General features: G+C 41.6%; 1 protein-coding gene across 1 annotated transcript; it reads left to right on the top strand.

The window, feature by feature from the left end:
• The first annotated feature begins 50302 nt into the window (after positions 1 to 50302).
• On the top strand, positions 50303 to 102029 carry PKDCC (protein kinase domain containing, cytoplasmic). The gene is made up of 7 exons (XM_083175683.1): positions 50303 to 51425; positions 73890 to 74012; positions 75020 to 75291; positions 78473 to 78552; positions 79559 to 79666; positions 94809 to 94982; positions 98987 to 102029. Exons 1-7 carry the CDS (start codon positions 50643 to 50645, stop codon positions 99070 to 99072), a joined length of 1626 nt encoding a protein of 541 aa, XP_083031809.1. The 5' UTR covers positions 50303 to 50642; the 3' UTR covers positions 99073 to 102029.
• Positions 102030 to 144179: the final 42150 nt, after the last annotated feature.

Raw genomic sequence — 144179 nt, forward strand, 5'->3', positions numbered from 1 at the left:
GTGGAAGCAGCACAAAACCCCTCAAGTGTCTACTCATGTCCCATTCCTGTAAAAACCATGTCTGCCCTAAACACATGTAATGTGCACATGCACGTGCTTACACACTATGGTTATTCTATGTTGCGAGACAATTCACCTACCAGCATATTTTTGGATTGTTAAAAAAAATTGGAGTACCCAGGAGAAACCTACGCAAGCACAGGGAGAATAAACAAACGCTACCCGGTTAGGGCCATGGTGGGAATCAAACCCATGACCTCAGTGCTGTGAGGCAGTAATGCTAACCATTACACCAGCATACTTAGGGGGATATTCAATCCAGAGTCACGAGTGTTGGGTTGGCACGACGTCCAGGACCCTGTTTTGTTCTCCCGTGGATTGTCAAGCTGCGGCCTGGAGCTCAACAATCCATGTCCGTTTTCAGCAGAACGGGCCCGACTGCTTCTAAAGTCAGGCTCATTCTGCCGAGATCCCTGTTCAATGCTAATGGAAAAGACAGCATTGAATAGGGCCCCACCACTTTTTCTCCCTACAGGAATAGCAGCAGGAGATTGAATGCCCCTCTTAGATTCTGCAATTATCTGATTAAATAAACCAAGTGTTTTAAACCATTTACAATTTTTCAGCTCATCCTAAACAGAATTATCAGCAATATCTCAGATTTAGTACAAGCTGTTTTTCTGTAGGCGGATAGCAGAGACTTCCGAGCAGTTTTCCAGGAGTTTTGGGATTTTGTATTATATCTGTACAAGAAGCAGGATATTCCCTTGAGATCAGGGGAAACTTTGAGCTACTGCATCACCGTAGAAAAATATAGCCTTCCATCATCTGTTTTTTATATTCCAAAATCTCTGAGCAGCAATATCACCACTGTAATGTGCAGGGACTTGTGTGAACTCAACAACTCATAGCTCAGATTTGGAACATTTCTTCTGTAAATAATTTCAAATTCTTTATTAAATAACTTTCAAATGAACTTAACCGCAGTACCCAGGCTGTGTTTAGTGTAGATCGATGAAGATAAGGATCACAATGTCTGACTGTGATAGCGCACATGGGCCCACATATTTTTGGCTTAGTGCATAAGCTTTTTCTGATTGAAAAATCGGCTTAAATGAAAAGCAGCAGATCACCTGAATATTGTACCAAATAAAATCCTTTCTTGAGCATGGGAAAGTAACAAAAAAATAAAGAAAAGTAAAACAAAAAAAAATGTATGTATTGTGATAAAAGAGAATTAATGTAAAATTTTATTTGTCCTGAACTTATTCTAAAAAATGTGTTATATAGAATACTGTAACTAAATTAGCCAACTCTTATGATGTTTCCAGATCTAAAACCTACTGATTTGTGTTGCTACTATTCTGCTCCATTTTCTTACATACAAATTAAATTAGAAATATTTATTTTCACCAATAACAGTCCATAACTAGATAACATTGATTAGTACCACATTAGTCAACATTTTCTTTGTTTTTATTGAGATGACATGCATTTTAGCGACAATCAGCATGTTGACACTCATGGGCGCCGGAACGGGGGGGGCGAGGGGGCAGCTTGCCCCCCCCAAAATTACTGAGGCGCTAAAGTACCGTGGGCCCGTCTGTGTCTTGATGTATGTGTGAGGTCTTTTCTACACTCACATATCCTGCAGTGCTATGCGCGCTGGCGCCGCTGCGCCGGGTCTCTCCATCCGTCCTCCCTGTCAGACTCAGTCCCCTCCCTGCCGGCCACCCTGCCCAGCGGTGTTTGATTGACACTTACAGTGTCCGACGCCGCTGCCGCCCGCCCCCTGCTGCTTCAGCGACGAGCGTCGCATGGGCATGGCATCCAGCATCCAGGTCCCCAGCGCGCTCCAACCCCATCCTGCTGCGGCCAGCGTGTCTGCCCTGCTGTGTATGGGAGGGATCCAGGCAGCAAAACAAAAAAAGTAAGTTGCGGAGATCTCTAAACTTGCTCACAATTTGAGTTAATGTACATTGGGGATGTATTAAGTTATGGGGAGTGTGTGAACAATTGATGTTCTGGGCATATGAGTGGTGTGGGGACATGTTCTGGGCATATGAGGGATGTGGGGGCATGTGCTGGACATATGAGGGATGTGGGGACATGTGCTGGACATATGAGGGATGTGGGGACATGTGCTGGGCATATGAGGGATGTGGGGGCATGTGCTGGACATATGAGGGATGTGGGGGCATGTGCTGGACATATGAGGGTTATAGGGACATGTGCTGGACATATGAGGGATGTGGGGGCATGTGCTGGACATATGAGGGATGTGGGGGCATGTGCTGGACATATGAGGGATGTGGGGACATGTGCTGGACAAATGTTATTTTGTTACTAATAAAACTATAGTGTTTTTCTGTTACTCTATTACTATTGATGAAAACATATTTCATTAACTATCAGGGGGTAACATATAGCAATTTAGGGGGCGCCAAAATGAGATTATATCTTGCCCCCCCCAACCTAAAAACGTTCCAGCACCACTGCTTGTAATCAATTGATATATATCAACATCAATATATATAAATATACGCAGGGTGTCTGGCCGTAGCAGTGCTGACTACCGTAACTCCTTAGGGTGCTGCATCTTTGGTAGTAGGGAGAGCACTATGGAAGAACAGATAATGATAATAAATACACCTAAAAGTGAGACATATGCTTAAAGAAGAAGACAAGTTGACATGGTTGACATAGCAGCGTCATGTCGACTACCTGTATGTCAACCATGTTAACTTGTCTTCTTCTTTAAGCATATGTCTCACTTTTAGGTGTATTTATTATCATTATCTGTTCTTCCATAGTGCTCTCCCTACTACCAAAGATGCAGCACCCTAAGGAGTTACGGTAGTCAGCACTGCTACGGCCAGACACCGGTAAGACTTTCCACTCCACGGGGCATCACGCACAGTATCAGTATACACTATCAGGTTGCTAAGACAACAGAGGAGTCACCATGGTAGCCGCGCCCCGGGGGAGGTGCCGGACTGTCACTGCGGGCGTGCAGGTATGACGTCACCGGACCCGAACGGGCTGCAATCACGGTGAAGGGCGCACAGAATCATGTAAGTGTATGTTATACAGTTATACAGTGGTTTCACACTGTTTTTCTCATTTCTTGATAAAAAGGCTAATTCCCCTGAAACGTTGACCATACAACAGTTGTCGCGTGTTTGTTCTTGATTGATAATCTCTGAGTGACATCCAATTCGGGACTTTATATATATATATATATCTATATATATATATATATAGATATATATATATCTATATATATCTATATATATATATATATATATATATATATATATATATATATATATATATATATATAAATCCTAAATGAAGGTACAAACATTACTAATTATTTCAATTTGATATATGGAATTTTGCAACAATTTTATTTGCATCTTTCTTTAGAGTGCAATAAAATGCCATTCACATTTTAAATAATTGAGACTGAATTAAATTCTTTCCCTAATTATAACATGCTGGTTTGCATGTGTCTGCGTTTGTATAATTATTTACTTCTTCATAAATGGAATAATTAAAAATGTAAATACATATAAACCTAAATGATAGTTTTCTTGTTAAAGGTCTGCATTTTGCTAATCTTTTTTCTTCTGTTGCTGTGTACAACAATGTGGAAATTACAAACCCATTCAAGTAATGTAATGATTAAAGCATAAAGATATGAGACACATAACAGACATTCCCATTCTCCTGATTAATTTCCAATATCAAAAAATACTTCCTTGACATTCAGAAAACAAGCTCTCTCTCAATATTCTCATTGCTGGTTTGACAAGATCCAGACCATTGACAAGCCTAGCTGTAACCCTGATCTTTCCAACATTTTTAATTGATTACATAATTGGGGCCCTTGAGGCCTAAAGCAATTACCAATAATGCCTTTGCATTCAGGTGGCCCTCTTTAAATAACTGGGGTTGATGTATCAAGACTCATAAAAAGTGCAGTGCATTTGCAACACAGGCAGCAAGTAAAGATTTGCTATGGACGTGTAGTAATATTACAGTCCCTATCACATCCTATCACCTTTGAACAACTTGTTTAATACTGTCCCTAATGATGGCAGCCTATCCACTAATTCCCTTGAAGACTGGGAACAATACAATAATCACATACAACAATAATGGTTTAGTGCCAATGGAAATATACGTCTTTGATGAGAAAGAAAATTTCTGATGCAGTGAAGCAAAATTAGCATTTGACCAAAACACATTTTTATTAGAAAGTCTTCAATGGACTGGTACAACATATAGGCCCTTATTCTGATTGACGCGGACTTTACCGCATACTTTCGGATCGCGTGTTTACGGCGTCTGCGCATGCGTGGAGAACGCAACGCGCATGTGCCACGCCTTGACTCGGTACCAGTTCGGCCAGATCCCGTCCAGAACTGTTCACCGCTATCATTCGGGAAATAGGGGCGTATTATGGGCGTCATGCGGAATGACACATGGGCGTAGTTTCAAAGTGGGCAAAACGGGGAGGAAACATGGGCGGACACGGGGGAGTACACTTATGTTGGGGGGCGTACATTCGGAAACCACTCCGAATGCACGCGATCAAAAAGGACAGAAATGTGCGGTGTCCACAAGTGTACTATTGCTTTGCGGACACCACTCGTTCATGCGCTAGGCGAACGTACGCCTAATGACTACAACCATTAACACCTGAACCCAATAGAATCTACTCCTTTACTCATTACTCACTAATAGGCCGCTTGTCAGTGCTTTAATTGAAACCATTGCTGCTTCAAGGAACCCTTCCTAAACACCCACATATCCTGTACTTGTCAGACACTTTAAAACTGCTAACAATGGACATGACAGAATATTAATACTAGCAATACACATGTGTATTTGACATGTACTCATGAAACCACACATTTTGGGTAAAGTAAACACATTTATTTATATTCATGTCACAGTCAATGCCAGTGTGATGCAATGACCATAAAATAATACATACAAACAATAAACAACATGGCAGGAATGCCGCAAAATAAATAATAATACAAAACAAATATAATTGCACACAGATGGACTCCAGCACCTCCTATGTGCCACTGCACATGCAGCCAGTGGGAAATGAGGAGGCTGCTGGCCCTTCTACAGCAGGGCAAGCTGCACCTGACCATTCAACAGCAGGGCACCCTACACCTGGCCCTTCTGCAGCAGGCCAACCTGCAGCTGGCTCATATGCACCATCAGCAGAATCATTTGGAACACAACCGGGGACTTCACAAGATAGTACCATGGCCATCACTTCAAGTACAGCTGACAGTAATGGCAGGCAAAAGAGGGCAACAGGGGAACCACAAAGGACATATGAAGCAAGGGCTCAGCTGGTTACCCTCAGCACGTGATTGGACACAAGAAGCTGACACACACAGCACAATGGAAGATTTGGGAACACATAACGGCGGAGATTAATGCAGCCACAAGTTCATTTCCGACCACGTTTGGCCTTGGTAGGCTCCTTGGCCTGTGCAGCAGCTCTTCGGGGACGGCCAGATGCTGGGGCAGGTGGAGCAGATGATGTGGAGGGGTTGGCTGGTCTACCCCTCCTGCCAGCAGGGAGTGTTGCCGCTGGTAATGCACCAGAAACGGATGCCATTAGGACCCTGTTGCTGGTAACCAGCTCCACCATAAGCTCATTATGGTGGAGGAGGAGATCATTTTGGCGGGTGGCTTGCTCGGCCAGCACCTGAGCACTTGCAGCCATGGCCTGCATGCTCGCAGCCATGGACTGCTGGGTGCTGACCAAGCTCGCCAGGATCTCCTCGGTCCTACGCACCCGTTCTGATGCCAAGTCTCCCTGCTGGTTGATGTCCCCAAGCACCTCGGCCAAGGCGGCCAAATCGGCTTGGCCCGATGCCTGCTGCTGCACAGGCCTACCTCTGGGGCCAGGTGGCACGGACTCCTCCACCTCCTGAACAGAGTCGTCACCAAGCGGTGGGGTGTCTGTGGGAAAAGATAAACACAATTAGGAGACATTCTACGATAATTACTTGCACAAGTTTATGGCATGACCAATATTTACCTTCCAGAAAAGACGCAAACACTTCAGCTGGGGCCTCGCTATCCATCGTGCTCACCCCCCTGATCTCCTCAACTGATATACAGCTCTCGGCCATCACCTCCAGGGGGGTGAGCTCTAGCCCTGATGGCATGGGGCCGGCCCCAGATGTCTGGCTGTGGTCCCACCGCTTGGTCATCTTCCTCTTCAGGTTGGTTTTGAAGTCCTGCCACCTGCAATGTAAGTTGACATATTAATACATGTCACTCCCAATGTTAGCTGTTGCAGCCATTGCTCTGTGCTACATATTACAACATGTGATTAATGTCCCATATATAATATTACATGCAACTATGATATCAACCGTTACAATACACATTCACAATCACCCTACTCTAACTCTCAACGAAATAACATGGCAATAATGTATGTGTATCGTAACAACCTCACGGCCCATTTGCTAAATGCATCTAAGCATCAATTCAATCATTACTTGGCTATTACTGCCCACATGTATCACAAAACAACTTGCCTCTTCTTCACATGGTCCGTCTCACGAACTTGTGGCGCTACTTCATTAATCTCTGCCGTTATCTGTTCCCAAATCTTCCATCTGCGTGTGTGTGTCAGCTTCTCGGATGGACACTCTATCCAATCACGTGCTCGGGGAACCAGGATGGCCAGCTCCTGTGCTTCATATGCCTTATTTTTTTTGGGTGGTTCCGCTGTTGCACTGGCTCGCCCCTTGCCACGTCCCTGGCCACGCCCCCTGGCACCAGTCGCTGCACTTGAAGTGCTGGCCATGGTACTACCTTGTGAAGTCCCCTGTTGTGTTCCAAACAATTCTGCTGATGGTGGATATGAGCCAGCTGCAGGTTGGCCTGCTGCAGAAGGGCCAGGTGTAGGTTGCCCTGCTGTAGAATGGTCAGGTGCAGGTTCCCCTGCTGTAGAAGGGGCAGCAGCCTCCTCATTACCCACTGCCCGCATGTGCAGTGGCACATAGGTGGTGCTGGAGTCCATCTGGTCAAATAGTTGCTGCAGCACTGGGTCCACCTCTGGTTGGGATCCAGACATGTTAGCAACAACATTGTCACCTTCTAATACACCTTTATATACTGTTTGTGTAATCTGTTTGGCGGACATCAGCGGCAGCTGCGTTCCGTGCGTGAGCGTACGTCGCTGTATTTTCGCGCCGCATACGGTGGCGGAAATTACATTGTGTAAAACCTGGCGAAAGTTCTACATGAAATACTGGTCACCAATGCTAACATTGCATAGAATCTTCTGATACACCTGTGACTATTGCACAATACACATGCTATTTGCTAGCATGACATGACATTTCATTCATGACTACTGTGGTATTGTGGCGTTTTAGTGCAAGCTAAAAGTAGCCCAATCCCTTAGAGAATCCAGCCCACAAGTCATGCAATACTCATCTCTACTGTTATAGACCACACATGTGAGAGCCCTATAAATAGTGACTTCCTGCTAGAATCATTTGTCTCCAGATCTGGACTTGTCAGGGTCTAAGGTAAGCTCTTCCATGCTCCTTGTAGATATGATATCCATTAACAATGTAAGTGTATGAATGTATGCACCATTGCCTCACTGACTACAGATTGTTGGGCCAGCAAAGTGGTGTATCATTATTGCAACATGTCACATGTTCACTATTTCACTCACAGGTCTTCAACCTGTGTGGGTTCATCTATTGCAGGACAACATGTCCCAGCAATAGATGAAATGTGTCATAGTACATGATGTCGGCAAAAAATGCTGACACCTTTATCTGTGTGTTTTGGACGGTGTGTATTGAGTTCATATTATTGTGTCATCATTAGAGAGTCAAATGGATCTGCGGGATTTCACGGGGCGGCCATCTATTGTACGTATTGAAGGCTACAAATCTATTTGTAGTGGGATATGGCCATTATGTGCATAGGTGCATCAGTATTTATGTTCATTTCTTTATAGGTTGCTGAAGCTATTATGCGCTACATGGAGAGGAGGCTAAGGGCACTTGCGGCTCTCCCCACTCGTCGGCCAAGGAGGCCAGGACGTGCTAGAATCTATCGCACACGGGTGACTCTGTTTGCTATGCCCGATGATGAGGTACTTACTAGGTACCGGTTACCGCCACATGTAATTCTGGATCTGCTCACCTTAATTCAGAGCGATCTGGAACCTCTACACGGGATCACGACAGCAATTCCGCCTCACACACAGCTGCTGGCGGTGTTGCATTTCTGCGCCTCAGGATCATTCCAACAAGTAGTGGCAGTACTTGCTGGAATATCTCAGCCGGCCTTCTGCCGAATCCTGAGGCGTGTGACGTCGGCCATGTTCAGGCGCAAGGGGCACTTCATGGCCATGACATTTGCCAACGAGACCCTGCGCAGAAGCCAGCAGGCCTTCCATCAAATTGCTGGCTTCCCTAATGTGATAGGGGCTGTGGATGGCACCCATGTACCATTTGTGCCTCCATCTCGAAGTGAGAAGATATATAGGAACCGCAAATTGTTCCACTCACTGAACGTGATGGTGGTATGTGGCCCATCCATGGAGATTCTCGCCTTCAACTCGAAGTTTCCCGGAAGTGCCCATGACTCTCATGTCATCCGACAAACCGGGATATGGCAAAGACTACAAGAGCTGGAAGGCCGTGATGCGTGGGTTCTGGGTGACTCCGGTTACCCATGTACGCCCTGGCTACTTACGCCGTACAGCTACCCAGCACCGGGCCCACAGGAGGCATTCAATCGGGCGCATGTTGCCACCAGGCAAGTGGTGGAGCGCTCAATTGGCCTTTTAAAAGGTCGATTTAGAGTGCTCCACCGCACTGGTGGTGACTTACAATATGCGCCTGAAATGGTGTCGAGGATCGTGGGCCTGTGTATATTTTTCCACAACATTGCTGTGCGGCGTGAGATACCCTTTGATGAGTGGGAGGTACCATCTGAGCCGCAAGATCCGCCCATGCGCCCATCCCGCGCCCCTGAATGCCGGAGGGGATACCAGCTGCGGGACTCTGTGGCGCAAAGATACTTCAGGTACATGTTATCGAGTTGACAGAACACACCAATTATTGTAAAAATCACTCCTTCAAATAAGTACAGTGTGTTAGTTGTCAGTGTTACAACACGAAAATTAGCCAGCCTGCCCTCCTAATGGCAAAGAAATAGGAGATATTTATCATATGTGCTTAGTTTTGGGGGAAGTTAAATATAGGTGCTAATTATTATACCTTGTTCAAGGGATCTTATGTGTTTGTTATATCTTCATTATTGTAGTTGATACTATCCCTGATGACTGGTGAGTACATTGATTTATTCTGTAATGTGTTTGGGATTTTTTCATGTGTTGATGTCTGATTTGTTTGCAGATATATATATATATATATATATATATATATGCTATTCGAATTTATTCACATGTTTCAACATTTCAAGGAGCAGGCAGCCAGGCAGGCAGGCAGGCAGCCAGGCAGGCAGGCAGGCAGGCAGGGCTGGTGTATAATGCTGGTCTCAGGATACCTGCAAGTGTGTGTATGTGTCTTTTACACATAAATGTACGCATACACATAGATGCATAGAGTAAATAATGCTAAGTACAGCTAGGCGTTGCTAAGCTATAGCACGCGTTGCTTGGCGGAGCGAGGCGTCATTGGATTTGCTAAGTGCATACACACTGTGTTTTATATATATCAGATTTGTTCATTGCCATACATCAACACTACTGTTTTGAAGGCATGCGAATTTGTCACCATTTGTGTTTGCGCAGACACGCTGTTCATGTAAAGATGAACAATAAAGTTATTAACACAAATAACTGTGATCAACCAATGCCACCACCTGATTGGTTGATAGATGCCATTGTCAACATGGCGGAGACACGAAGGGCAGAACCCTTCACACATGCGGAGCTGAGGGTTCTTGTCTCCGTCATGGAGACAAGGCTGGGCCGTGCAGGGCCCTTTATCACGAACCGGCATAAGCGGAGGGCCTATGCTGCGGCAGGGCGCCGAATTTACGCCCGCACTCGGGTGCGTAGGTCCCTCGGCCAGCTGGAGAGGCGGTGGTCGGACCTCCGCAGGCGCCAGCCCCAGCTGCTCCAGCAACTCAGGGGCGAAATTGCTGATTGTGAGTATTTTAGCTATGAAATTTCGCACTTACAACATAGCATATATAAACAATAAAATGTGTCTCATGATAAGTGGGTGTCCATGGGTTTAAAAGTCCATAGACTGTTATGTGTGCTTCTTCCTGGTTAACATGCAGTCATGTGGCTTTTATATGTAATGCCATAGCATTGAGGATTATGATGCATACAATGTGCCAGATCTAATATGTGTTACACATTGATAAATGCCTGGGTTGTAATGTGTGAACAAATTACTACCAATCACATACTAATTTAAATGTCACAATTTGGAATCCATTAACAGTAAGGAGCTACTTTCTTGCATCGTTTGCCATCATTATCACCCTTCCATGTATGTCTTGTTATGGATTAATACATGTGCCCCAATGACCCCACATTGACCATGATGTTTTTTTCTACCACACAGCACGAGCCCAAGCACGACAGGCCCGTGAAGAGGCGGAGGCAGCCCTGGGCCAGGAGGAGGCCCAAGACCCGGAGGAGGAGGTGGCGGCAAGGGTGGAGGAGGAGGAAGTGGAGGAGGAGGAGATGGTGGTGGAGGAGGAGGAAGTGGAGGAGGAGGAGATGGTGGTGGAGGAGGAGGAGGTGCGTGAGGAGGTGGTGGAGGAGGATGTGGAAGCGGAGTTGGTTGCGGAGGAGGAGGTGTTGGTGGCGGAGGAGGAGGTGGAGGAGGAGGTGGTGGTGGTGGTGGAGGAGGAGGAGGAGGAGGAGGAGGTGGAGGAGGAGTTGGAGGAGGAGGTTGTTGTTGCAGAGGAGCTGGCGGAGGAGGGGGCTGAGGAGGCCACGGTTGCCCCGGAGGAGTCGGATGACGATGGGGAGGAGGCGTGCCAGGCCCCGGAATACCAGCAGATCGGTATGTTAACATAATGCATCATTCATGAAGTAGTTGTACTGGTATTTGTTATGTTGCACTGGTGATAAAAAATTTTTGACCCATACTATTCATATAGACCCCAAAGTGGGTAGCTACAGATACAGGTACGGGTTAGATGGGGTGTCCAAGGCATCCCTTTCATCCAGGACACCTCTGAATTACACCGGTTTGTGGGATGGCTTGGAGCTCCATTTTGACTGCCACATAACCGTTGTAGTTAAACAGGATCCTGGAGTAAAGGGATGAGTGGATCATTTGTGGATTAAATTCACCTGCTGCAAGCGTTGATTATGACCCATCAAATAGTGGAATCTATATTGTTGGTGAATGTTATTTATAAACTTATAGGATGTATGCTATAAATGGAGTATGGCCCGGCCTACCTTGGAATGGAGTCAGAAGTTGCCAGTGTCCCAGGAGCCTCCTCTACCTAAACACCCCCTGTAGTTCTGATTGTTTTTTTGCCCTCACAGAATTGTAGCTTGGTTTAGACAGAATTATGATTTTGAGGATGTGTACTGTGCATTCCTGACATTTGCATAACTCCCATGCCACGAACCATCACTGAACTTAAACTGAGCAGATTGTGACAAGTTCTTATTGACGGAGGCCATGACCTGGTTGTCATTGGTTAGTCATGGGTGGGTTGTGACTGAGAAGAAACAATATGACTGTTATGTCTTCTGCAGAGTAAAGGGTATAGGCCAAAAAATACAGTATGTAGTAAATAAGTTAGCATGTATGTATATATGTATGTGTCATATCTATTTATCTATGTGTGTCTCTATCTCTCTACATCATGGGTCCTCAAACTGCGGCCCTCCAGATGTTGTGAAACTACAAATCCCGCCATGCCTTGCCACAGTTTTAACACTTCCTTATAGCAAAACTGTGGCAAGGCATGCTGGGATTTGTAGTTTCACAACATCTGGAGGGCCGCAGTTTGAGGACCCATGCTCTACATAGATATATATATATATATATACACACATGTCACCTAGCATTTGTGCAATTTATGTCGCAGTATGTGAAATGTATGCAAGAATAACATGACTAATTTTTGCCCCTTTGACATGCCCACAGATGACACCACACCGGCAGATGAGGGGGTGCGTGGGGCCCTCCTGCGAGCGGAGCACCATCTGCGGCTCCTTCAAGCAGACCTGCAGGACCTCAAAGACCTGCTTATTTAATTTATAATTTTATATTTTTTTATTTCTGTTAATTGTCTGTTTAAATAAATTCTTTATGCAAGTTTACAGTTGTTGGTTTTATTTGCACTTTAAATAGTATATGTGTAGATTGGTTATAATCTTTTACACAGGGTGTAATACAAACCATTGCACTTACATTGCTGTAAGGGTTAATGTGTGCAATGCATGTGTTAGGCATGCTTGTAAGGATATATTGGAATCTAATTGATTCCAATTCCAAATAAGCAGTTTTTTATGAGGATAGGTAATTGAATAAGTGGGTCATGTGATGTATAGCAGAAGATACTTCATAGTGGGTTGTTTGGCGTAAATACTCCGCTTACGTGCGGTAGCACCGCTTGGCTCCCGTTCGGATGCGGTATTCCCGAGCATACTCTGTAATACTCTGTAATACCGTGCCGAATCGGAGTGTTTCTCCCGCACACGCATGCTTTGTATGTCGTCCGTAAACACGCCCTGTTCTTAAAGAGTGAGTCCGTCCGAATGCGGAGGACACGTGGGCGTTTCTACGGACGATGGCCGCACGCGGCAAAACACCGTGGCGTGCGGACCGCACCGTAAGAATGCGGGAATATCCGCACCGATCAGAATAAGGGCCATAGTAAGTAAGTAAGTAAGTCAGTTCAATTTATATAGCACACTTTCTCCAACAGGACTCAAGGAGCTTTATATATACAGATTGTGCGCCTCTCATTCTTGCCCAGGGATCGCCAGAATCTGTCCACTGGCAATCGCCGGCGGTGAGGCGCTCCATCTGACTGGGACGCACGTGCGTCTCACACGCACGCGTGTCCCAGTTTCCCGTCGGCAAGGGGACGGGAACCCTGTCCGTCTCCACTTCAGGGACACAGACAGGGTTAGGGGGGGTGCGGCAAGGTGGCGGGGACCCGGGGCGATCGTCGGTGAGGCGGCGGGGACCCAGAGGGAGCCCCCCTGTAAGGGGACGCTCGCGTTTCTCGTGCGCGCATGTCCCCTTATGGCGGCTTTCGGGGGATGGTGGATGGCGATTCCTACGCCATCCCCTGCAAAGATGACTCCCGCTCCATCTGTAGCAGAGGATTTCTGTAATCAATTCCACAAGTGCTTGACAAAAGGTAAATCCAATGCATTTCATCTGTTACAGACTTCATTGGGGGCAGAATATTTCTACAATCATACATAAACATAAAATGAATACAATGTAGGAAAAATACTGTATGTGCTTCACAAATAACAAATACAGTAGATTAGCAACTATTAAATAACCCTTAATAAATAGGGAAGGGGTTTGATTAAATGTGTTGTGTACAAAAAGAACATACCTTTTAATAAACTCTCATAGGGATAAGGATAAGGCACTTGACTATATAGTTCTTTAGTATAATATATAATATGTCCCACCCCTTCCCCACTGGTGTTTTGTGGGTAAGATTTAATGAAGCTGCCAGTGGAGCACCTGTGAGGCATCTAATTTTCAAACTAGAGACTCTAATGTACTTGTTTTCTTGCTCAGTTGTGCACTGGAGTCTCCCGATTCTCTTTCTACTCTGGTTAGAGCCTGTTTGTGCTGTTTTCTGAATGGCGTTTGTCGAGGTCTAATAAAGGGCTACGTTTTACCTTTACTGAACAACTGAGGAGTGCCACTTATTATTCAATATCCTCTATTTGGGCTCCCTAAAGGAGGCACCCCAGCAAGCCATCTTTCTCTGGTATATTGGAGTGCTGACCCCCTGTTCTATATATAATATGATACCGATGTTTCAGGGTACACAGACTACATTTTCAAGGTGCAAAACGGGGTCTGGGTATCACAAAACTTTGGTATTATATGTTGCACCTTATTATGGGATAAAAATCATTTGAAAATTCAGTAAGTCTCTGAGTGCCGCTGCCTTATTGGAAACCTGCATTATTTACACAGAATGCACCTGAGCCCAAGTGACTTGCCTGATGGATGTACATGAGGACACATACACTATTAGAAGAAGTTTGGAATGGTCTCTTGTTTCACCTTTAATATGCTTTAAAGAGGGGAATAAAAACCATCTGGACTGTGTTGGAATTTGTTCCATTCTTGTTTGGGCCTACACTTTTTTAAACTAATAAAGCCCAAATTGTCCTTTGGTATACCATCTATCAAATTATTTAAAGGTCTCCATTCGTTTGACACAACTGCATGGAATAAGGTCGATTGAACTAAAATTGAAGGGATCTTTTCTCATATAGGAAATATCAACATAAGAACTTATAACATACTTTGTAGACACATACACAATGCAAGCCCGTAGGGTCAAATAACCTTATGTAGATCATATATCCCTGATGAAGTCTCTTATGAGATGAAACGCGCTGGGTTTTGCTACGTTTATGAATACATACAACTGCTAAGAAAGAACAAGATTGTAAAAGTGTAATTTATTATATTTTTAGTAAATGTTTTAATACTCCTTAGTTGTTGTCAATCCCAGAAGGTACCATTTATATTCAGTAACTATTGTTTGTATATATATATTTATTTATTTATACTATATGGTCATTCCTATAGAATTGAACACAATCACAATTTTGAGTGTTAATTGATTCCAAAAGGATTAATGTATCTCTACTGATTCACTGCTCCACTATTTTCACTTATTGATACATCAACCCCTTTGTTCTTTTGGTCATGCCTGATCAGCTCAAAGTACAGCCCCAAAAAGACATAGCTCTGGCCTCAAAGGGACATTATGACGTGGTGGCACTGCTTTATGATGGGTTAGGGTTTTCACCATTTTTTCTACAATAATTAGAAAATGATTGTAAAGTAGCTGTATCAGTAGGGATAACTAATAAATCAATGATGCACTCTGGTCACAAACGATAAATTAAGTAGAAGAGACTGTGCAGGAAAATACAGTAGAACTCTTTTCCTGTGTTACTGGTAATGACTCCCACCTTTACCGGGAGCAGTACGCTCCGAGACATTTGGGTTAGGCAGCTGTATAATGTTTATTTTAGTGTGGACAATGCAATCTTAACTCCGCAGCTGCAGGATCTCAAGTAAGAATTATGTCTGAAACATTTATCAATTTACTTTTCCGGTTAGAGGAATATACAGTATATTGGCAAACAATAAAAATATTTCCCCACAGCATCAACTCAAGTACAACTGACACAGGCATCAATGAGCCAGTACAGATTATGCTCTACATCCCCAAACAAAAGTACATCAGGGTCCGTGCCTGTTCCAAAGGAGATGGTAGTTTTAGTCTGCCACTGTAACAACCTAAGGCTCCAAGGACTATAACTATATATTATTGCACTGATTTATCAATTATCAATGATCATTTTCTCTCATTTTAATTAATGTTACCACTCACTGCAATTTTTACTACAATTCCGTATTGAAGCTGCTGCTGACAAATAAAGATTTTATTCCTACAAGCCGCGCAGTCGCTGTCTGTGCGGCCTAACAGAAAATGCAAGGTAGGCAGAGCGGGTGCATGGTGACAGTGGCTGAGATGGTAGCAGCAATGCAACAGCCACCCTCACTCATACCAGGGCATCCCTAATAATTACTTAAGTGTCTTGTCCCCTGATGCAACTGTTTTTATTTACCATGTAGTTGTCCTAAATTGTCTTGTACTGTAAGTCGTTGTTTTCTTGTTTTTGTTGTTTTTGCTCATTTATGTACTGTTAGGCACTGTGGATCCCCTGTGGCGCCATATAAATAAACTATGAAAATATAAAAACACCTTCACAATCCCAATAAACGCCCAGTTAACACCCCCCAGATGCCTACTTCCTGTCAATCACCTTGTGGCTAGCGAAGGAAAAAATAGAAGGATGTCTTTGTTAGCAGGTTTCGCGTACGCGTACTATGGGCCCTATATGTGCGCAGTCTATCGATAATCATCCGCTGTGCCAGCATGATCAGGTTTGAATAGGGCCCAGATTGTGTGTGTGTGCGTGTGTCACTGTGTGTTGCAGCACTGTGTATGTATCGGGAGAGAGAGTGATATGGAGAGACGGCAGACTAACCGGCTGGGTCCTACTTCTGTCCTTTTCCTTTCTCTCTCCTGGCTCCAATACCTTGTCCACGATGCTGCAACGTCAGTGAGCGCTAATTAACAGACAGTAGCAGCTGGCAAGCTGAAATATGGACAATGAGCGATTAGTGATTATCGCTCATTGTTAAATTCAATCAACATGCCTATTAATATTCATAGAAAGTAGGGATAGTGCTGTCTTAAACCAGTGAAATCAATATACAGTATGATAAATAAAGAAATGCTTAAATATCACTGAAAACTAATTTCAACAGGAAAACACTCTTTGTATGTATTTTAAGTTTAAATCTAAAAATGACATATACTGTAATCATTTATCCTAATAAAGACCCCTGACCCCAACTTCCGGACTGCATGGTCCAATTCTTCACAGTTCGCGGTTCTGGTGCCGCTGATCCTACCAGCTCTGCAGCTAACATTTCTGCAAGGCCACCAACTGCTTGGAAGCGACAACAGGCTTAGAATGATTGTTGATATAGGTGACCGGGGCAAGCCTTCTGAAGCATTCATTAACTGACCAGACATCCTATTAATGCCAAATGTTTACTTTGCAGAGCGGAAAGGGGGAATATCTAATAAAATGGCATTGCTACAAGTAAGAGGATGGGTGTTTATTGGGAACAAAATATAATTTTACAAGAAGTTTTTCTTTTACAAGCCATATCTTAATAAAGGGAGTATCTTTACTCTGTTCTGCAATAAATACTCCCTCCCTGAGCTACAAAAAGAAAAGTCTTTGACGTCATGAGAAAAAAACATATCATGAAAATTAGTGGAGTATTCACATGATGTATTTCAATTAAATCTTACTTGTACTGATACATGTAACTTTATTATCTATCGGAGAAAAAAAAAGTATCCCAGTCTGCCAGGAGCCCACAGCTGTATGCAATCACCAAGGTTCATTACAGCTAAATTTACCGTCTGTGTATTTTATTAAGTAAGCAAGATCTGGCATGCATACATTGCATCCATTCACAAACACCAATCTGCACATTTTTTTGTACAAATCAAGTTGTCTAAATCCTTTAACCTATGTAGAGATACCTGCGGCTATATAATGGATGTTACCACTGTGGCCATGTTTAGTGTTGGGTAGTTAGACCATGGAAGTGTAAGGACAATGAGCTGTGCTGGGCAGGTGAGTTAGTTAATTGTAATAATGCTGTAGTATCTAAAGAAGTCTGAAGCCCCTTACACTGGTTGATAAAATGTGCGATATCGCTTATTTTAGCCCTGGTGAGCAATATTGCGGACGCAATATTGCGGTCTATGGCATATTCCTGTGGGTCAACAAAGACCTTCTCCATTATCTGTGCATGTACAGACGGGGGAGCGGATTGTTAAGGAGGCCCCCCCGCTATCGTTCGTCGCCCAATGGCATCGGCAAGTGTGTTTGCACTTGCCGATGCCGGATTCCCGCTGCCGCTAATATCGGCGACAGCTGGGATTGTCCAGTGTGCACAGACCTTAAAGCTGGGTACACACTATATGATTTGCGTTAACGATATGCACAACAACAATATTGATTACGATATGGTTGTGCATATCATTCAGTGTGTACCCTCTGTATAGTGAACAATGCGCGCTCCTGCAGATCATTAATGCTAACCCCGATTGTCTAAACATGCAGTCAAATCTGATGATATTGTCAGTGACTGTATGTTCGTCGGGGTTACAGTTTTGCGGCACTGCCGTTAACGATATTGATGATGCTGCATATTGTATAGTGGGCCTGATTCTGTATGGCTCGTAGCTTACTGAAAGCCAGAGAGGTTGCCTTGTCGAATTTAGCCCCCCTACCGCTGTTTCCCCTTGCAACGAAGCAAGGTTATGTGTAACAAAGACACATCCCCTCGCATGCCACCGCTGCAGAAGAAATCATTCGATGGTTGCCGACCATCAAACGATTTCTCCTCTCTTCGCAAATAAAAGTCAGTCTCCAATTACTTTTATTTGCAGTCACCGGGATGAAGACATGGCGGCCAGCTGACGTCATGTGAAGTCAGCCATCCACCCCCAGGCCACCCACATACCCATGGGAATGCCCAGCATTTTCATGGGGACACCAATAAAAAGTAGGTCACTGCCCCCATCCCTCCCTCCCCGCTGCGAAGGGTCCAGAAAATGTGTAACTCGCCATGGCCATTCGCGGTTGGGGTTTGCACATGCGCAGAAGTGTAAAGGTTTGCATTACATCATATTAAATAATATCAGAGCAACACCAGGCTGAGCAGAAACATTCCTAAAAACTGGAATAAATTGTCAAAATGTATAAATTTAATATTTTTCATAAATAAGTTTTGTACGGTTTAATTCAAAGATGCCTTTAAAATAATTCTGTACAGGTTCCTTTATTAACGCCAAGAAAGAAAGAATACAGAAACTATTTTTTTATTTGCCGGTATCTCAGCCTGAGCCTAGTGTACTCCAAGTTCCTGATCAGGATCCTCCCATATATGTATAAAGTCAAAACCTGCACAGTAAAAATATACATGTACAGTACATGTATACAATATATTGAGTCATACACTGCTCATAAAGTATCCAGCTCATACACAGTAGTATCTGTTCCAGACTAACTGTACATCTGGCGTATACGTGTGCATACTTACTGTATGCCCCACACTAACACAGAGGTGTTGCTTTGCAGTGTTTGTGCTTAAGTGCCTACAGTCCCTCACAGCCTATCTGTACAATACACACAAGAGATAATATTGTCTAAGCAGTTACTACTGGACAACAATTTGAAAGTTGCCTTTTCCCTATAAAGGTCATTTATTTAATTACCCCTACTAATGAAGCTACATTATAATGGTTTGCTCATCTATATACATACAAATTTAGCACTTCATATCTAACATGGGATACGGCCATAAGGTCGACCCTATTCATGTCAACATGCATTGGGTCAACCACTGAAGGTCGACAGGCCTAAGGTCGACACCTGAAATAGGTTGACATGGGTAAGGTCGACAGGGTTGGAAGGTCAACACAAGTATTAGGTCCACAATGGGAAGATCGACAGGCAAAAGGTTAACATGAGTTTTTCATGTTTTTTTTTTTTTAGCCGACATACACCAACAGGCGGTATTTCAAGACCTACCATCCACTCCGATGTGGTGGGAGAATAAAATAGAGTGCCGAGCGCATGCAGACTGTGTCACATTCGGGACAAAAAAAACTCATGTCAACCTATTGAGTGTCAACCTTCCCCTTGTCGACCTAATGCTTATTTTGACCTTCCGACCCTGTCGAACTTACCTATGTCAACCAATTTAAGGTGTCGACCTAAGGCCTACACTACACTAGCATGTTACCAACCCTGATCCGCAGCATTATGGTCGCAATAAGCAGTGATAAGAAATTCTAATTGCTTGGATTAATATCCAATCATTTATTAATTTGCCCCAAGGAACAGAGGGCCTGATTCAGAGTTGTACGGTAATGAAGCTGCAATATTCTAGGCTACGCAACAGCTAATGTTAGCAAGAGAAGCTGTCACCAATAAATTAAATTAAATGCCCACAGGAGGTATTGCCACTCATTAGCGTTTGCTTACATATTCACAGCCTATACACAACTTCTACAGCTCCAGTACTGTAGGTCTACAGCTGCGCAGATGGCAGCTTACAGCATTTACATGACATGCCTGCATTTTTATCTGCCACTTCCCCTTAATGCCCCTAGACAGTCAATACTTGCCAATAACTTGCTGATAATCGTTCAATTGCAAAAATATTGGCATTGCGTATAACTCTCAATCAGGCCCAGAGACATCGGGGTAAATTTACGAAGATGTGAGTTGGGATGTTGCCTATAGCAACCAATCAGATTCTACTTCTTATTTATTTAGCACCCTCTAGAAGATAATAGAATCTAATTAGTTGCCCATAGCAACATCCCGGGTGAAATTTAATAGGATGAGAGATTCAGAAAGTGAGAAATTTGGTAAGAAAGAATTTTTTTTTAAAGCGGCAATCATTTACACTGCAAAACCAGTTTGATTTTGAAGTGTAAATGATTGCCGCTTTAAAAACACTTACTTCTTACCAAATCTCTCACTTTCTGAATCTCTCATCCTATTAAATTTCACCGCGATCTTCAATAGATCTCACATCTTACTAAATTTACCCGAATTGCTGTGTATTTAAAAATAAAAGTATTCTTTCATTTTTAACAAATATAAATCTACCTGAATCATTGAAAATGTGTATTTAAAATAGAAAAGATGCTTCTTTAACCCTATGAGAGCCAATGCTGTGAGAGATCCTCAAAATATCCGCTAAATATGCCAGCGCCGCTCACAGCGACTGTTCTTTTTTTGGGTGCAATCTTTAGCTAAACTTCTATTAGTTGACTTGGCTGTATTTGTATTTATATATACTAAAAGAACAGTCACTGTGAGCAATGCTGGGATATTTGCAAATATTTTGAGGATCTCTCACAGCCACATTGGCACTCAAAGGGTAAATGGTAAATGGTAATTTTGCATCTTAAACCATAGGCATGATGGTGATGGTCACCACAGAGATATTTGTGATGTTAGTTCAGTAAACCTATACCAACATATTCATTGCAGCCGGTGAGGGGGTCAAAAGGGATCGCTGAAAACAAGCGTTCCTCACCATTTAACCCCTGCAACGGCTGCTCACCCTATTCGACATTCCGGGGGAATCCTCGCTGTCAGATGACGATGAGGATTCCCTCAAACAGCGAGGCTCGTGGCTAATGCAGGGAGCCTGCGCACACGCCGTTTCCCCGCCGCTGCAAAAACCTAGCAATGTAGAAATGGTGTGTGCAGGGGGTTACTGACCGTGCCCACTGTCAGCACTGCTCACTGTCACAGCTTGCAAAAAACATTAAATATACCCCTTAGTAAATAGGTGGCTTTCCTACCTCATGAATAGTAGTTCAACCCTAAAACACAATCATCTAATTGCCCCTTAGTAACTTCTTTATCAAGTAATCTAAGCTATACATCATTCTGCGCCTACATGAACCTCATACAAGTCCTGTGAGACATCACAAGTCAGATATTCAGATGCTATATTAAATTAACCCCATATTTAGTAACTCCAGTAGGTAATACAATAATTGGCCTTTTACCAAACTCCATCTAATTAGTCGCTAAGGAACCGACGACGGCCAGTAGATTTGAAAGATCTTTTATACATAAAGCCGATTCCAAGAAAACAAAGTTATTTTTTTTTCTTAGAATGGACCATGCAGGAAAAGGCTAAACAGTGACAAAGTTCAGAAAAAGTGCAGTTCACATGTCTAGATTGGCTGAGGTTGACCTTTTAACCTCCAGGTATTTAGTCTGTTTGCTGTCATTTCAGTTACTATGCCTGTAGGCACTGCTAAATGTTACTTTGCTGTTTGCTTAAACTTTCTTTTCTCCGGTATCTTCCTTGAACATATAACTTTCCGTTAGGAAAATTTCAATACATACTTTTTTAAAATCATACAGCATTGTTACAAGGACACATTTTTCCATGCTTATGTTTTCTTGCACTGCTATAAACCATGTGTTCCTCATTTTGTAAACTCATTACACGTGCATAGTGCACTATTGTGTCTCGCACTACTTACAGACCTGCATCCTGGTCCGTCCATCTATCACATAAACTGGAAATGTTTGGTCTACTGTATGTCATTTAGGGGCATATTAAATTTGCTGGATATTCCCAGTAAACAGTACATTTCAAGAATCCCTCAAATGTGTCTGGGGCACTGCTGCAGATTCTAGAGATGTTCCCTATTTTCAATTGTAAAAGTAGCCCCTATAATTTTCTATAGTCCTGAGGGCCTAATTCATGTTTGTACACAATGTGGGGTCGGTAGTATTGCATATGAGTACACAGATGCTGAGAACTTGGAGATGGCTCTGGTAGACTCTGGGCTATATATTTTCTGGAAGGCAGCTTTATTGCAATATTTATCAGTTACATAGCTTGAAAATTACATTTCCGTAGGCTTTAGCGTACAAACATGGGTACTTGTTTCCTAGCACGGCGCCCATCGCATACCATCGCATACCCTATATATTGGTATGCGATGGTATGCGATGCAAAGCGATATTCAAATAAATTAACATGAATGTACAATTAAATATCGCAAATAAGCACCTGATGGGTGCTTACAATGTTAAATGCACCCCCATTGTCAACGCCACCCCCACTATCAACGCCAACCCGAAGCGTGGCGAGCGCACACGGAATACATGTAAAGGGCTTGGTGGCTTGCTGCAATTGCCACACTATCTAAAATCAACTCCACGACGACGTGGAAAGTGAGGGTATGAAAAGGTCGGAGGACGCGTACTGCCGCCCCTCGCGGGCTCGCGGCGTTCGCCACATTTAGGGTTGGCATTGATAGTGGGGGTGGCGTTGACAACAGGGATGCATTTAACATTGTAAGCACCCATCAGGGTGCTTGTACAATTAAAAATCGTATCGCATTGCATGCATAGCATGCCGCTATATTGCCTACCCTCCAACTTGACACATTCCATTCGGTACACAATGCTCTGTTCCTGGACGTCCCTGGTAATGTATGATTGTCATCACCTGTGTTGAAACACCCTTCTCTTCAATTACCTAGTTTCACACAGGTGATGGCAATCATACATTACCAGGGACGTCCAGGAACAGAGCATTGTGTACCGAATGGAATGGGTCATGTTGGAGGGTATGATATTGCATGAGATGCGATGCACTTCGATCAAAATCGGGGGCGCCGTGCTAGGAAACAAGTACCCAAACATGAGTCAGTCCTCGAATACGAACTTGGCCCCAGTAGTCATGTCTGCTACTAATAAAGCCCAATCTCTTTTTTTTTTTCTCTTTAGGCCCCTCCACTCAGCCTCACAATACACATGTATTTCACGCACAGAACCACATAGTAAACTCACAAATAAAAGGGGGGGAGGGAGGGGGAAAGAGGGAAGAAGGGAAGGAAGAAAAGAAAAAGGGGGAAGGAAAGGAAAAAAGGAGCAAAAGGATGGTTACCCCTGTTGCTTGATGCTTCTCTCGGATAAGCCATTAAGCTACTGTTCTTATTTGTGAGATGGATATGAAATGAACTCCCAGTTATGTATTTTGTGGATGTATAATTCTTTAAAGTTTATAAAAAAGAATAACAATAAAAATTATCAATTTTTTTAAAATGCAGGGGCCTCCTACCTTCAAGTCTGTCTGTTGTTACCCAGTTTGTTTTATCTTCTGTCTACTATTGTAAAGCACAATGGAATCTGCTGCGCTATATAAGAAACTGTAAATAAATAAATAATAGTGCACACATATTCCGCAGCTCTTTAAAGCTGATATTTGAACACTCACATCAGTCCCTGCCCCTTAATCCCCTGCTAATCCCCCGCTGTTTTGTTGTTGTTTTGTTATGTATTGTATTGCCGTTGAGAACAATAGATGATAATAAGCCTTGGTGAGCCATAGCTCACCAGAGAAGGCAAGTTAAAGAAGGCTTCATCTGTATGAATGCTCAGATAGAAAACGTAGAGGATAACAGCACCCAATGCACTTTACTTGGTAAGGGTCCTGGCTGTATATGAATGCTCATATAGGAAACATTGATGATAACAGCACCCAATGCACTTTACTTGGTAAGGGTCCCAGCTGTATATGAATGCTCATATAGAAAATGTTAGGGATAACAGCACCCAATGCACTTTACTTGATAAGGGTCCCGGCTGTATATGAATGCTCATATAGAAAACATTGATGATAACAGCACCCAATGTACTGTAATTGGTAATGGTCCCGTCTTTCTATGAATGCTCATATAGAAAATGTTGGGGATAACAGCACCCAATGTACTGTAAATGGTAAGGGTCCTGGCTTTATATGATTGCTCATATAGAAAACGTAGAGGATAACAGCACCCAATGCACTGTATTTGGTAAGGGTCCCGGCTGTATATGAATGCTCATATAGAAAACATTGATGATAACAGCACCCAATGTACTGCAATTGGTAATGGTCCCGGCTGTATATGAATTCTGATATAGAAACCGTAGAGGATAACAGTGCCAAAATGCTATTATTAAAAAAGGAGGGTAGTACGTAAACTTGCTAAAAAGATAGAAACCCATTGTAATCTCTGTTATTTAAGAAGGCTGTATAAGTAAGTGAACTAAATAATGTTTGCATTTTTTTAAAACAAATTAACGCAATGCATATAATGCACACTGAAATGCAATTTACAAGTAAAAATAATTAATTCTAATACTGTATGTTAGAAAAAGACTAATATCATCAGATTACCTAACTCATGACACTTAAATCTAATACAGAGCTGACAAGGTCAAGAAAATGAAACTTTCTCAGATCTAAAGACTTCAAACAAAACAAGAAATGACTGACAAACGTTTGCAGATGGATATGTTTTGCGTGATGGAGGGAGAGTAACATAGGCCAATGTCGTGTGCTGGAAATTGGTGTAGGCTGAGGCTAATCTGGCATTCTGGAGATTTGCATAAAATAAATACTTTTATCAAGTTAATCTCATTATCCCCTGGTTTGCTGAGTAACCAAAGACACAAAACAAAATAACAGCAAGAGGAAATTGTAAACAGACAACTGTATGCACCCATCATGGGGCATTTAAGTTCCCACACGCTGGAAGTAATTGCTTTTGTGCATTATTTAAGTGCAGGACTATAAACTAGAGATTCAACTATATGTGCAAAATACAATCTTGCTTGAATCGGTTACTGGCAATGATGAGGGTGACATACACCTAAGGGGTGATTCAGGCTGGCGCGTAGCAGACCGAATTCGTTCCGCCGTCCGATGTGCGTGAATATATGCATGTGCAAACCCCCGGAGCGAACGCCTTCCACACTAGGATGGGAGGGCAGGGGGCAGAGTTTCATGGGCTTACACACATAAATGACACATAAATGAGGGGCATTCCTATAGAAATACTGGGAGTAGCCCTGCGAATGCAGGCATGTCTATGCATGCTTGGGGCTGAGGTCACATGACTGCAGTGCTTGCCCCGAATTCGGCCACATCACATGATGTCAGCACCCGCCCCCTTTTTGGCGATCTGCGGCAGAAATAAAGGTCAGTTTAGACTGTCTTTTATTACCAAAGGTGGAAAAAAATCATTCGCTGGTCGGCAACCGTCAAATGATTTCTCTCCCCTTCGGTCTTCGGGGATGTGTTCTCGTACACATTCCCTGCCATGCTAGCAAGGAGAAGCGGGCAGTGTGACGAGGGAGCGTTCAGTGGGGCAGAGGGCAGCACTGACCTGTTGGCTAAGCTGCGAGTATACACAGCCTATTGAAAAGGTCTGAATCAGGCCCTGTGTGCTAGATGTATTAAGATTCAAAAATAATAGTAATAAAGTGAAGAGTGATAAACAGCCAGCCAATCAGTCATTTTTCAAACTTAGCCTGTAACATGACAGTTAGGAGCTGATTGGCTGGAAGTGTTATAAGATATTGGTTGGCCCGGGATATGGTCGATGGGTAACTCCGTCGTCATTTCGGAGCTCTGGGGCTCCGTCGTCAGACCAACAGTGTGCACACTGTTGGTTTGACGACGGGGCCCCCGAGCTCCGAAACGTTACGTGTTTTGCTGCACATGGATTAAAAGTAATCCTCTTACTTTCACAACTACGCAAGTCTCCGAGTGCCGCTTTGTTACATTGTGCGTTATCTGAGGTACCCATTCCCTCCTGAGGGCACCGGAGCCAGTTTGTTCCCAGCATCCACAGTAAGTCCAGAGTGCCAGGCTTTCCTGCATATATATATATATATATATATATATATATATATATATATAGCAGTTGTAAGATGGCGCCCCTGTTCTGACCTTTAATGATTAGGTCTCTATTAGCCTTTTACAAAATTCAAAGTGAATAAAAGTAAAGTCCAAAATTTATAAACATTTATTAAAAAGTCTCTTATACCACACAACAGTGGTGGGTGATCAGATTGACAGTCAATCTCACTGAACCTTTCACCAGCACACATCTCCCAAGGGACAGTAAAAACCACATTTTGAACAAACCACAGCTCTGTATTGGTAGTTCCTTTCAAATAGTACTCATTGCAAACCCCTGATGAAGTCCCTTGCATGGGACGAAACGCGTTGGGAACGTCTGTTTGCTTTATTGAAATATTTGAAACACACTATTGAACCTTTTATGGTCTGGAACACCCACCACTGTTGTGTGGTATAAGAGACTTTTTAATAAATGTTTATACATTTTAGACTTTACTTTTATTTACTTTGAATTTTGTCAAAGGCTAATAGAGACCTAAACATTGAAGGCCAGAACAGGGGCGCCATCTTACAACTGCTATGCACATTCTCCTTTCCCCCATCCAACAGGGGTCCTTGTAAATCCGGCAGCCTAGATACAGTAAATAATAAGTTGGTGGCGCAAAACAAGAGTCTGCTCCATATATATATATATATATATATATATATATATATATATATATATATATAAATTAGTTGATGCAACACTAAACATTTCCATTGATTTATAATAGGCTAGTTGAAGAAAAATAATTTTCATTATTAATGACACTATTAAGATATTGGAGCAGAGTGCTGAGGTCTGGGAAGAAAGAACATGTACAGTAGACAAATGTTCTCAATGATCACTGACTCCTCATCTGGATCACAGACTTGGCAAAGTGCACTTAACAAATAGGTCTTGTGTGCTGTGTGAAAACATTAGGATCTAGCTTACAGCGCTGACATAGAGCAGGACTGCAGATCACAGCATGATTGGTAAAGATGCGTTCTCTAATCTCCATAATCAATTCAAGCAATAATTACATTCAATAACCTCCGAATTTTCTGTCCACATTCATTACAATGATACAGTCCAGATTGGAAAGCTATTCATATCCCCTTTTTCAGTAATGGCAGTCCTGCCTTGCTAAAACCATCACATGGCTAACATAAAATACGAGAGATACTCTTACATGTGTAATTCTGGACATTTGTTTTTCAATTTGGGAAGTTTCTGTAGTTTATTTTAAATTTTAACATTTTAAAATGCATGTGCTTATCAGAGTACAAGATGGCTGCTCTTTTAGTAACCACTCTGAGGAGGCCATGTTTGCATCCGCACAGTATTCTGCATCAGACATCAGTGTATCTGGACTATGGCTATGCTAGCCATGAAGAGGTGGATATTGGGGAGAGGAAGTAGGCTTAAGCTTTCCCCTGATCATGCAATAACTGCACCTAGTTCATCATTGATGAGCATGAGCTGGCCACACTTGGGATTACACTAAGGGCCAAGTTGTGTACCATTTAACTATGGACCTCTCTGGGACTACCGCTGACTTACATAATATTCATATTGCCTGATTCAGACCTGTTTGCTACGCTGCGCATGTCCACAGTCTATTGAACAGGTAAATACTGCCCACCGCCTAGCTGAGCACCCGCCCCTCCACCTCTGCCACCATCGCCGCCTGCAACCCCTCAGTAGTATACGAGGGGATGTGTCCGAGAACACGTCCCCTCGCCTGTGGCGGAAGTGGAGCTAAATCGCCGACCATCTAATGATCTCTCTCCTCCGTCGGAGATCGGTGAAAAGAGAGCTGGTGCTGAGTCTGACATCATGTGATGTCATCTACCCACTCCGAACAGGGAACCCCACGCCTCCATTCCCATAGGTATGCCCATAAAGCACTGGCCATTCTCCTGATGATGCCCCCTGCCCACCCCTTCCCCTACTCATGCAAACACCTCAGGGAGTGTGATACTCGCCGTAGGAGTTCGCACATGGGGCCTGCACCTGCGCAAGTACGCACAGGCGCTGACCCTCTACGCTCGATTAGGCCTATTGTACCAGTGATGTGCAGTCAGCTGAGTCAAAGCCTCACTTGTCATACTCACAAAATTTCCAGCAGTACTATATACAGTACTGCTGCACCTTTGTATAATGCACACATGTACCCTCAGGTTCATATGTGTGTTTGTAAACCTGGCTCTGGTACCAGCCAGTACCTCCCGAGCCAAGCAGGGCCAGCCTTTAACCTCATGGCCCGTCAATGAACTGTACGTCTGCATTCAGTGCGGAAGTGATGTGCATCGCAAAGGTTCCAATTACTATGGATGCTGAGGGATCAGGAAAATGTAGCAGATATGGAAGATCCAAGCGTATATATATCTAAAGGAATGCCGTATATATCAACAACGGAATAAAACAGTGTTTTTCTAAGGGTATGGGTCATAGGGTAGACAATAAGAAGGTTGACAGTCATTAGGTCAACACAGTAAAGCGGTGGCTTAGGTCGACATGGCCGAAAGGTCAACACAAAAAAAAAGGTCACCATGAAAAAGGCCAACATAAAAAAGGTTGACATGAGTTTTTAACATTTTTCGGTGTCTATGTTGACAATCTTTTAAGCTTGTCGACCTAAGTTATGTTGACCTCTTTCATGTGTTAACCTATTGACAGTTAAACTTTTGGTACTCTTTACCTAGAAGGGCGCCCATCGCGGCCATCGCGGGCATCGCATGCACTAAAAAATCGCATGCGATGCGACCGACGCGATGACCGCGATTTCCCATAGGGAACAATGTTAAATGTCCCAATTGACCCGATTTTCCATAGGGAACAATGTTAAATGTCCCAATTGACCCGATTTTCCATAGGGAACAATGTTAAATGGCCCACAGAGGCCAAATAGGCACCCTGAAGTGTGAAATGGCCCCCCCAATTGTTAACGCCACCCCACGATCAACGTCAACCCGAAGAGTGGCGAGTGCAGCGAGCCCGCGAGGGGCGGCGGTACGTGTCCTCCGACCTTTTCATACCCCCACTATCCACGTCGGCGTGGAGTTGAGAATAAAAAGTGTGGTGAGCGCAGCGAGCCACCGAGCCGGAAGCATGGCGAGGGGACGCGGACACCTTCACAGGTATACGCGTCCCCTCGCGGTCTTCACAGGTGTCCGCGTCCCCTCGCGGGGCTCGCTGCGCTCGCCACGCTTCGGGCACGGTGGCTTGTTGCGCTCGCCACACTTTCTGTTCTCAACTCCACGCCGACGTGGATAGTGGGGGTATGAAAAGGTCATAGGACGCGTACCGTTGATCGTGGGGTGGCGTTAACAATTGGGGAGGCCATTTCACACTTCAGTGTGCCTATTTGGCCTCTGTGGGCCATTTAACATTGTTCCCTATGGAAAAATCGGGTCAATTGGGACATTTAACATTGTTCCCTATGAGAAATCGCGGTCATCGCATCGGTCGCATCTCATGCGATTTTTTGGTCGCATGCGATGAGACCGACGCGATTTTTTTTCCTTACGATGCCCACGATCAATATCGTGGGCGCCCTTCTAGGTAAAGAGTACCAAACTTTTTATTGTCAACTGCATCACTTTTCTACAGATTTTGTCCAGGGGAACACCTGGGAGATTTACTTGGATTGGAACTGCAGTTAGCAATGGGGGTTCTGTATGATATCCCAGCAGTCAGGATCCTGACAGTGAGAAGACTGATAGCAGAATCCCAATGGACACAATCTTGATGGACATGGTAAGTATTATCACTGTGTCCCTTCCTCTAACCCACCCCTCCCGTTGCCTAACCCAAGCCTCTCATTCCCACAGCCTAACCTTAACGCTCCTCTCCTGCACCCTGACAAACCGATGCAGCCTAACTGCTCCCAACCCTGCAGCCAATGCCTTACCCTAACCCCCTTTAGTTTCCTCTGGGATCCATTAGGAGTTTTAAAGTTGGGATCCTGCTGTCCGATTTCTGACTGATCCCGACTGCCAGAATCTTGACAGCATCCATTCTTTGGTGCTCACAGCCCAGTTGCTGTCTGAAGTTCTGTGACATTTCATGGGCACTGGCTCGGTTTGTAAAGTGCAGTTTATTAGCTATTGAAAAAGCATTTTACGAGGGAAATTACAGGGGTGTAATGGTTAGCATTGCTGCCTCACAGCACTGAGGTCATGGGTTCGATCCCCACCATGGCTCTAAAGGCCCCCATACATTAGGCCGACAAATCGGACCCAATTCTCCTGTGAGCCGCCCGGCAGCTCCCCGGGAGGCTCACCTACAATTTGGCACTTGATAAGCCAAATTTCACATGTGAAAAATCGCTTGCGATTTATCACATGTAACGGGGAGCAGGGGGTGGGCGGTGAGGAGCAGGGGGTGGGCGGTGAGGAGCAGGGGGCGGGCGGTGAGGGGCATGGGGCCTTCATGGGGAGCAGTGGGGCGGGCAGCGGGGGTACTGAGCGCTGACCTGGCCGGGCGGTGTGGTCAGCAGCAGCGCTCATCAGGGGGACGCCGGAGCGGGCAGCGGGTCCTGGCAGTTTAACTAGCTGGCAGTGCCGGTGTGTGATGACCTGGCCGGGCACTGTGATCATTCACAGATATCATTCAGCAGCGCTGCGGGACGGACGGGGCCGGGCAGTGCAGTGGCGGACTGGCGGGTATTAGATTTTTAAAACACCTGTCAAATCAGTAGCGCACGCAGGGGGGTTTCTGAGTACCCAGAAACCCCCCCAGGAGTCTAAGGGCATTAGGCTGAAAGCTGAGGTTCCCCTCTTTCCATGGATAAAAGAATTTTGAAAATCGGCCCTTTGGGAACCAGAGATATCTGACTTCAAAGCAGTGGTCCCCATCAAAGCCTGTTTTTTTTTTTTTTACAATTCTTTTTATTCTTTTATTTTTTTCCGAAAAAAAACAAATATATATACATACATACATATACACAAAAACTTAAACTAAATCATACATACAGATTGTAAATTATCTTTTACAGGGTATATGAGATACAATTCTCCCATATCACTCAATCTAAACACATATTTATCTTGAACCTCAAGATATATTTTCCTACTCTTTTCCTCCTACGTATCATTTAGTCTCTATGGGGATGAGGGTGTAGTGTGTTTTACTGTGTGACGTGATATGTGATTATTTTTTTTTTTCTTCCCCTTCCTTCCCTTTCTCCCTTTTTGGGGGTCCCTTTAATTGCTCTTTCCAGTCAGATATTTCAGGTTCTGTCTGACAGAGTTTTTCTGAGGGTATATTCCAAAAGCTGGGACTCTCCCCCTTTGATGGACACTAGCAGATTGTCCCTACTTTTCCCAGAACCAGAGATATCAGCCTTCCAGCAGCTGGTTAGTATGTAGTTTTATATACTCGTTGGCAGATTGCTCTGCCTCCTGAACTCTCATCCCCTAGTCCCCAATACCATTTGGTAGGTGAGATTCTCTAGTTTTTAATTCCACTAAAATCTAAGAAATCTATTTCTGGGTACTGGAGATATATGCAGTCAAGCTAGCTGTCCTCCCCCCAGAAAATTATGAATAATAAGCCCACTCCACTGTACACCCCTCCTCTGCGTATTAAACATCCTCTACCACCCTGGAAGTTATGTATCTGGGCCCCTTCATTCAGACCAATGCCCCCTTCTCCCACCCCATCTCCCACCATCTGTGCAGTAAAGGGGTAATTAGTGGAAATTACTGATCCAGGCCCTACATGCTGAGCGATTGATATAATACCCCCTACCACCCGGAGGACATCAAAGCTTCCCCCACCCCTACCGCTGGAGGATCGGTTGGTGCCCCAATACATTGCTATGCCCAGGGGTATACACTGCTTGTTGACGCCCCTGTATGTATATATATATATATATATATATATGTGTGTGTGTGTGTGTAAATATATATATTTATTATTATTATTATTATTATTATTATTATTTATATACATTTGGTCTATCTATAATACTTTAACTGACCCGGCATATACTGGGTCACCTAAGTGTCCATCTCCATGCTTTGCTCCGCCCCTCTGGAAACCCCCTTCTGAAAATCCTGCGTTTGCCACTGCAAATGACTAGCCGTTCTCTGATTGGCTGAGAGCTCTCAGCCAATCAGGGAATGGCTAGTCATTTGACAGGTGTTTTAAAAATCGAATACCCGCCACTGTACTGCCCGGCCCCGTCCGTCCCGCAGCGCTGCTGAATAATATCTGTGAATGATCACAGTGGCCGGCCAGGTCATCACACACCGGCGCCGCCAGCTAGTTAAACCGTCAGGACCCGCTGCCCGCTCCGGCGTCGCCCTGATGAGTGCTGCTGCTGACCACACCGCCCGCCCAGGTCAGCACTCACCGGCGCCGCCAGCTAACAGGGAGGTCGGACGTGATCTTATGTGCTGACCGTCCGACCTCCCTGATCCGATCCGATGCGCACGGGACCGCGCATCGGATCAGATGTCACACTCCTGCGATTTTGGGCCGATTTCACCTGGTTATCGGCCCAAAGTGCTGAAATAGGATGAAATCGTCCCAAAATCGCATAGTGTATGGGGGCCTTAACTGTGTGGAGATTGTATACTCTCCCCGTACTTGCGTGGGTTTCCTCCGGGTCTTCCGGTTTCCTCCAACAATCCAAAAATATACTGGTAGGTAATTTGGCTCCTAACAAAAATAAGTCCAAGGGTTGCTTCTAAGTGTGCAGTATCAGTCCTGGGGTGCTGCTAAGTGTGCATTATCAGTTCAGGGGTGCTGCTACGTGTGCGGTTTCAGTCCAGGGATGTTGCTAAGTGTGCAGTATCAGTCCAGTGTTTGTGCCTCCCACTTTTGTCACTTAGCAAAGTCATCAAGTTACCTCGGTGTAAGCTTTTGGAATAAAAACAATATTGTGAGCTGTGAGGTGTTCAAAATAGACTGGAAATAAGTGGAAATGAATCTCATTGAGGCTAATAATACTGTAGGAACAAAAAAAATGTGATTTTAGCTGTTATTATTATTATTATTATTATTATTATTATTATTTTATTTTAATTTTTTTAAATACAGATCCAAACTAAAACCCAAAGGGTGGTTTTGGCAAAACCAATCCAGATCCAAAACACGAAGGGAGATACCGATCCAAAATCAAAACACAAAACCTGAAAAGTGTCCAGTGCACACCCTAATTATTACATATCAGCAATTATTTTTCTTTTCTCTCCAGTTTTTGGAACTTTATGAATAACTGGCTTCTAGATATTCGTATATATACCTGTATATTTGTTTACTGCACAACCAAATGAACTGAATAAGGCCTGTTCAGAACATTTCACAAGCTATATTTTACACGGTTTAGACAGTATCGTCCAAATACTCCCCAATAACTGCATACTAGGACACCTGACACTTGCCAAGTCAGTCAATTCCTTGAAGCTTTTCCAGTCACTTATATTCTAATAAACAATAAGTTTTTAGTAAACACCAGGTATGAAACAAGCAAGGCACGGGGAAAGACTTCTTAAATTGGATTTCCCATTTGCAACCACTGAAACATAAGTTTATCCTGCTCTCCCGGCTTCCAAGGAAACCTTTGATTCATGTAGCAAAATATGTAACTCCCACGGGGGATCAGTCAGTGCATTGCCACTGCCAATATTTTTGTTGACAGAGAAAGGTGGTTTCAGTGTGTCTGTAGCTGATCATCATTCCAAAAAATTCCCAAACAATATTTTCCTCCTACATTCGTGCGGGAAATCAAATGAAATCAAATGACTTTATCGGCATTAACTCCTATGTGAAAGGATGCACAGCATTGGTAATAGATGAAATGTAAGTCATAGGGCGGTATTCAATGTGAATACCGGCGAGGTGCAGCGAATCCTGTTTAGGATTCACTGCACATTTGCCACGTTCTGGAGCCTCGCCGGCTCCGGTATTCAACGAGTCAGGGGCTCGCTGCCCCTGACCGGCGAATATGCGCTCCTGCGGCGAACGCCGCAGGGAGCCTGAGGACGGTGGCAGGCAGGGAGATGGAAGTCTCGCTGCCTGCCCCAGAGCGTATGTGGGGGGGAGGTGGGCTCCCCGGGTGCCAGGCAGCACAGGCTGCCCCCCGGGGGTGCCAGCAGGGGACCGGGTATATTCACTACACCCGATCGTGCATATGTAACGATCGGGTGCAGTGAATATATGAATATCTAATGAGCGGCTCGGCTCTGGCGCCCCCTGCTGGCTGCTGTGTAAAAAAATATATATATATATTTTTTTTTTTATTAAATATATATTCATGTACTTACAGCACATGAATAAAAATAGCATGCCCCTCCTCAGAATAAAATTCCTGATTTTTTTACACCAAATGTAAAAAACAAAACACTTTATTTTAAAAGTTCACATTCCACTTCACCATAAAAAGATAGCGATTGCTACTCGGTGAATCATGGCGAAAAAAAACCTTCAAATGTATTCGCCATCTGGTCATTGAATAGGGTGATTCACAGTTTTAGTCAAAAATTCGCCAAACAGCACACAATCGCCATAAAAACATGGCGAATCAGGCTCATTGAATACCGCCCATAGGGTTAGTATGTGCCTCAGCTTCCTTCAGGAAAGTACATATCTGTAACCCACAATGCTCAGAATTCAAAAATCGGGTGCACATAAAGTTCCAGATATACTGTATGTATATATTTGTAGAAAACAGCACTCACAAATTTCTTAGTCCATCATATTGGAGTGCAATACTCCACTCCTCAGTGAGCCACATGGTTTTTTTTTATGCAAAATTCAGAGCACTCACAAGTTTTGTTAATACAGGTTGAGTATCCCTTATCCGAAATGCTCGGGACTACAAGCATTTCGGATAAGGGATTTTTACAGTTTTGGGATTTTTTTGTTACATACTTACCTGGTTCCCCTGATGGTCCCACAGCATCCCCTGGTGTCCACGGGGACTTTCATAATCTTCTTCAGTTAGTTTGCAGGCGCGCCGGTGATGTCACTGGTGGATCCACGCACCCGCACAATGCACTCCTGGGACCGCTTAAGACGCTGAAGAAGATTCTAAAGGCTGCCAAGGACAATGGGGGACTTGGTCAGTATGAAAAAAGGGGCGGGGGGGGGGGGGGGGGACAAAAAAATCTGAAATATAAAAAAAACACCATTTTTGGATCTCCGGATATGGGAGACTCGACCTGTAGTAGCAAAAGCAGTCCTTTAATTATTCATATTTAAAAGTAGTATTCAGTTAACATTTCGGGGTCATGCAAGAAAGACCCTTTGGCAAGACATCATGCAGCAAGATTCCATTGCAGTAAAACCAAATGTCACCCCTTTTAAACCAACAGACACTACTCCCTTCTCACAAGAACAATAGTGTTCTAAGGGTAAACCATGCTTACCGAATAACCAAAGGTGCCTATATAGAGCACGCCCGCCTCTCAGTTTGTGTGCGTTTCAAGCTAAGGGGGGGGGGGGGGGGGGGGGTGGTGTCTATGTCAGCTGTGCAAGGAGGGAGGGTGGTGTTTCCTGCTGCTGGTTGGCTTCTGCAGGAGAGAGAGGTCATCACCAAGGACCAGAAGGGGTCAGCATACGGTGTATCATATGCTGCCTGGCCGCCCGGGAGGTTCCCAGTCAGTTCAAGAGGGATCTACCCTTAAAGAAGTTGCCCCTAGTATATGGCCACCTTACCACCTACACTGGCAGTACAGCAGATACTTTTATCTACAGGGAGCAGGGGTAAATTACCCCAAATTGTGGGGGGTAAAAATGAAATTCCTGGGGGTAATGGACAGTCGCGCTGCATATGAATTTCTATGCATGCCCAGCTGAGTCTCCGAAGAGTGACTGTCAATTAACCCCAGGAATTTCATTCAATTGCATATAGAATCTATATATAGATTCTATATGCATGTCCGACTGTGTGTGTTACAGTACTGTAGTGTACAAGGATCTGACGCAGTGCGTCAGGCCCTTGTGCATAACATGCTTCCCTGTGTGATGCCCCAGGCCCCGCCTCCAAGTTTGCCCCCTTCTTCAGTATATAACTCGCATAGTTGCTGCGCCATCTCAGCAGTACACAGTCTAATTATTTTTGGGGATAAAAGGTAAAAAGTTCCCTGACCCCTGATCTATCTCATACTCTATCTTTTATCCTGTCTCTGTAGTAAGAAACCACTTTTCCTTGTTTCATTTATTCCTTCCTTTTTTTAGTTGTTGTTGTTTGTTTATTAATATTAATATGTATTATTATTATTATTATTATTATTATTATTATTATTATTATTATTATATTTCATTATCCTCTATGCTGGATCCTATTCATTGTCAAACTGATTGTTTGAATGAGATGATCGTACAATCTGTGTGTCTTTTTTTGCTGTCTTTGACAGGTCTGCATTCCATCATGGGACACTTTCACAATAAGATACAAGTAGGTAGAATGTGTAGTGATAATACAGCATTTGGCCTCACAGTCAGATGAATTACTGTCTCTAGTGCTCTTTCTGCAAGGAACACTCCTGAGCCATCAATATTCAACTGGCTTCTATTATTGAGAGCAAATCTCTGCAATTTGCACAGTCTGGATGCACTAATCCATGAACCGGTGCCAGATTAAGGTCCACATGGGCCTGGACATGAAATTTACAAAAGGCCTAAACCCCATTGCACATTGAACATTGCACACTGCTTGTACTCCTAATAAATGCCCACGATAGCAGTGCTGCTTATATACACATACTAAATGCCCACGGTAGCAGTGCCGCTTATATACATAATAAATGCCCACAGTACCACAACCACTTATGTACATAATAAATGTCCATGGTACCATAACCCCTTATTTACATAATGAATGCCCACAGTAGCAGTGTTGCTTGTATACATAATAAATGGTCATGGTTGCAGACCTACTTATATACATGATTAATGCCCATGGTAGCACTGCCATGGGCAGCACGGATGATGTAGTGATTAGCATTACTGCCTCACAGCGCTGAGGCCATGGGCTCGATCCCCACCATTGCCCAACTGTGCGGAGTTTGTATATTTTCCCCGTGCTTGCGTGGGTTTACTCTGGGTACTCTGATTTCCTCCCACAATCCATAAATATACTGGTAGGTTAATTGGCATCCAACAAAAATTAACCCTAGAAGGTCTGTGTGTGCGTGTATATGTGGTAGGGAATATAGATTGTAAGCTCCACTGGGGCAGGGACTGATGTGAATGTTCAAATATTATCTGTAAAGCCCTGCGTAATATGTGTGCGCTATATAAGAAAATGTTAATAAAATAAACCACTTATATACATAATAAATAGCCCCCAGTAACAGAACTACTCATATACTTAATAAATGCCCACAGTAGCAGTGCCTTTTATACCCATAATCATGCGAACGGCAGCGGTACCACTAATACACATAAAAAATGCCCATGGTAGCATAACCACTTATATACATAATAAATGCCCATGGCAGCAGTGCCTCTTATGCCCATAAAAATGCGCACAGCAGCAGTGCCTCTTATACCCTTAATAAATGCCCATGGCAGCAGAACCACTTATACACATAATAAATGTCCATGAAGAAAGACAGATCAGGGGCAGATAGCGATGGAGTTACAAGATGAAGTGGGAGTGAGAAAGCATTCCCTTTTTTATCAAATTTGTGACAATTAAAGTCTATTGTCGGGCATAACTTGATACTAGAGGTCTCTCCACCTTGGGAGGTGCTATGTCTAACAAGGATACAGCCCTTTCTTCATTCGCATCCTACCCAGCTAATAACTCTTTTAATGTTCACTTCCCTGAATCCACTTCCTCTTGGCTCCTTCACTTCTTGGCATTTTCACTCCCATACCCAATTGTAGGACTTTTGTTTGGGCTGCACCCAGTCTGTCAAATGCCCTCCGACACACAATAAGACTCTCCTCTAGTCTCTCAGGCAATCTCTCAGCAAAACTCACCTCTTTAGGCAATCTTATCAAATTCCAAAATCGCGAACATAATCTTCATAAACTTATCTATCTCATTGCATCCCATAACCAATCCTCACATGTTTTCTCTTTCTTCACTTTTCCAATCTCCGAGTCCTGACCCATTCCAACATTACTGTGTGACCATAGCAAACAGCCCACCAAAAACACTGACCTCGGTCTACTGACCATTGGAATCCCAACTGTCGAGAGGCCATCCGGCAAATTTGCTGGTCTGAGTGTGATTCTGACAATATACCGTAATCATTAGATTTAAAGAAGGTTCATTTTTCCTTACAACTAATTGTCAGTTTAAATCAAGCTTCGATATTAATGGAATCATACCAGGACCAGCAAATCAGAGCCTCTTACATCCTAATACATTTTGGGGGTTAGAGAAGTCCAATCATTTTGAGACATTACCTCCTAAAGACTGGGTTATTATCGAGCAAGAAAATGTCTTTACTACGTAAAATGGAGTGAATATTTCCTTGGAATATGTAAATAAAAAGGACCACCGATAGAAGCCCAAGACATTATTGGAACATTTATCAATGGAACATCTGGAACAGCACAGTGTTCACACACTGGATCATTATCTGGGAAACTCTTAGACCTCAGATAGCACCATAATCAAGAACAGACCGACAATATAGTGTAATTAAAAACAGTGAAAAGATTTTGTGGATCAAGGTGCTTTAAGATCAAAGTGTCTAAATACAGATTATCAAGAAAATGTATTTTCCGGAATAGACAATGTTTGAAACGGGTCTCGTTCACAGACACATAACAATAAATTTCATTTTTGCACTGAACCGTAGATACAAAACAGAAACAGGTGAATAAACATATTATTTGTAGCCTAAAATGCTTCGCTGTGAAGAGGACAGGACCATGAACTCTTTTCTTAATACTGTATGAATCCTTGAGAAGCAAAATAATTATCTGTAAAAAGTAAAATTGTATCTGTACCATGTTACATAGTAGTTAAGGCTGAATAAAGACTTGCGTCCATCGAGTTCAACCTTGGTATGTAGTGCAGACAGGGACGGCATTGGATGCAAATGGATGGTATTCTCAGTCTTAGCAGGCATTTAGGTCGCTCTGTACACGCCTCCTTATGGTTATCACACAGGTCAACGCACATGTGCTGTGTCACGGTCAACAACTGCTCCTAAAGGAACAGCTGCACTGATATTCTTGGCCATGTTAAGAAAGAGTTTATTTGCCTCTATAGGGCTGGTGCAACATCTGATGGTGAGACCATTGGTCTTAATATGCATAGTGGCGGATTAGTATCACAGCAAGTGGGCCTCTCACTAGGAAGACCATCAGCTGCAGCATTAGCGCAAAGACATAGTCGTGGCTGCATAAAAAGAACATCAATGCGGCTACAACTGCATCCACCTGTGAATCAGTCCCACTTTTTGTATTGTAATAGGTGCTTATTATACTCATCTAATAAACATGACCAAACTTCTATGATTATTTATAGTTTCTTATATAGCGCAGCAGATTCCATTGCGCTTTACAATTGTAGACAGTGATAAAACACGAGACGGACATGGAGGTCTGAGAGCCCTGCTGCAAGCTTGCAATCTATAGATTATGGTGAAATATATTTGGCCTGTTGTAAATATAAAGCCAAGATCGTTTACTGGGAGCTGTTTTAAGGCTGCAGCCAATGTGACCAAACATTTTGTTAAACAGGATACTGTGAAAAAAAAAAAACGAAAAAAGGCAGAGAAAATCAGTGTACCTATTGCTTCTCAATATGTTCCAGTGGGATTTTTTTTCTGTCTTCTGCTAAAGCTGGCTTGACTAAATTAAACAACCCAGTTATTACTAAGCCCATCATTGGGTGTGCTGTCCAGCTCTGATCTTGCGATTTAAAGCTCCTAATGCCTTACAGTATGTATGTCACGCTTTCTAATTTACCACGATAGCAGAATCAGCATTTCCTCTGCCACAACAGGAGTCTTAGGGACCGATTGAGACATGATCAGCCTGATGTGAATGTTTGGAGTCTAGCGATCAGGTAAATGTCACCTGTGCCCCCCCCCCCCCCCCCGGTCAAACCCTTCTCCCGATCTAGGGTGAATGGGCATTGATGATGTGTATGCTGCCATGATGATAATAATAATAATAATTTTGTTTATATAGCACTCTTTCTCCATTTGGACTCAAGGAGCTTAACAGATAGAATGAATGTAATACAGTACAGGAACAATGAAGTATAGAAAAGCTTTTCATAAAGTACACTTAAAGGAATTATGGAAATGCTTTAATCTGTTTTTGAAGGATTCTAGAGTGGGGATCTCTCCATCACGTGTATGTGGGGCATCACGGATGGTGTAATGGTTAGCATTACTGCCTCACAGCACTGAGGTCATGGGTTCAACACCCACCATGGCCCTAACTGTGCGACGTTTGCATATTCTCCCCCTACTTGCGTGGGTTTCCTCTGGGTACTCCGGTTTCCTCCCACAATCCAAAAATATACTGGTAGGTTAATTGTCTCTTAACAAATTAACCCTAGAATGTCTGTGTGTGCATGTACATGTGGTAGGGAATATAAATTGTAAGCTCCACTGGGGCAGGGACTGATGTGAATGTTCAAATATCCTCTGTAAAGCGCTGCAGAATATGTGTGCGCTATATAAGAAACTGTTAATAAATAAATAAATGAATGAGGGGTTGGTAGTTGAACTCCATTTAAGCCTATCTTATTTCAGCAAATAGTACACTATGGAAGAGCAGTGAACCAAGTATAGAAGAAGGCCAGCAAAGAAGTTGCCCTTAGCAACCAATCAGCATAAAGGTACTATTTATCAATTACATTCATTAGAATGATAGGTATAAGCTGATTGGTTGCTATGGGCTTGGTGGATCAACACTTCACCCCACCCTGCACACACACACCCTGTGTATAGAGCTGACCATTCCCCAACCCCAGTTGCTTGCTGTGGGACAGAAACAGCCTGTAGCCTGGTAGTTAGGATTGGCAACATCAATTATGTTACTTTAGAAATAATGTAGGCTGACTTAAGCCAATAGACAGGTTAAAGAACTAGCAAGAGCAACATGAACACCCTAAATTTTAACTTTGGGCAACAGTCGCCTGATTCATGTTGACATAGGCAGCGGCAGGGCCAGCAATGGTTCTGCTGCTTACTTTGTAATTAGCTCTACAACGTTCTTCAAAGATCTGGGGCCTGATGCTCTAAGCTTCAAAAGTGATAAAATGGAGAGTGATAAACAGCTAGCCAATCAGCTCCTACCTGCCATGTCACAGACTGTGTTTGAAAACTGTCAGGCAGGAGCTGATTGGCTGGTTGTTTATCACTCTCCATTTTATCACTTTTGAAGCTTAGTGCATCTGGCCCCTGAAGAGCACAGAGAAAGGGGTATGGGTAAAAACTGGACCCAGACAAGACCCCGGACCTCTGGAACGGACATCAAAATCTGAGCTTGTAGTGTCCGGTCTGGGGGTGTCCTGTCCAGGGGTCTTCACATGACAGTTGTCACCTGGGAGAGGAGGAGGGAGAGACTAAAACCTCCCTGTATGGTCCGGGCATGTAGCAAAAACCGGACCACACGGGGAGACTGTAATCTCCCCTTCCCCATGTCCCTGGTGACAGCTATCACAGACATTCCCCCGGACAAGACACTACAAGCTCCGGACTGCAACTTTTGATGTCCGGTTTTTACATAGTCCCTGGAGAAAGAAGGGTGCAAGATTGCCTCTTTTTGTGTCTGTATTCTACATAACCCCAGTGATTCACATAAAATATTGTATTGGCTCTTACCAACCTAATTCTAGCCTAAAACTTGCTTCATCTTGGTATCTAGTGCATCTGCCTGAAAAGCATGGTAAACAGGACATCAAACCAATACATAGAGATACAGAGGTTCTTCTGTTTCAGGATACATTGGTGTGAAGTCCGTCTCATTAGCATTTATAATGAAAAGAGGCATCCGATTTCTGCTCCCAGCGTGGGGTGACAGGGACATAAACACAAACTTTCCCAAGAAACTGCCAGCTTCACATTCCTCAGGCCCTAATCCCAAACCACCCACAGGTAAGATTGTAATGTAAAGTACCTGTGTCAACTCAAGTATTCCTTTGCTTTCCATTCTTTAAATACAGTGTCCTTAAACTATTATCTGATAAAATCTAGAGGGTAGAACTCTATTGAGAGGCTTAAGCTGTGTTTGCCTTGTGCTGAAGTTAATAATCCCCTACTAATGATTACTGAAATTAAATTGTCAGAATGTAAATAACATTTGGTTGCTTATAAACAGTGGCTGATATTACACTATGCAAATCCTTAAATTATAACCCAAACAGGGAGTAAACAGAACAGGTTGTAGCTAATTATGTCAGTATACGAGCTACTTGCATTGAACTGTACAATAATGTATCAGGGACACATTTCCTGGAACTAAGAACATATTCTTTACTAGGTGATTCATCGCGCCCTACGGGTGCTCTTCACACACTCATAAAGGGCTGCGCCCCCTTCATTTGTGAACTTTTGTATTGTGAGAAATATGGTTAGAATTGTATGAAAGATGCCCTGTATTGCAACTGGAGTTATAGGTGAAATGTGTTAAATAGAGAGCATATGATTTGGAAGGGGGTGTGCAACACATGGTGAGTGGGTCCCCACTGGCGGAAGTTACGGGGCAGGAGAACAGGAGGCAAGGCAGTGATAGAAGTGTGTGGGCATGAGGGGTAGTTAAGGTTTTTGCAGAGTAGGGATGGGCATTGGTGCAGACGCCATCGATGGTTGGCATTGATGGTGATTTTGCACCCTGCCATCGATAGTAGTAAAATATTACTTGGATAACCATCGATTGTTGTAGCTATCGATGGTCATCCATTATATCTTACTGAATAGGCCGTGGGACAATCAGAACTTGGTGGCGGGACTGTCGGGTGTGGGGGGGGGGGCGGAGCTATGCTCCGTGTCCCGGCGCCATTAAAAAATTTGAAACTTGATTGGTTCTCCTTTGCCATCGATGTAGGAAAACCATCTGGTCCTCCTACATTGATGGCAAAAGTATTCAACATTGGCCATAAACCATCGATGATTTGAAATCATTGATGGTTGATGGGCATCCCTAGAACTGGAGGAGGTTGAGTTGCGGGAGGTTGCGGGGTCCGCAAATCATGGGAGGTGGCCTGGGGGGGGGGGCGGTGGGGTGGCGTGAATCACGGAAGGGGGGGCGTGAATCATGGGAGGGGTGCGCAGGGGGTCAGTGAATCGCGGGTGCATAGGGCACCCTGAATCGCGGGAGGGGGGTCCGCGAATAGCGGGAGGGGGTGTGCAGGGGTCCGCGAATCGTGGGAGGGGGCGGGGGTCCACAAATCACGTGGGGTGGCGTGAATCGCAGGAGGGGGGGTGAATCACGAGAGGGGGCGCGCGGGTCCACGAATCGTGGGAGGGGGTGTCGCGGGGGCCCCGCGAATCGCGGGGGGGTGGGCTAGCTGGGGGGCCCTCCTCCTCCCTCCCCTCCTCTACTCCCTCCTCTCTCTTCCTCCCCTACCTCCTCCCCCGCCCCGTGATGACACATCCAGCTCTGCTCAGGCCACTGATGACATCAGCAACCCATCTTATTGCAGGGTCGCTGTGGGGGACCTTGCACTGCTGTCGCTCCTGGGACGTACCTATTTCCAAATGCCGGGTGCGACCCGGTATTTGCAATGTAATAGGGGTATATGTTGAGCTGCGGAGAGAGGAGGTTGCCATTGACAGGCAGGTACTGACTGGGAGCCATGGAAATGGGGCGAGGCTAAGTGATTGGTCATGTAATATAGCTCCGCCTGCTCAGCATGGGCCCAAGAATCTTTCACAGAAAAAAAGATTATACAAACACAATTCAGATTATTACACAATAAATTTACACAAACTGTGATGATGGATACTATGCAGGTAAGACTAGTATAAAAATATTACTAAGGTTTCCGTGTGGTGTGATATAAGAGGAGGTCCACAGAGTTGGTGGTGGGGGGGGTGACACCATGAGTTTCTACACCGGGTGACACCAACCCTAGTGACGCCTCTGTACTGATGGAACATTTTTAAGCACCTCCTGCTAACACGTGTGCCATGTCATCATTTGTATTTAAGGGTGGACTGGGATTCATAGGTTGGGGTGCGACCTCTCGTCCCAAACCCCTATTACCACTATCATCACTGCGGTGGTCTCAGAATACCTTGACTGCAATGTTACACAGGGACAGGAAAATCCCGCATTGACATTTTGATTGTTGACCTTCCCTATGCGGACCTAATGCTTGTGTCGACTATTTGACCCTGTCGACCTTAGGCTTGTCGAACCTTTTGTCTGTGTCAACCCAAGGCCAGTTGACCTTCAGTGATCGACCCAATGTATATTGATCTTCATTTGGTTGACCCGATGACTCATTCCCATCAACATTTGGATGTACGTCATTTTATGACACGCCTCCCAGATGTAGCAGTACACGTCCTCTGTTCTGGTGCCACCTTCACAGTCTCCCTGACATGTTTTTTCAACAGAAGGCATGTATAGCTAGCCCGGCCTGCTAAACTGATCAAATCTACATGATTTAGACAACTAACTAAACTAAATAAACCAGCCGCAGTACACAGTCAAATCTATTGTTAGTCTGTTTATCCTAAAATAATGAATAAAATGTGTATTGGACTATGCTTAGTAACACCAACACTGATGCATGAAATAGTTTTCAGTTTAGAACACTGGAATGTATTTATCCTCCTTTGTGTTCTTTAGCCCTGATGGAATCCTGCAAACTTTTACACCTAGTTACCAATCCCCCACTTGTTTTACGCCACATTTTACAACTGGTGAGTAAATAATAGCTATTCATTAAGCCTACCCAGTCATAAAATAAGATTAATTTAGAGCATTAAACCAGCCCCAAATGTAATTATCTCTGCAGGGCAAAAAGGGAGCATTTTACTGACAGTTCTTCATGTATTGCAGAGCAAATAGACGTTAGAATGGAAGACGTGGTAACTCATACTTTCCCAAAACAGATGCAAAAAGGGCAGTAAAACTAATTGAGGCACTTATCTAGGAATAAAAACGCAGGCATGTGAATTCTGGTTCTATAAACGTGTTATTCTCTCTTCTATGCTGAGAAAATAGGAGATAATAAATGGGGCCCTACACACGGGGAGATTTCAGGGCATTTTCGAAGTGATCTGACCAGATCGCTTCGAAAATGCTCTTACATCGCTCCGTGTAGCAATGCGTGGCCCCATGTGTCACTATCACCCGGCGATTAAGTTCCCGTTAAATAATGGAAAAAATCGAGTTAACTGCCAATCAAGGCCAGCGTTCTCACTGAAGAACACTGGCCCTGAGAGATCGCTCAGTGCACATCGCTGTGCAATGCTGTGTGCTGAGCGATCTGAGCCATCTACATAGCTCAGATTAGAGATGGGGCATTCGCGAACGAAGCAAATCTTTTGGACGGATCCCTTAAAAGAGTGAGTTAGCCGCCGATCCCAAAAAGTTGATCCGTCATTCTTTTACTTTCAGTTTCCTGGTCTTTGTGGCCCGCCCACCCGCCCGATGGCTGTTCAGCAAGTCAAGTACAGGGGAAATCTCGTGAGAGCTACCGACCTCTCGCGAGATTTCCCCTGTATCAGACAGCTGCCCGACCACACAGACCGGCGATTTGTAAACTGCGGCAGCCGTCTCGTCCCTGGTTTATGGCAATAAAATAATTATGCTTCATTATCATCAAATTACCCCTTTTTTCAAAGCGAGACGATGATCCGCCCAAAAGATCCGGATCTTTTACGGGTTGATTGCTAGATCCCAGCTCTTTTCAGTGACCAGTTTTGCCCATCTCTAGCTCAGATCACTCAGCAGTATCGCCCCGTGTGTTGGCCACTTCTTACTTCCTACTGCAGCTATAATCTACTATATAAAAGTACAATAAGTTTTTGTTTGTCTGTTTATTCCAGCATCACACAAAAACTATTGGATGAATTTGGTTTGCGTTTTTTCATTTATATAGCTTAGTGATCTAGACAGAAACATTGCTATGCATTATCTCCATGTGACATCAGGGAGAGGAACAATAAAGTAAAAAGCAGATACTTTACACCAGGCATGGCCAAACTATGGCCCTCCAGCTGTTGTGAAACTACAAATCCCATCATGCCTTGCCACAGTTTTGCTATTAGGAAATGCTAAAATTATGGCAAGGCATGCTGGGATGTGTAGTTTCACAACAGCTGGAGGGCCACAGTTTGGCCATGCCTGCTTTACACTAAGCTCTTGCAGTGTGCAGGCTGCTCAGGTCCATAATGACTATACGCATAGTAATATACATTTTGGGGGAGAAATAGGGATTTAACTATGAAGATGTTTTTTTTTCCCCAGAAGACGCCTACACGAGCAAACTCGAGTTTATCATAATAATATGATCAGGGCAGCTGGCTATACTGGCAGCTGTACATGATGAGATGAGGCTAATTGGTTCAGATGTGCCCTTCTGCTTCCAATTCTATTTAGAAAAGGTTCAAATAAAAAAATGTTGTGTGTATATATATATATATATATATATATATATATATAACGATGGGATGCCTGGCACAGCCTCCAAATAGACCTTGTTTGTTGGGTGCCTTCAACAGCTATAGACGTCAAAATGATGCGGCACTCCAGTCAGACCTCGATAACTTATAACTGGAATCTATTCAAGCAACGTTTCAATATGACAGTATTTTCATCAGGCTTGGTGCCTGATGAAAATACTGTTGTATTGAAACGTTGCTTTATAAATTCCATTTATACGATATCGAGGTCTGACTGGATTGCTGCCTCAATTTGACACATATATATATATATATATATGTGTGTGATAATTTACTTGATTTAGGATAAAGTAAATTAGTAAAATAAATATATTTTATATATATCCTGAGATGGCGATAATGAAAGGAGCATTGCTATGTATGGAAAAGGAGAGGGAGAGAGAGGAAGAGTGAGAGAGAGAGAGAGAGGAAGAGAGAGAGAGAACTAAAAATGGAGTGAAAGAACATTATTCAGCAACATTAATTTATACTTAACATGTGACAGTGCAAGCTTGTTTTATTTATTATTATTATTATTATTATTATTATTATTATTAGTAGTAGTAGTAGTAGTAGTAGTAGTAGTAGTAGTAGTAGTAGTAGTAGTAGTAGTATCAGTGATTTTACCTCCTCTGATAGCAGGAGGATGTCTTCTGTACCTAGAGCTAGTATTTGCTGTGTATTGCAGATTAGGCGCTGGTGCTGTATGTGTGCTCAGTAAATGTGTAATGTATTCTGACCTCCAAGATCTCATCTGCTGACAAGGTTTTCCTAGTCCTCATTTGCCTAAAGCAGCACCAGGAAGGCATTAAGTAATGAATAATAACAGTCTATGTATAAGTGTGATCACTGAGGACTGTGATGGCTTGTCCTGTGAGGGTGGCTGAGCTTCCCCATAGACTCTGTGTAATAATAATGTGTATTAGAGTGGGGTCCTGCCCGGATCACCAGTGGACACTGCCACCTTCTTTTCACCACACTGAACTTTTAGCCATGGAATTCTCCTAAAACTTTTTATTGCTTTCTCGTATTGATGCTCTTTTCTTTGTGAACGCTCGGGTCCCATTGTATTTCTTAATTAGTTGCTAACAGCAGTATAATGGGGTCTTGATGGATAACTATGTCATTAGCACTCACCCCTGCGATTCACGTCTCCAGCAGGGCAAGGGTTACCCCATGTTGAGTCCATGATTTGTAGATTTAGTCTAAAGAGGACAGATTTATCCTTCTAGACATTGAAGTCCCATTATTCTCCTTAATGAATACTGTTTCTCTGGGGGCAGAGATGCGCCTGTTACAATGTAACGCAATGTAACAGCGCAGATCACTTAACCCCTGTGCTGCCAGATTACTCCAGTGCTAAAGACTACGGCTATACTTGATGAGGAATTATGTTTAGAGTTTTATTCAGTGTCTTTGTATGTAAAAAAAAAACAATATGTATAATAATAATAATAATAATAATAATAACAATAATGTTCCACTAATGATTCACATTTCAAGCAGAATATGACTAATTAAAATGAGTCCCTGTTGGCTGCATAGGATAATCTGACATTTGTCTTTATTATTGTTATTATTATTATATTTATTGATGTAAGTATTTGTTTATTTATGCATGTATTTCTTTATGCTGCGTTTCATGTTGTATTAGATGTATTTATTGTGGTTTAAGCTCATGCATCCTGCGCCTGTTGTCCATTAGATGCGTCACCACTACAAGCCTCAGCATTCATCGCAGCTGTATGTTGGAACTTATTTTTTTTTTTTTTTTCAAACAAGTGATAATCATCGGTTGTGCAACAAATGAATTTGAGCGTACATTTAAATAGGCGCAATGACGCATCTTCGCGCAGTGTACAGCTAATTATGCGCACTGACACATCTTTTGCGCCTGGTACAGTGATCCCTGTTGGCGTCAGACGCTGCTCTTTTTATGTAATACCTTCTGCAGCGTGGACAAGTCGTGGCTTATATGGAGTGAGTATACTGCAGTAGTATCTTGCACGTCTACTTTGCACCTTTAGCTGATGTATTATGAACAACACATGTAAATTAAAATGTTAATTTAATGCCATCAGATAATCAATCCCCCCACACACATACACACACAGCTGATCTAATCCTGTTTGAACACACATCACTGTCCGCCTTGGTTATTCAACAACTAGACAAACACAAAGCGTCCTGAATCCTATACACTGTATTTCTGTCTGCTAGCAATAGGTGCAATCCCCATGGTTAATTTGTCTATTTTATTATTTCGTATGTGATAAAAAAAAAAATCGGTTGCCTTTCTGTAAAATGCTGTCTACTATATACAGTATATACTATATATATATACACTATACTCTACTTTTTATTATTATTTTTTTTATTATTAGTACATTAAATTAGTACATAGGCCATATATATATTTATATATATATATATATATATATCTCACTAATTCACTAGAACCATGGAATTTTATGATGTTCAGGGAAGTACCCCCCCCCCCCCCCCCTATATTGTGCATGTCATATATACATATACATATCAGTCACTTAAAGAGTTGATTATTTTTGTATTTTTCGATCTGTGAATATTGCAGTAAATGGTGCAGTTTCTGTTTTAAATGTGGATGCACAGAGCACTGCTATATCTTACTGCTGCCTGGGGCTAATGGTTGAGAGAGACTCACTTCTTCCTTTATGCCTGTGTGAGTGCAGACATATTCCTGTGTTATAGGCGCCTATCAAGTTAAAAGTTCTAAATGGAACAGCGTCAAGTGATTTTTCTTATCAGTCACTCATAATACACATTCTAATTGACAAGATCTTCACACTACACAACAAAGGCGTGGAATGATGTCCACTAATCAAGTATGAACAGTGGAAATTAATCTGCATCAGTATTGCACTTATACAATAATAAAGTAAAAATTAAAGGTTTGTTCCACTTTTTTTGGGGGGGGAGGGGGTGTCTTAAAAAGTAACTGTTTGAAATTCCTAAATATATTCATAGAGGACTCTACCTCTCTATGGATATTTGATGCACACACTCATCATTGACTGTCCCAAGGTGATGGTAGTCTTTCCTGCAGTGAAAATCTCTGTTCGCCTATAGATCCCCATCCTCCTGTTCTGCCCTCATCAACCTTCTGTAATGGTTCAGAGATGCAGTTATCTGCTGTACACAGGCACATAGATGGCTATAAATGTATCCTGGAGTCTAGGGGTTAACAGTTGATCTGGTCTGCCTTCCCATGGTGGGTAAAATAACATAGCACTGCTATGCGCTGGAGAATATAGAGGGAGGTGAGAAATAGCCAGGGTAATCTGACACTTTCTAGGGTAATGTGGCAGCAGATTCAGCCCACAAAGTACTGGTATCATAGCACCCAGGCACCTTGCTTGTAAATATATATATGCATGGACTTGTGTGCAAGACAGACTGCTTTACTAGGAGTTAAACTGCTGGGGGCACCCGTGGATCTGTAAATCATGTGTTATGTTTTGCAGCTTGTTTCCTCTCCTCCAAATGGATTAGCCTAAAAAAAAAAAAAAAAAAAAAAAAAGGCAGTAGCACAATCTCAGCTCATCCTGAAGTCTGCAGATTTCGAGATAGTTAAAAACACAATATGCCACATGTCTTGGTTGCGAGTGCATGCCTCTCTGCCATACAGGAGAAAGGGAAGTGATTTATCCCACTATGAATGACTGATGCTGTCACTCAGCAAGAGGCCGGGCTTAAGAGGAACCGTTTGGAAACACGCCTCCTCCTCATTCCAGCTCTGACAGTCCTGCAGCTAACATCTATTCTGTGTGGGATAAGGATCTGCAGAGAGAAGTGGAAGCACCTACTTACTATAGCACAGAGACAGAGGTTGCAGTGAGAGGTAAAGAAGGAATATAACATTTTTCTTTTTACAAATAGGTGATACATTCCCTTGAACGGTGCAGAGGCAAGTGTCACACAATCCCTCCTTATATGGGTGATGTCCAACATTGCAAGGATTTAGGAATACAATGTAAAGGAAGACTTTTTCGAATCTCATCCTTAGACCTAAACAGAAGAGGGGCAGGCTGGAGACCTGGAGATAACCTGAGAATGAGACGCAGGAAAATAGCAGTGGCAGCTGGGTTCTGTCTGACCTTTTTCCTTGGCACTCTGTTAAATTTACTGTGTGTGCCTGGGTTTGACCCTACTCACCGGTTACAGGACGACAACGGAACCCCTGAACCACTTGGTGCATCATGGCAGGGGGAGGGAGTCTCTCTGGACTTGTTGCGGCAGCTCCAAGAGAGGTACCAGGAGGTGATCCGCTACAGAGAACACCAAGACCCAGTCTCTGCCACAGAAAGGCTACTGAGACCCTTGGAGCGGAGGCTCATGGACTTAGCCCAGCAATCCTCATCGGAGCACCGCCAGAAATGGGAAAAGAGATCCAGGTTTGATCAGGACATACTCTCCCGGTTACATCCCGGTCCAAAAATAGATCTGTCTCTTCAGCCACCTATGTTAGGTTGCCAGGACATTAGTAAAGGAACCGATGTACGTTATTTGGGTTCTGGTTATACGAAAGCTGTTTATAGACTGGTCCTGAATGACACTGTGTCGGTGGCACTGAAATCTGTCGATTTTGGAGGACATGACATACAGAATTGTGTTAAACATTATAGGACGTTGGAAGACTGCTACCGATTGGCCTCTTTCAAGATTGTTAAAGAAATGATTTTGCTGCAAAGACTTCAGCATCCAAACATCCTGCAGGTAAAGTTACATTGGCAAATGTTGTTTTCATTCATTTCCTTCAGAAGCAGTGCATTACATACATTATTCAATCGTATCCTCTAGAATTTAACCATTTTGTGTCATTTTTGTTCATTTTTGCATCATCTGCGCATCACTTTCAGCATCTTATAGCTGGTCCGGTATTTTGAATGGGGCAAATCTCTGCAGATACTTAGCGTTCCAAAAGCTACAGTACATTAATAATAATGCTTCTGAAACACATATATGTCACCAGCGGTCAACCGTATTTAATAGTGGTCCATTCACAGTGCACTAAAAGTTTGGTGTGCTTTTTTCATTCACACACACACTAAAGCCATGTAGACACGGTGCGATTTTAGCCATTATCGCCGGGGATATGGTCACTGAGCAACCATATCCCCGTGTGTACGGGGCGACTGTCACGGTGCGATTTTAGCTGAGCGACCATATCCCCGTGTGTACAGGATAACTGTTGCCGGGAGCGACCAGCAGCATCCCCCGGCAATCAGCTGTTTCCCCCGGCACTGTCTACTTTCAGCGACCATCTCTGGTCGCTAATGAAAAAGGGACACTGAGCAATATATTGCTCCGTGTGTACAGAGCTTAAGATGCTCTACTTCCAATTCACTCCAGTGCAGGATAACCCCTTATTTGTAAACATTTATTTATTTACAGTATCTTATATAGCGCAGCATATTCCATTGGGCTCTACAATTAGAAACAACAAACTGGGTACTAACAGACCGATACAAAGGTAGAAGGTCCCTGCTCACCAGTTTACCATCTAACTATGCTCTGCTTCCTGCAAAATCCTTGTAATCCCAGACAGCCTTGTTTGCAAGTAGACTTCCCCCCCTGAATCTATCTCAGGACTCCAGAATTTCCTTTGCTGCTATAATATAAATCATCCTACATTTTACAGTTATGAATTTGGATTGCATTTTCCAGATGAGCACTGCAGAGCTTGGGATATGAAACACATTCTCTCTGGTGACTTATGTTTTCTGGAGACGAGCTTTAGAAATCCTAACAAATGAATACAGCAACCAGCTCCACCTTTGGGATACATGTTAAGAGAAAAATATAACCCTCTCGTTGATTTCAGTTACCCTATTGCCACAATGATGTATTGGCTAGATAGAACAGAATGGGATTTTCACATGGCCTAACTTTACCGTGTTTATTTTACTTAGAGTGTAAATGGTTCCACCTTCCTTTATGAATAAAATTTTAAAACACTATTCTGGAGCTTTAACAGAGATCTTTACCCCCAGGACCCTAACAAGAAGCCAATCCTTGAGGCTTATTATATGCACTGAGAATTTTGTGTCTCATTTACTCAAAGCAGGAAAAGTGTAAATCAGTCTCAGTGTTTCTTGGGGGAAAACAAGGCTATCTGTGTGTCCAGACAACACCAATCCGTAGAATCTTTAGCACTATTGATAATTATAAAAATATTGTGCGGAACAGTTTCTCTAGCCAGAAACAAGTGTTTCTTTGTTAATTTATAGTCATGCAGAATAGGTCTGACAATGTTTCTTAATCAGAAATCACATCAGATTATTTTCAATACACATTTTACATACATTTCATATTTCATATATATAGATGTCCTGAAGCTAGCAAGGGCAGCTGTGGTAGTTTATCTACTATAATGTTGACATATTTATGTGTAAATACTGCTACATGCTGATGACAGACTGTCAGAAGTGTGATTTTACACATAGTCATTGAATAAATATATTTTCTGGCCTTTATGTGCTTAAGAGTTCTAAAGTGATTTTTGTTTGTTTTACCTGAAATGTAGTTGATCTATATATAGTGTGGTTGTTGTTAATGAGTAATCTGCATTATATATATATATATATATATATATACTTTTTTTTTTCAAAGATACTCTCGTTTAGTCTATACTTACAGTAGCCTTGTTGTTTTGTGATACTAATGTATTTGGATAATCTAAACATAGAGTTGTGTGATTTTAGATATATACCTGGTTGTATTGGGATTTTACTGTAATGCACCTAATCTATAGATAACATGGTTGTATTGTGATAAAACTAGACAATCTATACATAGCCCGGTTGTATTGTGATAATACTCGAGTTTAGATAATGTATACATAGTCTGCTTGTATTCTGATACTACTCTACTTTAGATAATGTATACATAGTCTTCATGTATTGTTACAGTTTAGATTTATCTTTACATTGCCAGGTTGTATTGTATAATACTCTAGATAATCTAAACATTAATTGATTGTTTTATATAATACTCTATATACATAGCCTGGTTGTATTGTGGTTATACTCTAGTTTAGATACTCTGCATAGCATGGTACGGGCAAGCTATACATAGCCTGGTTGTATTGTGGTTATACTCTAGTCTAGATAATCTATACATAGACCGGTTGTTATGTATAATACTCTAGTCTAGATAATCTATACATAGCCTGGTTGTATTGTATAATACTCTAGGTTAGATAATCTATACATAGCCTGTCTGTATTGTATAATACTCTAGTCTAGATAACCTATACATAGCCTGGTTGTAGGGTATACTACTCTAGTCTAGATAATCTATACATAGCCTGGTTGTATGGTATACTACTCTAGTCTAGATAATCTATGCATAGCCTGGTTGTATTGAATACTACTCTAGTCTAGATAATCTATACATAGCCTGGTTGTATGGTATACTACTCTAGTCTAGATAATCTATGCATAGCCTGGTTGTATTGAATACTACTCAAGTCTAGATAATCTATACATAGCCTGGTTGTATTGTATAATACTCTAGTCTAGATAATCTATACATAGCCTGGTTTTATTGTACAATACTCTAGTCTAGATAATCTATACATAGCCTGGTTGTATTGTATAATACTCTAGTCTAGATAATCTATGCATAGCCTGGTTGTATTGAATACTACTCTAGTCTAGATAATCTATACATAGCCTGGTTGTATGGTATACTACTCTAGTCTAGATAATCTATGCATAGCCTGGTTGTATTGTATACTACTCTAGTCTAGATAATCTATACATAGCCTGGTTTTATTGTACAATACTCTAGTCTAGATAATCTATACATAGCCTGGTTGTATTGTACAATACTCTAGTCTAGATAATCTATACATAGCCTGGTTGTATTGTACAATACTCTAGTCTAGATAATCTATGCATAGCCTGGTTGTATTGTATACTACTCTAGTCTAGATAATCTATACATAGCCTGGTTTTATTGTATACTACTCTAGTCTAGATAATCTATACATAGCCTGGTTTTATTGTACAATACTCTAGTCTAGATAATCTATACATAGCCTGGTTGTATTGTATAATACTCTAGTCTCGATAATCTATACATAGCCTGGTTGTATTGTATACTACTCTAGTCTAGATAATCTATACATAGCCTGGTTTTATTGTACAATACTCTAGTCTAGATAATCTATACTTAGCCTGGTTGTATTGTATACTACTCTAGTCTAGATAATCTATACATAGCCTGGTTGTATTGGGATAATAATATGCTACTTTAGATAATTTAAGCATAACCTGGTATTCTTAGTTTAGCATTAACCACAACAAATGTAATTCAGTTGTCACAGACAGAGATCAGATGTGCTGCCCACCTTCTAAGGGTCAAATCCTGACATGCAATATATTATATGATTATGATATTGATTCATTACCATTCATTATCATTAACGCTGTCAGACGTAGACAGATGGCCACAATAGTCTTTGACTCCATATTACTCTATCTATCTAGCTATGAGAGAGAGAGACAGAGAGAGATAGAGAGACAGAGAGAGACAGAGAGAGAGACAGAGAGAGAGAGAGAGACAGAGAGAGAGAGAGAGAGAGAGAAAGAGAGCGATATGAATCAAAAATATGTAATGTGTTGTATATTCATTGTATGAAGAATGTCATCATCCATAGTCTTTTATATTTTATGTATAGAATCTCTGGATACCAACTATCTCTCTAATCGTTTGATAATCATCTGTTTTCATTGTACTATAATAAAGTAAGTGCGTATGTATTTTATTTATTGTTTTACAAGCCTTCTATTCGGTCTTCAGACTGAGATGTCGGCCACTCTACAAGTATATTAATTGTGACAAAGTGATTTGATCTCAGTTCAGGCTGATAACAGCGTACAGCAGATTGTAATGATTTAGATACGATGAAGGTTTCCATCCAGCCAGGCAAAAGAATAACATCATAACAGAGCTTATTACTACCATCTAGGATCATCAAACAGGCTTGTTAATATGTCATTGGTGAGAGGCACCAACACACTAACAGGAAACAGACAGATGTACAGGCTTTCATGATAGTTATCTCCAGCCTAACACTGAAAAACATGACTTAGCAGAAGCAATACATAATCTTCTGTGGCTGCAGTCTTGCTCCCAGCCAATGGATGAAGTAGAGGTTCATTAGAAACAGATTATGGTTCATGCACTCGAAACACAGAAATTATGTAATCAATTAGCAGTCGCAAATCACAACTTGTCTCCATGCACAGGTGATGTGGCTGCAAGAGAAACTCACCAAAGGAAACATCTCAAACACAGAGGGTAGAAATAAGACTTGGAATACATTTGTATTTTCAGCAAGTTTCTGTGAATGGGCTTCAGATAACTGCCTAGAAAATGTATTATTTTCTCTGCAGATTTTATATACTACTTTCTGAGCCCTACCTAAAGCGAGACATCTCCCTCTAAAACTGTATCACATTCAGTTTTATATTTTATTTATCAGATTTGATTAAAACTAAAATTAGCCATAATGATGACGTCTCATTATCCCGCATTGCTTTTAGAGTGTATGTTGTTGAAACTAGAACTTTATAAAGCCTTGCTTACAAATACACTTGGCAAGAGGATCGTCCTACAAGATCATTTAGCAGGCGCTACTTCAGACACTTTCTCCGAGCAGCTGTTAATAAGTTGGCGCGGTAGCCACTCTCCAATGGATAGAATACATTTATAGAGTAGAAATTAAATTAGTTTAAATCGCCATACATATTAAAACTATCTCTTATACGCGCTAACATTAGATTTAGTGCCACTGTTTCTGCTGTATACTTGCTTACAGGTGTATACTTATAGCTAAACTATAGACACACACACACACACACACATATATATATATATATATATATATATATATATAGATGTATTTGCCTCTGGAGTTCTGTTCTTTTTTGGAGATATATTTTATTTATTAACAGGTTCTTATATAACGCACACATATTGCGCAACTCTTTACAGAGAATATTTGAACATTAACATCAGTCCCTGCCCCAGTGGAGCTTACAATCTATATTCCCTACCACATGCACATGCACACACAGACATTCTAGGGTTAATTTGTTTGGAGCGAATTAACCTACCAGTATATTTTTGGATTGTGGGAGGAAACCGGAATACCCGGGGGAAACCCACGCAAGCACAAGGAGAATATACAAACTCCACACAGTTAGAGCCATGGTGGGAATCGAACCCATGACCTCAGTGCTGTGAGGCAGTAATGCTAACCATTACTCTGTCCGTGCTGCCCCAAATTTATATTTATATATATATATATATATGACCTATGTTTCACTTTAGTTTTATCACTTTTAGCTTTATGATGTATTGGATAATGTGATGAATATATTACATATTTATTCTGTAGTCGATTGAACAGGCATATATCACCACTAATGACTAATCATATTGACTAAGCTTATCAAAATGTTCCCATTTTGTTTCATCCTATGTCTAGGCATTTAAATGTTTACTCCAATTTGAATAATTTATATTTTTCTGTAAAAAATATGTCAATCAAAAGCTTTAGTATCAGAATTTGATCTATATTGTTATATTTCCGAGGAATCTATGCCTCGTCATTGTGCATATGGGAGTAGAACTACACACACTGACTGAATTTAGTCTAATGTATTTAGCATGGAATTCCTCCTGTCATTATATTTTCTCCCAGAACTCTAGTCCTACCTTTCCATAGCAGAATTAATTGTGTCCAAAATCTATTTATAGATTATAGCTAATTATGTAATACAGAATACACATATTACAGTGCAGGATGACGGGCAAGTAACACTGCAACTGTATTGCTTTAATTTTCGCACGTTAACTGTGAAATTCGACTTGCGTAAAATTCTAGCAAAATTTTGCTTATCTGTAATTTTTAGGATTCTCCCTGTGAAGAAACCATTAACCTTTTTGGAGCCATTGGTAATAGATGATATGTATTCACACTCCCTGCAAATCTAGGATACGTATGAATTTTTGGAATGCCACCAAGTGTATACGTGTCCATTTAGGGTGATACATCTACCAGCTGTGCTGGTGCATAAAGGGTTACAGAAGAGACTTTTTATATTTCCAATGTGAGACTGATAGCTACAGTATGTAACAGGACTGGACATTTACTTTGTGAAAACGTTGTATAACTGGGTACTTTGTGTATATGACTTATCGCCTAGCATAGTGTACAGTTTAAAGCGCTAAGTTTAAGACTTACTGTTTTCGATAACGCGGAACGTACAACCATACATCTTTTTTTGCTAAAGTATAATAGATAACAATTGATTAACTTATAAACTGCTTCACCTCTTCCCAGTGATATAAGCACAGGTAACACCTGTAAATCTGTACACTGAATGACACGTCTACAGCCTGGATTTGTTACAAATGTTTTCTGGTCTGCAGATGCAACGAGAAGTCTCCTAGCATATTTGGTTTAATTAATTTTTGGATGAAATGCTAAATACCTTCAGACCTATTTTACGGGCTTCTTTGTTCTATTTTAGCTATAGCATTTTTGCCATTTAGGCATTGCTGAAGTTTCTTAAATTCCTTTGTTAATAGTCATTGTGATGGGCAGGTGCACTCCCATTAAAATGGAAATGTCTTTAGTCTGGAGGGTTGTTCATTAAAGCAGATTCAATAATGAGGGGTATTTGGAAAGATAAGGATTTGGGTCACTGATTTACTTAACACAAGGTTTAGCAGTGCACTAATTACCTCCCAGTTGCTATGTATCAAATAGTCTTGATGGTTGCCTCTGCCAGAGAGAACTTTTGTTTCTCTACTTGAAAGTTAACTGGCCGTTTTCATTCTCATGTTTCTAGTAAGGAAAAACGAAAGGATTTTTTTTTTAAAGAAAAAAACTCTTTATTTTTTTTGTCTTTTATCTCACAGCTGACTGCCCTATAACCTATCCAAAGCTGTACTACTTATTTTTATAATAGACAGTATATATACTTATGCTTTGAAATACACAAAACGTGCCTGATCTTACTGCCCCTTATTCAGAATTGGAAAGTGCATAATTGACTTTTCGCAATTAAACTTAAAAAGAATGTGTAATAAATCTCAGAAATTAAAGCATTTTACAGGAAAAATACAATTGAGAAATAAAAATGTATTTTTTGGGGCCCCCGTTTGTTTATGATAAAACCTTGCCTGTGATTGACACATTTCTGGATTTAAAATGTAGGCAAATTACATCCTATTAAACCTAAATTTAGTTCCTAAAGATATAGTGTTTATCCAAAATAATGGTAAATAATGTCATTATTTATAAAAATTATCTAATGTTGAACAAAAATGATGGGGACTTTGGCCTGTTTTTGCCTATGGCCTGAACAATGCAAGTGTTTTTATATTTCTATAGCCATCGCATTAGAGAAATGTACTATCCAGTATGTAAAAAGAACACGGTGAGAATTTACTCAATACATACACTATGCAAATATGGGGTAGCCTATATTATACAACATATATTTAATGACTATTGCAAGTCAAAGATGTTTTGGTAGATAAATAATACAACACTAAATGTTTCATGTTAGTGCTTTGATCGTTTTCTATTTATACATCTGTTATATCTCTTTTTGACTTTTATTAATCTACTGTTAAAGACTGGGGATGTCCCGTAGACTGGACAGCTGTACTGTGCTGCAGTTCTAGATCATACATACAGCTGATTTATGAGGGTTATTATGCTGTATGAGCTGAGGTGCTCTGCAGAGTAAATCTTCTACTCATTGACGTGTTGTGTCTGAGAGTGAATCCCCTTTAACGTTTCCAACAATAAGTAACGTTACCATCATAGGGTAAAGAAAAAAAAAAACTCACTCTGGTATTTAGTACTGTATTTAAGCTGAAATCACGCTAATGGGCCATTTAAACAGTAGCAAAGAAAATCAGAAACAGACACAGTTTTTCATGACTATAAATGGAACCCTCTGTGCTGTATTACAAATGTTACATCCGAGAATCAAGACCTTGTTTGTCAAGAGACATCAAAAAGTAGATAAGACCTAAAATGAAGCAGTTTGTGAGCGTAACGTGGGTGCATATTTATAATATGTTAACATGTGGTTATCAATATACAATACATATCACTGGGCAGGGTTTCATTGATGTTCCTTAAATTTATATTTGTGGAACTGTTCTACAGGTAGAATGTTGGTTTATTGCACACTGGGAGTTGCTGATTCTGTGGCCAGTTGTATGCATTTATAGTCTGCCATCTTCTCTCTGCCTTTCTAATCTAAAGAGGGCCATTTTAGTAGTGTCTGAGCACTCCAATGTGCATGCGCAGATTTCTGGAAAAATGGTGTGGTGGCCATTTTTCTGGCAATTTCCCATTGCTACTGCTGCTGCCGCCGGTGTTGTGGAGTCTGAGCACAGATTAACGATTTTAGCAGTGCTTCTGCAGCCACCACTGGACTCCACAGGGTAAATATCAAAAAACAGGTGAAGCCTGTGCATTGTGGGCCCTCTGAGACTCAGGGGCCCATGTGCTCCATGCTGCTGTGCCTATGGTGCTAGAATCACTGATGAGCCCAGAGTATTTAATGCTGCCACTGCAGTAAATGACCAAGTCAAAGTTTCTGGTATGAAATCGAGTATTACCAGGCACTCAAAAATGACGGATAATTGCTGGGTCGGCGGTATGAAAGGTGTTTGTACTTGAGGTTAGTGTGTAAGTATTTGTTTAAAAAAAAAACATAAAACTAATACTTATAATGTACCATTTACTAACAATGTGAAAGGAACACTTGCCTACTCTTCTGAAATATCTTGAAGATTGACATGATCAAAATGTTGACACAAGCAAAAGGTTGACACATGTAAAGGTCTACATGATTTTTTCACATTTTTGTGTCAATGTCAACACCTGCCGACATGGACCCCCAATTAGTGTAGAGCGTGCACTCGCTTTGCTCACCATGCTTTACCATTCCCAGCTGTAGTCCACATAGATGGTAAAGGTAGAAAAAAGTAAAAAGAATGACAAACTCATGTCAACTTTTCCTGTGTTGACTATCAACATTTTGTCAATGTAGACCTAGTGCATGTTGACCTTTTGCCTGTGATGACCTAGTGCATGTTGACCTATTGACTGTCTACCTAGAACTTTGAACTGCTTCCTGTAGTTATATGTACTGTTCATTATCATTGTAGACCCACCCACCACTGCCCAATGGCGCAATTCGCTGCAGTGAGCAGCAGGAGGGCATAAAGCAGCAGTGCAGTGCCGACTGGAGTATATAACTTGATGGTTACACATGATGCTTTACTATAATTGCATAATGCCGACACAGTTAACATGCTATAAATATCATAACTATTGCGTTGGCATAGTCATGTTGGTATTATTTTGTCGACATTTTGACTGTTGGCAACAAAATGTATGTATACCTTCGGAACTGCTTATAAGCCTCGATTATTGCTCTTGATTATTGCTCTTGATAGGCTTATTCAGTATAATGTCTATTTTCAGTTTCTGTAAATATCAAACACATAATAATATGTTAAATGATCCTGAAGGAATAAGCAACATCATACCTATGGCTATATGCATTTAATGGACTCCCTTGTTCACAGCAAACCTATTTTAGTGGGGTTGTTTTCATAATCATTCACATTTTCTCTTAAAATTATACAATTATGTCAAGTAATTCTTCTCTCACTGCTTGGTGCCTGTCTTTTTTGATGGTAGCCAACAAAATAAATATAGTTATAGCATTATGAATGATGTCACTATGATGTCACTATGTCAAGTAATGGCCTTCTCTCACTGCATGGTGTCTGACTTTTTTTCATGGGCACCAAAAAAGAAAATGAATAAAATTATGAGAATATCGTTTCGAATATGTTTTTATCAATTTGTATTTGACAGCGTTACATTAGAAGTTTTTTTATGCTTTTTATAAGAAAAAAAGTAATCCGTTGTAGGAGCCTGACGTAAAAACTTCAACATGATATAATGAAACCTACCAAATATCAATCCCACTATATTATGAGTGAGAATCATCTGTCTTCATTTTTACAAGAACACACGTCGGCCTGGTTATTTTATAAATACTAGCCCCCTCTCATTTCGGAATACAAATGTCTGCTTTGTGCAATAATTGACATCTTTCATTTGGATGCTAGAGCGTTACGGGAAAGTCTACGCTTCAGAGCACTGGACTTTTCAACGCGCCTTAATATATTTGCTGTTTTGTTCCAGCATAACATAATCATAGCAGTAATGAACACAGCTTATAAGTCACGCAGTACGGCACCATCGCATTGCCTAAAAGTACAAGCCATTTACTAAACAATAACCCAGATTAAATTCTGAATAGTGATAGGGTGCGGAAGCCCGGCCATCTTCTTTATGCGTTCTAGCAGACAGCTAGGACACTGTTCACAGAGCGTGTGTTGTTTCTCTTTCCTACTAATATGCTACACCTGGGACCTTTTGTCTGGCAGATGCAGGTAATTGGTTTATGTCCGATAGAGCCCGCGTACAAGCCGTAAAGTTTGGACACCTGCTTGCAAGCCACCTTGGTGTGTTCACTGCACCTTGTCTTTGACCTGTGTACAAGCAAAAGGAATTAGACATCCCCTGTAAAGTGTGTGTGTAGTGTTTCGCAGTAATTGTCCATCAAATGTTATGACAGGCTCATAAAACTGAGCATTCCCACATTCAGATCTGCAGTGATTTTGTTAGTAAAACGATCTTTCATCCGTTACATATTAGTCCCTCTCCAGCCCGGGTCTGCTGGCTTCAGCTTAACACAGGTTTTTGGAATACAGTCTCCTGTGGAATAAAGGGGCTAAGGATGAAGTAATACAATAGTCTGATGGAGCATAATATGATCACTTTGTAATTTACTGTAATCATATTCGGCATTTAGGTCTTCTGAGGGCTGCTAAGTCCATGATTTCAGCCCTCTAAATAGATTGCCTTTTTATCCGCCTTTCAAATCATATGATGATAAATACAAATATTTATATTTATTTTGTTCAGGTCAACCATACAGGTGCCAGAAAGTCTGTCTACTGAGCACAGATGAGAAGGGAAGTACAGTAGCAAGCTGTTTAGTGACCAAAATATATACAGGTGTATGTGTATTATCACGGTGCCCAAGATTTCCATCACAGGGCATTGTACAATGAAAAACCGCGTCGCAATTTCACCCGATTTGTAATTGTACAGGCACCCAGATGCCTTATTACCATGTTAAATGCCCCCCCAGACCCGATTTTTAATTGTATATCCACCCTCATGGTTCATGAGTATGTGAAATGCCCCCCATTGTTAACGCCACCCCACTATCAACACCAACTCGAAATGTGGCGAGCGCAGTGAGCCCGCGCGGGGCGGCGGTACGAGTCCTCCGACCTTTTCATACCCCACTATCCACATTGGCGTGGCGTTGATTTTATAAAGCGTGGCGAGCGCAGCGGATAACTTTACATGTATTCCGCGTCCCCTCGCCACGCTTCGGGCTCGGTGGCTCGCTGCACTCGCCACACTTTATAAAATCAACTCCACGCCGACGTGGATAGTGGGGGTATGAAAAGGTCGGAGGACGCGTACCGCTGCCCCTTGCGGGCTCGCCACGCTTCGGGTTGGCGGTCATAGTGGGGGGCCGTTAACAATGTGGGGGCATTTAATATAGTCATTACCCATCAGGTTGGGTATACAATTAAAAATCGGGTCATGGGAATCAATGGGAAATCGCGTTGCATCGCATCACAAGCCATTGTAATGGCATGCGATGCGACGCGATTTTAAAATTGTATACTCAGCCCGGGAGAAGGCTGAAATTGGGTCCATCGCATGCCATTGCATACCTTAATTAGTGGTATGCGATGCGATGGGCGCCGTGATAGTACACAAGTACCGAGTTTGGTGACCACTTGAAATAGATGCATACAATAGAAGAGTGTCATTTATTGCGGTGGCTCCTAGATTATTGGCTTGACGTGGCCGGACAACAGATATTATGTACTTGATTTTGGAATTCAAAATTTTTTTTAGAACTTCACATAGTGTATCAATCATTCATCTACCTGTATTTCACAATAAAATATATTTAATTGCAGTAAAATATATTTTTCAGCAACTGTTCATTGTGTTTTGCTATAGGGAAGATCTATAGGGTTTTTTGGGGGGTTTGGTTGGTCTGTCTGTACCGAAAAATAGACTCCCCCCATTTGCCTAACATAATACATAACTGCTTACTCTACTCAAGTTGGTGAGAATAGATCTGCTCAAACAGACCCCAACCATACCCAAATTATATCGTATTCACACTCAAAATTGTTGCTATATTATAGTGACCAACAGCATAGGTTTGCCTGGCACTGTCACGGTATTGACCCACCAAGTTCCTCATTCTAGAATTATACCATATTCCTTAGAGGCCTGAGGATTGGGACAACCCCCCCCCCCCTCGAAAAAAAAAAACTGACTGTGAGATATATTTAGTGAAAGTACCATTGCCTTACAATAAAAATATTTAGGTGGTACTGTATCACATTTTCTAAAGAGGACAGCTGAAGAAATTGCTAATAGCAACCAATAAATGTGTTATTAGACTTCCACTTTTTTTGTGAGTCAATGCTATTTTGTTACAGAAATATGTGTTTTAAGCTATCCTATAAATAATTAAATATAGTTTTTTTTAAAGGATTTTTTAGCCCACCTTGCTCAAAGCAAAGTGATTCTGCTGTTTAATGAAGGTCATTTAGACCCCCAGTCAGATGCAGCGATTCCAGAAATAGAAACACACGGGCTGCTTCTCTTGGCATTTAGGAGTTGGCAGCATTAGAGTCTCTGGCAATTGGCAGAACAAGGAAATATTTGGCACTGGGAGGTCAGCATTAGATGTCAAAGCCTGTATAGTGTGAAAGAGTGGTGCCTGTGATCTCAGATAATACACGACAGATACACATGTCAAGGAAGGAAGAGTCCACACTATTGACTAAGGAGCCAGGAAGGATGATGTGAGAGGGATATAGAGGACTTGTACACTAGGACTGAACCAGTGAAGGGTAGAGATAACAGAATTTAGACACTGAGATAAGCCCATGTCCGTGTTTAAATTTAGTTTGCTCTTTCTACTAAATACAGACAAATTGATGAAGCGGCAAACTTGTGGGATTGGTTGTGTGTGTGTGTCGAGACGAGTGTCACACTAAACTCTTTCAGGACATGTTTCCATGTTTCAGTGCCACGTCACAGTCTAGAAGACTTATTCTTATCTTGTTTTAACAGATTTTATGAGTTTTGGAACTTTTTTTTACAGCATCAGTGATATTATACTTTTATGATATTTTTAGTTGAACACATACTGTAGGTATAACAAATATTTACTGTCTGGCCATTTTTGTGTTTGCACATTTTATGTTGCTCTTATAGACTATTTGCTCTTCTTTGTATAATCTTTTGATTTCTTTATGTTAATATTTCTGAGATTTGACATCACATTTCCTTATATTCTAAAGTTTGCAAATAATAATTTTGTTACAGAGACTGCATATTTAACAGATGCTGTGTACACATGGTGAGATTTGACATTAGATTTTGACTATATTGCATGCAGATTGTTGCAATCCCGATGTGAGCTCCCGTGACAGCACATTCGAAACCCAGATAGACAGGGCAGCAGTGACTGTATAGTGCAAATCGAATGTAGATAGCATGAATTGTATGTAATAATACAGAGATAGCAAAGATGGGTGCCGGATGACGATCTGACAGTGGGGATCCCGACGTCGGGATGCAGACTGACGGTGCTCCGACAGGGGGATCCCGACTCACAGGGTCTATTCTCCCTTGTGATGGTCCATGACACCCATAGAGAGAGAATATAACCTGTGGCGAGTGTAACAAGCCACCGAGCCCATGGCGTGCACAGTAAGCCCGCAAGGGGCTTCTTTGCGCTTGCCCCCCCTGTTGGAGCACCGGCAGTCAGGATCTTGACATTGGTATACTGACTGTCAGGATCCCCACTGTCGGAGCCCTATACCACACCCAGCAAAGATTGCATAGCAATTGGCTCTTAAGTTGAATAACAAGGGAATCTCACCATGTTTACACACCATAAGACTGATGCAGACTTGGTAACACTTCCTTTTATGAGGTCTTCCTTAACCAGAGGGCTAATTTCTATGGTTAGGGCACTGTGTGAGTTTTGTTTCCGGTTGATAGATCTACAGCATCTAGATAAACAGTGAAAAGGTTGGCCCCAATTTATCCTCCTGTGCAAAAAAATGTTATACTTTGTTCGAAGAACAGTAAATTAAAATCATATTTGACTAACCCCCCGGAACATCTGGGTGGCTCCTGAAAATTGAGTGGCGGTGAAAAATATGAATAATGGTATGCACTGCATTTTAGGACTACTCCAGATTGTTACCTAGCTGTATTAACTTGCTATACAATCGCCATTCTGTTCTCAGGATTCCGGGTGATGGAACCATTTTATAGGCATGTACAGTATGTTGTATCACTCCAGTATCGTTAGCCGATTAAAGGCCTTAAGAGCTCATGCAATGGCCGAGATGAGTTGCATCTCATGTACTGTTTAACATTTGTTGGTGCAGACCTCCTAATCCTATAGAAGCCTGCACACATAGAGCTATTTTGGCACAATGGACCTCATTGAGGTTCAGTCATTGCTACTTATGCAGCAAAGTACTGATTATCGTGACTTTGCGCATGTGCAGGACCTGTTCTGTGTGTGCAGGATGGCAGCAGACGGTCAGTGATTGACAGTCTGGTGCCTCAATTTCCTAAAGCGGAGGCATGACACTTCTGTTTAGGAGGATAGAAGAGGCCAGGGATCTCCTCCATACACGGTGACTTCTTGGCCTCGAGGGGCAGCTTGTGCAGTACACTGGTGATTCAGTGATCCGATGTCATGTCATAGGATGCAGGTGAGATAACTACTGCAGCAAGAGACATCGACTTCTAATAGAAGCCTTCTTCTGTTTTACTATAAAGAGCTATATAGAAACTCCAACCACATTTGAATTAGCCCCAGTGTGTATGGGGCTGGGAGGAGACTGACACAAGGTCAAGCTAGGGGCACACTGCTCTGCTGATCAGGAGCGTTCACCAGATCAGCAGAGATAGTGAAAGTATGTACCCAGCTTAACAAATAAGCCTTAACGGTCCTGTCACACTGGATGCATTAATAGGCTGGATATAATAATAGATTTATGATCACTATTGTTACTTTTTGCTGTGTACACCATAAACTGTTTTGTCACTTCAATTAATTGTTAAGATGCATATGCAAACAATGACGTACTTTTGTCTGCCAGACTGTTCTTATGATATTGTCCATAGCCAATGGTCATACTGTCTACACACATCTACAGTACGTAAACAGTGCAGAGGTTCTGACTAAATAAGGTTTGCTCGTCATTGTTTTTATCCAGTCGCAAATTCAAACTATCATTGTTGTTGCTACTTCATACATGTTAGTGTTGTGGTGCTAAGCAAATAATACAAATTGAGCCTGCAAATCCTTCTTATAACTCTGCAATAGCGCAATGAGGGATTATGTCGTTTGCATATACTTACAGACCGATGACAGCTTAATAATGTAGTCTATTTTGTGTTTTGTTCCAGAGGCTTGTAGACCTCGTGTGGAGTCTGACCTTTGCTTGTCTTTGTCATGAAAGGGAAGCTGTGTCTCTTTAATTTGTGGTAATGTGGAATGCTCAGCTGACGTTATTGTGGGCTGGAAGAATTATGAGAGAACAACCTGTAGACTAGAACACGAAAGTAGATAACTAATTTGTGTCACTTGTCACCAAAATCCTCTTTGGGATATTGGGATAGTTATTCATAAGATGTGGTGCCTGAAGACACTCTAGCAATACAGGCTATGTACGCTATATTTAATAACTTAAATAATTATATATATATATATTCCTATAGATTGTGAGCTTGCAGCAGGGCTCTCCTACCTCCAAGTCTGTCTGTTGTTACCCAGTTTGTTTTATCACTGTCTACTATTGTAAAGCGCAACAGAATCTGCTGCGCTATATAAGAAACTGTAAATAAATAAATATATATATATATATATATATAGAGAGAAATAAAGACGGGCGCTTGATAGTGCATAAGTATCGTTTTAGAAGGTTTATTCACACATATAAAAACATGAAACATAGGAATGGGTAAACGTACCAACGGTGGCGGTTCTTAATCACCGCGGTCAGACAGCATGTAAGTGGTGCGTGCAAGCACCCACAGACTGGAGCCGGTTACCTCCGTTCCCGGACAATCGGCAAAACAGCAAGTGGTGGTGTTCTCCTGCGCTAGACCACGCCCCTACGCGTTTCGTATCAACTTCGTCAGAGGGCTCTATATATATATATATATATATATATATATATATATATATATATATATATATATATAGTGTTCATTCTAGCACCCGTCATATTTGAAAACCCATGCAGTTTCTCTTCCCTGCCTGGGGTGTCGCTGTCTGCTGTGGTGTTTCTAGCACAGGTCTGGTTTGCATATCAGTGCTGATATACAGACCAGACTGTGCTAGAAGCATTACAGCAGACAGTGACACCCCAGGCAGGGAAGAGGAACTACATAAATTTTCAAAGCTAGCGGGTGCTAGAATGAACACTATTTATATATATATACACACACACACACCCTTTGCATGTCAGATCTAGGTGTAGCGAGTGTAGTGGCCATAGCCTTGTGCTGCACTTCTACATTATGGACCTTATTCAGATCCTTGTGATTCTCCATGGGTTCGCACGGAGGACCGATGTTTGCCAGGGGCACACACCCTACACGGCAGGCAGGGGGTGGAGAAAGTCGGGGAGCGCCAGGCAGCCCCATTACCATATGAGAACGCCCAGCGTTTCGTGTTAATGAGATCCATTTGCAGCCATGCCGGGGGGTGTGGGGGGGTGGGTCAAATGTGCGGCACCTGGCTAATGTTGCAGTGTAGGAGTCAGCACATGCACACACAGGGTCTCCATGTGTATAGAAACACCTCTGCCCCAGAGGTATTAATAGACTGATTTTTGCTAACTTCCAGATCCAAAGCTCAGCTCTACTCTTATTCAGTTCTGCTCCAGTTAAATTTCAATCATGGGTCCACACAACTTCAGATAGATCACCCGACCATCTTCTAGCACTAGGTCATGAGCCATACCTAGTTTCGCTAACCACATGTGTTGCCAAATTGGCCACCATTTGTCTTGCTTAAATGGATGGGGATGTCTAAAGAAGATTCTAATTAATTTGAATCTTCTGCAAAAAGTGTAAGGTTGTCAGAACAAATAAAAATTAAATCTGGAAAGTTTTGTAAAACTCAGCATAGAGATATCTAAATTCAGAAATAATTTAACTCAATATTAGATAATTTCTAACCAAATTGTAGGCCAATACAAACGTGGGGTGCCGGCTAACTCCCCAACAGCCGGGATTCTGATGGTCAGTACACCGACATTGGAATCCGACTGTTAAATGCCTGACAGTAGGGATCCCTACTTACAGGGCTATTCTCCCTCATGGGGGTCCACAACCCTCACAAATGGAGAATATAACCTGTGGTGAGCACAGCGAGCCACCGAGCCCGCAGCGTGGTGAGCGCATCGTGTCTGCAAGGGTCTTCAAAGCACTCGCCTCCCCCCCTTTTGTAGTACCGTCAGTTGGGATTCTGATGTGGCTATAGCACACCCAGTTGATTAAAAACAGTATAGATGTTGGGACTAGGACATTTTTTATCTAAAATTGGCAAATTGAAGTTTCATGTGACAAAGATCTGTTGATTTTATAATGAGTAATACGATCATTGGCTCCTAATCTGTGATTGTTTATTAAAAAGATGATTGAAAGATGCATGTTCTCATTTATTTATTTTATTATTTATTTATTTACAGTTTCTTATATAGCGCAGCAGATTCCGTTGAAAATGTAATTGAAAATGTACTTTTTTAATGTACTTTCTAAATTGAGACAGATAACTGTGCCTACAGCTTACTTCAAGTCGTTATCAATTTAGAATCGGCTGTGTATGAACTCTTGTATAAAGTAACCTTTTATCAGTGTAATGTAAGCACAGATGGTCACTGTAACCACATTACATGGTCAATCATTGAAAACATATAAAATGCTATATTTTTGTTGTGGTGTTCTATTCCTGTCTTTCATTTGTATCTATTCTATCTTACAAGATCTTTATCTGCTTCCGAGTTTGCACTCTTTATATCTGTCTGTTTAGTGGTTTATAGACAGATGCTGTGATGATAAGTAGAGCTGATAAAACTTCTCACACAATAGGTTTCCTGTGCTGTGAATATCTGATAGAACGTTGAACTTTCGTATCTTGGTCTCCACATTTCTTTAAACACTCCTAGGGGCTAATTAGCTTGTGAGATGCACTGCTGCATTGCTCTGCGGAAATTCCCGTGAGTCTGCTCTTATTTTTATTATTAGTAACAGTTTCACTGGTTTTTATATATTTGTGTAAATGTCAAATGGAGCATTGGACATATACACAAATATATAAAAACCAGTGGCGGTTTTTACCTATGGGCTGCAGGGCTGCAGTCCCCCCAGGTTAAATCCGCCACTGTGAACTGCGCATGCGCCAGACCCGGCAAAGGCAGCCCATGGAGGCTTGAGTCAGCGCATTTGCAGTATGTATGTAGCGAGGGGATTGTGGCAGGGGCATTGGCAGCGGCAGCCTCCAACATGGTAAGAGCCGCCACTGAAAAAACTAATTTTATTTGTTAGCTTGTACCAGAAATTCCAACATACACACTACCAGGAAGTCGTTGCTATGCAGATTACATATGAAAACTTAAAATCTAGTAATATTTTCCAATGGGGAAGGAAGATGTTGGAGAAAACGTTCTGGTTTTATTTCTGTTTAACCACTACACAGTAATTATTGTTCCATCTCAAAATACATTTAACGTAATTATTCTGCCTGTGTTCGCCAAAGAAAAGTGTGAACTGGCCACGCATCTGTTTTAGTAACACTTTCCAGCACTCAAAACAGATGTATAATAAAAACAAAATAATAGCGGTTACTAGAAAGTCGCTAAAGCTTAAAAAAAAAAAAAAACTTGTGTAATCTATTTCTAATTATATACAAAATAAGTGTTTTTTGCCAAACACAGGGATCCTCCTCATAAATCAAGGGGTAGCACCTGCTGGCGATGGGATTAACTGGGTATCTCCGGCGATATGTTATTCGTGTCTTACAAGGTATAAACATACTTGCAGTTCTCCTGTTTTCTCCTGCTCAGTACAGCAACAATAGTAGAATATATAAAGCTTATACAGTATTTGGCGATTCAGAATCGCTCATAGCGATCCAAATTCTGACCCAGCCATGATGGGTGGGTTTGCGCATCCACATTTCTATGCATGTGCTACCCCGACAGCAAATGGCTTTGGCATGTTACACAACTCGCCGGGCTCACCCATGGGAATGCCCTGTGTCTCTGGGTGTCCCAATGAAAATGATGGACATTCCCAAGGATACGTGGGCAGGCGGTTGATGTCACTGGAAGTCAGCCACCTGCCTTGGCTTCATCCTAGCCTCTCAGGGGCTCGGTAAGCAGGGATGTTCGCAGCTTACCAAGCTAACCTGAATTAGGGCCCATATTTTGGAGCTGCCGATGCGTGAATAAGAGGGATAAGTCACACATGCACAGATCCCCTTAGACTGGCCTGGTGAAATGCTTAATTAACTCTTAATGCTCATCGCAATGAGGGAGCTGATCAATGCTCAGCTGTTATTAATTAATTGGTCTGAGTTGTAGCAACTACGGGCCTGATTCAGAATGGATAGCTAATCTGCAAAATTGCAGGTGTCTGCGAGTAGCCAGCCGCAGCCAGCACCAGCTTCCTGTCAGTCAAATTGCAATGGTATTGCGTTTACGAGACATACACATTTTGTTTCACTAATTGCCTTCGCTCATGTGCAGTCATTAGATAATCACTTGATTTGTGAATTCGCTGATTAGCGATCCATGCTGAATTAGGCCCGAGACCCAGGGCCGGATTAAGCCTTTAGGGGGCCCAGGCACTTTAGACAGGGGGCCCCCCTCCCACTTGTTATTACTGGCCGCAAACTGCACGGTAGAATATTACACTGTCAAAACACAGAATAAAGGCATTATGAACTTGGTCAATAGGGAACTGCAGGGGGAGGGGGGGTGGGGGAATTAAAATAAACATAAATATATATATTAATCACAATAGTGTCCCCAGTGCCCTAAATGCAATCTGTTCAATAAAGATAAAAAATATATATATAAGAATAAAGATGCTTGTAGCTTCTGATTTTCTGGAATAAATTCCTGTTTATTTTGATCAATAACCAACACGTTTCGTTCCAGTTAGGAACTTCATCAGGGGCATTTTTGATCTATGAAATATAACATAAATCCATATAAACAACAGATATTGACATGACATATATTCACATACATTTTTGCATATAAATTAAACACATAAGTGTTAAAAAAATTGGTACTAAGTGCATCTATTAAAACAATAGTAATAGTTATACAATTGGTATGAAATATAAATTAAAATTCATTTTTTTTTTTTATTCCAACAGGTAGAGTTTCCTGAAGGGAACAATTATGGAGGATATAGTAGGTTCTTAGAGAAAAAATATTTAATTAATTGAGGAGGACATAGTAGAGAAGACATATTGGTTTTTCTCATAGTTTCTCTTGTTACATACCTCATATATATATATATATATATATATATACCACATGAAAAGCCTGTGTATGTCCCTCTGTACCTTACTCTGTAGGAGCCCTGACAGGCTCAGCACTGCCTCTGATTAAAAACCCTCCCATGACAAGGCCACTGCTGCTGCTGCTATCTTCCATGGGCCTGAGAAGCATATGATGAGCTCCACCAAGCAGAGCTCAGCACAAGCCTCTGACCTCTTGTGCAAAGTCTCATGGGACTTAGTCAACTCCCAGTAATGCACTGCACACTTGTGTAGTCAGTGTGCCTTGGCTCCCGATGCTCAGCACCATTAATCATTGTCACATTGGCAGAAAGGTGAAGCTGCAGCACTACTCAACTCCCATGCACAAAACCTTTAGCAAAAAAAAAAATATATATATTTATTAAATACATAATAAATATATATATTTATTATATTTATTAAATACATGCCAACCACAGGGGGCCCCTAGATAGAGGGGGGCCCAGGGGTGCTGACCCCCTGTGCCCTCCCCTTAATCCGGCTCTGCCGAGACCCCTTAAATCTTAAAGACTGGCTAGCATTATCCTTGTTGATAAAATACAGTGTACATTTTGGAGTATACACACATGACACGTTATTGCAACATATACATTTTTATGTATTTAGTTGTCAACAGACAAACCAATCCTGCCCCATTTCTGTAATTCCTGGATTCGTGAAATTGTGCCATATCCCCCTTTATGAATTGTATGCATGGATAAAACAAAACACACAGACACTGGCCCCCACAGAAAAAAAAATAAAACACATTCTATGCACACCCCCCCCCCCTTCCAGGCCTCCACTGAAGGAATGACTCTGACCTCACTCATCATCCTCCGTGTATATGCAGAGTGCACTGTGTGTGCTGGGTCCTGGACTGGATTGTTGCTTCATGACCTATAATGTTGCCACATTGCCGTTATACTGTAGGTCTTGACCACTGAAAGCGGTCAGCACAGCTCGGGGTAACTGCATGTGCCGCTTCATGAAACCCTGGGATTGGTGCCTCAAATCCCTGCTTTTTAAATCTAAATCGTGTGATCCAGGGATTGGTTTCCCTAGGTGTCATTTATGGCTGTAGTAAAGCCATTGTTTGAAGTATCAAAAAGGTAATAATTTGTTGAGAAGGAATTGTTTTTGCATAATTTGTAAGTTTTTATCAATTTTATTGGGTTAAATATCTATGGCAGTCAGTGTTATTTACAGATCATCCGAATGATTGGATGTATGTTTGTTGATGTTTTCCTCCTTAATGTTTATATGACACCTACTGTATGCACAATGGAAATTACAGCTACTGTTTTTAATGGCGTAGTAATGGGTTTAAATGTCCTACTGACTGATCTCACCTGTCTGTATCCTCTCACTTCAGCTGCATGGCTACTGTTACCAAGACAGTAATGATATACCTGACACACTGACAACTATCACAGAACTGGGATCTCCACTAGAGATGATTCAGCTCTTACAGTCATCTTGGGAAGACAGATTTCGAGTAAGTGATCATTTAATGTCATTTTAGTTTTCTTGGTAACACAAAATTTTTGGCTTTATGGAAAGGTCATTTCCCTTTAAATTCAAGTTTATGCAAAATGCAAAATGAAAATATACAATGTTCCCATTGGTGTATTTCACACTAGGCACATGAGGCACATGCCTAGGGGTGCCAATTGCTGTGGGCGGTGCAGTAGGCTCTGTGGTCTTAGTGCCCTGCTAAGCCGCTGGCCAGATGAGTTATTCTTTTTCATTACCACTTTTTTTTCAATTGCAACTGGCAGTAGAGGGGGGGGGGGGGGGTGAGTAGTAAACTGTGTTGCAGGACGTGGTGGGGACTGATGATGTGTCTGCTTTGACGGTCATTGGGGCCATTGAGACTGGCTTCAATGTGAAGGAGGCGAAGGGGGCAGGGACACGATGGGGACCAATAATGTTGTGCCTACGGGCAACCTGACCTCTAAATTTGCCCCTATTGTACTAATCACAAATACAAATGTGTCAAATGTCCTGAATCAGGAACAAAAGTCCATTGTTATATGCATGCCTAGGTGCACAGATGTGCATAGGTACGTCTGCCCTCTACAATCCAAGTCTTATTGTGGATATCTACATTATTTCATACTACAATTTGAGCCTTCTCTACAATGTGAAAGCAACTAATTCAATATTCAGCCCCTCAATTCAGGCATGAGGCCAGTGCATCATTGGGACTCATAGCAAAAGTGGAGTAGGGGCCAGTGGTCTGGTGCATACTCAGAAGAGACCTCCAATCTGCTGTGTTGAGAACCAAGTGGAACCCCAAGATGGACCCTTTTGCAGAAGCAGCACTCACCCCCCCCCCCCCCCACCTGAATTCTCACTAGATGCACCAAACGCAAGTTGGCATTTGGTGAATAAAACCAGATTTAGTCACATCATCTTTACATCTTGATTTGTCTGAGCAAATTAATTGGAGTAAAAACAACAAAAAAGTTAATGCCTTTACTTCTATTTTGAACATTACAGATCTGCCTCAGCCTAGTACGACTGCTGCATTACTTGGCTCATTCTCCCCTTGGCTCCATAACTCTCCTGGATTTTCGCCCACGGCAGTTTGTCATCGTTGATGGTGAACTGAAAGTAACTGATTTGGATGATGCCAGCATGGAGGTGACACCTTGTACTACCAGTGATGATTGCTTTATGGAATTCCCAGCAAGAAACTTCACACTCCCGTGCTCTGTAGAAGGCAGATGTCAAAACATGAATGAGAAGAGGAACCTCTACAATGCATACAGGTATACCACACTTCCCAGGGGCACTGCAGAATCACCGATTATTTCAGAGGGTGTGATGTACCAAGCAGCGGCAGTATATCCCCCTGCCCATTGCGCCGATGCTAACATACAGTATCTAATGAGCAATGCAAAGGGCAGGTCTCCAGATAAGAGATGCCCTTTGCAATCCCTGCCGTTTCTAACGGGGAAGTCCAGCTGAGCATGTGCAGAGAAGCTGGCGGCCATGGGGCATGCTGGGAGGGATCAATGGGGGCAGATGTATTAAGCCTGGTGAAGAGATAAACTGGAGATAAAGTGGAAGGAGATAACGCACCAGCCAATCAGCTGTGTTTGAAATATGACAGTTGGGAGATGATTGGCTGGTGCGTTATCTCCTTCCACTTTTTCTCCACTTTATCTCCAGTTTATCTCTTCGCCAGGCTTAATACATCTGCCCCAATGTCGGATCCCTCACACATAAGCGCTGCAAAGAGAAGCCCATAGGCTTCTATGGGTTTACGCCAACTAGAGCTGGCATAACCCCCTCAGCGGAGCCCCGCCAGAGAGTGCTTTAGTGAAATTAAAAAAGGCCGTAAATGTGGTACATCCCGCCCAGAGAGTGATACCAATTTTAAAATATCTGATTTAGAAACTCGGGTACTGGAAGGAGCTGCAAGTGCTGCAAGTTTGCACCTTTTTGGGGAACATGATTAATCTCTATATTTAATAAAATGACAGAAGCTGGTTGGTACTTTATCGCTCTCAATTTTCTCTCTCCAAGTTACAATATAGCTATTCCATTTAAATCCATAGAATTTCATAGTCACGTACATGTGACATATTAGAACATTGGACACCTATAATGTATTTTTCATTTATACAAGATTGTCTCTTTTTAATATTTTGAATAGGCTTTTATTCTAGATTTTGTGTCCCTTTGGAAAATCCGTTGATGACCTTGTATATTTCTTTGCCTCATGATTTACACACGACCTGATGAACTTTTCTTGTCCCCTTAATCTGCCTTGGTTTCGTAATCCCCTTTGAACTAACAGAAGCTTTCCTTGTTGCCTTAAATCTGTGTTTCACAAAGGCACACCAGCAGAGTGTTGTGGGGAAGAATACGCTCTCTTCCTTTCAGCAGACAGTGAGCGTGTGCTGATTTATGACACTTCGCATTAAGCTAAAGGTTGATGATTTCAACAAACTAAAAGGCCCTGGTGAAAATGAACTGCACCAAATGGACTTCTTGTGGAAACTCTATTCATCTCAACCCAACCAATAGTAAATAGATTATAGAAGTACTTGGCAAGTCATGGCATATCAAAACGTCTGGCCGACCGATAAAGCTGTTTGAAAGAAAAAAGAGGACTTCAGGGAACAGTATTCTCGTGCAGGGTTTCCCAGACTCCACCATTACAATCCAGGCCTTAAGGATATCCATGCTTGAGCACAGGTGAATTACAGTAATAAGTGCCTCAGTCATTAAATTTATCCATCTGGACTAAAGCATGGATATTCTTAAAACTTGGACTCGAATGGTAAAATTTGGAAAGCTGTTCTAGTGAATTAGTCATTCTCAAATTAACATATTTTCTGAATGGAATCCTATGCAAAAATGGTTCCCTAATCTATACCAACCAATCAAATATGTCCATTAATTTTCAAACATGAGAAAGCGACAGACAATTGTATAATTATAGCCGCAAAGTGAACCTAGTCATACTATGTAAACATATGGTATGCTTTAATTTGAAATGTACATTTTTAAACATAATTAAAGCGAACTCTTAATAAATAATGTTAGGCATCCATTGTATGGGAAGAACCGATACCCATGGGATTAATTTATAACCGATTTGTGTTATTGCACAACTGCACAAATTAGTTTTTTTACACTATATTTATGCCGATCTCCAGTAACTATCGTTTCCTTCCACACTCCATAAACATATTGGTAGGCTAACTAGTTTCTTACAAAAAAAATAAAAAATTAACCATATTTTGTGTCGTTGTGATATAGAACATGGATGATAAGATCCACTGGGATAGGGACTGATGTAAAGCGATGCACCACTTACATTATAAGCCCCAATGTCTCCCTAATTACATAAAAATTTAAAAAAATTGAAAACAAGAGATAAAACAGTGAGAAAACAGGAGATAAAGTTTTAATACTGGTCATAATCGTATTGTCATGGTGATGGGACAAAAGCTGTATATCCATATACCCCACTGTAAATCTGGCATTTCGCGCGCCATATAAAAAATTGTTAATAATAATAATTAATCATCATCATCATCTTTATCAGCTCCTTCCATTTTGTAGGGGAATACGTTTTGCAACATCATGTACAAAACAACTTATTTAAAAAAAAAAAAAAAAACATACCTGATGTAAATATTCTGGTCCAAATTAAATAGACAAATAGTAATGCATCGGAACCATATTTTCACAGACAGAAACAAATAATAATAATATTTTTTTTAATTATGTATGGCTTTATTTTTAAGAAATATTTACATGTAAATGTAGACGTACATGTCCATACTGTGTATTTTTAACTTAAAAGCAAATATTGTGCTTTTACCCATAGCAACCAGCCAGATACTTGAATTATTTGATTGGTTGCTGTGGTTACAGCCATTAGCACCTTTTAAATGTGTAACTTGAACACAAAAAGAAGCCAAAGTTTTGTCAAATGAATGGGAAAAGCCTCAGTATTTTATGGCCCCTATTTTCCTTGCTCTTGCTTTTACAGTTTCACTTTATTTCTAATAATTTTTAATCCACGTACCTTTGCCAGCTCTGTGGTGCTATCGGCGTAAATTACTGATGGAACACACCCAAAATACTAAAGTTCTTCCATTGGTTAGAGAAGTACAGTTTATTCAAGTACCAGACATCCTTACAAATAGCCACAATCCGCTAAACTCCAGAGCAGGCTGCTGTGTTAATGGAGCATTTACAGGTGATTACAAGGCAGCCTTGTGTCTAACAAGCCTTGTTTTTGGTATACCAGACAGTTGGGTTGGGGTCATTTATGACATTTTTTATCATGATATATGGCTGTATTTCCTGAGTGGTGTAGTAATTATATTGCTCATTGGAATATTATTTTATGTAGTCTAGTTTTACTCACAAATGCCCTTTAAAATATATTTATTTGTTTTGTAAAAAATGTATTCTATTTTTCTGTAGGTTCTTTTTTACGTACCTGCTGCCTCACAGTGCACCACAGTCCCTAAGGCCGCTGCTGGACGCTCTAGTGAATGCCACAGGTATGTACCAAAAAACTAATAATAAAAAAAATGAACAAAAATACTATGGGCCTGTTTGTTAAAACGTAACACCATGTTTTACTAATAAAATACCACTGGTGAAGCTGAGTGATACTGTGCCACCCTGCAATAAGTGCTGAGATTTACAAACTTGATGGTCCTGTAGCCATTTGAGAACGGGTCCCTAAAAGAAGCAGGAGATTTGATGTGTGTGGATACGCTAGTTGCTTTCTTGCATCAGAAGAGTTGGGAAAGCCATCCAATCAGTGCTGTCCATCTCAGTGGACTTCAAACAACTGTTACTGACACCAGCAGGAGAATAAACAGGTGCTAAGGAAAAGAGTGGAATGAAGTTACTTTCAGAGGCCCTCAGACATCATTGTTCTCCTAATTAAAGGTGCTTAGTTTGCTAAAATGTTACTGTTTTATTTCTAGGTTGAGGTCTTGTTCAAGAAAAATATCAGTAACATTGACATTTATTTCATAAATACGTGATTATATCATGATGTTTTTTGCATGGCAATTTTCCCTAGCGTAGTGAAATAGTGGTTCCGCCTATTCAATGCTACCATTACCAACAGCATTGAAGGCGTATTCCAACAAAACAGATCTGACTTTAAAACAAGTCAGATCTGTTTTGTTTCGGCAACGGACGCGGAATGTCAAATCGCAGCCGTTTCTCGACAATCCCCGGCCATTTTCGCCAACCCACCCATTTTCCGACACTCGATAGCCAGAACATCGACTTCCGGCTGTCGGGATTCAGTCATGCTGGGCAAAAACGGCCCAGGATTCCGACTGTTGGAGTGTTCTGTCAGAAGGAATCCCATACTGAATACCCCCCTTTATCTGCAAAATGCCATTTTTTATGTAACCTTTCCTTTTTATCACAAAAAAGTTTGCAGATATTTTATTAGCACTTTACTAATGATGGTTCTTGTGTATTGTTTAAACCGTAAATGTCTTTATTGATTTATACGCATTAAAAACATATTTTATTATGCAGGTGAACTGCGTTGGGGTATTGACGAAACAGCCGCACAATTTGAGAAGGTCCTTTACTTATACAAGAGTGGCTCATACCTGTCAAATGTTACACATGTACCTAAAGCTGGTAAGCATTCACTTTAACTGATATTCATTTCATTGTCTGTTGAGTGATAACTGTCATCACAGTGTAATTAGGTCTCAGATCGAAATAAATAATACAAACATTCCATTGTTAAGCAGATAGTACCAGCCAGCAGCACAAACCAACTCTATAACAAGCTCTTTCATTAGAACTTTCAATAAAGGAATGTTAAATAGGAAAACTAACAACAATAGATTCTCAAACTGGAATCCATTCATAGGAACCCTGGCCTTGTCTTGTCAAAGCAAAATCACTTTCATATAATAAAAATGACATGTAAGCATTTTGATTTATTGTAAAAAAAAAAAGGTTGAAAAAAAATCATCACTTATCATTTTGTAGTTTGTAAATTAGTCATCGCTATTAGTGTTAATATTTCAGGGCATATGAACTGTATTAAAAGACTCTTGGTGCACGCACTCAGTAAAATAAGTTATTTTGTTGACAAAGATGGTAAAATGAGTCGAAATAATCAGTTACATGGGCATATGTATCACATTCCGCTCACGTTATTTGAAAATATCTCCCAGAGGGCGTGATGTATTAAAATACATCGCCACCCCTCACCGTGCTACTGCAGCGATGCTATCTCATACTGTATGTACTAACATATGTCACTAGCATCGCAATGCCGTCTCTGTCACATCTCTGGGCAGGGCAGCAGGTCACGGAATCCTGGCCGCCTCCTCCTTTCCCCTGCTGCCGGAAGGACCTCCGGCTGTGACATGTTGCTAGGGGGAGGAGGAGTTTGAAGGAGGACAGGACTCAGAGTAGGGTCGGCTGTGGCGGAGTGTGTGGGCACCTTAAGAGCTGACAAAGAAGGACCTGGAGGATCCCACTCCAATAAAAAATAGCATTAGAGTTGTCCATGCCATTCAAAGCTACAGGGATCCACTTAAAACTTTTTAGAAGCTCCCATATAAACCCATGTTCAAGTGTTTTAAGGCTACAAAGCTAAACACTGTGCCAATTTCTGTCCAATTGTATGAAGCACCCCACCCCCTATTATAACTTATTAAACGCTACAAAAAACTACATTATTTCATTTCTTCTTTACCATTTAAAAAAAAAGAAACATAAAAATACATTTATTTCTGTTAACAATGAAAACTATATTTATAAATGTAATGTATTTTCCTTAACGGTCGGTTCAATTACATTTCTTTCTGGTCCATACTAGCACTTTTCATGCCAAAAGAATGTTTTGGTAACTTACAGCAGGAAGAGGAAATAATTTACTGTAAATAACTGTATATAAATCAAAATGTATCAATCTTACCCAATAATTGTAAATGTAGGAAATGAAAGTGTTTGCAGCGAGGCAGAGCAGATGCCTTTAATTTGCTGATTTATCCTCTCTCCTGTGTTTCAAATCCTTAATAAAATGCTTGTTCTACCAAGAGGAAAAAGAGAGAGCGAGCAGTGTAACACATGGCGCAGTTACCCTTTCACACGTCACCCCACTGTTTTCGATAGAGGGAAAAAAAAACGATTCCTTTGAACGGCACCAAGTGTGAAAAGTGATATTAACAATTACTCTGAAAATCCAGTGAAACAGCATGTGAAGTCCAATGTTACCATAAAACAAGGTTTAACAAGGTGAACCCTGATCAGGTTACAAAAAAATGTAGGTCTTAAGCTTTAAAAATGTTAGAGCTGTAAAACATTTATAGTGCTTTAAATTATAATGTACTCCTAACGCTGTTTCTGCAACCCGGGCACACTGTACAGAGAGACTTTCAAAGCTGTTCCCATGTGGAACCGAGATAGGCGCTACCATGGCAGGATTTGGATGGCTATTGTTAGGAGCCACCTGACATTTCCTTTTGTAATTTTGACATTTTAATGCAGCTGACGTCTGTCTGTCTGTTCGATATTCAGAGAATCCATGTTTTGTTTTCTTGGGTGATGTCACATTGCACAATCATTCAGATTCATTCTGCTGGTATGCAGAATAGCAATTAGGGAAAATGTGTATGTATAAATTTCAAGAAATGACTAGGACAAAAGCCCATAGCCCCAAGCTGCTGGAAGGGTGGCTGCTGAACCTCTTCTACAGTATACTAGTAGGGCTTAAGCCGATATATCGTTAACAATATGAATCATAATGATATCATTAACAAAATATCGTTCAGATTGTCCATTGTGTATGCTCAATATCGGTAACACCAGGTCGTTAACAATATCTACTGTTTTCCACTCAGTGTTGAGTTTATTGTCAATGACTGCAGGGGGTTTGCCAGGTGATGTCACTGAACGATATCATTAACGATATTGTTTAGTGTGTGTGTGTTAGATCATTTGTCTGGGAGCTCCGTCAGCAGTGTTAGGGGAGTGAATCGTCTGGTGTGTATGGGGCTTTACTGTAGACACTCATAACCCAGGATGACTGTAGACACTCATAACCCAGGATGACTGTAGACACTCATAACCCAGGATGACTGTAGACTCTCATAACCCAGGATGTTTATTATTATTATGTTTATTGACTGGTGAGACAGTCCTGTTTCTACAGGGACTGTCCTGCTGTCCCACTTGCGGCCACAGTGTTCTGCGGTGAAGGGGGACAGTAGGGAGGCCACAAATAAGGATTTTGCCTGGTTCACACTACTGGGGAATAGTCTCTGTGAACATCTGCAGAGTCTACTCCCTGTGGGTGAGATGTACTAAGCCTTGAAAAGTGATCAAATGAAGAGTGATAAATCACCAACCAATCAGCTCCTACTTGTCATTTTTCAAACACAGCCCATGACATGGCAGGTGGGAGCTGATTGGCTGGTGGTTTAGCACTCTCCATTGTATCACTTTTCAAGCTTAGTACATCTGGCCCTGAGAGAGAGTGACAGGGGGATTGGCCAGTACCTCACAGAGCCCTGAGCATACTCCCACATTGATGAGAACTGTACATGGCTCGCTATACATACATTAGTGCAATTTGTGCCGATTTCACCCGATTCTGATGGATCAGGCCGAAAAATCTGTTGAAAGCGGACCAAGTTGCATGTGTATGATCAGATGTGCTGCACATAAGATAAATCGCATAAGCAGCCTTGAATTCCCCCCGGCAGCTACCCGGGGTAGTTCAAGAGAAGTTGTAACTCATTTTACATGTAATTTATCACATGTAAGAGATGGCACATCAAGTGCCAAGTCAGATCTAAACCATGCCGGGGAGCTGCAGGGGGAAGCTCGAAGGGAATTTTGGTGCGACCTGCCCTTAAGACAAGTCGGGCTAGTGTATGGGAGCCTTGAGTGCCTGTGGTTAAGCAGCATATTGGGTATCAAGTGTCATAGTTTAGTTACCCGAATGTCACAGTGCATTAGAGCTCATTAATTATTGATGCAGAACACTTAGCATTTTAGTGATTCACTCGTCCCCTTTAAGTTAATTTTAAATGTGATGAATAGGTGGTAAGCAACTTTACCAATGATTGTATGTAACAAATGTAAAATTCTAACACCTAAAGAGAGGTATATTTTTTTCTTTCTTATATAGTTGAACGGTTTAGTAAAGGAAAGCAGTGTAGCTTTGGGTGCACAGGCCCAGAATGCAGTGGGCATGTTTTCATGTGTTGCTAAAGTTGGTAGTAGAATCAGTCAGGGTTGCCGAGGCTGAAATAACTGGTCATTAAGAGTAATTAAGATCAGATTGAAGGCAATTCAAGCTATTTAAAACAATGAAAATCTGGTCACAAGGCTTTTTGGTCAAGAGACAAATCCGTATTAGTGAAAATGCTGTATGCAAACCAAGAAACTGAGAAATAAAGAAAGTGCAGGCCCTATGAAGTCGTTTTAAGGAAAAAAAAAATGTTTAAATGTGTCGGAAGAACAATGGTTCAGATGGGAAAAAAGATTATTACACAAGAGAAGTATAAACCGCTTGGTACTGTCCATAAAATAGTGAAACACCCAGTTGATATTTGAGGGAGTTCTATCAAACCAATCAGAATCTATTTCTTATTTATTTAGCACCTTCTAGAATATAATAGATAGAATATGATTGGTTGCCCATAGCAACATCCTATCTGAAATAGAACTCCCAATACCTCCCAACTTACAAAGGGACGGAGGAGGGACAGATCGATGCGCGCCTCCTGCGTGTCAAAAAAATAAAATTAAAAATATTGGGGGTGTGGCCTAATTAAATGGGCGTGACCTATACTCTTGGCTCTCCCGTGAGGCCACGCCCCCGTTTTGACGCTATGGGGCATGACCCAGAGGCTCTGTGAGCCTCTAGCCATGCCCCAGCCCCCTGACTGTGGGAATAGACGCTGTGCGCATGCCAACAGCTTTTATTCCCCGCTGCTCAGCAGCCAACAGGGTGACTCCCAACAGCCCCCCCTCGCCGCGGGACACTTCCGGCCGCGAGAGGGACGCGGGAATGTCCCTGAAAACCGGGTAATCAGGACTGTTGGGAGGTATGCTCCCATCTAATAAACCCCTAAGAACTTGGATTAGAACTTGGTTTATATTTGGACACAAACCTGTGTTATGTAGTTATATTTTTACTGTTTACACAAAGAACAGTAGTTGTAAGCTGTGCACTTTATATGCAAGCATCGACTTTTAACATTTGAGTTTCGAGTGAAATGTGCCTAAACAATTGTATTCAACTGCGCATATAGGCATGTGTGCAAGTTTACAAGCTTATATGCGACTCTAAATCTCTAAGAACATACATGTTTTTGCCTACTCTGCTAAAGAATCCTGACTGTGGGGGAATTTTTCCATATTCCAACAGAGTAGTCAACTCAACCAGATCCTGCCAACTTTGTATGTAAAGTATTTTGTCTTGGGGTTTGGGCTACCATGTTGCATATATCATCACCGCACCTCTTCTCCTTTCTGAACCTACTCATCACGGATCGCCCAGTATGAGCTACAAATCACTGCATTCATACTCAAAACCACTGGTGGTTGCAGAACCAACCATGTACTGCAGATGGGATGTGCTTAGTACATATAAACATGCATGTGTTTATGTGCGTGTAGTCTATGTGCTGTATGGTTCAGTATCAGCAGTGCTGAATTCAGTGGGCAGCATCCATTGCCCAGGAATCAGCATCAGTAGGCTTCACAGACTCATAAGCCCACCCCCAGAACCTGTGAAACTGCCAATGGGAGTCTGGGGAAAGACTCAAGAGTGTATACACTGCTGCCAATCATCTGGGGAACCATGCAGCACATATTATTACTATTATTGATATTGCGTTCGGACGGCAGATACGCCTCTGCATGTGCAGAGGCGTATCTGCGCATGTGCGAACGCCTCACACGTACGAACATGGCGTGAGGTCCTTGCAGAAAATGATCGTACGGAACCATCCGAGCAGGGAGTGGAGAGGGGCGTGAAGGGCTGTTTGGGCTCATTACCATATGCGTACGCCCCGCGTTTCATGGGCATTCCCATGAAAACGCTGGGCGTACGTATGGTAATGCGGCCGTGACGCACGTGTGGGGGCGGACAGCTGACATAGCCGTATGCCAGCTGACCGCCCATATCCCTGCTTTCATACAGAAAAATGTCTGAGTGGTCTGGAGCACTCGGTGCTGCCTGACCACTCGGTCCATCCCACAGATGGAGGAGGTGTGCACATGAAACATCCACTCGTGGTCCATTCGGTTGGCATCTTACCGCATTTGGATGGTGTGAGCGATCCATACGGTAGGCGGGGCTAAGAACACTCGGTTCCTGTCCGAAATACGCATCCGTCCGATTCACCTAGAATAAGGGCCCATATTCCAATGCTTTCCATTGGGATGGGGGAGGAATAGTTTAGATAAACACAATCAGAGATATTCTTGCCCATGCACCCTATATTTATACTGTTGATTTGTGGAATGGTCATAAGTGAAGACTATGATACTCTCGCCACCTGACAGGTGCTCACTCGCTCTGTTTATCCAAATCAATGCTGCTCCATCTGCAAATCTGATTAGAAAACATAGATTTCTCTTTAGGTTTTATCCTCATTATTTTCCTTTTATGTTCTGAAGTAAAGTACTGTAGGGTTAAGAATATAATACTCAAATCTTAGTTTTCGACATATTGTTGTTCTTTGCCAGTTCAATGCTCCTCTCAGTATGATGTATGCCAATTTTAAATTTATGACTGCGTTTCTTGTATTAGGCAAGTATTTATTTGTTTTAAACATCATTAGTCTGGAAATTGACCAGAACTTTGACCTTTTGATGATGTGATTTACTGCTGAGAGACTTCGAATTCCATTGACTTCATTTAAATAAGCTTCCTTTCTTGAGAGCCGAAGCCTTGATCATTACTAGTAAGATAGTGTGGGTTTGGTGTAAGCCAGAAAATAAGGGTATTAGTTAAATTGAACCGTGTGTGCAATTAGTTTTTAAGAAAATATGTTTTTGACAACATGAGGTATGTAAATTAAAACGTCAACAAAACTCTATCTGTTTATTAAACAGCTGTGGTTGACAGTTAGAGAACATTAATTTTACTGTGTTATTCCTAAAAAAAAAATATTATAATTATACAAATATTCTAAATATAAATGTTTGTATTTTTACAATGGACTGCAAACAGCTGGTTTAGATTGTCTGGATATCTAGTGTTGCATTTTTAGATGTTTCAATTAGAGGGCCAGATGCACTAAGCTTCAAAAGTGATAAAATGGAGAGTGATATACAGCCAGCCAATCAGATCCTAACTGCTTTGTCGCAGACTGTTTTTGAAAATATCAGGCAGGAGCTGATTGGCTGGCTGTTTATCACTCTCCATTGTATCACTTTTGAAGCTTAGTCCATCTGGCCCAGAGTGAGCTAAATATCTAAACTTTCTATAGTATTTTTTTTAGTGCATACATATACACAGGCAATATTTCAGTAATTCCCATCAGTCCATGCCCCAGTGTAGCTCACAATTTATATTCCCTATCACATGGACACATATAAACACTAGGATAATTTTATTGTCAGCATCCAAATACTTTATGTTTTTGCAGTGTAGGAGAAATCTGGAGCATCCAGAGGAAACCCACACAAACATAGGGGGACATACAAATTGGACACCGTGGTGTGAGGAAATAATGCTAACATTACACCACCCACGCTGCCCAAATTTATAGAATTTCACAAAATAATGTACAAATCAAGTTATACTTGCCTACTCTCCTGAAAGTGCATGGAGACTCACAAATATTTAGGCAGTCCCACACACCCATGGAAGGGTGGGTTTAGGTCAGCAAGGTGTATGTGTATGTGTGTGGGGGGAAGGAACAATGATGCAAATGCATGTTGTTTAGGCCTGCCCTCACTTTGGATCCACAAATCACAATCTTTTGGGGGATAGGCCTAGTGACTGAAAGCCCAGCCTGCCCCACCAATGGTGCAACAAGGTCTCCTCTTTCCAGAAAGGAGACTATGCAGGTAGGCAGCTATGCAGGTGTTAACAGGGTGGAACTGAGTTCCACCACCTGTAATAGTAGGAAGAACTAGTTCCACCTCCATCTCAGACCTGCACAGTAATTACAAAAGAAAAGCCTGTCCCAATGGCTTCTTGTTTGGCACGGTGTATGTGATGTCATGCCATCACCGCCACTGAAGTAATGAAGAGCCACGAAGAAGAGCAGGTTCTGTGCATGCTAAAGACAAGATGAGAGGGGTCTGGAGGGACACAGAGAGATGAGGGAGCTGCTGGAGGAACACAGGGCATGGAGCTTCTGGAGGGACAGGAGCGGTGAGCTGCTGGAGCGACAGAGGCAGATATGTACATAAGAGGCACTTCTGTGGACATTATGCGGCAGGGGAAATGAGTTCCCCCATCTCTCCAGGACCACTTTAAGCTCTGAAATTATGTATTAATTATTATACAAAATGCTTTTAAAGCTCATGCTTATGCTTTTGATCAGGTGTGCCATTTTAGGGGAGATTTAATAATGAAAATCATTGATCCATGTGAAAATTGGGCTCACTGTACACAGGAGCACTGCTGAGTTAAGATTTGTTGAAGCTTGACATGAGTGACAACTGACACAGTTTTTGTCAAAGATCCTGGGACATTGGGGCAGATGTATTAAGCCTTAACAAGAGATAAATGCAAGGGCGATAACGAGAGATAAACCTCCAGCCAATCAGCTCCTTACTGACTTTTTTCAAACACAACCTGGCACTGTACATGAGTAGCCTAACCATTGCACCCATTCGCGATTCACAATGGTCACATGCACTGGCCAGCCTGCCTAAACTGAAGCTTACTTAGGATGGCTGTAAGATCCAGACACATGGGTCCAGGAAGTCTGCCTATGACACCACAGGCCCTGGACCTATTTTGCCTTTATAAGGGGGGTATCTGCCAGCTTCCCCCTTTGCTCCATCCCCCATATGATGCAGCATCCAGATCCTGCTGTGGCTGACAAGGCTGCAAGTGACAAGGCCTGTTCTGCACATGTCAGAATGGGTGATGAGCTTGCGCACACCCCCAAACATTACATTTGTACTCAAACCATTGGCCCTTCTCAGTGTGGGGTGTGGATGGAAAGGTCTACATTGTCTTGGTAGACAATCAATAGGTCTACACCAAAAGGTAGACACATGAAAATATAGACATGAATCGTTGAAGGTTTTTTGTTGTCAATGTCGACAACCGCTATGCTCCAATCGGAGTTCGCGTAAATGTTAAAGTATGAAAAAGTCAAAAAAATTTACAAAAAAGGTGAAGAACTCCTGTCCTCCTTTCATGTTTTGACCTTTTTCATGTCCACCTTTTGATGTGTCGACATTTTGTCAATGCAGACCTTTGCCATGTTGACATTTTTTGACATCTATTGACTGTCGACGTTGACACTGTAGACCTATAAATTGTAATGCCTCAGCAAGTAGTTAGCCTCACCTATACTAGGTGCTAAAAGCACACCTCCTACTAGGCGTATATATGCTTATATGCTGCTCAGCATGGGAAAATTTGCCTATGGGAGCAATGTCCTTCATAGCACCGTAACGCCTCTCTGTTCTGGTCAAAGGTGTAGACGTGATCACAAAGGGCCTTATTTTGGTTCATTCTTTCTGACAAAATCCTTCTTAGATGGGCAAAACCATGTGCACTGCAGGTGGGGCAGGTGTTACTTGTGCAGAGAGAATTAGATTTGGGTGGGGTTTTACTTCAAAGTGAGATCTATATTGCAGTGTAAAAATAAAGCAGTCAGTATTTTGCCTGCACAGAAACAAAATTACTCACCCAAATCTAATTCTCTCTGCACATGTTACATCTGCCCCCCCTGCAGTGCACATGGTTTTGTCCATCTAAGAAGGATTTTGTCAGAAAGAATGAACCAAAATAAGGCCCAATGTGTTTAACACTGCCTTGTTGTACTTGCCTGTATTCAGTTTCTGAGCATCCGTAGTGCGCCGTCACACAAGACACTGTATGCTATGAAAATGGGCATGTGGTTAATTTCGAATTATCTCCGCACGGCTAGGAGGACTTGTGTAAAGATGTGGAATATCTCTATTGTAAATCTTAAAAAAAAAAAAAAAAATCTAAAATATTTAGGACTTTTATTATTCATAATAATAAAAATAATCTGGAAACATAAAAAAAATTTAATAAAATATATATTTTGACAAGCATATACGTCAAACTTGCTTGAAAATGATGCATAACCCCATAGGTCGACATATACAGGACTTTTGTTTTCAATTAGTTTTCAATTGGCATCAAACAATTATACGGTATTTGGAAAGCCTTGGGGCAAAATTTAAAGGTAAATATTGTTCTAATCTACAGCCATTTCCTAGTTGCAGCTCCGCTTCCAGAATGCAACAAGCAGAAACAGACATCCCAGAGGTTCACTATTTAAGGCAGAAATAAAGGTAGCAGTGAACCTTGATCCAGAGCCATCGTTTTGTTGAGCTTGCCAAAGAATTGTATCCTCTGGTGTTTTACTACTATAATTAGTTCATGTAGAAGCACAACATTTAATTGTTAAAATGATCCATGATATTAAAAAAGGATGAAAGGAATAAGAACAAGAAGCCCAAATGGTTTATGGACTATTGTTTAACTAACCATTTTATAACGAGTTGTTTCATGCAGTTACAGTATTATTATAGGTAGATCTGTTTTTGGTTCATATTATTTTATTATACATTCTACAGTAGGCAGTCTTATGGCTTCCTGTGGCCAAGGCCGTAACTAGGTGTGTGCTACATGAGTTGCCACATAGAGTGCAAGTTTTGTGTAGGCGGTAACGTGCCAATGCCCCATCATTGTTATTACTTCAGGCCAGCAGGGGGGCATTCAGAGCATCCTGAGTACTCTTCAGTTGGTTACCCCTGCAGTCTGTGCAGCCAATCAGAGCGTCCACAGGATGTTGCAGTCAGCGATGCAGTCATCTGAGCTGTCGCCTCCAACCCCTCTGTGCCATGTAATGATGTTGCATATGCAAAGTCACGATGTCGCAAGTTCAGTGGGTGGAGCTGGCACATACTGTAGGCATCACTGGCCTGTTATGCCTTCACCTCTATCTCCAACTCCCCTTCCTGCTTACTGTTGAAATAGTTTGTCACAGCTTGTTAACCCTTTGTGTGCCACCGTTGCTGTGAGAGATCCTCAAAATATCCATTAAAAATGCCCGTGTCACTTACAGCAACTGTTTTTTGTATAAATAAATACAAATACAGCCAAGTCGATTTAATTGAAGTTTAGTTTAATATTGCACCCAAAAAAAGTACAGTCCATGTTAGTGACTGTTTTAACCTATTATTGAGAATTTACAGTAAGTGCTGCCCCTGAAGTTTAGAGGGCCACCCACAGGGCCCCTGACGTTTATCATCATCATCACTGTTATACTGTGATTATTTAACCCCTTCCCGACATATGACGTATATATACGTCATATGTCAGTTGGGGGTGAATCAAGCCAGCTCACGGAGTGAGCTGGCTTGATAGAGAGCAGGTAATGGCTGTATATTACAGCCATGTCCCTGCTCTCACGGCCACGAGCGGCGAGTTCGCCGATCGCGGCCGTTTAACCCTTTAAGCACCGCGGGCAAAGCGCCCGCAGTGCTTAAATAGCTGATCGGAGGGGGGGCGCCCCCCTCCGGCGCCGATCGGGGCCCCCCGCAGCGCGATCGGAGGGTGCCGATCGGTTGCCATGGTAGCCAGGGGTCTAATGTAGACCCCTGTGCTGTCCGTGTATTCATACCTATTACATCCTGCCTCAGGCAGGATGTAATAGGAAGTGAAAAAAATCACTACGTTCAGCCATAGAGCTCTATGGCTGAACCTAGTACAGGCGATCGCGCCCCCTAGTGGTCAAGTACACTAGGGGGCCTTGTAGTAAAAGTAAAAAAAAAAAAAAAATAAAGTTTAAAAATAAAAAAAAAATAATAAAATATTAAAAGTTCAAATCACCCCCCTTTCCCCATTTCCCAAATAAAAATAAATAAATAATAAAAAAAATAAACATATTTGGTATCGCCGCGTTCCTAAAAGTCCGATCTATTAAAATATAACATTAGTTATCCCGCACGGTTAAAGGCGTAAACGGAAAATAATCCCCAACGCCAAAACTACGCTTTTTGGTCGCATCGCCTACCCAAAAAAAAATCGCTAAAAGAGATCAGAAAGTCGCCCATATCCCATAATGGTATTAATTAAAAAGTACACTTCAGCCCGCAAAAAATGAGCCCTCACCCAGGTCCGTAGGTGGAAAAATAAAAAAGTTATAAGCCGCAGAACATGGCGACGCGACGCAAATTCGAAAAACCGTAACATTTTCTATTTTTTTTTTTAGTGGTAAAATGTAACGAAAACTATATAAGTTTGGTATTACCGGAATCGTAACGACCCATAGAATAAAGATAACCCATCATTTTAAACGAACTATGAACTCCAAAAAAACCGTAACCAGCGCAAAATTGTGGAATTGCGTTTTTTTTTTTTTTTACCCCACATTGAATTATTTCCTGATTCCCCAGAATATTATACGGTATAGTAAATGGTACCATTAGAAAGTACAACTTGTCCCGCAAAAAAAAAGCCCTCATGTGTCTATATAGCCGGAAAATTAAAAAAGTTACGCTTATTTGAACACAAGGAGGAAAAAAAAAAAAAAATTACCTTAAAAGGCAATGTCGGGAAGGGGTTAAACTATACATTTGTGCTATATCTGCTACCTAGCTGCAGAGTACTTACAAATAGACAGAGTAGGAATGCATGTGAAATGGTTCAACATAGATGGTGCAACAGTGCTTTTTATCGTTGGCAAGAAACTATCATCTATAAGACATTGATAGTTTACATAGTTTATGACCATCAGTGCTTGAAGGACAATGTGTGCAGTCAGGAAGAAAAAAATCATTCATTTCTTCCATCGATAGATAGTGGCCACCCCTAAAGCTCTATACACACTTGACGACTAGGGACACTGCCGATATAGTTAACTATATGGGCGTTGCTGCTGGTCAAACTAGATAGTGGGTACACACTGAAAGTCTCCCTCGGGCCGCTGAAAGTCATCAGATTCAGATTCACTTTATTGTCATTGGCTACATAGCCAAAATTGACCTGCATATGTTCTGATGTTTGGAGGGGAGGGCAGTAACAATAAGCGTCATACACGAGAATTTTTTTTTAAAGAAATTGCTACAAAGACACCTGAGCGTTATCTTTTAAAAAGTAGTCAAGTGTGTGTACAAGCGGGGAAGTCGAAGCAAGCAATAGGTGTTCCTTCTTTGAGAAAACATACTCACTACACTTTCAGGTAGTTAACACATAACAAGTCCACATAAAAATGCTCGAATACAAAAGAGAAGACATAGAAAGGAGTAATTGTAAATATTGAGTGAGGTCTTTTTTGACAAACTGTAGAAACGATCTATACAATGCAAGGCAAAGCTTGTAAAGCATGCGACATAAAAATACTTAAAGTTATCTCTAACATCAACCTTGACATTTATGAAAAGATGGCTACAAATAAACATATTTTATTGCATGTTACAAAACTATTTTCCATATTGCCCTGGGAACGTGCAGTGATTCTAGAGACACTATACCCTCATTAAATTGGTCAGAGAGAGTGATACAATTTACTGGGTTTAAGTTTTGCCCTTTTACAAATATGAGCTCAGTATAGCTTGAAGATATAATTGTTGACTCAGGCTTAGTACAGGCATCGCAATGTGGTTTTCATCTCGCGTGTTTCATGCAATGGCGAAATGTGAATCTGCTGAGTTATTACATCTAAACACTGTGTTTATCAATGAGCTAAGTTGTAATATTTAAAAGTGATTAATTCACTGATGATTTCTGCCATAAAGGGAGCTCAGTGATGGTCAGAGAACTTGGAGGAGCTGTGAACAGTGAACAAGAGGGTGGTTTTTAAAACCATCTGAGACTGAACGGCAGCCAAGGCAGGCTTGGTAATATATTAATCAGTACAGAAATGGGTGAGAAAATAAAGTGAGAGATTTCATGTATTTTCTCCTCATCTATTAAAAAGAATGCTCGGAAATTTCAGTTGATCAAGAAGCCTACTGAATACCACCACCACCCCCCCCCCCCCCCCATAGCAAAAATGAATGATTGATGGAAAGGGCGGGGTGGTTGGGTCAAAGACCTGCAATCAGTTCACGCAGGGGAGGGGGGGGGGGGGAGGGGTTGAAGAGGCTGGTTCATTCATTCTACTTTTATCAAGTGTTGTAGGGAAAACACTTATTGACTAGTGAAAATAAACGCAACATTACTTGCCCATGGGCTGTTTTTATCAGGATTTAGGATATCTGGAGCAAATGTCAGCACTCTGGCTAATTTGCAGCATGTGTTAATTTGTTATGCATGTCTAAGGCATTATTAGGTCCCAGACACAGAGCGAACATCTGACCACCGGCCAGTTTATATGGAATGGTGGCGACAAAAGTCATAATTTTCCAAAAATAAAATCTCACACATAATCTGGTGTTTTTAAAAATATAATCTTTACTTTGTTTTTAATATGAATCCCTGTGTTTCACACAATGAAACACAATTTTTGTTTTTGAGCGAATTACAAATATGAGAGTGGTTCAAAATGATTGTGCCGATAACTACACAACTTCCTGCCTCGTTGCTGTGTTGCAATTGTTTTATTCACTGTAAACATCGGTTAATGTAAAGCGACGATGTTAGCTATAAAATGTTTCATTATGAATATATCATGTTGTTGTAGATGATGAGTGTCATGAGACTTACATTAAGATGTGCAAATGCATAGAAATTGAAATACTCATGTCGTAGAAATGTTCTTATATTCTGTAAAGGTGTTACTTACCCCTTTCACAGTGAAGACCTGGCTTTGACTTATTTCCGACCAGGATACTAAATACGGACCAGATTCAGAGATTCAAATATACCTGCATACCCCATTCACATCACTGCATATTCCCGGGTCATCAGCACTCAAACAGAATGCTTGGAGTCTGTCAACACCAGAGGCATACCTAGATATTCGTAGGCCCCATAGCAAAAGTTTGTAAGGGCCCCCTATTTAGCAATTGATGGTGATAAATGTATGTAAAACATATTACTTAGACAGCAAAGATGGGCCCCCTTCAGCACTGGGCCCCATAGCAGCTGCACCCCTTGCACCTATGGTAGTTAAGCCCTTGGTCAACGCCAAGCGCTCATGAGCCGGCCAATCAGCAGCCTTTTAGGCATAGCTTGGGTCCTGGATAACTCGGATCACATTTTCATACAGCAGCTAATCTGGGTTGTCCATGAACCGAGTCATGCTTAAAAGAAATAACTTTGGTCGTGTCCTGGGCTGTAGCTCCTGTCAGGTTTTAGATGCAAAATGAGAGATTGGATTGGTTGGATTAGTTGGTCGATACTTCATTTTTCCCCATTTTATCTTTTGATACATCTCCCTCAGAGTATGTCCAGTATACAGTGATCTATGTTTGCTAATTTTTATTAGTGAACTATTTTCAAATCTCCCATAATCCTCCTCATTTTATTCTTATTCACTTTCAGTTGCAAATATCCTCAAAAACTATTTAATCTTGTCAGTGTTTCCTAGTGACTTCAACGGGAGTGATGTGACATCACTGGGAGTGGTGTGTATGTAGATGTAGACACAATCAAGTAAATCCAAATGTTAACATTTTGTTTTGTTTCCAGACTACAGAGAAGAAAAAGGCGTCTCCATAGTTGATGAAGACTATAGATGTTGGCCATCTTACCATCATAACGGGTGCCTCCTCTCAGTGTTTGATATAAATGAAGCAATAGAAGTTTGTGAAAACCACTCACAGTGCAAAGCTTTTGTCTGGAGTAATCAGACAACCTGGACAGGTAATTCATTTTGTAAAGTTAATATTGATGCAGTCACAGTATAGAGTATTTGGACTGGGCCTGCCAAAGGGGTAAATCTATGATGTCACAGTTAAAGTGCGATTACACTGTGATAGTATGTGCTCAAAAGCAGAAGTCCACAAAACACCTATAGGCAAGTTTTAGACTACAGTAAAAAACTGTGATCCCCCAACCGTGCACACTTTCTGCCTATAAAGTCATGTACTGAAGAAAGGCTTTCCTTAACCCTTCACCAATTAGTGCAGACAAAAAAGATTTAGTACATATCTTTCACAGGCGCATGTAGTTCAATTTCCAAATGTTCCGCTTTACTTCCCCCGAAGCATGTGTTATCATGAGGAGAAAGATGGAAGCATATATAGTGAAGTACAGCTTTAATACATCAGATCACAAACAACACATTAAAAAAACAATACATAAAAATCCAGTATCAAGGACAAAATAAATCCCACAATGGTAAAACCATTCAGCTAGCAAAGTGCATAGTAGCAATTAAGGTGGATAGGTCGTTTAAATGACTGAGTTATTGAAATTACCAGATTGGTAGGAACTGGCACCCGCAGGGGCAAACGCAGGATTTTCAGAAGGGGGTTTCCAGAGGGGCGGAGCAAAGCACGGAGATGGACACTTAGGTGACCCAGTATATGCCGGGTCAGTTAAAGTATTATAGATAAACCAAATGTATATAAATAATAAAAAAAAATATATATATGTATATATACATACATACATACATACATACAGGGGCGTCAGCAGCAGTGTAAACCCCTGGGTATAGCAATGTATTGGGGCCCCTACCAATCCTCCAGCGATAGGGGTGGGGGAAGCTTTGATGTCCCGCGGGTGGTAGGGGGTATTATATCAACCGCTCAGCATGTAGGGCCTGGATCAGTGATTTCCACTAATTACCCCTTTACTGTACCGATGGTGGGAGATGGGGTGGGAGAAGGGGGCATTGGGCTGTATGAAGGGGCCCTGATACATAACTTCCAGGGTGTTAGAGGATGTTTAATATGTAGAGGAGGGGGGTATAGTGTAGTGGGCTTATTATTCATAATTTTGTGGTGGGAGGACAGCTTGCTTAACTGCAGATATCTCCAGTTCCTGGAAATAGATTTCTTATAGAATTCCACCTACCAAATGGTATTGGGGACTAGGGGATCAGAGTTCAGGAGGCAGAGCAATCTGCCAATGAGAATATAAAACTACACACCAGGTGTGTGGAGCTGGAGCAGTAACCAGCTGCTGGAAGGCTGATATCTCTGGTTCTCAGAATAGTAGAGACAAGCTGCTAGTATCCATCAAAGCGGGAGAGTCCCAGCTTTTGGAATATACCCTCATAAAAACTCTAAGTCAGACAGAACCTGAAATATCTGACTGGGAAGAGCAATTAAGAGCCTTGGATGGGGACCACTGTTTTGAAGTCAGATATCTCCGGTTCCCATGGGCCGATTTTAAAAATTCTTGTACCCATGGAAAAAGTGGACCTTCAGCTTTCAGCCTAGGTCCCTTAGACTCCTGGGGGGGTTTCTGGGTACTCAGAACCCCCCCTGCGTGCGCTACTGACCCGGCAGTTCTCATAAGCCTGTGTGATAATTCCCGGGGCAAATCACACCAGCCAGCATCTGGTCACTCTGGTAAACAGCCTCAGTTCTGTTCAGGGTCCGCCTTTTCTGACCAACGTGGATATAAATAGTTGAACAGTATGCTCTAAATAAGTACCAAAATATCTATCTCTCTCTCTTTGCTACAGTTTTGCTATTTAGTCATGCTGAAAATGTGAAACTTTAGCAAAGCATTCTGTGATGTGTAGTTCAACAACAGCTGGAGGGCCGGAGGTTCCCCATCCCTGCTCTACTGTATAAATAACAGAATATATATGCACTATTTAAATAATGGAATATGTATGCATTATATAAGTAAAGGAATATATATATATATATATATATATATATATATATATATATGCTCTACTGCAGGGATGGGGAACCTTTGGTCCTCCAGCTGTTGCTGAACTACACATCCCAGCATGCTTTGCTACAGTTTTGCTATTTAGTCATGCTGAAAATGTGAAACTTTAGCAAAGCATTCTGTGATGTGTAGTTCAACAACAGCTGGAGGGCCGGAGGTTCCCCATCCCTGCTCTACTGTATAAATAACAGAATATATATGCACTATTTAAATAATGGAATATGTATGCATTATATAAGTAAAGGAATATATATATATATATATATATATATATATATATATATGCTCTACTGCAGGGATGGGGAACCTTTGGTCCTCCAGCTGTTGCTGAACTACACATCCCAGCATGCTTTGCTACAGTTTTGCTATTTAGTCATGCTGAAAATGTGAAACTTTAGCAAAGCATTCTGTGATGTGTAGTTCAACAACAGCTGGAGGGCCGGAGGTTCCCCATCCCTGCTCTACTGTATAAATAACAGAATATATATGCACTATTTAAATAATGGAATATGTATGCATTATATAAGTAAAGGAATATATATATATATATATATATATATATGCTCTACTGCAGGGATGGGGAACCTTTGGTCCTCCAGCTGTTGCTGAACTACACATCCCAGCATGCTTTGCTACAGTTTTGCTATTTAGTCATGCTGAAAATGTGAAACTTTAGCAAAGCATTCTGTGATGTGTAGTTCAACAACAGCTGGAGGGCCGGAGGTTCCCCATCCCTGCTCTACTGTATAAATAACAGAATAAATATGCACTAGATATGTAAAGGAATATGTATGTGCTATATATAAATAACTATTGTTAATATTATTAATAATCATTATCATCATCATCATCATTCCAACATTGTGATCTCCCCTTTATGACAACATTTAGACCATGTCGACATGCACTTCTCACACCACACCCCAAAAGTAATTTTTAGCTACTTCATTTGACTCATTTCAGTTATCAAAGGTAGCTCTAAACTTAATTACTCTTGCAGAAAATACATCGTTTTTTTTTACATTGGACTATATTTTATCGATCTTAATTTCATGCTCTGTAATATTAAAGACTCGCTGTGGAAAAAGGAAATAATTGTACATAAAAGCTCAGCATCTGCAGAATATAGGTGATAATTCCTACATGTCACTACATTAGTCATTCACTTGGATTCAGTCTATGAAGCCAGTGCCCAGTTCAGCAGTCATTAGATCAGACAGAAGTATCTGGGCAAGAAAATATACAAGATTTTAGTGAAAGCTTTGCTGAAATGAATGTGGTGGTGAGGAAGGAGGGATTGTGTAATTGAGGCTAAGCAGACAGCCAGCCATTCTCAGTACAAGAAAGTAATTATAACTGGTGTACATTGGAGAACAGAGGCAGGACTGGTAAATGCCATATACACTACAATCCCCATTTGGATAAATCTGGTGCTATTGCAGTAAATAAAATATAAAAATTAATTTATCTTGACATACTGTATATATCCCAGCAGTAGACTGTACCACTTGACATAAAACAAAGGGCCCGATTCAGACCCATTCGGATGGCTGCAGATCCTATAATGAAAAGACTGCGCATGTGCACAGCCCCCTGCATATGGACCATGCGCAGGCTGTATGCAAGGTGATTGACAGGCGGAGAGTGTTTGGGGGGGGGGACGCCGGTGTTTTCTTGGAAGTGCCTCAGAATATACAGGCATTGCCCGGCCGTTGGGAGGGAGGGCCGCTGACGTCAGCAGCGGCTTCCTTCTACCCATGTCCTTCACAAGGCTATGTAAGTATACAGTCACTCAGGGCTGCGAGCAGCGGGGAATCAATAGTCCCGCCCTGTGTACCCGGTTGCGAACAAGGGGGAAGCTCTGCAGTGCAGCATTTGCCTGTTCGCTGGGCACAGAACACAAGCAAGCAAATCTGAATCGGGCCCAAAATCTTAAGAATCTGCAAACACAAATAGTGATTTCGGGTTAACGATTTATGTTTAGTAATTTTGTTTGTTTTGTTTTTCATTAGGTCGACAGCTCGTCCTCTTCAAAGCTGGCTCCAAAAATCTTGTGTCCGATCAAAACAAAGTAACATACCTGAAATCAACAGACTGACGGAGACCTTTCTACTTACAACAAGACAACGCCATTTAGATGTGGCATGGATTTATTTGGGGGAAATGCACTAATATCCATTCTAATTTAGAGTGGTATTTGTATTTACCTGAATTACCAGGGTGGATGTGCAATAAATCAACAATTAATGTGATTTAAAAGGAAAATAAAAGATAATGTGATACACTGTTAGAAATTAATATAATGAACATATGGTGATTATCTTTAAATTGTATTTAGTGCTAGCAATTAAGAAGAATGACTTTTTGATTGGTTCAAGTGTACCAATGTCGGTTGGCTGAGGCCTTAACAATCACAAGGACTGGTGCGCTTGGTGGTTTTACTCAGTGTTTCATACAGGGATGAGGAAGAAATTTTTATTTTTTATGTTATAGATATTTGTTACCGTAAATGATAACATTTTGATGATAAAACATCTGAACCGAAGATTTTGATCCAGGGTGATGCTAGCAAGCCAATGTCAAAACTCGGATACTGTAGCTGAACGTGATACAAAAAGTTCTTAGGTTAAGAAATGCAAAGGTACATTCAAGATATGAAATGACCCATAAGAACAAAGATCTTGCCAGTTGCTAATCTGTAGCCAATGCACAATGAGACCTCTGGAGGTTTATTTATGAAGGGTCTGGTTGCAAACCCATCACTTTGGATTGTCGGATATTTCAAAGAACAATGCTTCTAGTAGCCCTATCTTGCTAGTTAGAACATTGCCCTTTTAAATATCGGGTAGAAATTGATGGGTTTTACAACTCGGCTTTTCCTAAATAAACACTCTGTATGCCAAAGACAGAATGAAGAATACACTACTCATGTATTCCTTGCAAAATATGGGCTCAAAGGAAGTAGAAAATACAATGGCTATGTTTATCAGGGGGAATTTAGGAATGTATGTAGTTGTACCGGTCTGTAGATGTGGAGCCTTGTGCAAGTACTGTATGTGTTAATGTCATTTGTATTTTTATGTACCTAGGCCTTAGCGCCATAATATTTGCCACAAAGCGCTTTTAAACCAAATATTTAATACCCTCTTTTAGGTGCAAGTTATACCAAAAGTAACTGTTTTCCTACCTGTTAAGTGACCAAAATATTGTGTGTACTTGAACACCTCACACATCATGTATGAGGAATTGGCAAATGTTGGCTTTCATAAAGTTGTAAACACATTGTGCGATTCTGGCTATCGATTTTTACTTAGTCAGAATCGGATAGTATTCAGCCACATTTAATGCCGATGAGATGCTAATGCTTGGCAATGTTTAGTATTAAATAAAAATATAGACTGCGCAGGCAAATCTATCTTGACGATCTCGCCTGTAGAATGTATTTGGCCTAGTGTTAAATAGCAAGATAGTCTAAATCTAAAGTACATCTAAAGTGCAGTTAGCCAAAATCGAATAGTCAAAATTGGAAAAACAAAAATCGGGCAAAAGCCAGAAAACACCCTAACTGTTTTTACTTAGAATAGCTGCAGATAATATAGACTGACAGCAGTAACTGCTGTCAGTCTATATTATCTGCAGCTATTCTAAGTAATGTACATTTGTTATTGTCATTCAACACCAAATAAAAAACGTATGCTTTCAAATATATTTGAATATATATACCCAAGCCAGGTATTTGATTCATACTGGTGGCCAATATACAGGTATGTCTTTAGTTGGGTACACTGTCAGTTAGGGTGTGGTAATCCAGTATACGCTGCTATCCAGCAGACCAATTATCGGATCGGTGTGCACCCATACAGTGTGTAATGGGATCAGGGTGACAGGAACAAGATAGTGTTTGCAACTCACCAGATCCTGAACTCCCGTTTTGACCCTTGTTTTAAGCTATTGGCAAACACTCTTACATACACCCTATCCAGTTACCGGGCTGATCCGCCAACTATTGGTGGATCGGCCCAATAATTGGCTAGACTGTACCCATCTTTACTGCTAAATATTATCTATGAAAGTTCTAGGCAAATTACTTCTCTTTGGATCTTGACAAGTGCTGGTCCAACAGATGCGAGCCCTCCAGGAAATCTTTACAATAAGATTTTGTATTAAATGTAATATTTCTAATATGGAGGAGGTTTGAGGCTTTAAGAGAGTAAGAGAGACAGCACTTGTATAAACTGAATGAATATTACTAAGAGTACAGCCTAGTACTATGAAGTCACTAGTTCACTAGCCAATGAATTCACTAGTTCACTAGTGACTTCATTGGCTAAATGGTGCTTAAACAGAGAGAAATAATTACTCTAATGTGTGTATGAGATAGCCATGTTAATCTGAATGCTTTGGCTGCCCTATGTAAATAACCTATTTGAGTGCTACCTATTTCATGTTTAATATGAATATTGTCACCCCAATAATGACATCTTTCCATGTTGCAGTATGATCAGAGAGTTCAAAAGAAAAAAAGAATGTATCTTTAATATGTTGTTTAAAATTAACTATAATTGAATTACGTAAATTATTTAGTTCACAAAACACATTGTTGTGTAATTTATATGTATTGTTTTGGTACTTTTTTTCAACATTGTGGTTATTTTGATGTATAACCTGTAGGTGTCTTCGTGGCTACTGCTTTCCCTGCAGAGATTTAGTCTGTGACTAAATAATCTTCATAGATATCAACAGGAAATGTATCACTGCAAATCACTAGATGCAAACTGTTGTAAATTTCATTACAGTGGTCAATTATATTTAATTTTATACAGCATTAAATACAAATTTTAATTACCAGCCTTATTTAACAAAAACTACTCAGTCATCATTGGTGCTGAAAACAGTGATATTTAAAAGGTACAGATAGTATCTAATTTATTTGCTTTCAGTGAAAGCTGCCACTGAAAATTGCTCTACTATTTTGTAATTTGTATGGACAGATTGTTTTTGTACTTCTGTTTCTAAAAATGTTTATTTTTTATAAAAAATAAAATTTAAAAAAGATTTTATGGTTATTTGTTCTTTTGTTTACATTCTGATGTATGATTTTGTTTTCTGCTTTTTTTTCCATTATGTCTATAGCATATAATTTAGAACTCAAAAAAATTCAGAAAGTGAGCTATACTAAGGTAACTACTTCTATATAGTAATACAGTCAACTATTACACTTAATACGATTTTGACTCACCACCATTATTACGTTTGTTATCTAATATCCTCCAATTTGATTGATACGGTTTATTTGAAAAACAATGTGAATATTGTCGGTTATTTGACCCGGGAAGAAATTCTACCAATCTTCTATATATGATTTGATTTCTTTTTTATTTATTTATTTACAGTTTCTTATATTGCGCAGCAGATTCCATTGCGCTTTACAATAGTAGACAGTGATAAAACAAACAGGGTAACAACAGACAGACTTGGAGGTAGGAGAGCCCTGCTGCAAGCTTACAATCTTTTTCAATTATAACATCAAAATACATGTTTTTGGTGACACAGAGCATTAAGCTGTGATTGTGCTCTGCTCCTGGTTTAGATAATCAAACGTATAATAACATAGAAACATTGACTTTCACAGCAGATAAGAACCAAGTGGCCCATCTAGTCAGTCCACTCAAACAATAGGGTTCATTTTTGTTGGAAGTCAATTCAATTTCCAGTATGTTTTTGAATTACGGTATGAAACCTTAGTGCCCAGAGGAAACCCACAGAAGCACTGGTAGAATATGCAAACTCAACACAGTTAGGGCCATGGTGTGAATCAATCCAGTGACCTCTATGAGTACTGTGAGGCAGTACTGCTAATCATTCTATGGTGAAACAAGGGCTGGGTGAGCAGGACACGTGGGATGCTTGCCAGAGCAGATGAACACACTGGGTGGATGTGGACATCGAAACACCAGAAACTGGAGCCATGGTACAGTAATGCTAGTCTGTTCTTATGTTATGCCCCCTGCCTCTTAGAATGACGAGAGGGCAGCATGCTCTCAAACCACACCCCCTCCCCGGTTGGTAATGCCATATTTATGGAATCGTGCAAGGTTGTCCCCTCCTGTGTGTGTGTGTGTGTGTGTGGGGGGGGGGGGGAATGGAATCCCCCTTCCATACACCAACCATACACTCATAGATCCTCTGCATTATCCTGTTCCACCTACACTTTCACAAATACATATTGATATGTTTGTTTTTTTTATCTTATAATCGGATAAAAGGCACAATCCCAAAACTTTAATGGTGTAGTATTATACAGATCTTATCTATTTTACTACAGACCGTTACTTGCCTGTAGAAGTCTATGAGCAAAAGCATAATGTGACATTCCATATTGCGTTATACAGTTACAGAGTATGGCCGTGCCTCCCGAACACGTGTAGTTATATGAGGGGGAAGAGGCTGCCAGCACACTCCGGGTGGCTCTACATACTGCAGGGTGCGTACCTGAAGCGTTCTGTGAACAGAGTAGCACTTTTTACCCAGACACCATGCCAACTGGATGCAAAAGCCATGGGGGTTTAACACATCCGAGGACCCTGTGCCCTGGGCAACAGCACCACTCACATACCCTTCCCTGCTGCCAACATTTATAACTGCATGTTAATCTCTTCTCCATACAGATCTGTAATACCTTAGAGGAATAACCTGATGGGTATCTCAGGGACTATTCTTTCTCAGAAAAAAAAATCAGGTTTTTATAACAACACTTGAGCTCATATAACCCTGCTCTATATGAATTGCTGAGATGCAAGGCATCCAAGCTCACTACAAATGATCTGGGAAAAGGCGAATTTCAGAGTTCAAATTAAAGATGTAGGTCAAACTATTTTGCTAAATGTTGCTGCAAGAAATTCCCTACAAACTCATATAACACATTAATTTAATGGCAATGTTCTGGGTTTTCCTGGGTGGTAACTGGGAGATGGATAATGTGTGTGTCCTTATTATAGGACTGTTATGGGAATATTGCAGGTGTGTTGCTGAATTTGTTGCATTTAGTGTTGCCTAAGTGCTCACATTGAAGACCATATTCAGATGGAAATTCTGTAACTACAATAGGGCTGGTCCAAGACGGAAGCATCCAAAGATGCACCAAGTGGTATTAATGTGTCTTAAAAGTGATCAAAATGGGCATCTCAGTCCTTGCACATTCAATTGCACACTTTTATACCAGTGGAAGGGTCGCAAATGCAGGGCGGCCGGGCTAATCTGTGGCCTGGGGCAGGGATTGTACGGCGGGCGGGGGCGGCCGGGTAGCCAGGGGGGGTTAAGTTACATATTACTGGCAGTGGGGCGGGGGGCGGGAAATCAGTGGCGGCTATTTAGTGTAGTCACCGCTGGGGGGAGCATCACATGGTTTCCCAGCTCCCCCAGCAGCACTACGCTAATAGCGTACATAGCGGAGATGCCGGACTGTCATGGCGGCCGGGACTGCAGGGAGCCAAGTGCCGGAGATGCCGGGATGGTAAGTATATCATGCACACTACACACGCACACACACACACTACACACACACTACACACACAACACGCACTTACACAATCATATGCCCACTATCCACGTCATAACCCCAGTGTCCACGTGGGCGTGGAGTTAATATTACAAAGTATGGCGAGCGCAGCGAGCTGAGCTCGCTGCGCTCGCTGCGCTCAACAAACTATATAAAATTAACTCCACGCCCATGTGGACACTGAGGTTTTGACGTGGATAGTGGGCATATTATCCTTTATGTGTTAGCAGGGCTCCAGTTACGTAATTTGCTTAATTTACGTAATTTACGTAAATTACGTAGTTTATGTAGCCAGCATAGTGGTGTATTGGTATTCTCAATACACCACTACGCAAACTACGTAACGGGCGCCCAACTAACATATAAGTACATACCCTCCTCTCTATAATTATCTCAATGCATCTTTATCTGATGCCCTTTATATATCTGCTTGTTGTTCCTGAAGATCATGATTGTCCAATAGAGTTATTGTAAGGGAGATATGTGTGAGTCCACATTACAGATATCCGTGACTCCTTTGTTTTGGTTTTGGATCTGGTTTCATCTTTGTGTTTTTGGTTTCAATTTTCAAAACCTCCCTCACGTGTGTTGATTTTGGATCTGTATTTTTTTGAAATGATAAAAATATTTAATATCATGTAACTTGGGCTTTTACCCATAGTATTATTAAAATCAGTTTTTTTACCAATAGTATTATTAATCCTCATTAACATGAATTTTCAGTCAATTTGACCAGCTCACAAAGCAGCATAACAAACACACAGCAGCATGATAGAATTTAGCATGTCTATAAAACTTTGCCACAAAGCAGTGGTAGACAAGACGGCAGTTTAATAAACTAGTCAACCCCATAGAATGAATGTTTTCGAAAAAATTAGCCACAGAGCAGTAGAGGGAATGAAGGTAGAGTATGTATGTAGTGGAAGACAGGTAAATAAAGGAAGGTTTGATTAGCTAGTTAATTAATTAAACTGTTTCATTCTTTAACTCTTGTCAGGGTCACTTTGCTATTAATAGTGCTCTTCCACCCTTTTCTGGAATACTTGGCTATTAACATTACTCTTCAACCCTTGTCAGGAATACTCAATTATTGTATTAACATTGTATTCTTTTCTGGTTAAAAATGTTTAGCAAATGAGTAATGTATTAGAGCAGGGGTGGCCAACCCATCTGAGACAAAGAGCCATATTTTTTTTTTGTTAAGACAAAGAGCTGCAACCATTCAAAAATGGGTGTGGCCTAGCTCCCAGAAGGCCGCACCCCATTTTTAAATGGGTTGTGTATTAGAATGACATTTGTAGGAACATGACTTTGGCCCTTATTCAGATCTGATCGCAGTACAAATTTACATACATGTATGCTGTTTTGATAAAAGCCTGAATAAAGGCTGAAACGTTAACCCATGAGGCAAGCGTCAGTCTGAATTTATTGAAGACCCCAGTCCCGCAGATAATACACTGACTGTCTATTGGCCCTGCTTTGCCGGGTCCCTACCGAGGGCACGGAGCACATTGTCAGTACAGAGCTAAGTGCCGCCTACCATATATATATAAATCTCTTTTGCACCTTGATAAAAAGGCCGAACGGCCTTGAAACGTCGGCTTGAACTGCATAGCCTCTGGTGTGGTTTTTTCTTGTTGGAGTGCCGCCGCCGGTGATTGTATATATATATATATATATATATATATATATATATATATATATATATATATATATATAGAGAGAGAGAGAGAGAGAGAGTTTTGAACAATATATATGAGTTATATATGAGATATATATATATATATATAAATATATAGACTTTGTGGGGGGGTGGACGAAGCACTCCAGACTTTGTTCAGTGTCAAAAAAACGAGTTTATTTGAATCAGCAACGTTTCAATGCTATTGCATTATCATCAGGCAATAGCATTGAAACGTTGCTGATTCAAATAAACTCGTTTTTTGGACACTGAACAAAGTCTGGAGTGCTTCGTCCACCCCCCCACAAAGTCTATATGATTATTGGGACCAAGGCACCCGACAAGTACCAGCACTAGGAGGAAGTGCCCGGCATCACAACAAAGTATATATAAATATATATATATATATAAGAAATATTGCAAGAGAGTTGTAACAAGAATAATTCATGCTTAAAAATGTAATCCTGACCTAAAGCAAAAAAGTGAACACGCCCCCTAAATACCACCCCATACACACAGATCTTGCTTATTTATGATATAAATATATATTTGTGTGCATTATATATATTACATACATTTCAAGGGCTCAGGATGGCAGGAGGCTGAGGCGGTGAGGGAGTCAGACAGAGCAGGATCAGGAGCACGATGGATCAAACGGCATACAGATACGCAGACTGCGCAGTGACTAAAATGGTGCCGCCGCCGGGAACACTGCCTCCTAGTGCGACTGCACATGTGCTGGCTCACCGCGACCGCGGCTCATCACTCATGAAAGGGAGGGTCTGAGCTGGCGCCGAAGAGCCACACATGAAAAGGAGGGAGCCGCCAAGCATGACATGAAGGGGAGGTAGCCGCCGAGCCGCACATCAGTCAGAGAAGAGCCGCATGCGGCTCGCGAGACGCGGGTTGGCCACCGCTGTATTAGAGCAATAATCAATACATTTTTGCTTATTCAAAAAATACCATCCCCAATACTCCTTCAAAAAAACAGGCCATTATGAAATAAAACCCACTCTTAAATTTTATATTAAAAGTACATGTTTAATTTATCAAACCAAGCACTTAAGCACTAGGGACTACCACTTTTGAATCTGAAGCCACAAGACTACCTCTGATCATTTATGAGATTGTTGATGGTAAAGGTGTTGGTGTTGGTGGTGGAGGCTGCATGTGCTGGTGCAAACTGCTGGTAGCTAATCCTGGACTATTTGCTATTATTTTACAAACAATTATAATTTAGTTTATTTTGTTAAGTACAGTAATTAAATCGCAGCAAATGACAATACAAGTATAAGGTGCCCTGATGGTTAACTTCCCAAATTCTACTAACATTGTTCTCACAAATGGTACGGTACTTGTGTGGTTTCACGGCGGCAGTTATGTAGTTAGCGTAGCGTCCCTGTCAGAATCAGCGTAGTGTTCCCGCGACCAGCATAGTCAGCGTCCATGTCAGTATCAACTTAGTGTTCTTGCCCGTTCGCAGCTAGCCGGAGCTTACATGGTTAGCGTAGTCAGTCAGCATTACGCAGTTGTCAGTCAGTCAGCGCTTATTACATTGTGTGGGAACCATTGACCATTTTAACCTGCCTGACATGATAGGTGTGAATGTGTTCTTTAAACACCCCCACTATCCATGTCAGCATGTGGTTAATTTTATAAAGTTTGGAAAGCGCAGTGAGCCACTGAGCCCAAAGCGTGGGGAGCAGACTCGGAATACACATCAAGTAATCCGCGTTCCCTCGCGGGGCTCACTGCGCTCGCCACACTTCGGCCTCGGTGGCTCAATGCGCTTGCCACACTTTATAAAATAAACTCTCCACCAACGTGGATAGTGGGGGTATGAACAAGTTGGGAGGACGCATACCGCATCCCCTCACGGGGCTCGCTGCGCTCGCCATGCTTCGGGCCGGCGTTGATAGTTTCAAATGGAGGCATTTCCCAGTATGTAACATGGAGCACTTGTAAATGCGTCCTTTATTGTGCATGAGATGCATTTGCGCACCACACCTCACCTTTGTGCAGGAGACGCAGGCGCTACTGAACTCATAAACCTGTCTGTCTCCATGAAGTGGACACAGGCAGGGTTGCCATACCCTGCTGCAATAATTACTGAGACACACAAGCGTCTGAGATGCTCCTGCGTCTCAGACAGATGGAGCGCCTCTCCGCCGTCCCCCGCATGATCCCCTCTCCGCCGGCATCCGCCAGCGCAAGGGATCTGACGGTTACCGGCGCTGTGTGAGAGGCGCTCACTAGGCTTGCCAGGGTAGCAGGGGACAGAGCTGCAGCTCCCGGGGACAGTACGGTGACTAGCTGCCTGACGGGGACACTACGCTGACTACTCAGGGCTGCCGTAGAGTCACTATGCTGACTATGCTAGGCAGCCATTGGGCTATGCTGAAAACATAGCTGCCACTGTGATACTACACAAGTACCAATGGTACAGATGCCTTCACAAATGTTGTCAGTATTTGGCTAAAAATCCCACACCTAAAAAGGTGGCATTTTTCGAATGTTGGCAGACGAAAACAAACAACAAACTCATCATCAACATCCTCCTTAGTGTCACAAATATCTCTCATACTATTGCATTTCCACACTAGGAGCCTCAATTTCTAGTATGTCACCATCTTTACCTTTTCTGCTCCTACTTGCATTTGCAGAGAATGCAAAAATGATGGAAGGAGGCATCATAAATTATCCAAGGGGAGGGGTTTAAAGTGGGATAGCTAAAGCTCTGGTAAGTACAACTATTTGTAGGTCTATCCAACATGATTGTAATCATAAACAAGAGGAAGACTTTTTGTTGGATGCACTCTTCAAAAAACTAGGTATGATTAAAACATTTCAGTTTATTGATATGCATCAAAATAATTCAGAATAGTTCTCCTTGTACAGTAAAAAAAATATAGATTAAGAGATGGGATCTGCTGTGATGACTATAGTTCTTAACATTATCCCTGTGATTTCAGGGAGGCTAAACGGACTCCAGGAGGTAACGCACATATAGTTTTCACTGGGTACAGTAGTACTTTCTTTGTGTGGCCTCTATGAGAAATGAAAAAGCCCTGCCTGCACTGGGATAGCCGCGACCGGTAGAATATGCATATAAATAATTAAAATTAAACAGTGTATTCTGATCTATGTTTACTTCCTATTCTGTAACTATTTCACCCTGTTTAATCACAATTAGGGTTGCATTATAAAACAGAAATATCCCTCTTGAGTTTGCACTTTGATAAAAGCATGGGTCTTCAAACAGTGGCCCTCCAGATGTTGTGAAACTACAAATCCCAGCTTGCCTTGCCACAGTTTTGCTATAAGGTAGTGTTAAAACTGTGGCAAGGCATGCTGGGATTTGTAGTTTCACAACATCTGGAGGGCCACAGTTTGAAAACCCATGATATAAAGTATGTGCCTTGTGAATCACAATACACACCAATTGATGTAAATATCTATTTGAGACTGCACAACCAAGAGTGAGATGCGAGAGCCACTTCTATTTCCAATGGGATTACAGATGTAGGTTGAGACATATCCCCCAAAAATGGTCCTGGTAACCTGCGCTTTTACCCACAACTCTACGTTACCCCCCCATCTGGTCCCTGACTGTCAATCACTTTGCAAATACACTCTGTAACTGCCTTCACAAGATTAAGGGGAAGGGGGGGGGGGGTATTTAAGTTAATAGTGGCAAGTGCTTATTCATTTTTTATTATAAAGTTGTAAACAGCCATGGATTGTCAAATTCACAGCCGTTTTTTGACAATCCATGGGTGTTTTCACTGATCCACGGACTTTCCGACACTCAATAGTCAGAACATTGAATTCCAACTGTCAAGATACCATCGTAACGGATGAAAAAAGGCCCGGGATTCTGACTTTCGGGACATTTTCGACAGTCAAAACCCCATATTGAATACCCCCTATGGTGGAACATGCGCTGTGCAACTCAGATGATGGACAGTTGGGCAAAAATGACATATCTGTGAAAATATTGTGTACAGCACATCAGTGAAGCCTGTTCTACAGCAGTAAACTTAATAGTATAATAAACTTAACAGATTTGTAAGATCTTGGTTCTATTTCCACAGCCCTTGAATAGTAACAAAACTGTTCTCTTTCTTCTCCTTACTTTCTCTCCATCTTGTCAGCATTATAGACTAGGAAAGACCTTAACATTTCATACAATCATTGTAAACACAGAAAGTAAAAAGATTTTTTATGAAAAATATAAACTCAGGCAATTGTTTCTTCCCCATCTGTTCCTTATTTTGAAGGCTTTCCAAATAAACTCCTTTCTTGAAGGATGTTGGGAATGAAAGCAACTTCTGGAGGATTTGAACATTTGTTGAGAAAACGTGATTTTGGCAGTTAGCTGAAATGGGGCTGCAGAAAGATTGTAACAGGACTTCAGGGTGATGAATTACATGTTTCTTTTTTTGTTCCTTTCTTTTAGGGTCAACCTGACTTAAACTTCCCCTGGATCCACAGAAGGCTAAAAGTGAAAGAAGATACAGCTCCACATCTCAATAGAGGCCCCGAAAGATCAAGAAAAGAAACAAACATAGTTCAGATTATAATATATTCGTGAAGCAACTACAACAAACTAAAAATAAAACTAAGCTACAGTACTTTCTAGTAAGGAGAACAGTCTCCTGGGAAATATTATGACAACCATTTTTCAATGCTTCATCCACTGATTTTTTCATCTTCACGTGCGCAAAAGTTTCACCTCTAGATAAACTGGTGGCTCATCAGTTAAAGATAGAAAATGATGGTCAGAGAATAAAATGCATTAGAGACAGCATGATTTAAATTCTGTCATCTTAAAGGTTGTCCACTGCCTGCTCAAACCAGCTGTAAAGGCAGGCACAGGGCCACAATGTTTTGGGTCAAAGTGGCTGTGAGTAATGTGACGTAGCTGCTGCATCCTGCCCTGAAAAACAATGCTGTGTTGACACCCCTGCAACACTGTGTTTCAGGCCCGTCGCTGGCCCCATCTGATGCTGAATCAGGCCCTTTGTGTGGAAATGCTGCCATTTTTTTTAAATGGCGGTTCAGCACTGGCATTTATATCAGGACGATTTCAACTAATTCCTCCTTTTCAATGTAAATTATGACAAGTTGCTCATATCTTACTTGCGTCCCTCTGGGTTTTAATGAAATGTTGTTTTCAGCACAGGCGGAATGCATAAAATTTTGTAGATGTATAAAATTATACATTTTTCAAAAAGAAAAGTTGGTTATATAATCGCTACAGTTTTTCATATTCATTTGATCTTCCTGCAAGTTTGAAATATCACTATTCTCTACTGTTGAAAGAGTTTGGATTTCTCTATGGAATGAAACGTGTCAGTGATAAGTGTAGAGACACTTTGACTGTTCTTCAATAGTGAACAGATATCTGGAGAGGTGCTTTGCGTATTCTGGCAAGTCTGTGCTCTACCAATTACTGTTTTCTGATTTTAACAGCTGATAGGAAATTACCTATGCCTATGTCTGGTCAAGAAGAGCAGCCACTTAACTTATACTTCATCAGATGTTCTGCCTAAAACACCTGACTAACATTGGGAGGTTTTTCATATGCAGTTATGGTGAAGACGTTCTGTGTTCAATGGTATGTGGGTATTGTGGAACTATTTGATTCATGCTGTCCATGCTCTTTTACTGTACTGTATAATCTACCCCTCTATTACATTTGGCAACCACTTGTGTGTTTACTTACTGTCCATCTACTGCATATATTAAAATTGGAACATTTTGTTCCTAAAAGAGTATGGCTGTATATCACTAATTTGGGGCACTTTATTTGCTCAGAATCTAGTCTCCTTATAATTGCAGCTTTCTTATCTATAACTGTATATTTAAAATCCCTAAGTTGTTTAAAGTGCCGCACTATTGGTGTGTTTGGATTATTTACTTTGCTGATCGATGTATTTATGTTAAGAGATATTTTTAGATTTTTTTTATTAGATTTTTTTATTGTTATTGTTAAAACGATAAGGGGCAGTTGGACTAAGCCTTGTAGAGTGATAAAGTGGAGACAGATAAACTACCAACCAGTCAACCAACCAGCTCCTCGCTGTCATTTTTCAAACTGAGCCTGTAACATGGAGTAAGGACCTAATTGGCTGGTACTTTATCTTCACTTTATGTCAATTTCTTAGTACACCTCCCTCTAATATTAGAGTAATACTGGTCTTGTGAGTCAAATTGTATACTGTACTGTACTGTAATACTGTATTTGTACTGTTTAAAGACCCTTATTTAAATATCAGGTATTGATAGTGTATTGAAAGCCATCTTTGGGTATTACTCATAGACAGTAATTGTTCAGATGCATCTATATGCACTGAGCAGACAAAAATGGACCTTTCTCAAAAGAACAAATTATACTGATCCAGATAATAGAGGCTTTCCTTGCCATCAATCACAGCACATCCCTGACTGTCCATCCTGAGTACCTGATTGGCTCAAGTATGCCCATCCAATTTCAGCCTACAAGCATACAGAATCATACTGCTCCCGAAAAAACTAATTGTTATAGGAACAGCTTCTTCCCACAAGCAGTCAACAAACTAAATTCCGCTCTGGTCTTGTTAAAAGACGGGAAGCAACTGGAGAACCAGGGAACCCATACCCATAAACATATGTATGTGTTATATTATTATGATTCATGTTTTATTTCTTTATGTATCTTGATGTTTGTGGTACTCTATGCAAATTGTGGTTAACAGAAACTAATTCCTTGTGCATCTTTGATACACTTGGCAACAAAAATTCTGATTCTGTTTCTGATTACAGAAGATGCAGAGTGATCAAATAAAGATTTCTGATGGTTCTCAATTATACTATTCTGTTTTATGTACCTATTGTGCTGATAGTAAGTATACAAAGTAAATGTAGTTTTCTGTATGGACAGTAGATGGCTCAACCTGTGAATGTTTTTAGTGTGCCATTGCACATGTAGTCATGTAATCATGGCAGTAAATGTATCAATATGATGCCGGCCTGCTGATCGCCATTTCTGTGGTGGCAGGGAAGTCAAGCATAATTTTTAGTGACGTCATACAGTGCAGCTTATGCAACCTTAGCACTTTGCCCTGACTAGCTGCAAAGTGACTGGGAGAATTGTTCTAGTTACCACAGTACTGATATTAGAAAAGTGTTCTATTTAACTCAATACCACAGAGGCTATGGTAGAAGTATTCTAGGTACCTCAATTATACAGAGGCAATGGGAGAAGTGTTCTAGATGACTCTTTACCACAGAAGCTATGAAATAAGTGTTCTGGGTACCTCAATACTTGCAAAGTCTATTGGAAAATTGTCATAGCTACCACAATAACAGTGAGGCTATGTAATTACTGTTTTATGTTTCTTAATACCACAGAGGGTATGGGGGGAGATGTTATAGGAACTTCAGTACCACAGAAGCTATGGGATAACTGTTCCTGCTCCTTAATACTACCACCTCCATGTTTAACATGTATATAAATATATCTTAACGCTTCAATCACTGGAAACAAATACATTCTACAAATTGAGCCTTTGTGATGTCAAGCTACAGAAATATAATAACTCTGAAAACAAATACAGTTGCAAGAAAAAGTATGTGAACCCTTTGGAATTACCTGGATTTCTGCATAAATTGGTCATAAAATATGTTCTGATCTTCATGTAAGTCACAACAATAGACAAACACAGTCTGCTTAAACTAATACCACACAAACAGTTTTGATGCTTTTATTGAACACACCATGTAATCATTCACAGTGTAGGGTGGACAAAATATGTAAACCCCTAGGATAATGACTTCTCCAAAGGCTAATTGGAGTTAGGAGTCAGCCAACCTGGAGTCCAATCAATTAGAGGAGATTGAAGGTGTTGGTTAAAGCTGCCCTGCCCTATAAAAAACATATACCAGTTTTGAGTATGCTATTCTCAAGAACCAATGCCTGATGTGAACCATGCCTTGCACAAAAGAACTCTTAGAAGACCTATGAATAAAAATTGTTGTCTTGCATAAAGCTGAAAAGGGTTACAAAAGTATCTCTAAAAGCCTTGATGTTCATCCGTCAAATTGTCTATAAACGGAGAAAGACATGTCTTTAAATGGAGAAAGTTCAGCACTGTTGCTACTCTCCTTACCAGTAGCCTCCCTGTAAAGATGACTGTAAGAACACAGCGCAGAATGCTCAATGAGTTGAAGAAGAATCCTAGTGTCAGCTAAAGATTTAAAGAAATCTCTGACACATGCTAACATCTCTGTTGACGAATCTACAATTCGTAAAATACTAATCAAGAATGGAGTTCATGGGAGGACACCATGGAGGAAGCCACTGCTGTCCACAAAAAAACATTGCTGCATGTTTGAAGTTTGCAAAAGAGCACCTGGATGTTCCACAACTACTGGCAAAATATTGTGAAGACAGATAAAACCAAAGTTGAGTTGTTTGGAAGGAACACAAAACACTATGGGGGTTATTTTGGTTCACTCTATCTGACAAATTCCTTCTTAGATGGACAAAACCATGTGCACTGCAGGTGGGGTAGATAAAAGAGGGGGAAAGAGTAGATCAGAGTGGACTTGAAACAAATCCTCTCCAGGCTATACAATCTGGCGCTTATTATAGTTAAAATCAATTATTTGTCAAATAAATAAAAGTATATTTATATACAAAAGTACTAAAAAAAAAACTTGATATGGAAGAAGTAACAGCTGGGTCTCTGTTTTAAAGTGGCAGATGCTATTAGTATATGTCAGAGTGTGGTTATTAGTGGGAATCAGCAAGCTGTTTGCAGGTGGTTAGTAGCTTTCCATATGAGGGTTTAGTAAGTCAGATGTAGATATTGATGTAGATGAGAGTTAGATTTGGGTGGGGTTTTACTTCAAAGTGAGATATATATTGCAGCCTAAAAATAAAGCAGTCTGTATCGCGTTGCATCGCATCGCATGTCATCGGGTGCATGGCATGCGATGCGATAAAAACATTGCGCGATGTACATCGGGGGCTCCGCTATAATGCACAAGTACCCATTTTGCCATATACATGTTATACAATGGCAAGAAAAAGTATATGAACACGTTGGAATTACCTGGATTTCTGAATAAATTGGTCATACAATGTGTTCTGATCTTCATCTAAGTCACAACAATAGACAAACACAGTCTGTTTAAACTAATACCACACAAACGATTACACAAACAGAAACAAAAGAACCCACCCAAATCTAAGTCTCTCTGGACATTTTACATCTGCCCCCCTGCAGTGCACATGTTTTTTGTCCATCAAAACAGGAATTTGTCAGAAAGAGTGAACCAAAATAACCCCCTATGTGTGGAGAAAAAAAGGCACAGCACACCAATGTCAAAACCTCATCCCAACTGTGAAGTATGGTGAAGGGGTAATCATGCTTTGGGGCTGCTTTGCTGCCTCAGGGCCCTGACAGATTGCTATCATCGAAAGAAAAATTAATTCCCAAGTTTATGAAGACATTTTGCAGGAGAACTTAAGGCCATCTGTCCACCAATTGAAGCTCAACAGAAGATGGGTGAGCAGCAGGACAAATACCCAAAGCACAGAAGTAGATCAACAACAGAATGGCTCCAACAGAAGAAAATATGCCTTCTGAAGTGGCCCAGTAAGATTTCTGATCCTCAACTCGATTGAGATGCTGTGGCATGATCTCAAGAGAGTGATTCCCACCAGACATTCCAAGAATATTGCTGAAGTGAAACAGTTTTGTAAATAGGAATGGTCCAAAATTCCTCCTGACCGTTGTGCAGGTCTGATATGCAACTATAGGAAACATTTGGTTGAGGTTATTGCTGCCATAGGAGGGTTAACCAGTTATTGAATTCAAGGGTTCTAATACTTTGTCCACCCTGCACTGTGAATGATTACATGGTGTGTTCAATAAAAACATCAGAACATATAATTGTTTGTGTAATTGTTTGTGTGGTATTAGTTTAAACAGACTGTGTTTGTCTATTGTTGTGACTTAGATGAAGATCAGAACACATTGTATGACCAATTTATTCAGAAATCCAGGTAATTCCAATGTGTTTATATACTTTTTCTTGCCATTGTATAACATGTATATGGCAAAATGGGTACTTGTGCATTATAGCGGAGCCCCCGATGTACATCGCGCAATGTTTTTATCGCATCGCATGCCATGCACCCGATGACATGCGATGCGATGCGACGCAATTTTTGTATACGCACCCTAAAGGGTGCTTTTAAGCACCCAAATGGGTGCTTACAATGTTAAATGCACCCCCACGCCACCCCCCCACTATAAACGTGAACCCGAAGCATGGCGCGCGCAGCGAGCCCGCGAGGGGCGGCGGTACGCATCCTCCGACCTTTTCATACCCCCACTATCCATGTCGGCGTAGAGTTGAGAATAGAAAGTGTGGAGAGCGCAGCGAGCCACCGAGCCCGAAACGTGGCGAGCGCAGCGAGCCCCACGAGGGGACGCGGATACCTGTGAAGCCCGCGAGGGGACGCCGATACCTGTGAAGGTATCGGCGTCCCCTCGCGGGGCACGCTGCGCTCGCCACGCTTCGGGCTCAGTGGCGAGCTGCGCTTGCCACACTTTCTATTCTCAACTCCACGCCGACGTGGATAGTGGGGGTATGAAAAGGTCGGAGGACGTGTACCGCCGCCCCGCGCGGGCTCGCTGCGCTCGCCACGCTTCGGGTTCATGTTTATAGTGGGGGGGCGGCGTGGGGGTGCATTTCACATTGTAAGCACCCATTAGGGTGCTTATACAATTTTATATCGCATCGCATTGTATGGCATTGTATGCCATACACAATGTCATACAATTTTAAAATTGTATGACATTGTACAATATCGCGTCGCATCGCATACCATCGCATGCCTTATGGTATGCAATGCGATGGGCGCCGCTATAATATACAAGTACCGCAAAATGTTTTGTAACCATCTAAATTTTTTTGCATTATGCCTGTATTAAATTTTAGAAAGTGACATAAGACTTCTATTAATAGAAAGTTATGCTTTCAAAATGAATTAAATGTGTTTATTTTGTCAAGAGACCTTCACTTTCTTGTACTTGAAATCATTAGTGCCATATGTCATGTCTATGTTTTAAAATGCAGCAAATGTTGCCTGTTGCAAGAAGAGTGTGAGATGTTTTACTGCATACACGCAATATATGCAACATCAAAATATTTTTCATAAGCTGCCTTTTTGATAACACTAAAATATTTTTTGATACCATACCTAACTTCATAAGCTTTACAAAAAAAGTTTTGTTTCAATATTTTTTGTCAGCCGTAAAACTAAGTATAAGTAAACTCTCCAAAGGCTATGCCAGATATCTGTTTTTCTCAATGTTCAATATAACAGTATTTTTTTTGTTAAATTAAACTCTGCTGCCCCCCCTCCACCGTAAGGGTGCATTATGTCATAAGGTCACAGAGACTAAGGGCTAAAATTGCTAAGATGGAATGGGTAAGAATGCACCCATTTGTACCCATTCCATCTTAACTATGACCGGGATCAGCAATTCCCAACATGCAGAGAGGCTGGCTGGTCCTCGTAATTCTACTACAAAACCCAAAATCTTAATATAACATTTTAATTTAACCCTTTTATTACCATCAGCCTGGTGTCCACCCCCCAGGGGTGTCAAGGACTGTCCAGGCTTTATCCTGGGCCAGGAGTACCCTGGAGAGGGGGGAACCCTTTGTTGGGTGGACTTCAGTCCCACAGGGACCCACCCAGGGCTGGACAGCCAGGTTGTCATGTTTTGGCCAGAGGAACTTCTATTAAAAGTTTATCTCGTCTGTGGCATGACACCACTGGTTGTTGGAGCCCAGTGCTGGTTATAAAATAGGGGGGACCCCTATTTTTTGTCCTCATATTTTTGTAATCACAACATCTAAGAGCCCAGGTCTGGTTTCTTGAGTACAGGGGTCCGTATTTAAATTTCCCTGGTATTTGGGAAACCAGACCCAGCTCAAAATGCCCTGGACTGGTTATGCTCGTTGATTACTTATTAACTTTTATCATTTTTACACAGAGGAGCCTGCATGGATCTCACTGGTCTGTGCAGGCTTTATGCTTGTCAGTATTTTGCTGCTCGGCAGCCAAATGTGAACCACTTGAAAAACTGTTTTGTAAATATCCTTATTCTCAGTTGGTTTTCATTTTTGGTCAAATCATGGCTTATCCCAGTCGTATAAGTTCATACACTGATTCGTCTGTAATCAGGAATATTCGTAAATTTCATCCTAAAGGCTTAATTCAGAGCTGATTGCAGGGCACATTTTGTTAGCAAATGGACAAAACCATGTTCACTGCAGGTGAGGCAAATGGAACATGTGTCGGGTAAATACTGGCTGTTTTATTTTTACATTGCAATTAAGATTTCAGTTTGAACACATTCTACCCAAATCTAACTCTCTCTGCACATGTTACATATGCCCTACCTGCAGTGCTCATGGTTTTGCCCATTTGTTAACAATATGTGCATTGTGGTCAGGTCTGAATGAGGCCCTAAGGAATCGGTCCATCCCATTGGCATGCTAGGCAGGGTAGAAGTTTGGCAGGGTGCTCTTACATGGACTGCACACAATAAAAAATACGTCAGTACAGCCCTTCTGATTACACCTAAAATAAATGATGACTGGTAATATTACCAGCTGAGCAAACTTATTACCGCATGAGGGTCCCAGTATTATTTTTTGAATTATAATATCCCAAGACAGATGGGCTCAGTTATTATGAAACATATTTCCACATAATTCCTACAGAGGAAAATACACACACACAAACATTGACAATGTCAGAAATAAGACACCCTAATTTTGTAGTTGGTGCGCATCAAATATTGCAGTTGAACAGACAGTATCGCAATAATGCATTGTGCCACATATCCTGTCTTTTAATTCTTTATTTCACTTTATCTTCTGTGGATTGGATATTTGGCAATATATTTTTGAAGTGTATAATTAGAACTGTAATCATAATGATCAATACATCTTGTTTTGTGGTGTTGTATTGTTGCATTACTAGGAACACTTAAGTTCAAATTCTAGTGGCAAATAGGTAAGATGTTATTGTGGAATGCATAATGAAGCGAATAAGCTTCTAAATGATGTGGAAAGATTCTTTCATTTTTAATTATTGAACAAAATAATAGTTAGCATAAAATCAGTAGGTCTTTTGACTTCTCTCTATATGTTTACTAAGAAACAGTGGCAGATTTGAAATATGGGCTGCAGGACTGTAGCCCCCTCAACATTTACCACTATCCTGCTCAGTGTCATTGAATGAAGAGAAATGCAGGTCCGGTCCTCGAGACTGCACTAGTTTCACTAAGACTAGCAGTGACATGCTATTGGAAGACCTACCATCCAGTCATCTGCATGATAGGCAGTCCCTTTGGGAGGTGTCTCCTCCCTCCAGGACTGCCAGTTCAGGCTGTGATAAGCAGAGGGCTAGATTTTTGTAGAAATCCACTCTCTACCTTTCGCACAGCTCTGGCTGAGGTATATCGGCTGCAGCTGATGCAGATCATAGAAGCCAGGCTTTTGTGCATGTGCAGTTTGGTCACTGCTACTGCTCATGCACTGGGCTCTGTGCTTGTCATTAACATTGTACAGGTGCCAGGACCAGACAGTATGGTGGGGACAAGACAGCAGGTGCTTGGCAGTGCAGCCAGTGGCACCACACTTTCCTACACTAAGGAACCTAGAATATGTTATTTCACAAAAGGAGATTTTTGGTTTCCCATTATTATCCCATTTTTATTTTTCTAGTTATATTTTTTAAATATTTGTTGCTAATTTTTCTATTTTTTTGTCACATAATGTAGCATAAAATAACACATGGTAATTAAAAAATTGAAGTACTGTATTTCTCTCTAAAATGTATTCTCATTTAAATGTAAAATAGTTTTTATTTTCTTTAACTGTGCATTGCAGAGCCCTCTCTATCCTTTGACTCATTTATTCAATTTCTCTCTCAACCTCATCTGTACTGAATTTTGCTGTGTATGATTTGTAACGATGATTGTCCACAGCTGAAAAGTTTTAAGGCACTTTAGATATAAACAATGATGATGATGATTTATTCAATTTGTTTTTCATTTACTTTTTTATTAAAATAATACAAATTTTATTTTAAAAAGTCAATTAAAAATTCAGATTTACTCTAACTGCTGAAGTTGAAACAGGGCATTTTTGTGAACTAAACCACCTGCCACAAAACTCAACATATAGAAATTTTATAATATAAAAACATTATTCTACAAACAAATATTATTTTAGATTCTACTGTTGACTGCAGTACATGGATTTGCTGGTAGTCTGTACATATCCAAGTCTTGCAGATTTTGCAGTTACTTTTTTAGATGATTCAAAATGCTTAAAATGTTTACTTAATAATTCAGTTTGAGTTTCCCATATCTGAAATGCCTGGGTCCAGAAGTATTTTGGATTTTTCCATATTTTGTATTATTTGCTTACCATAAGAAGATATCTTGGGGATGGGGCCCAAATCTACCCACACAAAGCATTTTTGTATCATACTGTATATACCTTATACATACAGCCTGAAGGTAATTTAATATATGTTTAATAATTTTGTGCATGAAACAAATGTTGTGTACTTTGAAACATCAGAAAATAAAGGTGTCATTCTATTAGTCGTATTCAAAATTTTAGCATTTTCTAATATTTTGGAAATCAGGCAGCATGGACAGTGAAATGGTTTTTTTCCTCATTGCCTCTATGGCCAGTATTCAATGAAAAAAATTTGCCTTGTTTTACGGCGAGTTTGTGCTATTTTCACGTTGGAAGGAGCATTTTGCTCTCCAAAAGTGAACCACCCTATTCAATGTGATATTTTCGCCGTCTTTTTAAGTGATTTTTGCCGTGTCTCTCCGTGTAGCAATTCTCCATCTTTTCATGGAGAACTGGAATGTGAACTTTTAAACTAAAAGGTTTTTTTTTTAATTTTGGTGTAAAAAAATCAGGATTTTTTTCTGTGAAGGGGCATGTTATTTTTATTCATGTGCTTATAGCACATGAATATATATTTAATTAAAAAAAAAATATTGTTTAAATTTTTTATATTTTTTTATTTTACACAGAGCAGCCAGCAGGGGGCCGGAGCTCTCGAGACGCTCATTAGATATTCATATATTCACTGCATCCGATCATTACATATGCACGATCAGGTGCAGTGAATACATTGTCCCCCGCTGGCTATAGGGGGGGGGGGGCAGCTTGTGCTGCCTGGGTCCCAGGGAGCCCTCCTCCCCTCCACATATGTTCTGGGGCAGCCAGGGAGACTTTAATCTCCCTGGCTGCCACCGTCCCCCGGCTCCCTGCCATCTCCCTGCCGCGGACGCTCGTCCGCTGCAGGGGTTAAGACTCGCCGTGAGTGGCGGCGAGTCTTAACCACATTGAATAGTGGGAGCAGGAGTGGCAGCGAGCCCTCCGGAACAGGGCGAGTGCATGGTGAGAGAAAAAAATCTCTCGCCATGCACGGAGAATTATTCTCATTGAATACTGCCCATAGTGACCCTAATGTGTGGATTTTGTATATTCTCCCTTTGGTTGTGTTGGTTTCTTTCACATACTCTAGTTTTCTCCCACAACCAAAAAATATACTGGTAGGTTAATTGGCTCCCAACAAAATGAACCTAACGTGAATGTGTGTGTATGTACATGTGGTGGAGACTATAGAGTTTGAGCAGAGATTGATATTAATAACCAAAATATGTTCTGTAAAGCACTTCAGAATATATGTGCACTATATGAATAAGTGGTTATAAATATGATCTTTTTGGATAGGGAAAACTCAACTTGTACTTTTTGACACAGCTACTTTGTGTTTTTATGCATTTAATATTGGTATTTTTTATTCTTGGTAAAACATGGTGATTTATAGTATTTTTTTTATTACATTTTATTAATAAGGTGCCACAAGTTTGCAGGGTCATACATATGGGTCATCACGGATGGTGTAATGGTTAGCATTACTGCCTCACAGCGCTGAGGTCATGGGTTCAATACCCACCATGGCCCTAACTGTGCAGAGTTTGTATTTTCTCCCCGTGATTGCGTGGGTTTACTCTGGGTACTCAGGTTTCCTCCCACAATCCAAAAATATACTGGTAGGTCAATTGACTTCCAACAAAAAATTAACCCTAGAATGTCTGTGTGCTCATGTACATGTGGTAGGGAATATAGATTGTAAGCTCCACTGGGGCAGGGACTGATGTGAATGTTCAACTATACTCTGTAAAGCGCTGCGGAATATGTATGCGCTATATAAGAAACTGTAAATAAATAAATATGGTACATACAGTATGTAAGTGTAATCCTATATTCAAAAGTAAGATTATTTTATGGAAAGGGTAGTTGAAATAACGTATATGTTATGTTTTTGTTACTGCATATGTTATGGTTTTGGTACTTATTACCATCACAAATCTTAATCTAGTAACAGTAATAACTTACAATTGGAAACAAACAAAATGATAAATTATGGCTGGATATTAAAATGAAAAAGAGGGTCTGACTACTAAACTACAGTATAGAATGTAATAATACATAATGACAAAACAAATCACCCTGTACAATAATACATTTCATTCAACAAAGTTATAAAAATATTTATATTAAACGAATTAACAGTTACATAAAACTTTATACTGCGACCATGGCACACACTATAAAATGAATTCAATCTTTATTGCCATTTCAATTTAGAAAATTAGGCAGAATTTTGCTTTGCTAAGGCAGCCCCAGGGTTGTGCATTTTACTACACGCTGGGTGACCTGCGAGGTGCACTTATTCGAACAAAATAAATTTTGAGGTGTTTATTTGTAAATACTGTAGGTACTTGTGTAATATCTGGGCGCCCGATTTTTTCATTTTATCGCATCGCATGCAATATAGTGGCATACAATTCATGCAATGCGATTTTTCATTTCAAGACCCAATTTTTTATTGTATAGTCACCCATGGGTGATTTTATACCCCCACTATCCAACTACGCATGGAGTTGATTTTATATAGTGTGGCGAGCGCAGCGAGCTATCGAGCACCGCGAGGAGACGCAGAATACATGTAAAGTAATCCGCGTCCCCTCGCGGGGTTTGCTGCGCTCGCCACACTATATAGAATCAACTCCATGCGTAGTTGGATAGTGGGGGTATGAAATCACCCATGGTTGACTATACAATTAAAAATCAGGTCTTTACAATGAAAAATCGCATCGCATCGCATTGCATGCCTTAAGTAGTGGCATGCAATGAAAAAATCGGGCGCCCAGATAATACACAAGTACCATACTGTAACTTCCAAAATTGGTTATACTACAATTTCTACCTTTGAAGACTTGGTTTTAACTGATTACTGTCCAAATAGATGCTCTACCCAGTTAGTAACCATTGGTAATATGCACTTGCTGATAGAGGGCATTTAACTAATAAAGTTTTAAAGTACAATATGTCACAAACTAAAGTTCCTCAGCTTTAAACTGACTAGTCCAGTAGACATTTAAAACGATCAATGTCAGAAAAATTATCCATAATTGGTAACCAGATGCACAGTTGTATTAATTAGTCAATAGGAATGTGCAATAATTGATGGATTCTATATTTAAAGTCCATAACTAACCAAGTTGTCTTATTTCGAAGATTTATTTAGCATGATGGTGTCTAAAGTGATGTACTTCCACTGTTCCCTGCTCTATGTACTTATAGGTTGATTTACGTGCAAAAGCCACATTGAATTCTTCTAACGTCTCAGTACCCTACCTATCCCTTTTCACCACATCAAACAACTTACACACATAAAATAGTCAAGTACTCACATCAACCAGTTGGGAATAGCTGTGTATCAAGTTCTACATACACAAATGTATCATAAACCTAGCCAAGGACTGAAAGTTATTATATTTTAAAACATTATGCAAATTTTAAGTATCTATTCCTTTGCAGCGAATATTGATACACAATAAAATGTTAATACAATTTAAAGAGCTATGAATCTTGAATACAGTATTTGTGTATGTAATCAGCAAATTCAATATATTCCAATTTATTCTCATACCATCACAATGCTAACCAAACAAATTGTGGACATGAACAGAAGCATTTTCCGACCTGATATTAAATATTCCTTATCAACAAAAAAATTATTGAATTCCATTTTAACTATAAATATATTTTAAAATGCTATATAATAGTGTTATTTTGAGATTATGCAGAACATTAGTAATCAGATTTACTGCAGATCAAGGGTTGATATAAACAGATTGGTAGTTAACTATGTATCGCTATATTTTGCATTATATTGTAAATGCAAGCTATAATACAGGGGTGGCCAAACATTCAGACACAAAGAGCCAAAAAATATTTTATGGTAAGACAAAGAGCGGATACCATACAGATAATGGGCGTGGTCTTGCTATCACAAGGCCACACCCCATTTTTAAATGGGGTGTGGCCTAGCAGGCACAAGGGCATGCCCCATTTTTGCATCTTTGGAATGTCTTTCATCGGAGCATGAACTTGTGTAAACCTTAGTTTTTTGGGTACTTGTTTCCTAGCACGGCTCCACCGACTTTAATTGTATGCCATCGGGTCTGAAAAATCGGTCGCATCGCATGCGACCAAATCGCATGTGATGCGATGCGACCGACCCGATTTTAACATTGGATCCAATGTTAAATGGTCCCTGAGACCCGATTTTACATTGGACCCAATGTTAAATGCCCCCCAGACCCCATTTTTAATTGTATACCCACCCTGATGGGTAATTACTATGTGAAATGCCCCCCCATTGTTAATGCCATGCCACGATCAACGTCGGCGTCCTCCGACCTTTTCATACCCCCACTATCCAAGTCGGCGTGGAGTTGATTTTATATAGTACCCGAGCCCGAAGTGTGGCAAGCGCTGCGAGCCCCGCGAGGGGATGCGGAATACGAACCCAAAGCGTGGCGAGCCAGCGAGCCCTGCGTGGGGACGCGGATTACTTAACATATATTCCGTGTCCCCTTGCGGGGCTCGCTGCGCTCGCCACACTATATAAAATCAACTCCACGCCGACGTGGATAGTGGGGGTATGAAAAGGTCGGAGGACGCGTACCGCCGCCCCTCGCGGGCTTGCTGCACTCGCCACGCTTCGGGTTGACGTTGATCGTGGCGTTGCGTTAACAATGGGGGGGGGCATTTTACCTAATAATTAACCATCAGGGTGGGTATACAATTAAAAATCGGGTCTGGGGGGCATTTAACATTGGATCCAATGTAAAATCGGGTCTGAGGTACAATTTAACATTGGGTCCAATGGCACAATCGGCATGCGATGTGACCGATTTTTTAATTGTACAGACACCTCTGAAAAGCCCGAAAATCGGGTTAGTCGGGTGTGATCCGGTCCCATCGCATACCTTAAGTTATGGTATGTGATGGGACCAGATGGGCGCCGTGCTAGGAAACAAGTACCGTTTTTTGCTATTCTGGGGATGAGACAAGCACATTGAAAATGCACAATTTATGTAATATGACCAAAACAAAAAATACTTTATCACCTTTTCATTTTGCTGTAATTTTTTGTTAATGGGACAATCCTTATTTTCAATATTTATTTAAAATTCTGGCTCATATGTTGTGGAAGCTACATGCAATAATTCTCTCACATGTGTGTAAGAAAAAAATGACTAAAAAAATGTACAGTAAGTTGGCAGCCTTCAAACCCGCTCTGCAGCCGCATACCTGATCTGCCTTCCGGCTGCCAAATGTGCTCTGCTGTCCAGCTACCAACCCAGCATCTCATCCCTCTCATGGCCCTCTGTTCCGACTCACACTGGCCCTCTGTTCACACTCACACTGAGTACAGGATGCTCCTCCTGCAATGTGACGTCATAACATCACATTGGGCACACAGCAAAGTAGCACACAGTCAGAGGAGGCAAGAAGCAGTGCCGCAGGGGCCACCACACAGCTGAGTAGTGCACAGCAGAGAAGGCATGCAGCAGTGCCGCTGGTGCAGTAGCCACATCTCATTAAGAAAAGAGCCACATTTGGCTCAAGAGCCACGGGTGGGCGACCCCTGCTCTAATACTGCAGTAAACATTTGTTGCCAGTATGAATTAATATAATATAAAAATTAAAATCAGAGCTACTAATCAACACATAAATGTAATGGTCAGCTGAATTGGCCAAGGAAAGACATAAAGAAAAGTTTCCAATTTGTTCAATAAGATATTTCTGTGGTGAATGTTGCTTGTTTCTCCCACAGAGGGGATGATTCAGGTTGGTTTAGAAAGCACATTTAGTTTGTTAATGGTCAAAACCATGTGCACGGACATGTTGCACGGGCAACACGGACAGTTTAATGGTTAGCATTACTGCCTCAAAGCACGGAGGTCATGGGATCGTTTCCCACCATGGCCCTAACTGTGCCGAGTTTGTATATTCTCCCCATGCTTGCCTACATTTACTCCAGGTACTCCGGTGTCCTCCCACAATCTAAAAATATACTGGTAGGTTAATTGGCTTCAAAGAAAAATGAACCCTAGAATGTCTGTGTGTGCATATACCTGTGGTAGGATATATGGAGTGTAAGTTCCACTGGGGTAGGGACTGATTTGAATGTTCAAATATTCTCTGTAAAGCGCTACGGAATATGTGTGCGCTATATAAGAAACTGTTACTTATTAAATATATAATGTACACTGCAGGTGGGAATGATGTAAAATGTGAGATAATTAGATTTGGGTGAGTTATTTTGTTTCTGTGCAAGGTAATTACTGGCTGCTTTATTTTTACACTGCAATAGATATCAGTTTGAAAAACACACTCCGCCTAAATCGAACTCTCTCTGCACATGTTACATCAGCCCCACCTGCTACACCGGCAAACGATCCTGATTCACCCCCAGAATTTGCAAACGAACCTGAATCACCCCCAGAATTTGTTGTCTTGAGAATTATGTACAATATCCTGTATCATTTCTATTTTGCATGAAATTCCCCTATCATTTATTTGTCTGTCTGGTTTTATACTCTAACCACATGTCAGAGCAGAATCTAGCAACTGTAAATTATGTGACATGAAGAAAACTATTTGGCTAAATTGCTAAGTATCAGTAGAACTCCGATATTATATTTCTGGAAAATCAGGTCTGCCCAACAGCCTGTTCTCTGGCCAAAAAACTGCTTATCTCTATCCAAAGATAAAGTCCTTTTAAAGATGAGCACACAAGATGCAACCCCTCAGCAGTTAAACAACAATTTGTGGCATGTTGTCCTGTACAACGCTCACCTCACAATCTGCACATTGCATTGTCAAGCTTCACAAAACAACATTAGCATACTCTCCATTACTGCCATTAAAAACTTGATGTACCAAATATGCAATATGGTAGAAAAAATTGTGTTCACCTAGGTGAACAGGTACAGGCGCTAGGGGGATGAGATGTGAAGCCAGCTGCTCATACTTGGGGGGGTGTCAGTCCCCCAACAGTAAATATAAACAAAAGAAAGAAGAAAGTGGTGGAGTGCTTAGTTAAAAATTAACACAAATTGATCAATTGGGTATCACATTAAAATATACATTTATTAATAAACAGTATATACTCACGACAATTAAAATGCACAAATAAAATTAATGCTGAAGGGCAGAGGAATATTTTTGGGGTTCCCGCTTGTTCCTATTAATGCTCCCTTTTGGATTGATTAGACTTGGTCTCCCATTTTGTACTCCATATAACCGGTATTGTGGGTGTCCATAAACCTACTGAAGTCCCAAGATTTTTTCCTGAAGATGTTGGTATTAGGTAATCCTGTAGATGTACAGGTGGGTCTCCAATGAATGAACAGGTGGTGTACAATATGCTCGAGTACCATGAGTGCAGTATTTTGTAATAATCTACTCCATATTTTCTGTTACCATTAGTGATGCACAACAGGATGCACACACATTAAAGGTCCCATCCAATCAACCAAAACACCTATATTTAATTGAGACCCAAATATAAAATAAAAATAATATTTAGCATTTTATAAACTAGACTGTGGTTTCAAACTTTTATATGGTCAAAAACAGAATAGCGTTTAATATCTTTATAAATGTCAGTAAAGAGTACAATAGTTAAATAATTATTACTATTATTATTTTTAGTTGTTGTAATAGTAGTAGTAGTATTCTTATTCTTATTAGTAGTAGTAATACTAGTAGTAGTAGTATTGTTGATATTATTATCATTAGTAGTGTTGTTTATATTGTTATTATTATTATTATTATTATTATTATTATTATTATTATTATTTTTAAAATAAAAAAATGGTTATAAGAGGATCTCATGCATTGGAAGGTTGCAAAATTCTTTGGGGACAGAATATACTACAGTAGCGAATACTTTAGTACATACACAGACATAAAGAAATATCAATGATCACTGTTGAATTGGCGCATTCTGCCCACTGTATCCATTTTGAAATGAATTAAAGTGCTGACAACACTTCTTATCATGGTAGAAATGTAGAAACAGGGGAAATGGAAAAAAAGAATATTCTATGCTTAATCGGTGTGACACCATCTGTATTTTATTTTGATTGGGATATACATTTTGTGAAAATGTAAAACAGCTTTGTGAGTCAGTGTGTACGGCAGTGGCTTGGATGTATGTAATGGGAAACATGCTTTGGGGTTGGAAGTTACAACTGGAAACCAAGTACTTCATGTGTCAGAGACGAAAAAATATAAAGTACGTCTGACACCCTATCTATTGAAGCCAAGACGTATAAATCATTATTTTAGGAAAAGAAAACACAAAGGTCTTGGCTGTAACATTCATTTTCCAGAGCTTATATAAAATTAAATACAACTTGATAATTTAACCAGACTTGTCAATATGGACTGATGAATTCAGCAGACACTGGGGGCTTTCATAAGTGCTCAAGACACAGGTTGCAGAGCTGTTTGGCAGCTTGTTTTTGTAACGAGCTACAATGCGATGTCTTCTATTTGATAACAATAAAATGTCTCATTGGTAAAACAAGAACAGATGAAAAAGCAAAAGAATTCCAGGACCCCCACTCAACAGAAATAATAATAAAAAAACGAAATTTAAAACAAACCACCCACAAGACTGTAGATTATAGCAAGATTTATTTAAAATACGGTGCCAATTCTCGAATCATATCAGGCTATTTCCAATTGGCAGATAACACAAACAATTTATGCACAATTACCTCTTTTTCTGGTATATTTTTTATGAACACTTTGCCACTTGAAATTTTAAAACTACCAAGCATCCCCAATGGCTTCAGTTATCAAATATCTGCTCCTGACGACGGTGACTACACCGAAACGGCCGTAGGGCATCAGTGGACCATCATGTTGTCCTTCTGGATTGCGGTAACATTGCAAACTGGACTGTCTCCATGTATTGACCCAGATCCGCCATGATGTGTTCCTGTTTTTTTCTGCACTTTACTTCATAAAAATATTTTTTCCTTTTGGAATGGATGTGCTGGCTTCTTCTTTTTTTATTTATATATATATATATATATATATATATATATATATATATATATATATATATATATATATATATATATATATATATATAAGGGGACACAGAGACAGTGGGGACACAGGACTCCATCCCATTCACCTGAGATAAACTACAGTACTACTTTGAAGAGACCCCCCTCCCTCCCCATTCCCCTAGCAGCCATTAAAAAAAAAATACTCCCAGCATATATTAAATCTTACAGGGAGCTGGCTGTCACAATCCCTGCTGCTCCCCCCTGCCGTCACTGCTCCTGCTGGGTCTTCTTGCTGTCATTGTGCCCTCCTTACACCGCTGCTCCCGCTGGGCCCTCATTGCTCCCTCCTGCTGCCACTGCTTCTGCTGGGCCCTCCTGCCGTCACTGCACCCTCCTTTCGCCGCTGCTCCCACTGGGCCTTCCTACTGCAGCACAGAAATCTCGCCAGTGCTGAGGCAGCTTCACCACATGGAGCCTACTGAGCTCCTCACTAGCGGTGCGCAGGTGCGCGGTGAAGTCACCCACCAGCCGCAGTGCACTCCTGGGACTGCTGCAGCTGCTGCTAGTTTCAGGATTTTTTAGGCGGTCTGCATCTCTGTCCATTGCGGTCCGGAGATGGACCCCGGTCTGACAGTTGCCGACTGCTGGTATAAACCATAAAAATGCAATTTTAAAAATTTCCCCCAAAAAATTCGAGTTGTGTTGAAAAATAAATTAAAAACAAAATTAAAAAATAAATAAAATAATCTTTAGTGTCTTTAAAAAATATTTTCACAGGAAAGCATGAATTTAGCAAATTAGCCTTTCCTTGTTAGTGACTCTGAAGCAGTTCAATGGCTTATCTGTTATATAGTACCAGACCTAAAGTGCAAAGGATATTGAAACTATTTGTGAACCAAGTTAACCTGCCACTGCTTCCTGTTCTACTGGACAATGTGATCCCTCAGCTTGACCTTTGAGTCATTGGCACTGATTGATGGTATTGAATCAAAACAGAATGGAAACCCCCTTGCATGGTGTAGACTGAGTATTGACCATCAATGTGGCCAAGAATTAGCCCACTTAGCACTTAAAACCTTGAAGCCGATTTTCAGAATCCAATGCTTATTTAATAATTTTTAGGTACCCATGGATCTCTAGTGAACCACATTGGTAACCTGACACAGATAAATCATTCCTGGCTGCACAATTTGGGGAACATTTACTAAAGATTCTAGAAATGAAAAGAGGCTATGCCAGTGGTTCCCAATCTTTTTCGAATCACGGCACCCTACAGTATCAGAATTTTTCCATGGCACCCCTAGGCCCAACAAAAATATATCTACAATGCAGTAGATTGTTTATATGTGCTTCTTAGGTTCAGTTATGTGTTAAAGGGCAGGATTTGCTTCTGATTGTACATATTTTATGATTGGCAGCCACCAGCACTGGTTTTGTCCATAAATAATTGATCATAAATAATTTGAATTGGTCCTGGACGACCAACTCGTGGCACCCCTGCAAGTGTCCCGAGGCACCCCAGGGAGCCACGGCACACAGTTTGGGAACCACTGGGCTATGCTGTTCGTAGTGCAACAAATTAGATTCTGTCTATTATTTTCTATGATGCAATTGAGAAATGATATACAGCATCTGGCTGGTTGCTATTAGCAACATCACCTCTTTTCATTTTTTAGAAGCTTTAGTAAATTTACTCCACAGTTTGGAATGGACCATTAGCTAATAAGCTCCCCATTATATAGCAAATATACTGTATATTATTACAATGATTCTGTGTTGTTTAACAACCAATTTTGGTTGGATGGAATAAAAACATGGTACTGGATAGGAGCAAATGTAATCTGTAATTAAGTCATTTGTTTCCCAAATCGGAAAATGGACAACAACTGTCACTCAATGTACTGTAGTTGGACCTATTTCATCTAAACAATTTCACTGAATGTTTTTGTCCATTCTCCTGAGTTTGTGAGCAAAATTTTTAAGATTTGAGTTCAATATATTTCTAAATTGTCGTATTATTAAAGAAGATACTCACTCGCATGGCCATTCACTACAGGAGCTGTGGTAAGAGGGCGAGCAGGGGGCGGTAGCAAGGAAATGCCCATCGTTTTTTGGGCATCCGCATAAAAATTCAGAGCGATCACCTGCAGATGCAGGCATGGCAATGCCTGCTTAAGGTGGGCGGCTGACATCCCTATGTCAGCTTCGCCCCGAATTTGGAGGACATTCTTGGGTGGGTAGTTTGGCTGGGCAGTGTTTACCTGTTCGTTCGGCTGCAATTGCATGCAACCTAGCGAACAGGTCTGAATCGGGCCACATGTGCACTGCAGGTGGGGCAGATGTAACATGTGCAAAGAGAGTTAGATTTTTTTTGGGTGTGTTCAAACTGAACTCTAAATTACAGTGTAATAATGAAGCAGCCAGTATTTTCTCTGCACAGAAACAAAATAACTCACCCAAATCTAACTCTCTCTGCACTTGTTACATTTGCCCCACCTGCAGTGCACATGGTTTTGCCCATTTTGAGAACAAATTTGCCTCGCGATCAAGTCTGTCCTCGGTCCAAGTAGGCATCTAATGGTTGAAGCAAACAAACCAATTGACCCGTACCAGCACACTAGGGAGCCAGATGTGTGTTTACACATGCAGCTCATCCCTAAAACTGAAGGGGAATCCCACCAAGGTCAATCAATGGGACTCCTGTGCGCCACCCATAGAAGCCTATGTTATGCAATTAACGCTGGCATTTTTGGCGGTTCCCACTGTAGATGTGGCAAATCAGCCAGACCGCAAAATTGATTGAGGGCACTATGACCTCCCATCCCCCAGTAATGTTTTATTGCTGTGCATATTTCTATTAATCAATGTGGAGTATGCTGACAAATAAATGTTAATAGTAATCCGGAATATAAGTTATAAGGGGATATATAAGGGGATATATATAGATGATCCGCATTTGGGATTCCAACAGTCATAATACAGAAGCCGGCATTTCAAAGAAGGGAATAGCTACAGGGGTGAGGTAAGCATCCTCTCCCTCCCCCCCCCCCCGCAGCGTTACCCTCTTGATCCCCACTAATATCTTAACCCTTGTATCCCACCACCTAAACCTAACCCCCTGCCCCACAGTCTGACCCTATCCTTCCTTCCAAATGCCTAACCCTCCCTACCGCAAGCCTAACCTTAAGCTCCCCCTCCCAGCGGCCTAACTATAAACCCCCTAGTGCCTGAACCTGTGGCCTGACCCTAACCTGCCTGGTATACTTACATTCGGCATTCCGGTAGTTCAGATTCTGCTACAGGCAATTCTAATTGATGTTGGGATTCCGGCACATGTCTAGGGTGGTAGTCAGGATGACGGTATAGGTACAGTGAATGCCGGCATCCTGACCACCGGGATGCTGAATACATGTTACCCAATTTTGTTGTACTGCTATTTTTTCCAGTTGTAAAGTGCAATATAATATTCAGTACTATACAAGAAACTGTTAATAACTACATAATGAATAAATAATTACCCTGAATTCATGGTCTTTGTGCAAAACAGTAAGATATCAGGGGTGCTGCCACTGACAACCAATACAGCAAAATATTACATAGCAAGTAGGTGCGGTATGGCTGCTCGACAATCGGGATTCCGAGGGTCAGTATACTGACATTGGAATACTTACACCATTACTCTGACAGGGGGAGGGCACAAAAAAGCCCCTTGGCGATCGTTGTGCCAACCACGCTGTGGGCTCGGTGACTCGCATCGTGCCTCAGGTTCTATTCACCCTCTATGGGGGTCGTGGACCGCCATGAGGCAAAATTTCCCCAGTCAGGATTCCGACTGGCGGACATTTGAACAATTGGGCATTTGATGTTGGTATACTGGGGGCCCTCCAATGTATTGAGATGTATTCAAATACCCAAAATTCTGATAATTAGTTGAAACATTAAGGGGCAGCGACATCCCAGCCAAGCGTTCCAATGGAACACTGACATGGAGAGCATGTGACAGCATTTAAATTACTAGATGAGTGCCATAATGAAACTTATTCAGCGAACAAATTTCACTGCAGTGTACCCCATGCCCACTGAGATCCATGACAAAGGTCTAGGTTTACTTACTGCTAACGCTGGTTCTGCGTGTGCTTTGATGTCCCCAATACCATGGGGGAATTTACTAAGATATGAGTTCTGTTACACATGCGATGTTGTTATTGGCAACCAATCAGATACTACAGTATCTATTATCTTCTAGAAGGTACAAAATAAAAAGTAGTAGATTCTGATTGGTTGCCCATAGCAACATCCCATGTTAAATAAAACTCCCAACTTAGTAAATCCCCCCCAATGACATTGGATGTGTAGATGAGCTTTTTTGGGTTAAAACAGGTATACTATATGTACACAATGAAGTATATATATCTAAGTTCAAGTATCTATCTGCGGTTCATGAGCCTTTCTCTGCAAGAATGAATTCCAGATAGTTCATTGTGGAAATACTCACTTCTTGTCCCGTCTGATCTATCATGGGTTATAGGAGAATATAATGGGCTCTTTAGAAACAGTCTCAATTTAATACTTAGAAATGCTTTATCTGTATAACACCATAAACCTGTACTATAAAGTTAAAGTATGTGCTTAAAAATTGCCCATTGTAACATAATAATAATTCACATTTTACAATGGTAAGTACTGGAATTTCTCATTTGTACACATGAGGTTAAAAACCCCAAAAGGTTTAGTAGAAGAGAAAAAAAAAAACAACAAGGAAACTCTCACAGATTTTTGGAAATGAAAAATATTCCGTCAACTTTTTTACAAATCGGACATGGCATAAAAAATGTAATCAGATGAAAGATATAAAGACTGCATTCATTTTGTTCAGTCAAAAGACATAAAATATTTGTATTTCTTTCTTATTACTTAACCATCTGCAGAAAATATTACATTTATGTGCTTGGCCAGGAGTCTTATAACCCACGACAGGTCGTATATCTGCTACGTCATGTAGAGAATGGCATGCTTGGTCTGAGGTTATATAGTATCATTGACAGTGAGCATACACTTGCTCAAATTGGCTTAAGAGTGGGCACACATGTAACATTCTTTTTTTGCTTTATTCATCTTAGTCTTTTGCTTGATGCCTAGTTATCAGTTTTCAAAATGTTTCCTTGCTGTAAATATGTGATTTTCCATCTGGTTACCAGCTGTGTCTCTGTTTGGATCATATTTACACCTTTGTTTGCTTTTGTACTATGTCTATCACTAGGCACTCTGGAGCTGAGGTAGAAGTAAATGCAACACCAGAGTTGTGCTCTGAGCAAAGTAGTGTACATGCAGGGCCGGCGCCACCACTAGGCAGCTCTAGGCATTTAGGAGGGGGGGGGGGTCTGTTAACGTGGGAGGATCCCAGGGAGAGCCTCTACAATAATCACCTCCAGCGCTGCCTACGGCTTCCAACCCAAGCCAGCAGCCTATCGGAGCTCTCCTCCAGCGGACGTCACCAAGCCTCTTGCTCCGGGTCGAGCCCCCGGCACTTCCTGGTTCCCCGTCAGAGCTACAGACACAGCGTTACCACGTGCACCGGGTTGAACCGCACAAACCATCGTGCTCCCCGGTCCCTCTGGCTATCCATCTCAAGGAGGGTGAGCATATTGTCTAGGACGAAAAGAGCGTCTCCTGAACTGTTCCATCTGCGTTACATGCGCTAAAAGGTGTTACGCTACTTGTCCTCTATTCCTATTCTATCTGCCTATAACCATCGGCTTTGGCTTGTGTCTCCCGCATCCCCCCACCACCTAACAGCTTATTTTGCTACTAACAAGACTGGCTGCATTCCCTGCACTAAACCTCGTTTTTTTAAATTAATCACCCATAACATCTATTTGTGACCTCAGTGGAGAGCGATATCTGCCATATATGAATTTATTGAGCATGCTTTACTACTACCATATTTGCTTTTAAATATTTCTATTTGTGTAGACTTGTATTCTACGATTGTACTATTTTTACTACTAAATTCTTTTTATATGTATAAAATTTTGTTACATTATTAACAAGTGTCCTCAGGTGTCCTTTTGTTCAGCACAGCTCACAGGCAAACTATTATAGATCCAGCAGCGCAAGTGTGAAAATTCTTTTTCCTTTTTTGCAGCTCTAGGCATTTGCCTAGGGTGCCGGCACCTGGAGGGCGGCAGTTCGCCCCTCACCCCCAGCATGGAGGGTTAGCGAACTGTGGTACCTGTGTAAAAAACTTGCGTCCCCGGCGTCCCTGCAGTGCTGGAGCGTGCAGGGGTGTCCGTGCCGCCGGGGGAACCTGCGGCGCTGTTATTGTGTATAAGCTGGCTGCGGCCGGCGGGGTCCCTACAGTGAATAGAAATGAACTAGCGCTATGCGCGCGGCGGCGCGGGAAGCGCTAGTTATTTTCTATTCACTGCAGGGACCCCGCCGGCCGCGGCCAGCTTATACACAATAACAGCGCTGCAGGTTCCCCCGGCGGTACGGACACCCCTGCACGCTCCAGCACTGCAGGGACGCCGGGGACGCAAGTTTTTTACACAGGTACCACCCCCCACCCCCCACCCGACTCGCCTGGGGCACTCCGGTGGCTTGCACCGGCCCTGTGTACATGTAATTACACTTTTTTTTTTTCTTTTAACAAAGACAGTGATGTTGTAGTGCACAATAATAATGATGACAGTTATCAGGGGCTAAACCGTTGCAGAGATTTCTACTATGGATATGGCTACATAGGGCTTAATTCAGAGATGGCCTCTTTTGCACAGCAGCTGCATTTTTGGCTGTAGCTGCAATGCAAAAAAATGTGAATGCCAACACTGGTTTTGCTACTCCCAGGAAATGGTGCCAATATGCCCTTGTTTTCTGGAAACACAGACAGCACTGTCCCCACTCCATGGTGCGGTTTGGGCGCAAGGTGAGCAATCTAACAAATGAAAACATGTACATGTGGAGTGCCGGATCTTTGTACAGTATGTGCAGATCACTATACTATACATCAGAAATGTATGTAAACCTTTGGGTTTATTTGTATTTGTGAACCAGGTTCTAGGTAAGACCCTATTCTTTTTAACATTTCCTTTCAAGTTTTAACTTATCTGGATGTCCTTGTAATAGTTGTCCACAGTAACTCATGGATGCCCAACTAGGCAGTGTTAGGCATTTGCCTATGGTGCCGGCCACTGGGGGGCGGTAGTCGGGAGCAGGGACCCCCGGATGGAGGTGAGAGTGGTGGTCACTACTCCCCCCATGCCCCGCAGAAACCTCACTACGCCCTATTTGCCCCCGCTGGATCTTTTCGCACACCCCCCGGCGCAGCACGGCGGCCGTATTCCCCCCGGATCAGCGCACCGGGCCGCATTGCACACCGGCCACTGGAGCAGCGTGGCGGCCGAATCCCCCCTGGATCAGCGCGCCGGGCCACAATGCACCCCCACGGCCCCCAGAGCAGCACAGCGGCTGAATCCCCCCTGAATCGGCGTGCCGACCGTATTCACCCCCCGTGGAGCGGTGAGTGCCGGGGCGCCCTCCGTCTTGGGCGCTCCGGGAAAATTGCACCAGCACTGATGCCCATTTCAAAATGAGCAGTGTCCCAACTGTTACTTGCACTATAGGTAAAGAATCAAGGGCAACTGTTGTACATTAGTCTGCGTGGTGTGTAAAATTTGAAGAGTACTATCCATGGTTGATTCAGTGACTAATGGGACTCATGCAGAAATTAGGACAATTTACTGCTGCCAGGGTTGTGGGATCCAAAGGTACCTTCAACCTCCTGATGTAATAGTTTCTTGGAATTCTGAGGTGCGTGGCTTCAACACCCATTGAACATGAAAAACAGTTCTGGTAGCATGGACTTTGGAGAATGGTGTACAGTAGTTATTCACACGCCCCCCAGAGCTAAAAGTCCTAGGGCCAGAAGCACTAAGCTTCAAAAGTGATAAAATGGAGATTGATAAACAGACAGCCAATCAGCTCCTACCTGCCATGTCACAGACTGTGTTTGAAAAATGTCAGACAGGAGCTGATTGGCTGTCTGTTTATCACTCTCCATTTTATCACTTTTGAAGCTTAGTGCATCTGGCCCCTACTGAGGGGAAAGGAGTCTTCAGGTCCCTCCTTGCCAAAACTTAGAATGATCCCGTCCCTGACCACTGGTGCCAAAAGGCCCCTTAAGGGGCAAGGATCTTTGGCTTTCCTCCCCCTCATAGCTTGGGGTTGGCCTTTCTCCCCAGGGTTGACCAAAGCTTTCCCTGGGAAATGGAGACTTCAGCTCTTGCTGAAAGGAGAGTGCCTCAGTGATGAGGGAGGTAGGCAGCCAGCCCATAAGGGTGACATCCAATCCCCATAAAATGTAAACATCTACACAAAAAAAACAAATAGGTGAGATGTAGTACAAAAAAGTGCAGAAACACATGTTAAAGTAGATAAACAAATAAATAAATAAATAAATTAGCCTAATGCAGAAGGCCAGAGTGTACAAATATCTAGCCAAAAATTCATGGCAAAAATTAATGGCAAAGGAGAAGACACGCTTCCTGAAATTGTGAAGTGCTAAATGTAATGTACTATATTCATGCAAAGGTAGTGACCAATCACCAGTGCATTTCCAGACACCCCTGGCTAAACCGGTCCCGGGGCACATGGCACCTTGGGTTTCAGACAACCAATGGACAAGGTGGTTCTCAATCCTAAATCTAGGGTCTGGTCCTACTTCGAGCATGAGATTGAATACTACATCAGGCATTTCACTGCTCTCCCTCAAGTGCCAGCTCATATCCCTGGAATAAGAGCAGTTACTAAGCTCAGTGGTTCTCCCCTACTTACCAAGAGCCCTGCCCAAACTGTATGTGGATAATTATTGATGAGGGAATCATATTGCAAAATGATCTGTGGTGTTCACAGATGCTTTCTGTACTATAGGGTGGTCACTACTTTAATTGGCAGTCACCAGGACTGTAACTAAGGGTGTGTAAGTGGTGCTACCATGCAGATCCAGGAGCCTGTGGGTGGCATCGTTGCTGCCCCTATATTTCTGCAGCTGGAAACACTTCTGCAGTTTTGCCTGAGCCTTCTGCGGATAATACTCTTTGCAGTTCTGTGTAAGGAGGTCACTGGGTAGGGTGACACCCGATGCACACTCCTACTACAGCTAAAAAAGGTGTGTGGCCTAAATTAAAGGATGTGGCCTTGCATCCCTCTATGGGGGAAGGGAGGCTTGGAGACTAGAACCTGCATCTTTGAGCATCTACCACTATCTGTATGTGAGACTAGAACCTGCACTGTCTGCTCCTCCTATATCGCAGAAGCTGGATGCTGCAGGAGAATGTCACACTGCAACACCCAGCTCCTGTTGCTGAGGAGAAGCCACCATTTTCATGAAGGGGAGCAGTGTATCTTCAGGTGGGTGGCGGTGGAGCAGCATTAATTGTTCCCTAAGGCACGGAGAGAGAGGATAGAATCCTTCTGCAGATTCCTCTGTCTCCAGCTCAGCACATAACAGTATGTGCTCCGCTGGGGAGAGAGATGGCCACAGCAGCATTCCATTCTCACCCTTCCTGTACTGTAGCTCTGTTAAAGCAGAGCTGGGTCCATTTAAAGAGTACCTGACCAACTCCCTCTTGACGCCACTGCTCACCCCCCACCCCCTTCCAATTCCACTGGTTCTGTGATTTCCAGTGCTGCCAGCCCTGCCCCTTAGGCATGACACTGTGAGCTTCAAGGTGCATGGCCTGCATAGGGTACTAGTGAGCCTTGTTATCCTAGAAACACTACAGTCTTTACAATATTGACATCTGTATTCAAGCAAACCAATGTTGACTTAGCAAACCTTATTTTTGCCATGGATACACAAAACATGTAATATAGGACTGATTCAGACCTGATCACTGGCTGCGAATCTTCGGACCCCAGTGATCAGTTAGTCGCATCCCCGCCAGAGTGAAAACACACCCTGCGAATAGGGGGGGAATCTATTTGCAATAACTCATCATCTAATGGATCCCCCTGTGTGCAGTGGCTGCATAGCCAAATACTTAATCATCGCTCGGATGTTCCTAGTGAGTTTGGTCCCAGAGCTGACTGCAGAGGTCCTACTTGAAAATGCCCAGGATCCGTCGCCACTTCCAAATGCCAGAAAGCTGTCGATCAACTTGCAAAGGCTAGCGATGAAAAGTCGTTTCTTGTTTTGTTCGCGGGATGGCCTTGCACATGCGCACTACAAAGCGTGAGCATGCACCGTCGTTCGATAATTTAATTTGCAGTTCCAACAAACGGATCTGAATTGGGCCCTATGTGCATCAAGATGGGACTATTCGCACCTGCAATCACACAATATAAAGTCTATGGTCCAAGGGTGTAAATAGTTACACATTCCCGATCGCTGGTGCAAATAGTTGCATAATAGAAGAGGATGGCTACGGAGGAGGGTGCTGAGCTGAGCCTTTGCCCTGAGGTGACTGAAAGCCTATATTCACTTCTGGGACTGTCTTCGTAAAAGAAGAGGCAAACGGGAGTCAAGGATACATCTCATTTTATTTTATTCATTTCTTTTTTGAAACACTGTAGTAATTCCTAGCACTCAAGGTGGTCTGCAAAATGAGGCCGATGCACTTTTAGCGCACAAAACATTTGTTAAAAACAGCAGTGTTTGAAAACGTGTATTGTGTCTGACTAAAACTGACAACATTAGCTCTTGAGCTTTAAATTCCAAGTATTCCATTCCTATTAGCTGGTTTAGAAGACAGTGAAAGGTTTCAGCCTGCTTTGTGTTCAAAACAATGAAAAGAGAAAGTAACCATACAAGTCAGACCAAACAAATCCCAGGAGTAGAGCCGAAAGACCAAAAGGGGATTGTTCATTTGAAAGACATAACTCCATATTGCAAACCCCCCGTCTCCTTTCTGCCCATTTCTACCATCTACAAAAAAGCAACGCAACTATTTACCTGTCACTTTACTCCTTGATAAATGCTGGCTGAAATGTTGCCATTATTTCTCCGGATTTACTGACAAAATAAGAGAATGGAGAACACTTGTTTTCAGATTTCAGATTCAGTTATTCTATTACACGCATGTCAAATTATTGTCATGGAACAGCCAAGATTTCTTTAACCTTTGAGTGTCAACATTGCTGTGACAGATGTACGAAGTACCTGCTAAAAACACCAGGGCCGTAGTCAAGGAATATAAATCCCTTTAGTTTTTGCCGGCTAATGATCTGAAGTCAATTACGTAATTGAAGTTTAGTTAAATATTGCGCACCTCTAACAGCAACTTTGACACTCAGGGGTAGATCTATTAAGTAACGATCAGGGGAATATGCGCTATCCCCGTGCCTTATGGCAGGGGATAGCGCTTCCCCTGAACTATGCCACCCGCTAAGCGGCGGTGTGGGGCAGGAGGCATAGCGCAGCTATGATATTTCGTGCTGCGCCCTGCCTCCTGCCTCATTTATGAACGGTCAGCATCGCTAAACATGCCACTATAACAGTTCCTGCTTCGCCTCATTAGCGAGGCGAAGCAGGAGGGGACACCGACAAGATATATCAATATCTTGCCGCCGAAGCGGGGGAGCGTTAACTCCCCCCTCCGGCGATGTCCCCAGTTAATACTGATGCGCTGTCTCCAGGAGGGGACATCGCCGGAGGGGGGAGTTAACGCTCCCCCGCTTCGGCGGCAAGATATTGATATATTGATATATGTGATATATCTTGTCGGTGTCCCCTCCTGCTTCGCCTCGCTAATGAGGCGAAGCAGGAACTGTTATAGTGGCGTGTTTAGCACCGCTATAATAAATCTACCCCTCAATTCCTAGACAGATCGACATTTCCAAAATGAAATAAAAAAGCACGCAGCAACATAACTGTGCATATTAACATAATTTGTTAATCAAAGGTTGTTTAATTATATATTTTACCTGAATGTGACATAAGACAGTGTTCATAGTCTTAGCTATTTTGGGTGTAAGAGGCATCATTGCTATGGGGCCCAGAGGTATAGGGGGCCCTCATACAGATGTGGCTGCTGATGCAATTGCTGGTGCCATTTCCAATTGCGATTATATGCTAATATGGGCAAAAGCTAACCTGCTGCCTCCTCATTCGCATCCAATGGTGTACCATAGTTGCCTACTCTCCTGCATTCTGCAGGAGACTCCCTGAAATAGCAGCAATCTCCCTCTCTCCTTCATTAGTCTAGCAATCTCCCTCATTTCACCTAGCCCACATTACACTGTTACAATTTTGGTGAAAAAAGGAATGAGAGATAGATACATTTACATCAGCATTTCCCAGCCCCTTTAGTAATTTTAAAATATTCCTCTCAGATGTAGCAGTACACACCCACGCTTCTAGGTGCCACATTCACAATCTCTTTTCACAATCTCTCCATATATGGAACTAGATCATGACATGCCCCCCCTCAATGGGGCACTGTGCAAAATTCTACTACCAACTATAATCTCCCTGAAAGTAGTTTTCAAAAGTAGGCAAGTATGTGGTGTACAAGTGATGAAACATTGGTACCATTGTTGCATGTTGGCTCATCATGTAGTTCAGAGTGTTTCTAAATATGCACAGACTTAACTACTCTCACGGAAAGCCAAGGGCTCGCACATAGCAAGTAAGATCATAACTGATAATTTATGCATGTTGAGAAGACACAGTCTAAATGGCCATAACACACCTGCCACCCTTCATTAGCACCAGCGGCGTAGCTTTGTTTGTCCCCCCCCCGCCGTTAATTGGGGGGCGCCCCCCCTCACAGCCCGTCCGTCCGGCCCCCCGTGCCCCCCGTGCCTGCCCCCCGTGCCCCCTCCCCCCATTGCCACATGCTTACCTGTCCGCGCGTCCCGGCTCCCCTCCTGGCTTCAATAAATTCTATGCAGACGGACCACGATAAAATGGCCGCCCCCATACCGCAGACAGTTTCAGAGAACAGTCTGCTTTATGGGGCGGCCATTTTATTGTGGTCCGTCTCCATAGCATTGATTGAAGCCAGGAGGGGAGCCGGGACGCGCGGACAGGTAAGCATGCGGGGGATTGGGGGCGGGGGGATTACTATAGCACCGCAGCCCCCCGGCGCCCCCATATGCACAGCGCCCCCCCGCGACCGCGGGGGCTGCGGTGCTATAGTTACGCCACTGATTAGCACCCCAATTGCTTTCTACCTGTCACTCACTTTGCAACCAAACTCTAATTTGGAGTGTCATCACAAAGAAACATTGACTAACTTAGGTAAATTCAGCTGCATTGCGACCATATCTGAATTTGGCCCTGTAATAAGCCGATACAGCTGTATATCTGAGAGCTGTTCATCTATATAGGGTACCATCGCATAAAATGTATTTAATGGACAAACATGATAGACAATAGACATACAATTTAAAAGCCTCCTGATAAAAATATAAATAGGCACAGAATAAAGTGGCGTTGTGCAGAGTGCTCAAAAGGGTAATAGCCAGAGGGTAATGAACTGTGGGCCACAACAGTTCAAGCAGGCATGAGAAAACGGATATGAAGCCTGGGTCACATACAGGATTCATCTCCGCTGGTAAAGTGCCCCAGGACAATCTGCATGCTGCCATCCACCGACGTATTTCAGATCCGATCCGGATCAATTTTCAAGGTGTGTGATACTGTGCCTCCAAAGTCCGCTATTTACAAACGACAGCGTCCAATAGGAAAAGAGTCCGTACATTAGATGCAGCTGACAACCGGGGAGAGCGGGACTCCCGGGTGTACACCAAACCCGCTTCCGGGTGTACTGTGCGTCCACATCACTACCAGTAGCGCGTCCGCTTCATTTCCAGTGACGCCACCACATCTCCATCTCTCCGGCTGACAGGCATCTACAGGTCCGATCATGTGATCAACCAGCCAATCAGCTCCTACCTGCCATGTCACAGACTGTGTTTGAAAAATATTAGGCAGGAGCTGATTGGTTGGTTGTTTATCACTCTCCATTTTATCACTTTTGAAGCTTAATGCATCTGGCCTACTGTCTGTAGCAGTTTGGATTGTGTTCTGCCTCCAGAGAGGCTGCAGAATATACAGCCAGGTGAGAGGGATATTTTACTTCTGCCAAAAACTCCATATACTGTACAAAGGACCTCAATGGACTGAAAATTCATCAATGGGTTACTGTAGTAAAACTCTATGCTCTATATATTGCCTGGCCAGTTGGATGTTAATAGAATGATAATCAAGCACAAATCTGTGCTCCTGTCCTATTTGGAGCAGAAAAAAAGGCATACAAAAGATTAGATGTTAAGGAAGGAGTCAGCACGCTGTAATATAGACCCACTTATATGAGGTATACTAACCACTAGGGAAGTACTATACTAATTGCTTTGAACATAGGAGGTGATTCAATACTGAACGGACAGAGCTGAATCCG

The sequence above is a fragment of the Crinia signifera genome, chromosome 3 (genome assembly GCF_055691185.1).
Source record: "Crinia signifera chromosome 3, ASM5569118v1, whole genome shotgun sequence".
In the NCBI taxonomy this organism is placed as follows: Eukaryota; Metazoa; Chordata; class Amphibia; order Anura; family Myobatrachidae; genus Crinia; species Crinia signifera.

Coding starts and splice junctions, on each gene's coding strand:
- PKDCC (XM_083175683.1), top strand. CDS start 50,643: ATGGGTGATGTCCAACATTGCAAGGATTTAGGAATACAATGTAAAGGA. Junction 78,553..79,558: donor CGCTCTAGTGAATGCCACAG/GTATGTACCAAA, acceptor TTTATTATGCAG/GTGAACTGCGTTGGGGTATT. Junction 94,983..98,986: donor TAATCAGACAACCTGGACAG/GTAATTCATTTT, acceptor GTTTTTCATTAG/GTCGACAGCTCGTCCTCTTC.